Below are 118,205 nucleotides of genomic sequence, written 5' to 3' on the forward strand. Positions count from 1 at the left end.
AAATAAATAAATAAATAAATAAATAAATAAATAAATAAATAAATAAATAAATAAATAAAATCATTTAAAAAATACTTAAAACCACTTAAAATACAACTCAACTCCTCTATCAACCATATGCTCCCATCCATAAACCAGAACCCTTTACAAAGCTATTTTGTTTGCTTACTCTGAATTTAGGAAAGCCTTGGGGTGATGGTGGTGGGGTGGGGTGGGAAACCATTGAGTAGCCTGGGTCTCTTTAAAAAGCTGACCATGGATTGAGTTTATGTCTTTTTGTTGTTGTTGTTCTTGGTGGATCTCCTTGAGCACAGAGACCTTCCACAGCATTGCACTCAATTCAGAGCTGGCTAAGGGTCAGAGTATGGCTTATGGGCACTTATTTTGTTGGGATTGTGTTTCACAGCTCTGAAAAGTAAAAGGAGTGGTCGATCCAGAATGCCTCTCCTTGACTCTTGTTTTTCCTTGTCAACCTACTCAGATGACTCCGATTACACTAACCAAATCCTGAAATTATATTGATGCCAAAGAGCCTCACATTTTCTCATATGATGAATTCAAGGACTGGTTAATGTATGCAAACCACAGTGCTCCTTTCCAAGAGAGATGGAATGAGATGTGATACTTTATATTTAAGAAGAGAAAAAAAGGGGGGCACATAAATACTGAAAATAGAAGAACAAAAAGTTAAGTGCTATAAAGAATTAGAGATAAAGCCATTTGCCAACTGTGTCTCCCAGTAGCTCAGAGCAATCAGCCTACTGCCATTTTTCAAGGCTCCTGATATATTAAAAAAAAAAGAAAGAAAGAAAAAAAAGAATTGCTGAAGCAAGGTGAGGACAATTGTGTTGTAGTTCATATGTGAGAATTAAAACTTTTGAAATACAGGGGCGCCTGGGTGGCTCAGTGGGTTAAAGCCTCTGCCTTCAGCTCAGGTCATGGTCTCAAGGGTCCTGGGATCGAGCCCCGCATCGGGCTCTCTGCTCAGGAGGGAGCTGCTTCCCCCTCTCTTTCTGCCTGCCTCTCTGCCTACTTGTGATCTCTGTCAAATAAATAAATGACATCTTAAAAAAAAAGACTTTTGAAATACAAAAAGTACATTGTATGTTTGCAAGGAAATTATAGAATTAGCAAAAAAGATGTAATTCACAGAGATGTGTGTCTGAGGCTGGAGGTCCAAGTTAAAAATTGACGGGTGAACAGATTCTTCATGTCCCCATTTGTAGGTCCTGTCAATGTCTACCTGAGCCCCTTCCTGTGAACCCTCCTGCTCCCAGCTGCTCCATTGCCCAGCCTCACTCAGTGCTGACTCAGTAGGGCTTGGACACTGGCTGATATGGAGCCCCAGTGAGTAGGGTCTCACTGGAAAGTTATAAGTACAGTGAACAGGTCTTTGAATTTTAAAAGTACCCACAAATTGTCCCTCACCATATTGCAAAGCAGGATTAGGACAGTGTTAGCTGGGGCTAACTGGTGGGCAGAGTGGAGCTGAGGGTATGAGTTAGGTCACTCCCAAAAAGAGGTATGGGGAGACTGAGGCCTTGAGCTTGCCTATGAATTGGGGTCAGATAAGACCCACAGGGGTGATCAAGCCAGGAGTCCTAGCACATAGAAGGCAGGAACTAGGAACCAGCTCACCTACATGACCATTCAGTTGATCCCTTGCTATGAATGGATCCCACTCCAATTGGACTTTATCACCTCCACCATTGAAACAATCCTCTTCACTGTCACCAAGGACCTTCAGGCCATTCAACCCAACAGTATTTCTTAGTCTTCATCTCAATTACTTATCAGCAGTATTTGACACAGATAATTAGACCCTCCTTCTTGGAACATGTTTGTCATTTTGCTTCTAGGACACCAGGTAGATGATCCTTCATCTACCTCACTGGCCACTCCTTGTCAGTCTTCTTTTGGGGTCTTTCTGACCTCTCAACCCTGGAGTGCTCCTAGTTTCTGTTCTCCCACCTCTTCTTACTTCTGGCTCCACTCCCTGCCTTGGAGATCTCATCAAGGCCAGGGCTCTAGGTCTCCTGTATATGCCGATGACTGTCAAATGTGTATCTGCAGCCCAGACATCTCTCCCAGACCCATATATCCAACTGCTTACTTGACATTGCCACTTGGATAGTGTGAGGCATCTAGAACTTTCTACACTCACACGCCTATAAATATGTACCTCCTGCAGTCTTCCCCAATTGCAGAAAATGGTGATTCCATCCTTCCTGTTGCTCAGCTCCAAATTTTGAAGTCATCATTGACTCTTCCTTTTGCTTTTCTCTCATACTTAACACCCATCCCATTAGCAGGTTCTACCAGGTTCTATCTTCAGAATATATCTCAAGGCAACCACTTCTCCCCACCTGTGTTGTTTCCACCAGGTCCAAGCACCATCTTCTCTTGCTTCTGTCCCTACAATTACATCTTATCTGGCCTCCCTGATTCTACCCTTGGTCACTGTAGTCCATTCTCAACACAGTAGCCAGAGCAGTCCTTTGAAAATGCAAGTTGGATCAGGTCACTCTTCTCCGAATCCTCTGATGCCTTTCCATCTATAATGGGCTGGATTGGGTCCTCTGAAATGTCATATGTGGCAGTCCTAATCCCTAGTACCTCCTAGGGCCTTTAAAGGGGGATTAAGTCAAATGAGGCCACTAGGGTGGGCACGAATCCAACCTTACTGGTGTCCTTGTAAGAGAGTCAGGACACACACAGAGACACAAGGGATGGGCACCAGCAAAGAAAAGACCATATGAAGAGGCAGCAAGTCGGTGGTTATTTACAAGCCAAGAAGAGAGTCTGGAGAGGAAACCAACCCTGTGGGCACTTGGTCTTTGACTTCCAACCTCTAGATCTGTGAGAAAATAAACTTCTGTTGTGTAAGCCACACAGTCTGTGGGTTTTTTGTTGTTGTTGTTGTTGTTTGTTTGTTTTGCTATGGCAGGCCTAGCAGCTAATACACTGTCCCTTTCGAAGTAAAAGCCAAAGTCCTTACACTGTCCAGCAAACTTTACTGTACGAGTTTCTTTTTTTTTTGAGATTTTATTTATTTATTTGACAGACAGAGATCACAAGTAGGCAGAGAGGCCAGCAGAGAGAGAGGGGGGAGGAAGCAGGCTCCCTGCTGAGCAGAGAACCCGATAAGAGGCTCGATCCCAGGACCCTGGGATCATGACTTGAGCTGAAGGCAGAGGCTTAACGCACTGAGCCACCCAGGTACCCAACACTGTACGAGCTTCTTATTGCTGCTCTACAAGTTACTGCAAGCTCAATGGCTTAAAACAAAACCAATTCATTACCTCACAGTTCTAGGTGTCAAAGTCTGAAATGGGTCTCACTGGGCTAAAAAAATCCAGGTGTTGACAAGGTTATATTCCTCCCAGAGACTCCACAGGAAAATTTATTTCTTTGCCTTTCGCAGCTCCTAGAAGCTTCCCATGTTCCTAGTGGCCTTTTTTTTTTTCTCCATCAGAGCCAATGATTGCCTCACATCTCTTTCATGCAGAAGGAACTTGGTGATGACTTTGGGCCCACCCGGATAATCCGGGATGATCTGTCCATCTCAGAGTCAGCTGATTAGCAAACATCATTCCATCTGCAACCTTAATTTCCCCTTGATGAGTAACAGAGCATAATCACAGTTTCCAGGGTTTAAGATGTGGGCATCTTTGGGGGGTCATTATTCCACCAACGACACTCATCATCTCTGCTACTTCTCTCACCTCATCTCCCACCACTGTCTCCTTACACCCTCCACTCCTGCCACACAGGCCTCTCTGCTTTCCCGAAAAAGACCAAATGGGCTTAATGGGTCCCCACTCAGGGCCTTCATACTTGCTGTTCCCTCTGCCAGGAGTGCTAGTCCCAGTCCTGCTGTCTCTTTTATACAAGGATTGCCCTGAACTCCCTATATAAAATCACAACCCCACCCTCGCCATCCCCTCCCCCTTTCCTGTGTTATTTTCTATGCTGCACTGGGATGCACTGGCTGTTTTAACTTGTTTCTATCTACTCTCCCCGCTAGAATGTAAGCTCCAGGAGCAGAGTCTCTGCTATATTTGTTGCTGTTTCCTTGAGCCTGAAACAATGCCCAGCAAATAATAGGGGCTCAGCAAATATTTTTCAAATAAATAAATATATTGAATAACAAGATTCATGCAAAGGCCTAAAACTAAGTCATACTTCTAAGTTTATAAATGATGGATAACAATTTGATTTTTGAGTGAAAACAGATCTACAAGCTACAGAAAAACTTAGACATAGAAAAATAATCAGTAAAAGAATGAGTCACCTCCATAAATACCAGGGAGGCTCCCCAGGCTCTCTGCCTGTGACAAGCATTGCATATTGTTCATTGTAGGACAGGAAATAGTGGCTCTCAGAGCCACCCTAACCGAGAGCTCATTTGTTGTGACTTTGAAAGCTGTGGGTGCAGAGGGCCACACAATTTGCATGTAGATCAGAGGTTTGGGGGGAAATCCTAGCAATTCTAGCAATTCCTGCCCCCAGGGACATAAAAATACTCACTTCGGGGCAACAAAAGGTTTTGTTGTTGGTTGAACATAACTTTGTTTTTTTGCAGCTGGAGGAAGAGGAGTTAGCCTGCAAGTGAAAAATAAGTGATGGAAGAGAGAAAATTAGAAATTCAGAAACCTGTTTCAGCACTCTCCGATGAGGACGATGGCTGCCACGATGACTCAGAATCAGAATATGTGCTCCAACTGCTGAAATCTTTAAAGTCAGGAAGGTCTTGGGGAATCTCTAGTGGAAGGAGGTTTAGTTGAGGTTCACTTCCCAGGGGACCCTGGGCTGGCAGCACAGTTTGTCCCCCATGGGGACTATGGGGCCCTTTGGTTAGAAGCCGCCCTTTCCCTGCTGCACTCACTCTGAGATTTCCTCATTTCAAATCACCCTGAGCCTAAGCAGGACCGGCAGGAGCCACGTGATGCCAACAGGGGGGCTGGGAGAGCTGTGTGAACGCAGATCTTGGGATTTTGTTGCCTAGTTGACTGCACATATTGAAAGAGGAAGAAGTCTGCAAATGGAAACCTAGTCCCCGGGTTCGATTTCATCCTTATAATCCTTACTTGGGTTTCCCTATGGAGGTCTTGGTTGGTGGCCGAGGGGTCTTGATTAGCTTCCGTGGTCCCAGGTTCCAAGGGTCCCAGCAGGTGCAGTAGATGAGAGGGTTGGGGTACATGGCAGGAGGTCAGAGGAAGTCTTGGCTGCTAGGCCAGGAGGCTCTTGCTAAAGTGGGAAAGTAATGGCAGAGAGTTATACCATTAAGAGTCAAAGCAGCAACACCTAGAAACCAATTAGAAAGGACCCAGCAAAGGCCCAAAGCACAGATAGTAGGATGGTAGATTCTGGAACCTGTTGATCTGGTGCAAGGTCTTGACTACAGAGTAACATCCCACCCTTTGGCACCTCGGAGACTTGACCTGAAAGCAATTTAAAAATTTGCCACCCTTGAGTGCTTACTGAGAGCCAGGTACACAATAAATGATCGATTATTGTTATCCCGATTTTACAGAAGAGAAACCTGAGGCTCAGAATGATCACAGGGGTAGCAAGTTGCAGGGCTGGGAATGAGCACAAGTCGACCGGAATCCCAAGCCCGTATTCTGTCTGGCTACATTAGTTCTCACTGAAATGAGAAGTTCCTATGGTAGGTCTTGCACTGAATTTCCTGGAAAATTAACTCTGTTACTCAAATTACAGTGCAAGTGAATGTCTCAGTTTCTCATTCCTGTTCACCTGCCCTATTATAAATCAAAACTCTTCCTTCTTGGCTCCATGAAAACAAAAGCAAAATCCCTATTATATGCATAGAAGACAACTCACAGATAAACAGGGAGGCTTGACTCATTTGTTTATTTTCTTTGTTTTCCAGAACACCACTAAAATGATAGTATAGGATTGTGATAATAGAAAAAATATATATTGGTCTCTCTGCCCCCTGTTCCCAACACAGGGGTCTTATAACAGTCATGAATCCCAAGTGATAAGAGCACTAGAAGCATCGTTCTAATGAGGCAGTTCTGCGTGGGCTCCAGGATGGGGGTTGGTCACCAGAAAAACAAGACATGATTAAAAAATTAAGAGTTTTCAGCCTCAGTCCCTGTCCCCATGCAGCAAGGAGGGGAGAGGGGCTGGAAATGGAGTTCGTAACTGATCATATCATGAGGAAACCTCCGTAAAACTCCCAGCGGCATGGGGTTCGGTGAGCTTCTGGGTTGGCAAACACGTCCACACCGGGAGGGTGACTCACCCAGACTCCGTGATGATGGAAACTCCTGCGCTTGGGACCCTCCCAGACCAGACCTCACTGCTTGTTTGATTCATGCGGCTGTCCATCTGCGCCCTCCAGCTTATCCTTTAATAAACCGGTAAATTCAAGTAACTGTTTTCCTGAGTTCTGTGAGCTGTTGTTGCAGCAAATTATTTGAACCTACAGATGGGGTCATGGGAACCTCTGGTTTGTAGCTGATGGTCCAAAGCCTAGGAAGCAGAGATAGCACAGTCTGCGATCGGCATCTTTGGCAGCCGGGGCAGGGCGAGGGGCATGGTCTCGGTGGACTGAGTCCTTACCCATGGGATCTAGAGCTACCTCCAGCTGGAGAGCGTCAGAATCGAGGGAAACTACAGGACTCCCAGCTGGTGTTGCTTGGTGGGGGAAAACCCACATACATCCGGTGTCCTAAGTGCCGTGAGTGTGGTAGCCGTGTGAGAGTAAAGGAGACATGTAGGAGGAAGGATGGCTTTTTTCCTAATTCAAGGACTAAAAGAGCTTTCATTCAACTAGAACAGGGAGAGTGGGAGAGGAAACAGGACTGTACAAGGGTTGTCCATGCAAGTTTGATACAGTAACTCCCTCACACATTCCTCGGCACACCATTGGAAGCTGAAGCCTACAGGCCTGCAAAGTGGGTACAAACAAGAAGAGGCTAATTCCCACACTGAAGACCCCCAAAGACTCAGGACTTGGAACTGGTGGATTGTTGGATACTATGGACAGGCCTCTGGCAGATCTGTTAGAGCACGTAGTAGGCCAGGGGTCGGGCCCTCCCTGCAAACATGTCCAAGCACCCCTCCCTGGAACCTGTGGATAGTCACCTTACATGCAAAAAGATTTACAGCTGTGATTAAGCTGAGGATCTTGAGAAGGGAGATGACCCCAGATTATCTGTGTGGGCCCAAGGTCATCACAGACCTCCTCATAAGAGGGAGAGTCAGAGTCAGAGAAGAAAATGTGATGATGGAAGAGGAGGTAGAGTGATCAAGGAAGGACCACAAGCCAAGGAATGTGGCATCTCTGGAAGCTGGATCAGGCAAGGAAATGATTCTCTGCTAAAGCCTCCAGAAGGAACCAAGTCCCGTCAACACCTTGATTTTAGCGCAGGGTGACCCATTTCAGACATCTGACCTCAGAACTGTAGGAGAATAAATTGGTGTTGTTTTAAGCCACTAAATTTGTGGTCATTTTTTACAGAGCAGTTGTAATAGGAAACAGAGCAACTGGGGTGAAATTACCAATAGAAACATAAGAACCCAAGAAAATAAAAATTGCCCGATGATCCCAAGTTACAAAATACTATGGGAGAAAGTCAACGTGGTTGTAGTAAGGTCCTCACTCATATATGTTAATGCAAACACTTAACACTGATTTTTTTAAAAGATTTTATTTATTTATTTGTCAGAGAGAGTGAGCACAGGCAGACAGAGAGGCAGGCAGAGGCAGAGGGAGAAGCAGGCTCCCTGCTGAGCAAGGAGCCCGACGTGGGACTCAATCCCAGGACGCTGGGATCATGACCTGAGCTGAAGGCAGTCACTTAACCAACTGAGCCACCCAGGAGTCCCAACAGTGATCTAACCGAAAAGTGAATTGGGACTACATTGGAAGAGTGGGGGAGGGCGATGGAGGGTGGGCATTTTAGGGCCGAATCCCCATCTACCACACCAGGAAGTCAAGACAATGGCTAAAACTGAAGAATTAACAAATGGAGTGGAGGAAATTATTGAGAAGTATGAAGTTAAATTCAGAAAGAAATAGCTTTGAGGGTTGAAACTAGCTGTCCCTAAGCAGCGTGCCGAGGAGTGGAACTGAGAAGTGAGGGGGGTGGGGCAGAAACTCTAACTTTTCATTAATAAACTTGTAACACAATTTAGTTTTTAAATGATATCAGTGGATTAGTCGATAGAAAATAAAAACCAATGCCAAAAAATGTTAGGAGCACCAACAGACCCACAGAAGGATTACAACGACAGCAGATTTAACTCAAATGTCAAAGGCTGGTTTCCCATAGGACACTGGAATAAATTTACGAATCAACTGAAAAATGAAACAAACCTTTTTGTGAAATGTGACCAATGCCTGAGAAACCATTGCATGGTTTAATGACTTTCAGAGCAAAAGGCAACCATAACATTGAGTCCATTTTACAGACGAGGAAACAAACTCAAAAGGGGTGACTCCTGGGCTGCCTATAAATGTTCATGTAAGAACAAAAATACTGGGGCACCTGGGTGGCTCAGATGGTTAGGCATCTGCCTTCTAGTCACGTCATGATCCCCAGGTCCTGGGATCAAGCCCCACATCAGGCTCCCAGCCCAGTGGGGAGTCTGCTTCTCACTCTCCCTCTTCCTCTCCCCCTGCTTGTGCTCTCTCTGTCTCTGTCTCTTTCAAATGAATGAATAAAATCTTAAAAAAAAAAAAAAAAAACCAGCAAAAATACTTACACGCTCTCGTCGTCAGGACAATGCTAGCTGCTGTGGGATACTGCACACCTGCACCCTGCCCTTGGGGAACTTGTCGTCCTAAGGGCAGCCATCAGAAAGGGAGCTGAGGGGGCTGTGGAACCAGGGTAGGAGAGCCGGCCTTCAGAGAAAGGCAGGATGTGCAGGTGGAGGTAGGCCTGCAGGATGGGCTGGCTCAGGGTGCTGCGAGGCCAAGAGACTGGGTAAACAGCACAAGCCTTAAGACTGGCGACAGGGCCCCTCACATCTAACTGTGTTCTGTTGTGCATGGGGCCAGTCAGAAGATCTCAGGGAGACAGGGCCAGAGAGGCAGCTGGGGTGGACAACCCAGGCCGAGAAGGTGATGCCACAGGGGATAGAACTCAGATGAGCCTGAAAGGAGGATATAGCCATGGCAATAAGGGAGCTCTGCTGCTGCTTCAGACCTGGTGTCTGCTTCCTGCAAGGACAGGAACCAATCCTGAACTTGGGCAGCTTGACAGGAGTCCCTGGTGTAGACAGTGAGAGGCCAAGGAGGCCGGCTCTCAGCACTGCCTTCTTTATTCCATTTCTTGCCTGACCACCCACCCTGTGGGGTTCCTGAAGGGCGGGACTCCACCAAGCCATTCTCTGTGTCTCCATGGAGACTGGCACAGTGACTTGTCCACAATGGGTGGACTGATTTGTTCCCTGACTGATAAACTGAGTGGCTCTCACCATGGGGACTGACTCAGCAAGGAGGAAGGAACTCCACAGAGGAGCTGCAAAAATGTCATCATTGTTACAACGTTATAGATAATATGAAAAATTAGAGTTCAAAAAACCAAAATGACTGGTAAATGATTGTACAGTCACTCAGTGGGAGTTTTACATAGATTTTAATGGATTATTCGACAGCCTGTGGGAACATGAAGAAATGGTTAAGAACAAAGATATAAAATGGTATATATGCAATGGATACAATTATGTAAAAGTATGGACCGAGATGCATAAAAGTTAGAAAAGAATATGGTAAAAATGAAAATTGAGCAAGAATGTCAGGATTATGGGTTTTTTTCTTCCTCCATAACATTCTTTACTGAGATTTTCTTTGGGTTCTGGAGTCAGGTGGGCCTGATTTTGCACAATAGCTTGTCTACTTAATAGCTAGCTGGTTAATAACTTCTAGAATTCTCTCTAGGCTAAAGAAAGAGATTTATATAGTTTTCCATAAATGGGATAGAACCTATACATATATTCTATATATACATTTTATTAACCAATGTCATGAGCTTCTTTTAATGTTGGTAACTATAGACGTATCATCATTTTTTAAACTTAAGTTTACTGTGGATAAATTTTTTAAATGTATAAAAGTAGAGAAAAACAGTATAATGAACTCACCTGCCACCCATCTTCGACAATTAGCAATTTGTGGCTAATCTCATTCATCTGTACCCAGCCCACTCCTCTAATACTAGATTGTTTTAAACAAACATTTTAAAATAAATTAAAAGCAAATCCATAATTTAAATTATACTTAAGGCAAATCTACAAAAGTCTAAGATTTGTTTCTTTATCATCATAACTGTATAAATTTCTTTTTTTTAATTTTTTTAAAAGATTTTATTTATTTATTTGACAGAGAGAGATCACAAGTAGACAGAGAGGCAGCCAGAGAGAGAGAGAGAGAGAGAGAGGGAAGCAGGCTTCCCGCCGAGCAGAGAGCCCGATGCGGGACTCGATCCCAGGACCCTGAGATCATGACCCGAGCCGAAGGCAGCGGTTCAACCCACTGAGCCACCCAGGCACCCATAACTGTATAAATTTCTATCCTACAACCATATGCATCGTATTTTTAGCCAGTTGTGTACTGATGAACATTTGGTTGTTTCCTTTTTTTTCCGTTGTAAACAATGCCTTGGTGTATATTCTTTTGCTTTTAAAAAGTGAAGGCCTCTCCTTCTGAACACTGATGGGGATAAATACTCAAAATATTTAGCAACTAGTAAGACACGGCTGTTGAACCCTCAGAGTAGACTTGGGCGATAGCTGGAACGGGGCCCTGCAGGACCCCACTTCCACCTTTGTGCCAGTTTGTGCCGGGCATTAAACCCTTAGTTGCTTAATCATAGCAGATCTGGGGGTACCAGGGGAGGAGCTAGGGCAACCAAGCTAGCAGGGAGGCCATTTGAGAGCTTTGGACGATGTATACAGTTGATCCTTGAACGATACTGGCTTAAACTACACAGGTCCACTCATATACTGATTTTTTTCAATAAGTATATTGGAAAATTTTTTGTAAATTTGCAACAATATGAAAAAACTCACAGAGGAACCATGTAGCCCAGGAATACTGAAAAAAATTAAGAACGTTAGACATTAATATAAGACTATAGTATATAATACATATAAGATAAAAATATGCATTCTCTCTTTCTAAAATTAATAAATAAGTCTTAAAAAAATAGGGGCACCTGGGTGGCACAGTCAGTTAAGTTTCTGACTCTTGGTTTCAGCTCAGGTCATGATCTCAGGGTTGTGATCTCAGGGTGGTGAGATCATGGCCCATGTCCAGCGCTGCATTCAGCATGGAGTCTGCTTAAGATTCTCTCTTCCTCTCCCTCTGCCCCTCCCTCCCAACCACTTACACACACACACACACACTCTCTCTCTCAAATAAATAAATAAATATTTTAAAAATAATATGTGTTAATTGATATGTTATGGGTAAGTCTTCTGATCAACAGTAGGCCAGTAGGTCAACAGTAGTAGTTATATTTTTGAGGAATCAAAAGTTATATAGGATTTTTGACTGCACAGGGATCAATGCCCCAACCCCTGCCATTGTTCAAGGTTGTTATTCAAGGGTCAACTGTATATACAACAGTATGGCAATATTTCAATATTTCAATGACTATATAGAAGCTAAACATGAGCCCTTTACTTCCAGTATTCTCCCACGAGGGAACCACCATTAACAGGCTTTTACTGAGGGTATGTTTCCAGATATGTTCTACGAATATATATGTGTGTATATATATATAATTCTTAAAATTTTTTTACATAAATGAGAGTACATTTACACACTATGCCACGTCTTGTTCTTTTTACATAACAGGATATCTGGTAGATTATTTCCACATCAGCATAGATAGATCTACTGCATTCAGTGGCTCGATGTTGCATTGTATGGCTTTAAGAATATAGAGGTGTACGTGTGTGTGTGTGTGTGTGTGTCTTTGCACGCACACCCATTTGTGATTTAGGATTCTTTCTCCCTACTCTTTTCCTTTCCTCTGTTTCTCCCTGATGATTTTACCTGAGGCTCAGTGGACTGAATGTGTGAGGTGGTGACACTGTAGTTATCAATGAGCCAGCCGAGCCTTCAGAAAGGTCACAGGTTCGTACTAATAACCACACAAAAAAGTTATATAAAATATCTTTTCCAAAGAGCTTACCTTGCACTGCTCAAAGATTTGTTTCTCTCATGTGGTTCTTCTCCACGTCAAGAGTCTTAAAGACACCATAATTTTATAGAGAAACTGTTTCTCATTTTCTCATCAACATAAAATCAGCATTTCTTTTAGATCAAATCCAGAGGTTCCAGAACTCGAGACGTTAGTGGTCATTCCAAGTGACCGAAATGCTAAAGCAGAAAATCCACAGTATGTGTGGGGCGGAGAGAAAGACTTCCAGTGAATCCTGTCAAAGTCTTTTACAAAGGCTGAACAGACATGAGGACAAATGTCCTGTCTAAGGATGGTCCAGTTTGAGTCTTTCAATATAGCAACGAAAGTCAAACTGGAGGAGAAAGCCAACCTTCCATTCAGACTCTCTTGACTCGGGCCTTGAGTTGTGAGGTTTGTCCTTGGGAGGTGGCAGGCAAAGGTTTGTTTCTTTCATTGCTATGGAAACAGAATGGCAGCACCTCATTGGCTCAGGCCCTCAGCTCTCCAACAGAGAAGACTAGAGAAGCAGCCGGTTCACAAATTCTCCAAAACATAAGACAAAATATGCTTTCGATGTACTTTAGAGGAAATAGAATTAAACAGCCCTCCTGGGCTCAATCGACCTGTGGTTGTAGTTGCCAGGCAGCATCTGTGGAGGATTTTAAGTTCTTTTGTCACTTGCTTACAGAAACCTAAAACTCTGAAGTAGGCCATTTCCTCTTTGAACTTCAGGCCTTGAAATTTGTAAAAGTACAAATCCCCTAGGGCAGGAGTCTTTCTCAGTCACGAAGGAGTTTGACCATTTCCCCCCCTAAGTTTTCCTTTAAGTTTTGCTTTTTCTCATTATAGGAAAAAAATACTTGCTTGTGACAACCAGAGGCTTTCATTTTTATTCCATTGCAACTCACTATAAGAAACATTTTACATTTTATAATAAAAAGTTGCATGAAATAATACCTTTATTACATACTACTCTCATCTATTTTTTTTTCTTCTATTTAAAATGAAAGCTCATTATAAATCCACTTGTTGATTCTATGATGCTCTGATGGGTCACAAGCCACAGTTTACAAAACAATGCTGTAAATTCAGCCATTCATTTGACTTCACATTTATTATCTAATGTGTACCAGGCACAGGTGGGGGCATATGCATCAGTTCCTGTGCTCCAAAGAGCTTAGAGACTAGGGGGAAGCAGACAATAAATTCAGTAAAAGCATAATGAAGCTTACATTATGGGCCTTACCAGATGCAGTGGGGATGGACAGCAGGGACTCCTTATGAGTCAAAGAGAAAGGATTTGACTAGTTTTGAATAGTAGAAAGATCATGTTGACTGCAGTGTAGAGAAGCAACCGGAGAGGCCAAGTCAGGAGGCAGGGAAACCTATTAGGAGTCTATGGCGGTGGTCAAAAGAGACACAGCAGTGGCCTTGGCTGAGGGAGCAGCAGTAGGGATGGAGAGGATGGGACACAATAAGATTTGGCAATGGATCAGACGTCACAATGTGGGAAAAGGAAGAAGTAATGTTAATTCATGGGTTTCTAGCTCAGGCAATTGAGCTAGAAGGCGGTGCCATTTTATTGAGATGATAAGGTCTGGAGGATAGACAGGCTCAAAGGAGCAGATTAACTTCAAGCATGGACATGTTGAGTTTGAGGTCCCAGAGAGAAACCCAAGTGGTGATGTCCATTACAGAGTTTGTTCCATGATTTGGGGTTCAAAGGAAGAGTCTGGGCCAGAAACGCTTTAGGAGTCTTCAGGATAGGTAATATTTCAAGGCAAGGGAATGGATGAGCTCACACAGGGAAAGGTGTAAGAAGACAATACGGTCTAGAACAGAGCCCTGAGGAACGTCACCAATATTTATGGCAGTATTCCTTAAAGGGTGGACCATGTCATAGCTCAAATATATACAACCATCACTTGAATGAAAATGGCTTGGGAAAAAATGTTCGTTAGTTTCATGAAATACTGAGTCTGGAAGTAGTGGTACCAGACTGAGGCAGACTCAGGAATGCCATTGGAAAATTGAGTTTTTTCCATCTTTCTCTTGTGCCCATCTCAGGGTGTCAACTGAGGGGAGCCTCGTGGTTACACTCTGGCTGCCCCAACTCCCAAGCACCATGGGCGGATTAGATGAAGACCAACTTCAAAAACTAAAAGGGAGGCAAAAAGTCACAAAGAGAACAGTGAATAGATCTGATTAGTTTGGTCAAATCCATCTCTGTCCAGAGACTGGATATAGTTTCGAGTCTGTTTGTGTGAAATTTTGTATTTAAATCCTTTCTCATTTCTAAAAAGGAGGATTTGGGGCTCGTGGGGAGAGTGGCTAACAGCAAAGCTACAAAGGAAGCAGGTACAGAGGAGGTCACTTGACTTGGCAAAGGCTTAGCACTAATTACCACTACTTTAGGATTTTTGTTTCCCCCTTTCCTCTATTTAGACATGAGTACAACTTTGTCAGATCCAAAACAGCAGGGGGGAAAGAAAGAAAGGGTTTTAGGGGTTAAGTGTCAACTGCTCTTCTCTTCGAATTTAGGGAAACTTTGACATTGTGCAAAAGGCTCTTTCCAAAGACCCAGGAAGGGGACTGATGCTACTAACATGGTAACTCTCCCCAAAGCAATGTGCCTAAGTATTTGGAATGGAGCTGGAGGCCAGAATACCAACGGAACAGGGGAGTAGAGGCTGAATAAATAGATGAGAGAAACTGGGACTTAACAATCCAATTCTATCATCAAAATTAGCTTGCACATTGCATCGAGAAATGGGCACCACCTTGTGGAATGTTGTCGCCCTCAGCAAGTGACAACTGTGATCAGCCAGTTGAGTATTTAGAAACTCTCCATTTGGGTAAACCTTCTGTGTCTTTCTGAGTTACTCCCAGTGTGGAAAAGACAGTGTACTTTCAGGGAGCTTGTCGTTATCTCCAAGTTGCTCGGTTTCCTTTGATTGCTTCTTGTCTTTGAAGATCTCCCTTTAGGGTGCTCTGCCAAGTCCCACTGGCTGATTCAGCTGTTCCCTGATGGCCCTTAACCAGGGAGCCACAGGGGTCCTACAAGTGCCTGCAGTGTTGCTCTCACACCTAGAAAGAGGGGCTGCTGCCCTGAGCCCCGGGCTTTAAAGGATCCTGCGTATCAGCAGTCTACACAAAAATTGAAGTTTGTTAACAGACACATGGGCACTTGATCTGGAGCTCAGCACTGGAACAGCAGAACCCATAACCCTACACATCTTTTGTTCTCAGCAGTAGCGTCATTCAGGATGCCGGGCGATGCTTCTCCACACTTCTTACCCTTTATCTTCAAAACAAAAGTTGTCTGTGTCAAAATGTTAGGAAGGTATTTGTCTTTCTCTGCCTGCCTTGTTTCACTTAGCACAATACCCTCTAGGTGTATTCATGTTGTCCCAGATGGCAAGATTTCATTCTTTTTTTAAATCACTGAGTAAATGTTCATCACGCATGCACCACATCTTCTTTCTCCTTTCATCTGTGGATGGACACTTGGGCTGCTTCCATATCCTGGCTATTGTCAACAATACTGCAGGAAACATAGGGGCACGTGTATCTTTTCAAATCAGTGTTTTCATTTTCTTTGGGTAAATACCCAGTAGTAGAATTCCTGCAATACGGCATTTCTATTTTCAATTTGTTGAGGAACCTCTATATTGTTTTCCACAGTGGCTGCACCAATTTACATTCCAACACACAAGACACGAGGGTTCCTTTTACTCCCCATCCGTGCCAACACTTATTTCTTGTCTTTTTGATAACAGTCATTCTGGCAAGTATAAGTGAAATTCCATCGTAATTTTGATTTGCATTTCCCTAATGATTAGCGATGCTGAGGATCTTTTCAGAGAAAGACAAATACTATGATTTCACTTATATGTGGAATCCAAAAAAATGAAACTTATAAAAACAGAGACTCATAAATATAGAGAACAAACTGGTGATTGCCAGAGGGGTGGAGGTGGGGGATGGGCAAAATAGAGGAGGGGATCAAGAGGTACAAACTTCCAGTAATAAAAGAATCAAGTCACGGGGATATAAAGTATAGCATGGGAAATATAGCCAGTAATATTGTGATAACATTGTATGGGGACAAACGGTGATGACTCCTCTGGTGAGCACTGCGTAATATAGAATTGTCAAATCACTACGTTGTAGACCTGAAACTAACATAACATTGTGTGTTAACTATAGTTCAAGAATACAATTTTTTTTCTTGGGGCACCTGGGTGGCTCAGTAGGTGAAGCGTCTGCCTTCTACTTAGGTCATGATCCCAGGGTCCCGGGTTCAAGACCTGCATCGGGCTCCTTGCTCCGTGGGGGGCTGCTTTTTCCTCTGTTTGCTCTGCCTGCTGCTCCCCCTGCTTGTGCTCTCTCTCTGTCAAATAAATAAATAAAATCTACTAAAATTTTTTTTTAAATAATATAATTTTTTTTTCTTAAATTCTAGGAAGTTTTCTGGGTTGTGCTGCTGTCAGAAACAGACATTGCTTTGGAATTCAGGAGGAATGAGGGCAGCAGCAGTGAGGTGAGAGGAAAGGTAATTTGTCAGAAGTTCTCAGTATGGATGCATAGATTCAGACATAATGAATTACTGTTTTCCAGTGGTGCTGAGCATCCATTTTTTGCTTCTTTTAATATTTTTTTATTTCAAGATTTTTATTTATTTGAGAGTATGTGTGCACGTGCTCGGGTGGGGGGGGGGGAGGAGCAGAGCCAGCCCGGTGCTGGAGGTGGGGGCTGGATCTCACCACCCTGAGATCATGACCTGAGTGGAAATCTGGAAAACATGAGTCACACACTCAATCTACTGAGCCACCCAGACGCCCCCTGATGTTGTAATTTGTAATTCCACAGGTACTTACATATTGGAGTGGTACTTGCAAAACCTGCATTTTGTGGCTGAAGAATATTTTGCAATATGAATTCTGATTACCTTAACATTTATATGTATCCATGTATAGGTCTAGGTGGAACATGAGTGAAGCATGGTGCTAATTCTTCACATTATTGTATGGAACTCTGGATCTAGAGGGTCCCTTGAAAGATGGTGAAACAGCTTTTTAAGTGGTGGTGGATTACACAAAATTAAAATATTTTATAAAATTTTCTGGTCCTTTTTTGTAATGTTTAAATGTGAGGTGAAAATCTTGCTTTTAAGTAACTTAGTGATTTTGCTTGAAGGCAAGAAAAATAAATGTCATGGAACACTTTTTCAATTATTTGGGTTTTATGGATTTTTCTCTAGTATCTCACATCTTTGGCGTGCGTTCCTCCCACATTTTCTTAAAGAATAAAACTCTTCACGCCTGCCAGCCAGCCGCTGTGTTTTGTCATCTTTGCCAAACATGCACAGCAACATTTGTTCGTTTGAAAATTCTATGGAATTTTCAAATTCCATAAAATTTGAAAATTAAATGGACGATTTAGGCCCTTATTTTATAAAAACTAACAAAAAACAAAACTTGGTGCTAGCATAAGTCAAACTTAATATAGTAAAAACAGAGATGCAAGTCAGCAGAATGCCCTCAAATATTATCCTCATCAGGTTTTGGGACATAAACACACATACTGCTGCTCATCATTTGTGAAAGAAAACACAATTAAAGATGCTGGGGATATCACTAAATCACTAAATTCTGTATATAAATCAAGAATAATTCACTTGAAAAACAAGTCCAACTTTAACAAATGTGGCCTAATTATTTACACAAGTTCAACAAGAATAGCGATTGACCATATAGATCCTTTAAAATTTGCTTTGCTGGAACTTTCCAAAAGGAGTATGTAGGCTGAACTTTTAATAGACTCTTGATGCCAGAAGCCAAACAAAATATTTGCCATCAGACATACCTGCAATACCTATAGATTTGGCCAAATTCCTTTTGAGGTTCCCCCCAAAATCCTGAGGTTCCAGCACCTCCCAAGAAATGATATTCTTTACTCACCCGGTAAGACTGCTGGGAACTCTGTATACAAGGCATCAGGCCAGCATTTCCAAGGGGCTCTATTGGCTTCATGAAGTCAACCTTACAGCTGTCTGGTTATATCTGAGTCTATGCATGTCTCTCTCAAATATGACATTCCAGTCAAAATCTTGGTACTATAACCAATGTTTCCAATGGTGTCTTGTTACAAGAAGAATGGATTATGCAAATTCAAGAACTTAAGCAAATTCTAATTGCCATTGAACAAAGAATACTCACTGAGAGTTTCTGAATTTCAGAGGGTTCAGGTACCCATTTGTTTCAATCTTAACTCATTCTGACCACACCTAAGATTCTTTTCTAGAGCTTTCCCTTTACAGACTTACAACTTTCTTTTGTATTCAGATTTTATCCTAAGTCTTTTCTCTCATAGAAGTAGTCTCATTTTGGGACAAAATTACCTTCTTTTTCCCTCAACAAAAATGTATTCTCATTCCCTACACCTTCTTACATATCACTTACTTTCCTAGTTGCTTTCCTTATCATTTCCATCAGTCTTAATTACATATAGCAAAATTCTAACTCTTAGAACCTTAGTCTCCAGTGAAAACTAAGTAGTAACAAATTGTGAACTATTATACCAAAATTCTTTAGATTGGCAAATTTATGAATACATTTCATAATTTTTAGGCACATGCAGTTTTCAAAGTATAATCTTTCTTTCTTTTTTTTTTTTTTTAAAGATTTTATTTATTTATTTGACAGACAGAGATCACAGGCAGGCAGAGAGAGAGGGGGAAGCAGGCTCCCTGGCAAGCAGAGAGCCCGATGCAGGGCTCGATCCCAGGACCCTGGGACCATGACCTGAGCCGAAGGCAGAGGCTTTAACCCACTGAGCCACCCAGGCACCCCGAAAGTACAATCTTTCAATAAGGCACATAGCACGTTTTCCAACAGACCCAAGTATTTTTAGTTTCTCTGCGGTAGAAAGTCAAAAGCAAACAGACCTATGTCATTAACCAATGCTTTAGGAGTCCATCTTATTTGGAAATGACTTAGATATCCAATGAATTCAATCCAACTTATCATTTAACTTAGCAAAACCTCAAATTTTTAGGTTTGATAGCTATCTGCAGGGTCAGATGGCCATGAAACCTAGCAAGACACATTCTACAATTTTTGCGGAGGTCAGGATTTGGAGACAATGCCACGAAAGCTTGCACATATGGGACTTCCGACCCTTTGGAAGGATTCTGGCAAAAGAGGTCAAGGTAGGAAGATAATATTATAAGAAAGGGTTCCATGGAGGGAACATACCTCTTGACCTGGGAGTTTGTACTGAGGCCAGGAAACATTACATAAAAAAGATGAGACATTTTTTTCAGGCCTTGGGCATCACCTTGGTTCCATTTCTAAAAAAATGGAACCAGGTGAGTCCAAGGAATGACCCAAGGGTGAGTCCAAAGGAATAGAGGGGATGTCCCATAGCAGGAAAGACCAGCTGCTGATTCCCAAAGGGGCATCCCATCAAAGGGAATGGAGCTCTGACTTGTGGTTGCAATTTCGGTCAGTGCGCCCCACGGACCTGAAAAAGGACTGGACCTTACATGGGGTGACCGTCTCTACTGGGGCATCCTACCAAGGAGAGGGCTGCCACAAACGGCAATAGTAATCCCTGCTGGAGCTTCCTCTGCAGCAGGAAAAGCTGGACACTGGGTGGCCAGATCAGATTGGAAATAGGAGTGGAAAGGATGCACCACTCAGATGCACAGGAATGCCGTTTGCCTATAGATCAAGAAGGCAGCTGGATCCATGCGAACAAAGGAAAAGGGGAGGGAGGGAGTTCCAAAAGAAGCACAATGCGAAGGGAGACCTCAGAGACGGAGGGGAAGAGGAAGGGAAAGGGGTCCTTTGCCGTTACAGGCACCAGCAGTCCAACCTGCTCACCTTCAGACCTGTAGACCACACCAGGGAGTTGCCCTGGCCAGAGATCTTCAGATCTCCCATACTAGGGTTAGGGCGCCAAAAAGCTGAGAAGAGAAAGGGGAGGGAGGGAAGGGTCCCTCTGAAGGGCCAGAGGAAAAAAATCACTCACCGTTTTCAGGCTCTCTGGTGGGTTCCTCCTGGGGCTTTGGACCCTCAGTTTCCCCAGGAGTACTAGAGTCAGTCCACTGAGGGAAAGTCCCAAGATATTTCCGGAGAATCTGGGCAGAGTCCAGACCAGCAGAGGTTCCCATATGGGACACCAAATGTTGGGCACTCCAGTTGGGGAGGGGCCAGCGGAGTGGGTGGTAAAAGAACTCACTCAAGGCAGCACGAAAGAGACAGAAGTTTACTGAACACACCACAGGCGAGCGGCAGGCAGGACAGCAAAGGGGAGACTGGTCTGCTGAACACAGTTTCCGGAGAGCTAAGAGCATCAGCAGTACATTGTGGAGTGTAGGAAAAAATTGCTTCATATTTTCTGTCTTTTCCAATTAGAGATCTGCAATGACTTTTTGCTGCTGTCATTTTGCTAAGGACACAATGTGGCAGATACACTCCATGCCCTCTGTAGTAAGATCTGTTCACTACTCATGACTACCGGGGGTTTGTTGTGTACCGGTTTGGCAAAGAGAGGTTGTTTCCTCTAGCAAAGCCAACGTAATGGAAAGACTCAGTGCGGGATAATCTGTGAAAAGAACTGGGACGGGAGCACAGAAAGACAAGTAAAAACTTAAGAAGATACTCATGTTTATTATCTGATTTACATTTGACAAAGCAAAGGTAGGTGTACAAAGAGCTGTTTGACAAAGTCAAGCCCTACACAGCCAACAAGAGTGTTTCCCTGGCTGTCCCTGAGGGCACTGGAACACCAGCCCTCAGCAGCTACGCTCTGCACGTAACCCCCAGGTTGTAGACACTGGCGTTGCGCTTGGAGTACAGGTCTGTGGGCCTCTGACATCAAAGGAGTCACCACTACACACTTGCGAGCTCTCGTTCCAGATGTCGAAAGTCCGTGTAAGCAACTAGCAAGTACTAATTATGTACTAGAGTGGCCAGAAAAGAACAGACTTTGAATACTGTATAAATATACCTTTTCTAGAGAATAAGCTCTCATTGTGAGCTGTCTCTTGATTTCCTCCCTTTGCCCAAGTCTGTTCATTCCTGTCAAATCAAGGACATAAAGTATAAAATGTTTTAAAAAACTACTTTAACGATGGTCATGAAGTTCTCCCTAAGACCCATGCCTAAGGCTATTTACATAAGATTTGGGATCATCATAATTCAGGAAAACTTTTCATTCTGAGCTCACAAAGGTATCCCTCCTATAGAAAGCAGGATACTCAGGAATCCCTGAGGTATAGTCACTGAGAACCTTCCTGAAGGAGAAAAAAAAAGATCAGAGTTTCCTATACTGGCATAAAAGTACATACACAGTTGATACTGAAACACTAAAATACGACAGGACTAAAGCTTAACAGATAAGCTGAGGAGAAACTTCCTACAGGGCTCCAGGTCGTCTACTACACTTTGCACAGCTTTGTTATAACAGAGAGATTCTCAGGCCGTACCAAAAATGATTTTAGGTGGAAGCTTTAAAAACAGCAAACCCCAAATTCAAAGATTCATTTCTAGAGACAAGCATGCACCAGTATACAATCATTATGTTTCTGGCAGAACAGGAACATCAGTCCAATTTTCAAAAACTTAAGTCTGGGTCTCTTTAATTAGATGTGCTTATTTGGCTGTGAATATGCCCTCACCCTGCTTCCAGAGTGATCATTTTAGCATCAGTTATAAAAAAAAAAAGTATAGTAATTATATAGAATACTCCAAAATCTACCTTAGTTTATAGCTATTTACGTTAAGATACACAAATCTGATAATTTAACACTTTGTACTACTCTCTGGCCCTATATTTTTCTACTTCCTGATGTTTCTTGGAAACTGGCAACAGAAAGATTACTTTCTTAGAGAATAAATAAAAAGCTTTAAGAATTGGCTAAAATAAGCACCCCAGAGTCACTTTAGGAAGTAGAGGCTCAAATACAATTTTAAAAAAAAAATGAATTGGAATATTCTGGAAATTTAAACATCTTTAAACAAAGAATTCTTCTGGTTAGTGCCTACCGTATTCAGGGACACTTAACATTCACTTATGGACCTGCTGGAATCCTTCTGAACGTGGTATGTGGAAGGTCGGCTGACGTCAGCATGACTGACAGAAGGGGAGAGGACACTTTCACTTTTCGTTTTTACGAAATTTAGGAAAATTTTAATTAAGCTTCTACAAAGCATGGTAAACTCACACATTCTTACTACTGTATGCATGTTGGTTCTTCTACCCCTTTGGGCACATAGCTCTACACGTAGGAGAGGCATCTTCATGTAGCATAGGGGAAAGGAAGGACCCTCTTAAATATGAGAACAGGTGTATCAATGGGAACAAAAGGAGCAAGGCTCTTATCAAGAATTCTCCAGAAAGGGGCGCCTGGGTGGCTCAGTGGGTTAAAGCCTCTGCCTTCGGCTCAGGTCATGATCCCAGAGTCCTGGGATCGAGCCCCGCATCGGGCCATCTGCTCCGTGGAGAGCCTGCTTCCTCCTCTCTCTCTGCCTACCTCTCTGTCTACTTGTGATCTCTCTCTGTCAAATAAATAAATAAAATGTTTTTAGAAAAAAAGAGAATTCTCCAGAAAACTGTCTTCCAGTTAAGTCAGAAGAAATGAGCCAAACATTTGCAAATTGAGCTCCAAAAAGATCAGTTTGCCTCCCACTTTCAAAAACAAAATAATTAGCCCACTCCCTCATCTCTTCTCCATCATGCCTTTCATATAATGGTATTTTTTTCTGAACTGTACTGTGCAGAGAAAGCCATGTTGTCTGATGAACAGACCTTGATCGGCAACGCAGTGAAACATATCTGTTTCTTCCCAGTTCACGGCCTTGTGTCACACTGCTGAATGCGGAAACCCAGAGTTTCACTTTGCCACTTCACAGAATTTGTTAAAAAAAAAAAGAGGAATCCCAGAAAAAAAAGCAAAAACTTTGACTTTCCCATTAAAAAAGTTCATTCTCTAATTCTACAGAGGTCAAGAAAAAGGCTGATGTGCTTTAATTTTACATTAAAAAAACCACAATCTGAAAGCAAGCACCTGGGTTTTACTTTAGCTTATAATAATTTAATATGCCTGAGAATTTTTGTGCAAATACACGTCATCTTCAATGAAAAAATATGCATAGCACTTTGGAAAAAGTTTAGTTGCAACTAACTCTCCCTACGAAAAAACGTACAGACATAAATACACAACATTCCCTAAATCCTATTGATTGCACTTCTGGTTTAACCCCTTCCAGCCTCCAAGGACATAAAGACATGTAATTGTGTTCACACGCCTTGGCCACTGTCTTAATCTAAAAGAAATATTCTGAAAACAAGTATCCTTGGTTCCAATTTACCCATATTTTCCTTCTTAAAGTAAATCCTTCCTACCCCCAATTCATGTTGTTTTTTTTGGGAGGTGTTGTATAAAAATACACATTTAAAAATGATCTTTTATTATCACAAATACAAAAGGAATTTGGGTGGCCTTTGGGCTCCCAGTGGCTCAGAGGCTTGAAAACAGAAAGCAAAAGGGAGTTTCCACTACTCTGATTTTATGAAAAAGATAAAATTCCTTGTTTGCTACTGCCGTGTACATACCATTTGATGGATATGTAATTCAAGCAGACCTTAACAGGGTAAAACATAAGAGCCATCTCATTTGTCTCAGTAACAGATGGTGCTTAGCTCAGCAACCCTGCAGTTCAGCTTTTTATAGGCAGTGGTCAAAGCTGCTCCCTTTTTCTTCCCATCTCCTAACTTGGGTTCTTGCTGCTTTTGCTTACTAGAAGTAAATGTGCTAGCAAGTTCAGTATAACTGGTATATCTTGAGATTACTGAATTTATTGTCCAGTCACTTTTTATTCTCAAGATAGGAACACCCAACTGAAGAAGTATATTAAACCCTTCCTCTGTATCTGCCTCCAAACGTTCATGACCCATTCATTTATGCTTTCAGTTAATTAGACCTCATTCATTAGGGCCTCATCCCAATTCTGTTTCCATTCTTCCACTTTCCCCTTTCCACATTCACAACCCATCTGCAACATTCCTTGTCTCTCAGTCAGACCGGACTACAGGTATCAGTGCAAATCCATCCTTCATGTGTTAATTTGTCTAAGAGGTCAGTTAACTGCTGAACCTCAGTCTTCCTTCAGGATATCCATTTTCGGGGAGGTTGTGCAAACTGGGGTGCCCAAGCTACCCATCATGACTGGAAGACTCTGATTCCTCCTCAGTCCACTCAATAAATTGCTACCTGAATTTAAATAAACAGCAGAGTCCGGTCTTCGAAGACCAATCTCTGCCTCTTGGCTTCTTCCATTTTCCTGTGCATCAGGGGTCTTGATCACTCTGGCAATCCCCAGTCTCTTCAGCCTGTCCACCAAGTTCATCTTCAACTGGCCAACATCAGGAGGGTTCCGGGTAGGTCTCAAACCATACATCTCCTGGAGGAATGTTTCGGCTGGTCGGGAGGCCAAAAAATTTTCGGAGAGATGCACTCGAGGCTCAAAGGGCAAAGGAGAAGGGCAAGGTGAGTGAGATGGTGAATTTGGTGGTGTCGAAGGAATAGCCAGGGCTTTAGGGATAGGTTGGAGGAGGGGGCTCTCTGAAACTGGGCTGTGATACACTTTAGCAGAAATGCCTCGCTCTTGTAGAAGTTTGGCCAAGCTCGTGGTGCTACTGAAGGTTATAGTGGAATCTCGTCGGTTGGTAACAGATTCACCAATGCTGAGTCTGTAGGACATAGCAGGAGAATTCACAGCTGTGTTTGATGAACTGCTCCCACTACTTCCACAGGATAATGAAGGGAACCCAGAGCTTTGGGGGGAAAAAAAAGAAAGAAAGCAGGAGAGAGTGTTTAAAAATAAAAAGTAATTTCCAAGTCAGGATTTAAAGTAACTACATTAGTTATCTGTAGTAAATACAGAGCAACAGGCAATACATCAGTAAGTGTACTCTGGAAAGATCTGAATGAGAATTTTGATATTTACTTCAGTGATTTGATTGGTTAATTATCTGTAATTTGTAACTAAGTCACTAAACTCATTGAAACATACTTCTTTTCATAGGCTATAGAAAGTTTACTCTAAGAAAACTTCTTAAATTATAACTTAAAATATATGTCTTTGGGAATATGAATAAATTTTATGATAGAAATCAAAGAAATTAAAATATTACAGAAAATAGCCGGAAATTTTTATTCTTATATATTCATTCCATAAAGTGAAATACACCAGAGACAATAATCCATGAGTAAATAATTGTCCAACTTTTTTTTTAGAAAATATCATCTTTATATTAAACCTAAGATGCTCTTGTAAGGAGAAATTTTTTTAATCTTTCAATTTTATATTATTAAGAACTCATAAAAGTTGAAATTGTTAAAACTTCCATTTTCAAGAATGTTAATTCCAAACAGTCATAGTATAAGAATATCCATGAAACAAATTTTTCTTAACTTGACAAATGTTTCTTGACTTCGAACATGTGTTTGTGGGAAAATAAAAATAATTAAAAGCTTTGACAACCATTAGAAACTTCCTTATTCTGTGTTTTGTTCGAAAGAAAAAAAAAACCTAAGAAATCATGCACTCAAGGAAATGGTGACAGAGCAGAGAGGGAACTTCTTTTGCCAATTTCCCTCCCTTGAGCAAATGTTACCAGTATTTAATAGATAAACTTTCATTTAAACACAGAATACTCAGTATATCAAGATAACAAAATTTTTAATGATTATTAACAAAGTTATTATGAAAACATATTAATAAATAAACTTTCTGAAGTACCAACTGGTATGAAAGAAACAAAGAACAAACAAGTTTGACTCTGTGGTTAAAGAAATCCAAGTAAGAACCTCTAATGTGATGCAGCCTACAGCTATACTCCCAGGTTTCCACCCCCATTTCCTACTTAACTGTGGAACAAACTGTCTTTTCCCAAAATGTACACTTCGTATAGTATCAACCTGTAATGAGTCCTCCCAAGAACCAAGTTTACAAAACTTGCAATCTTGTTGACATAAGAACAATGTAGAAAAACTAAAGACATGACTGTTCATTACAGACTTTATTGAGATCTTTACTGGATGAAACCCAAATGCTTCCCTAAATAACTGATTTGTTCTTACATACATTGTGAATCATAATCTTATTTCCCTCCACATTGGCAGCTAGAAAGTTAAGACTCGAATATATGGCTCACACTAGCAAGTATCTAAGACTTTATGTTACAACCTGTATACTAGCTTTATTCTTTTACCCATTTTATATCCTTACTCTTGATTCCTCTGTGCTTCGTTTTTCTTTGCTACTCCTAGTTAACATTATCCCAATGTCGCATGTACCTTTGAAAACCACCTTAAATTCTTTTGGGAATCGGTAGGACAAAAATAGCAGCTTTGCCCAGAGGGTTCTGGCCTTTGCCCTCAGCTTCTGGGAGGTAATCTATGTTGTGTCTGATACACACGTATTTGTTTAGGATGAAGGCAGGCCATACTAGATCTTGGGGTGAGCCTGGCCACATCCAGCAGTTTTAGGGTAGGGGTCAGTCATGCCCAAGAGAACAACCATGTGATTTAGGGTGGGGGCTTTAGGTCAGTGGACCTGGAGGGGAGCTCAACTATACAGGCAATCAGTCAATCCGTCAATCAATCAATCATGACTATGCTCTGAAACCTCGATAAAAAATCTGGACACTGAGGCTTGCATGAGCTTTCCCAGCTGGCGATACTCTGCACGTACTATCACACATCGGTGCTAGGAAAGTAATGAATCCTAAGAATAAGGAACCCTCCCAGACTCTGACCTATGTCTCTTTTTGACTAATTTTAACTTGTAACCATTTCCTATAATAAACAGCATCCAGGAGCATAATGGCTTTCAGTGAGTTCCGTGAATCTTTCTAGCAAATTATCAAACCAGACAGTGGTTTTGGGAACACCATGAACTTGCAGAACTTGCAAGTAGTGTCAGAAGTGAGGTCAGTCTGGGAAGCCTGGGTGGCTCAATCGGTTAAGCGTCTGCCTTTGGCTCAGGTCATGATCCTAGGATCCTGGGATTGAGTCCCACACTGGGCTCTTTGCTCAGTGGGGAGCCTGCTTCCCGCTCTGCCTGCGGCTCCCCCTGCCTATGTGCTCTCTCTTTCTCCCTGACAAATAAATAAATAAAATCTTTAAAAAAACAAACAAAAAAACCCCCCAAAAACAAGTGCAGGCAGTCTTGTGTTGAGGACTGTTCCCTCAACTCTTGTGGTTTAGCTTCCTCTGGGTACAGGAGCAGCTGGGTCATTTGGTACCTCTGCCTTTGGACCAGTCACCTAAACTATCTATGCCTCCATTTTTCACTTACACAACACATCCTCACTTGCCCTGCCAACTTCAAAGAGTTACAATGATCAAAGGAGAAGATACAATGCGAAAATATCCTAAAGACAAATGATCGCAGAACATTAATTAAAATTCTGGGAGTTAAAATGAAAGTAATTTTTGAAATCAGTTCACGAACACATATTAAGGAAATAAGTTTTGGCCCTCGAATTGCCCAGACCCCTTACCTGGGGGTAACCTGAGTGATATCAGAAGGATGCAAAATCCTACAGGTGGTGAAGGTGAATGTCGAATTTGTGCATGATAGACACTTGCCTGGGTTTGAGGTTGCAACTGAAGTAGAGATTTTAATGGAATCAAACAAAATTGAAAGACTAGGTTAATGATGTAAAACATTCATCATTATTTATGAATTAAGCATTAGTCAAGGGTCTTTTGTACAAAAATCACCAAATTTGAAATGAAATATACATAAATATTGTATTAGTATCAGCTGGCTAGTATATAGCTGAATCCTTCAATACTTTAAAACTGTAATTCAAAAGGATTAAAAATAGGTTAGAAATAAGAGAAAAACATATTCTGAAAAAATACATTAATCTCCCCTCCCTCCACCCTATCCCCAACAAGATCTAGTCATTCAGTCTTTCTAGCCAAACCATCTACTTCTAATAGTTCTCAAAGTGTGGTCTGCAGACCCTGTGGGAATCCACAGGTCACAGGTCAAAACTACTTGCACAGCAATGCTGAGATGTTATCTGCCGTTTTGACTGGGTTGGCATTTGCACTGTTAGTGCAGAAGCAACGCTGAGCAAAACTGCTCCCTCCTTAGCACCAATCAAAGCAATGGCACCAAGCTATAGCGAGCTCTGCTAACATCCTTCGCGGCTGCCCACCCACAACAGTTAAAAAAAAAAAAAAAAAAAAAAAAAAAAAGCCAGATTCACATAAGAATGTCCTTGATGAAGCAGTAAAAACTACTTACTAAATCTTGACCCTGTATCTTAATATTCTGTGTGATTAAAGGGGAAGTGAGCATTAAGCACTCCGTTGCATACCAAGATAACAATGGTTATCTAAAAAGGAAACTCACACGGGCAATGGAGTTGAAATTTTTTCTTCCAACACCAGTTTTACTTGAAAGAACAGCTAACAAACTCTGGTTATTCAGACTTGACTGTCTGGCAGAAATTTTGGAAATGAAGGTAGAGAGCCTATCTTTTCAATAAAAATAGTTTACAGGATTTGCTGTCAGTGACAAAATTTCATCTTTCAAGTGGAGTTCTGGAGCACTGCTACCCACCGTTGAGAGCTTTAAAGCTTCCTAATACTAAAAAGATTTATCTGATGAGCTATGTGGTGATATTAATATAATTTTAATGTATTATATAATGAAATACATTAAGATTTGGAAGATCTGCATAACTCAGTGAACCAATATTTTCCAAATGACAAGTGCATGATATTATAAAATCATACATGGGTAAAAGATACATTCAGAGTATAGGATAGACCCACAGATTTTGTAACTAAGTATGAAAAGTTCACTGGTAGGTTTTTGGATTCCACATTGCTATAAAGCTTAAAGAAACTACCACTTACCAAGTTTTGGTGTAATATCAGAGAATTATCCACAAATACCTGAAGAGGCTATTAAAATACTCTCTCCTTTCACAACTACAGGTCTGTGTGAGCCTGCATTTCCTTCATACTCTTTAAATGAAGCAACATATGACAACAAACAATACAGAAGCTGTACGAAAATCTAGCCATCTTCTTTTAAGCTATAAATCAGTGACTTGCAAAACTATAAAACAAAACCATTCTTCTCAAAGAGAACAGCTACTTTTCCATAAAACACATTATTTATGTTAACATGTAATTATTATTTTTAAATCAGTTAACAAATATTTTGGTTCTTCCTCAGTTTTGATTTCCAATATAGTAAATATCAGTAGATACAACCCACAAAGACAAGCTGTCTAGAATCTCAATGATTTTTAAGGGTATAAAGAGATCCTGGCCCAAAGGGCTTAGGAACCACTGACTGAATTGATCTTTCTCTGACTCAGGCTGGCTAAGAGGTGGGGAGGATGAGAAAGGCCACTGATGCTACAGATCTTTCTTCTCTTTAAAGAATGAGTGCATTCCAGTTAGGTCTTTATTAATTATTAATTAATCAGCCATTATTAATTAACTAATAATTAATCATTAATAATTGGTTAATTAAGTAGAAGTGGTCCAGTGGCCCTCCTGGAAATCAGAATGCAGAATTCCCGGACCACACCCCACCGAGCACTGTTCTTACCTGTAACTGGACCACTAGCTGAAGTAATGGCTGGAAGGAAGATTCCTGTTACTGGCTTGGATACTGAAGGTTTCTGTTCCACTTGGAAAGTGATACCTTCCTCTTCATCCTCTTCTAAATCCGAGAGGTGATAGACGGCATCCTTGGGCAACTGGGTAAAACCTTTAGTGATGACACCTGGTCGTGGGTCAAGAATGGTTCCTAAATTTGGTTGGGCGAGCTGCTGCCAGTGGTGCAAAGTTTGTGATCCTGAATGTGCAAGACCAAACACAAAAAACAAACAACAACAACAACAACACCTTATAAGGCACGTTTTAAATTTCCCACAAATATTCGATCTTGAAACAGAGGCTATGTATGTGCCAAAAAGGATAATAATAAAACGACTTATTTAGTCTTAATATTTCAGTAAAATTTATATGAAGTTCTCTGTTACAAGATGCTAAAGGTATGGGTAATAATCTTACTGTTTCAAAAGGAAAGCTGAAAAAAACAGGGGCGAAAAAGCCAAGACAACAGCCTTAGTGGGAACTAGGATGCTGAAGCAGTGAGGAGAAGGAAGACAGGTACCCTAGAGGTGGGGTTGGATCGTCCCAGGTAACAAAAATCAATACTTCCTTGGCTTGAAAACTATGCTTACGAACTTCAAAGTCAAAAGCCAGGCTTCTAGATTGAAAGACACCTGAATTTCAGTGTTTTGTTTTTTTGTATTCTTCCCCACCCTGCTCATGACTCTCCTCTCCCCAGGCTCTCCAGGGAGAGTAGGGAAGTGAAGGAGATGCTAAAGGCAGGATATATCCCCGTGGTTCCTGTCTAAGAAACCTGGTGAAAGGCCAAGCACCTGCACCCGCACCGTCCAGTTACGTCACTACACACATTTCACCCTGCAGTGGGCAACTCTGACAAGTATCTGCCCTGATCATTAGTGAGTGAAACTAACTTACAGAACCCTCGAGTCTGAAGGGTCTTTAGCGATTACCTACCCAAATTCGTCTAAGGCAGATTCCTTTATGATCATAACAGAATCATTTGAAGGTAATCAGGGTTCCTTAAAACAAATTTATTTTGAATTCAAGTTCTGTCTTAGAAGGGAAAAGAAACTGAAAGGAAATGATCAAAACTGGCAAAAAAACCCAAAACAAAACAAAACAAAACAAAACACCAAACCAACCAGGACCTACATGTCTTGAAGTAAGTGACACTTCCTGGGTAAAGAACTCTTTTTTGAAAAGGAAGGTAGAGATGAAGTATTACATCTATATTATTTTTATTTATTTATCATATCCCATTTATTTTACCATGAAAACTGTATCAATGATATATCTCAGGTAAGGACGGGAGAGGATGCTCCTCCTTCCTCACATTTATATTAAAAAAACACGGATGGCTGATGACTTGGAGAAAGCAGATCTCTTCATTCTTTTTCCACAAAGTACCCTAATGGACTTCAGCCACACAAATGAGGTTTAGGGGTAATAAAGGTATCTCCTGCACATAGTCCTCTTATAATTACAATACAAGTTCAATTCAGGAAAGGGAAAGGCTAATAAGCAATGTGGCTTAAGAATGGCCCTTACTGATTTATTACCTTCAAGGGGCTTGACGATTTGTAGTTTTTCAGGCATAAAACCTCGAAGGCAACTGGCACTGCTGAGGTCTGTGATCTCCGACTGGTCAGTGCATAGAGAGGCAAGGCTCTCTGTGGGGGTACCACAGCCACTAGCCGCTTCTTTCTGGTCCGCCAGAACCTGGATCTTCCGCTCCCATTCCTCAGCAAAGAACTGCTTCTCGCTTAAGTAGTTCTGGCGCCGCAGACTAAGGCGATGCAGTGCTGTAGCCAAATCACTATCTCCAGACGGTCCTGGTTGACCCACCTTCTGAACGTTCCTATGGGAAAACCATTCACTGACTAGATCTGTAAGGGTGATAACCACAACCTAGACTTCTCTTTTCTACAATGGTGAATGTTTAAGAGACTGATCTTAAAATCATAGTGTTTTTTCCTTGGAACTCAAGAATACAGAAATAATAACAAACCAAAATCACTAATACTATACATCTTTTTTACAAATCATTTCAAGAAACCTCTGACAAGCAAATATATACTTATTTTATGTTTACTAACTTTTCTATTTCATTTAATTTTTATATTGAAGTATAATTAACATACAATTTTATATTAGTTTCAGGTGTATAATATACTGATTTGAGAATTGTAAACATTCCTCAGTGGTCACCATGATAAGTATAGCCACATAATTTATGAAACTACAGCTATGACTTCTATAAATTTAGTTTAGGCAGCCGGAAAAGTAAACTATATATTGCAGTGAATCTATAATACCACTGATTCTAAGAGGTACTATTACTTTATTTTATGTACTACTAAGAGAGAAAAAAATTCTACCCATTAAACTATGATATGCCATCCTCTATGAATACTGCAGAACATTTAAAAAAAAAAACACCCAAGATTTGTAAATACTACATTTTCATAGTTCTGTGAACATATTTGCTCACTTTTTAATATTTTTGAAATTAGAGGTTTCTTACAATTGATATCAAAAGAAAAAGTACCAAGCCAAGCTGCAGGAGCTCCTGGCTACTAGACGTGAATTCACAAAGAACTGTTCGCTCATCTCCTAAGGTAATTGTGTACAATGACATAGTACTAACATTGACACTTAAAGCTACTGTGGGTACAAACTGAAAGACAAAAAGAAAAATCCAAGGTGATGGGTCTTTTTCTCTGTTTCTTTTTTTTTTTTTTGCAACACAAGATATTTTTATTTTTGGACCAAACAAATTGCACCCATGGACCAAACCTGTAGTTTACAGAAGTATGACCAATACCCTTCTGTGAAGTGATAATGGGCAAGCTACAAAATGACTGAAGCCTCACTTCCCTCAAACTATACGTTGAAAAGATATAGTACCTACACTATAGGGTGATTGTTGCCAGGATTAACCAATATTTAGCTCCTAGTCCACAATTAAGTGTTCACTAATGCTAAGAACTCTACCCCATGTACTACTGATAACAGCTAGTACTTCTCATGTATTTGGTATGTTCTAGGATCAGTTTCTGCATTAGGAAAGATTTCTCTCAGATGCCAAACATCTACCTTTCAAAAGTCTTCTGCTGACTTCCCAGTGATCCTGTTTAACTCTAGTTACATGTACGTAATTCAGTAAGACGAATTAATGAAAACTGGAAAAAAATCTAAGCTTAAACAAAGAGGAAGTTAAGAGCGACCTAGTCTTCCTCAATAGTTACTCAAGCTTTTGATTTACCCTAAAGGCACCAAAGCACTTGAGGTAATGAGAATGGGTCATCAGCGTCATCCGACGCTACGCGTGACTGCCGATGACCTAAAGATTCAAACAAATCTGACTCAGAACAGGAAGATTTAGACTCACACTATGCCATACTATGCCATACTAAAGAAAAAAGTAGTAAAGAATTTTAAAGTTCAATGCAAGTTCCATATTGAATGTACTTAATTAAATGCAGCATTTTCACTCTAAAAACTTTTATGAAGTCAATGATCTGTCCTACAAATAATGCCATAGGACATCATCACTGAATGAAAAACTGACAGTTCTAGAACCTCCTTAGAATAGCACAGAACAATGCTGGAATGTAAGTATGTGAATCTGGCATATCAATGCTATAAAAATTACAGAATCACTGCCATGATCTATGTTTCTTACTCTGAAACCTCTTCTGAGTTGCTCCCCTGATTCAGGAGTGTTTTGTCCTCTGTTTGTTGTAAACCGGACTCAAAAGGCTTTGCTGTCATGACGACACTTGAACGGTTGGACCCTGGAATGGGTAGCAGAGCTGGAAATGGGATGGAGCGGCCCCGTGTGTCATTGGCAACCTTGACAGTGTCAAATACCCGTTTCTGTTGGGCTCTGTCAAAAGAGAAGCGTTCATTATTGCCACTGCCCGTCACTGGAGTGCTTTAGAAGAGACATGTATATGCAATTCATTAAAAATAAAGCCACCTTGACTAGCCTCTAAACTTTAGGAGAAATTATTAGAAAGTAACCTTCAGGACAAGAGAGTGCTCTTACAGATGGGAGCACCATGAAAGAAACCTTGAATACTAAGCAGATTCACAATTGAATCTCAAAATACCTATCACTTAGGACTGGCTTCTTTTTAATTGCATCCCAATACCTGGGGAATAATGCATGTGATCTGTACTTACTTTTGTTTAAAGAGAGAAGATTCCTCATCCAAACTCAACTTTTTACGCATGGTCCCCTCAATCTCAGCTGCCAAAGATTCCTAAGAAAAAGAGTTTGAGATTCCTATAATGATTATGTATGTAAGAAGCCTGTTAGGAGAAATGAATTATCCTTAAATTAATTAATAGAGTCTCCAGAATCCAATACATCTGGTGTTAGAATAAAAGAAAACACAAGAAAATAGTCACAGGGCAAAATGCAAGGAAAAAAGAGATATTTTGGATATTACTTTTTACAAGAGTAACTTTTAACAAGAACCAACTTCTTTTTCACGATGTATTTTTAGGAGAACAGTGGAAAAAACCAACATGATAAATAGAAAATATTACATAGGGAGACACAAAAAAACAAAAGGTCTGAAAAGCTATAAACCAAAATGCCAATAATGATTCTCTGGAAGTTAGGATTTGATGGTACTTCATAAATTCTTTTTGCTTCTTTTAATTTCTAACTTTCCTATGATAAACATGTATAGCTTTAAAATGTAGAAAAAACATCCAAGGAAAAATAAGCAAGTTCCCCCTTTCCCTGGTCAGAGATGAGGATTCAGCTAGCATGGGTGCCATGCTTAGCAAAGCTGAGCTGACAAGGAGTAGAATGGGAGACACTGGTGTGAACTCATGCTTTTAAATATATAGAGATAGAAGAACATGAATATGGATGGAGACATATATATTGATGTGTTTGAGTGGGTGTACATGTATGAATGCACATATATTTCCTAGCTCTATCTGTTGAGCAGGCCTAGACCTATAACACTCTAGTGGCAATGGATACATAGGACCAGATCTTGAATTCTAAAACTAACCAGACCTCCCTGGAGAAATGGCTGATTCCAGGACTGGGACAGGAAAAGATAAGATAAGTTTTAAAGGATATCCCTGGCCATATCTGGAACAATTTGCTCCATATCTGGAACAATTTGAATAACAAGTATCAAAATAAAAAAAACCAGTAATAACAGATTATGATCTACTAACTAAAATAGGAATCCAAGAGTCCACATGGACATAACTAAATGAACAAATGAATAAATAAATGAGGCAGAAATGGGGGGCCTTGGTGGCTCAGTCGGTTGAGCGTCTGACTCTTGATTTTGGCTCAGGCCATGATCTCAGGGTTGTGAGATCAAGCCCTGTGTCGGGCTCCATGCTGGATGTGGAGCCTGCTTAAGTTTTTCTCTGTGCACCCCCCAACACCAACAAACAAACAAACGAATGAATAAATGACACAGAAAGGCTCTGACAAAAGAATGTCGATTAATAAATGTAAAAAAAATGATGGAATTAGAAAATCACCATTTGGCAATCATCATAGTAATAACTGAGTTAGATATAAACTACCACTGAGTATTAAAACTAGTGGATAAATGTTTGCTGAGAAAAACAGGATATTTAAATAGTCTCAAAGTATAGTATCTTCTCATAAAAGAGTAACTTTGACCACTTGGCTAAACTAGCATCTGTCAATTTTCATCATTGTAAAGTTAATTAGTAACATTAATTTAATTAACTATCAATTAGCATTGATTAACTTTAGAGTGGGAAAAGCTGGCAGATGCTAACATTAACCTAGTGATCAAAATTAATTAACATCATCAGTAACGGGATTAAATAGACAATGTGAGCCTCCTATTACAGTGTACTGAGAAGAACATGGCAATATTTCTGCCAAAAATACAATGCCTGAATCTAATCAACAGATAAATCCAAACTGAGGACATTCTATAAAGGTCATGAAAGGCAAGCAAAGACAGAACAAGTGTCCCCAGTTGAAACAACCAAATGCAACATATCCTTCAAAGGACATTGTTGGGATTGCTGGCAAAATTTAAATGGGCTCTGTGGATGAGATGATAGTATTATATATCAATGACAATTTCCTGTCATTGACAAATTATATTTGACAGTTATAGTATGGTTATGTAAGAGAGTGTCCTTATTCTTAGTAGATACACACTGAAGTATTAGGAGTTAATAGGGTCTATAGGTAACTTACTGTGAAGTGGCCCAGAAAAAAAAAAATAAGAGAACGATATGGCAAATGTAGTAAAATGTTAAAAACTGAGGAATCTAGGTAAAGGATATATGAGACGATATATTTTTGTACTATTGTTGCAGTATCAGTCTAAGTTTAAAATTATTTCAAAATAAAAAGCTAAAAAACAAAAATCCTGCTCCTATATTTTTTTTTTTAAATCTACTGTATAGTTTGATTTTAAAAAAATTTACAGTATTGCTTATAAGTATTTATGAACTAGACTGTTAAAATAATTCTTTGAACCAGTATTACAGATTTTGGCATAAACTCACAAGTTTTCATTAATTTCTTTAAACCAAAAAATACTATATTGTGATGAATTAAACAAACATGAATCCTGCCCTCATGGTGCTTACACTCTAATTGGAGTTAAATATATCAAGAAACTCAAGATCTGTGGAAAGAAGTTTTAGATGTTCAGAGTTCTATTTGAATCAGTGGGCCTAGGGTAAGGATGACCCAAGTTTAAGTAGCTCTTTGGTACACAGACCTAAACCTAATTGCCTTAGGGTGTATCTTATACATTACAATAAACTGGATGGATGTCTGTTAGAAGAAAGGTTGCAATAAATAAGAGTATTAAGGTAGATGTAAATATGTAAATCAAGGCCTAAATCAATAAATGAATTCCAGAAACAAAGATAAACCATGTTATTTCTTCTCAAGATACTTTATAACACCAGAAACCATATCACTCTCAGAACAATCTAAACTTAAGCAAGCTTCCTTAAACAAGTAACATATGTCCCAGAAAACTCACCCCAGAAAAAGCTCCATATGACTGTGAGAAGTAGAGATGAGCAGCAGGGCCAGATCTACTTCGAAGTTCCTTTATTTCCTCTTGGGATTCATGTAACATTCCCAGACACTCCATGTTCCTGTCTTGTAACTCATGCAGCTGAAAAAAAGGATGGTAACTGGTATACTTCACTATATTCTCAACATGACAATGGGGAAAATAAACCCCACTGGGATTAATTTTATCCAGAGGGCTAGATAACTTTATGAATATAATTTCAACAGAAAAGCCCTAAAACAAACTAAGCAAGGAGAGTGTGTATACACACACACACACACACACACACACACACACACACACACACAAGATCTTACAGAGGAATAATAGCTATGGGTCAAGTTAGGTTTAGCATAATGTTAATATAATAACATATATAATATTATATTATATTATATATTATATTATATATAAATATATATAATTATATAAATATATATAATATATAATTATAATATATATTATATAAAGTATATAATTATAACAATATAATAACATTAATAATAATAGTGCATATTTTTATATGTCACTCTGAAATGACACTCTGAAATGATAAGATCAAGTCTATAAAGTATTATATACGTTGTCAGGATGTTCAATTATCCCAAACAAGTAGTTTCTCCTCCCTTGTTTCAGAATCTTCTTTATATATATAGGTACACAAGCATGGTAAAAGAGTATATAACTTTCAGAATATATATATATTTTTAAAGATTTTATTTATTTATTTGAGAGAGAGAGAGTGAGAGAGAGCACAAGCAGTGGGGAGGGGCAGAGGGAAAGAGAGAAGCAGACTCCCCACCGAGTAGGGAGCCCAATGTGGGGCTGGATCTCAGGACCCTGGGATCATGACCAGAGCCAAAAGCAGACACTCAACTGACTGAGCCACCCAGGTGCCCTTTTCAGAGTACATTTTAACTTCAAAAATTTCTTCAAGTGTGGTATGTGGACTGGATCATGCAGATTCTAGACCTTTACTATAAAACTACTCTACTGGAAGCTTTTGGCGACTGTGCCCGGGAATCTCATTTATAACTAATTTTGCCAGGTGATTCTTAGTGTATGCTAGGGGACCACCAAATTATATCTAATACACAGAATTTTTATATAGATAAAAAGTAAAGAGTTTTGGTGTTTCTCCTGACATATCTGCAAAAACACTTATCATAAGAAATTATTTTAAAAACTGTTGGATTAAGGTAGACTAGTAAAAGGGTCACATATGCCTAAAGAATCTTACAAAAGACAAGATTTTCTCTATTAATCAAGAAAGATGTCATGTTATTAATTTTAGGGACAGAACCTTTAAATTGCTTTACTTCTTAGATCTCAAAATTTAACCTTATTCTTTTGTTGTTATTTAAAATCTGGTAATCACCTTTAATCATTCTTGGTCATTAAGATGAAAGAAACTATTTCTTCCTCCCCCCCAAATATTGCACAGGACAAAGGAAGAGCTGCTTACCTCCATTGTCAGCTGTCTTTGGGCATCTTTGGAAGCTTGTAGGTGAAGTCTCAGTTCCTCCTTCTCAATCACATGCTAATAACATATTAAAGGAGAAAAATGAGCCTTCCCATGTAACATATGGGCTACTCTACCTTTTTTAAAGACATCTTAAGAGTATCTCTCAGGGGTAAGGTCCAGAAGCCTATAAAATCTAACCTTTCAGAAGCCAAATAAGAGCAATAAATAGGCAGAATATAAACTCTTAATTAAGATGTTCAGAGGTCAATGAGCATGAGTCACTAATTCATATCATAGTTTTCTAAGGAAAATATAACCCTACTTGACAGACAGAAATAGTAACTTGGAAGAAGTTATTCATGTATTTCGTGACGAGAAAGCCTACACTCAGCAGTCGGACTATAGCACCGTAGAGGGGTAGGGAGCGCGCTTTGCTTAATGTATCTAGCACTTAGCAGAGGGCATGGTATGAGGCCAGTGCCAAACAAACATCTGTTGAATGAACGAATGAACCTACTTCTTTAACTTTGTGTTGAAGATCCACAATTTGAGACAAGAGAGAGGAGATCTCTTCCTGGTACCGAATGAGTTCATCACTCTTCCCAGACAGTTCTTCAGTCATTCTGGACATCTGAGCATTTGTTTCACCTGGGCAACAAAAGAGAAATTCAAAAATCAATATAAATGGAGGGTAAGGGTTGGCAAACTATGTCCTGTAGGCTAAATCCTATTTTATAACAAGCACTGGAGTATATGACAAATAGATTTGTAACATAAATTTAAGAAATAAACCCAGATAATCGAGTAGAAGAAAATAAAGGGTCTTCTGAAATAGGCCAATGTGGAGGACTGGATAGGAGGCAATGAAGCCAAAAGAGATGACTTGTAAAGGCAAGCAAGCGCAAAGTTTCAATCTTTTTCTGAAGGCTGAAGAGAGGTGGATTATATATGTTCTGAAGTACCAAGACATCACCTCATATATGTGTTTGAGAACTCTTCAGGGACATCAATAATTTCCCACAAGCAACAAAAATTAAACTTAACAAATCTAACAAAGGAACATTTCCAAATGAAACAGTCACAATCTGTTAAAGCTATGGAGATGCTTCTGTACAAGACAGACTTTCCAGGATAGCTAGCAAACCAAGCAAAGCCTCGGAAGCAATCCCTAGAGCCTAGCATTCTTACATGCACATAAAATAGAACCTTTAGAATTCCATGGAAGAAGGAAATTTTGCTTATAAAAACTCAGACATCAAACACAAGTGGCAAAACTATTTCTCAGTGTTATATAAAACTATTTAAAAATTGACAGAAGGTCTATAACATTTCAAAGGATGGCAATTAGGAGGCAGAAGACTGGGATCTAAGCTGGTGGGCAAGTCATTTCCTCTTTGGTGTTTAGAGCACAAAGGTTGCATGATGGAGCTCTGATGGAGAAGATTCAATTGACATTTTTTCTGGTTCTCTAACACTGTCCTTCTAAGCTATCTCATTCTGACGCCCACGGCCCAGATGAACAGGCATGATGTTTCCTATCTTCTCTTTCAACATAAAAGGTTATATATTTATAGAGAAATTAGGTATCTTTCTCTAGTAAAGCCTTTTTCTAGCTGATTTATTTTTACAAATTATTTTTAATCAACAATATCAAACCAAAATACATTGTTATAGACATATAGCTGGCACTTAAATACTCATTAAATGTCAAGTTTTATGCCATCATTTAAGCCCTGCTCTGCCACTTATCAGTTTTCTAACTTTGGCAAACTATATTCTTTGTATAGTCTATAGGACTATTTCCTCATCGACAAAATAAAAGCTTCAATTCCTTTCACTCTAATGTGCTATAATTGATAGAAATCTAGGTCTTTCTTTAATGATGATGGCAATTTGAAATAAAGATATTTCTTAAAAGTACATATGATGTTTTGTTTAGAGTTGTGGGCTCAATGTGATATTCCAAGATTTTCAGTAACTTTTTTTTTTTTTTTAAAGATTTTATTTATTTATTTGTCAGAGAGAGAGAGAGGGAGAGAGAGCGAGCACAGGCAGACAGAATGGCAGGCAGAGGCAGAGGGAGAAGCAGGCTCCCTGACGAGCAAGGAGCCCAATGTGGGACTCGATCCCAGGACACTGGGATCATGACCTGAGCCGAAGGCAGCTGCTTAACCAACTGAGCCACCCAGGCGTCCCAGATTTTCAGTAACTTTTAAAAATTATTTCTTGAGATGCCTCTACTGAAACCACTGATTTAATTTCTGAGTTGGTGATATACCACCAAAGAACTGTCCAAAAACTATGAAATAAAATGTGTTAATACATACGAAGTTCTTTAACACAGTCATTGACAAGCTGTTGTTCCTTCTCTTCATAGGTAATAGTTTCTGTCTTTATGTGACAAGCCTTCAAGAAAAAAAAAATCAGTCTGTGATAGTATCTTCCAATGACTTTACAGTATTAACTTTAAAAACCTTTAATTCTCATTTGAAGGAAAGACAAAATCCAAAAAGTTTTATCTAAAATAAAGTTATGGGACAGGATGTGACAAATATCTTCCCCTTATTCCTCTCAGGGCCTTTGCACATGCCTACTCATTCCCCCCTTGTACTCCCCTTTTCCATACTTTTCTGCCTCACTAATCCCTAGCCTCTGCTAAAAAGTCACTTACTTATTAGGTAGGACTCTGATTTCCCCCCGGTTATACAAGTTCAGGAAACCCTGTAATTTTCCAACATAGTTCTTATCACAGTTGTAATTATTTAGTTATTTTGTGTAAACTCCATAAGACATTTATACCATGCTGTGGATTTCTCTATTTCATCTATCAGCTTGCTATTATCTACTCATCAATGAATGGGATCTAAGTGACAATGAAAGACAAATACACATGCTTTGGCTGTCACCCCCTAATTGGAATGTCAATAGCAAATCCTTAGTTATGCCATATTTTACCTCAGCGCTACATGGACCTAAATCTAAAGGTAAAGGAAAGTGGGAATTAGTGGGAAAGTGGGTATGTGCCTTGGATCGAAGAGCCATATTCTCCTCTTCCAGTTCCTTGAGTTTTTCTTGCAGCATGTCCAACTGTAGCAAACCTTGGGATAAGCTGAAGGACTCATTGAACCGGAGGGGTGTAGAACAGCTGGAATCCGTTTCACTCTCTTCAGAAGCAATAGAAACAATTCGAAGTAATTCATCTTTCTTGGACAGCTCATGCTGCAGTTGATTAACCTGCACATCAAAGGGTTTGATCTATAAGATGTTTCCATGTAACACTGCTTTTATTTCATGGAGCAATTGTTTCTTACCACAAAATAAAATCCATAAAATCAGTTGGTAGATTTTACTGACTAAAGTGTTAAAAAGAGAATAACAAACTTCAGATACTTTCTAAGATACAATGTTAGAGCATTAACTCAACCAATATAGCTTTTTCTGTGCTAGATGAGAAGCCAATTTTTATATTCAATATAATAAGAATGTAGGAAGAAAATTTCACGTAAGATGATACATTCACACTTAAAAACAAAACAAAACTAAAAACCCTTCAAAGGTCAAAATAGACCCTTCCTTCAAAGTCTCATTTAAGCTTTTAAGTATAACTCTGCATGACTTCCTAACTTTAGTTTTAGAAAATACATATTTTCAACTTAAAGGTTCAAATGTTATTAGATATAATGCATTTATAAAATATAAATGAAACCAGAAAATAACAAATTATAGGAAATTTTAAATGTAACCATCCAAGTTAACAATAAATCAGTTATCACGAAAGAATATTTATTACATAAAATAAATTTTTTCACCTTTTCCTTTTGTTTGGATTTTTGAATAAAGATACCTCATTTGGGTATCTATTATTCAGGGTTATTTTTAAAAATAAATTTAAGGTAAGATCACACAGAAAGTCTACATAAAGGGAGGAGGAAAAAGTATTAGAATCTAAGCAGGGTGCCTCATGTTTGGTAGGTACTGAACATAGGCTTTTATCTTGACTAAAGTCGAGTCCCATGAGCTCACCTCTGCACAGTAACACTTCATTTCTCTACTGGTTGGTTCAATGGCCACCAACAAAGACAAGGTGCGCTGGTGTTATTTACCTACCTACTGTTACCACTTCAGGGGCACCCAGAAAATAAATTTCTTCATTGCCCAACAAGTAATTATTTCATGCTACAAATACTTGATCAAAGACTTACTTGATCAAAGGCTTGTCCCAGCTGCTCCTCCAGAGCTTCATTCTGCTCAGACAAGACATGGTTCCGTTTTAAGAGGGCTTGTCCAATTCGAGCAGCTAGCTCCAGATCACGATCTCTCTATTAGAACACCAAACACATCTTTTGAGTACAAACAAAATTAAATGGTAGTTTAGAAATTCTTCAGTTTCCCTAAACTCAAAAACAATGTCCTAGAAAGCATCAAGATTTATTTTAGTGTCCAGATATCACAAATAAGGGCCTGACACACTGGTGGTGTTTAATATATGTTGGTCAAATGGGCGGCCACCAGAGTTATAAATGAAAGACTGTATTTCTTTTTAAGTGAGATTTATTCATCACCCGATTAGAATCAAACAACCCAACCTTTAAACTTATGATTTGGGGAAATTAAAAAATCAATAGGGTCTTTAAAAAATGAAGACAGGGCCTGGCACACAGTGAAAGCCCAACAGACATTTGCTGAATGCATTTGCCTATTATGCACAGTAAGGATATAGTATGTATGATGACGACAGTTCCAGTGAGGGCAAAGTCTCAATGTATTCAGAGCCAGAGCTTAAAGGAAAGCATAACCAAGAACCGTACTGTCAACTGTTGCAAAAATGATAATGTGAGATAAAAGAGGGGTTGACAGAGTAGAAGTTCTGAGGCTACAGGTTCTGCTAAAGCATGAAGAAAGGAGTTTAAAGAAGTCGGTGGTAATGGCGCAGGGAGGCCTACAGAAAAGCCAAGCCAAGCAAGAGTTACTCCTACGTAGACGTGATACACAGCAAGCATGCGGGAATCCCACCTACGTGGTGGTGGTGAGGACAGTATTCTATGATAGAAACTGTCAATACACATCTAGCTGCCTTACGTATGAGCATGGATTCCACTTACAGTAATCACTGTAAATAAAATTAAGCTTCTATCCTTTTGCTCTAAAACATATGAAAACAGCTGGATGAATTATCTCCAAACTTTCAAGGTCCATTTATCTCACTGCCAGTATAGGCTAAGTGGCATACACAACATCATTCTGGGGAGCTGCAGGGAGAGGGGAGAAGGGTACTTCGAAGAGAAAGTTTCTGTAAGATCAACTGAAGGTGATGTATACTGAGACACCTCTAAGAATGCCAGCCGGAAGAGAAACATGGCACATATCAAAAATGTCATGGACAAACTGAGCTCAAACAACAGTCCGAACTGAAAGGAAAAAAGGGAAGATGCTGGGGCGCCTGGGTGGCTCAGCGGGTTAAGCATCTGCCTTTGGCTCGGGTCATGATCCCAGGGTCCTGGGATCGAGCCCCGCATCTGTCTCTCTGCTCAGCAGGGAGTCTGCTTCCCCCCTCCTCTCTGCCTGCCTCTCTCCCTACTTGTGTGCTTTCTCTCTCTCTCTCAAATAAGTAAAATCTTTTAAATAAAAAAAAATAAATAAAAAATAAATTTTTAAAAAAAGGGAAGATGCTGTGAACTGCTGGTACTGATTTGCAATGGAGATTATCCCTGAATGGGCACCTCTGCTGCAGGGAAATAGCAAGGATTTATTAAACAAAACAAAACAAAATAAAACTCCTTTTTTAAGATAGGGATAGGGAAGCCAGCACCATTATAACAACAACAAAAATTAAACCGTCTGCAACTTCCTAACAATAAACTCCAGGAGCCATTCTACTTCGGAATGCCAGTTGGTAATGTCCGTCCACTTATAACAACCTTATACAAAATAACCCAGAGCAAAGGTATCACTGTTTTTTATTTGATCCCCAACCTTGACAGATTTTAAATGACTGTTCAGTTTTAGTGCCACAGAAAGAGAAGATGGATTCTTACCTCTGCCAGGAGGTGTGTGACCATGTCGATATCATTGTAAGTTTTGGTCATCTGCTCCACTCTGTCTGTGCCTAGAACTAAGATAGTTAAAAACAACTGTTTATAGTATTTGGAAATACAAGAAAGTTTTAAATATTTGTAAGAGTTGGAAAATAACAACAAAAAACCCAGGCTTTTACAAAAAGTCATTCAGGGGAATAAAATATATGTGAAAGAAGAAAAGAAATGTTTATGTATTAGACACTCAGGAAATAGACCAATAATTACAACCAAAATGTACATCATACAATGAATTAAGGAAGTTCTCAAATTATCATAAGGCAGCCACTTCCTGACTATCTCCTCTCCTCCAATAAGAACTTTGGTCCACTCACACTAAAGACTGTGGGCCTGAAGAAGAATGGATTAAATCACCGATTGTTTCATGGCCCAAAGTTCCCAAGGGGTAAGTTAGTGAGGGGTTGTGTTATTACAAACATATTTAATTAGAATTCTGTTGTGATTATGTTGAATATCTGTGATCACCTATTATGTGAGCTAATATCAATAAACAAGGAATGGACTTGTAGGCCTTTTTGTAGTTCTGTTATGAAGTATAATCTTTTTTGGCTTAATTAAAAACTTTCTGAAAATTGCCACCATATGTTGGTCTCTACTATAAAATAAACTACAGGGGCGCCTGGGTGGCTCAGTGGGTTAAAGCCTCTGCCTTCAGCTCAGGTCATGATCTCAGGGTCCTGGGATCGAGCCCCACATCGGGCTCTCTGCCCACCATCTCTCTCTCTCTGCCTACTTGTGATCTCTGGCTGTCAAATAAATAAATAAATAAATCTTTAAGAGAAACTGTATATTACATTATTATTTGCATAATTTAAGTCCAGGATTTCTGCATTAAATTCAGGAACTGTCAATGCATTGAATAGTATAGCTCCAAAGAGAATGACTAGCATGACCCCAATGATTCCACAGTCACAATAAGCGATACCCTTTTAAGCTAAGGTTGCATACTAAAAGAGGGATTAAAAAAAAAAGATTTTATTTATTTACTTAACAGAGAGAGATACAGCAAGAGAAGAACACAAGCAGGGGGAGAGGGAAAGGGGAAAGCAGGATCCCCACTGAGCATGGAGCCCAATGTGGGGCTCGATCCCAGGACCCAGGGATCATGACCCCAGCCGAAGGCAGATGCTTAACCCACTGAGCCACCCAGGAGCCCCAGGACATGTATTACTTTTATTTGAGCTTTTTATTTTCCTTTCTAGCAAAACTCCTTAAAATGAATCTGGGACTTACCTGGAACTTAATTATTAATGACATCTTATTCCTAGCTAAAAGTAAAACAAAGTGCTGGATTAATAGTAATAGGAGATAGAAACTAAAAAGATCTGGAAAGAAACATTTTTATCCCCAAAGCATCTATATTTATAAGTAGAAAAACTGGCTCCACAAGTTAACCACAGGAGAAAGAGAAACAGGCTTTTGGGCCAAAGGAATCTTCATAATTTACTTACCGTGTGAGGTCTCCATTATTTCTGGCCTCAGTAAGATGAGACAAAAACATCAAATCGTATCTATGTTCTAAATTAATTATAGAAAACCAGCCAATGGTTGCAAAGTTTAATGTAACCTAGGGTGGTGGGTCTTATCTCTAGATTCTAATTTAATTGATTTGCAGGAGCCCCAGGGCACATGCAGGAAGTGAGAGACACCCACGGGTTCTGACGGGGAGCTACCAATGAAAACTACCAATTCAGAAGTTAACACTCGAAGCAAGAATCAGGAATCCTAGAAACTCAGTTAAAAACAGTTTTTATAAAACTAACCAGAACAATATATGATATAGTCGATACGACAAGACTGACCAGAGTTGAAGGTAAAATGGTAAATTTATTTTGAAGTAAATTAAGGCTGTAATAAGGAGCCCGTGAGTTAAAAGTCGCACATGAAGAAAGGGGAAGAGAAAATAAAGGACACAGTAATACAGAAAAGAGATGTTTAGAATAAAAGATGTTTTAATGAGGAGAAACGAATAACAGTGAGAATAATAATGAGGTAATAACAACTTCCATCTCACAGGGTCATAAAAAAAAACCTGGGTCTGCTCATTCTCAGTAATGGGCTCTTTGCACCATGCTGCTGTTCCTGTCACAGTCCCACCGGGATCAGAAGGCCTTTACCTGATGAAATAACCAGTATCCATCTGCGAATGCAGGTTACAAAACAACATAGATCCCAATCTTGTTTTAAAATTGTGAGCATCTCTTGTATACATATGGATATAGAAGAGAGGCTAGAAGGATACACGTTAAAATATCATAGTGGTTATCTCTGGGTATGGATTATGGTTGATCTCTTGTTTTTTTTTTTTAATCTTTTGCTAAATTTTCCATGAAGAAATCAAAATTTTTTTGCAATCAAAAAATAGCAGCTCTTGTTCAGAGGTTTCAAAAACAAAAATGAATTTTCAAATGCTTAAATATTTATTACGGCAAAGAAGTTAGATAAGGCAACCAGAATTCTCCAATTTTTGTTGTCTGTGGAATAGTGTCTATCTGTGCTACTGAGCCCCAAAGCTGGGCCACCTCAATTGCACAGAGCAGCTCAATTAATGTCAGTCAGTCGCAAAGCACATAGAAATGCAATGAATTCCTCCTTGTAGGCTCATCAGTTCTGTCTTCTCTTCCTTAACACAGTCCCCTTGGTAGATACGTTGCTTGGAAGATTCCAAAAGTACGCTGGGCAAATCTCTTAAGTGTTCTCTTGGCATTTAGGCATTGTAATTAAATGATGCCAAAGTGAGAGTCTAATTCTGCTCTGTAACTCTGTAACCAAAAATGGAGAGCCAAGCAGACTGATTTTATTATAATCAATTCTATCAAATCCTATCTTCCTGTCAGTTCTCAGCTGTTAAAATAAAAATGTTACATAGTATAGAAATTAGCAACCTTCCTGGTTTACAGACAGGAAACTCCTAACTCTTAAAAAATTTTTATATATTAGGGGAGATGATAAACATTTTTACAGAACAATTTTGCAAGTTGGTTTTCAAAGGCAGTTGATTAATGTTCAACATTTTTGGTGTAAGATTTGGAGAACCTGATGTTTCTGAAAAAATATGGCAGGGGGGGAGAATATACATAAGCACTTTATCAGTCCTTTAAGTTCTAACTCTTCATAATTTCCCATTGACCACTCAACCTCACATATTTTTCAGGATAGGAAGGGCCCATGTTAATCCATTTTGATATCTCTGTCATGAGATGGTGCCTGATAAGTCTCTCATGTGTCTCTTTTCAAGGTCTAGAGTTTTTACAATTATTGAAATTTAAGAAGACTTCTAATCTCTCTAACCCTCTTGCAGCAAAAAATCAAAAACAAAGCAACAAAAAACAAAAATGAAACACCAAGAGCCCACATGGCATAGTCAAAGCCGCAAGAGCTCCTGGTAACTACAGACAGGACTTCCGGTTTCAACCCCGAAGATGCCGCTCTTGCTGCTGTAATCTGGAGAATGCTTCTGCAATGCAACAAACGGCCTTCAAAAGCACTGAGAACAGAGAGAAGGTGTCTGGTGATTTATACCATCTGGGATAGCCTTTCTCAACAGGGTTCCAGGGGAGAATTAAGCCCTACATACAATGATATGAGTGAGACAATTTTCTCAAAACTCCCACAGATACTACTCAATAGATGTCTTGGCGCATACGACTTAATTATTTTGTGGAATTGGCTGAGAGGAAATATAAATATGTTAACCTCCATGATCTGATTTACAGCTACTGCTTCCTGAACATTATCAGTTATATTTCTTTTCCTGCCAGTATAGATTAATAATTTTTGGGAGCAGACCTTGAGGAAAAGCATAACCAGAAGTAATTATTTCTACAACTTTTTTGTAGAAATTTTTGTATTTCTCTACAAAATTGTGCTCCCTCCCTAATTCCTTAAATTCTCCAATGAACATCACTATGAAATGGCCATATAGCTTTGGATGACAATGCTTTGTGCCGGTGGTTCTCAGATGTTAGGACTTGTTAAAACAGGAGGACTCTCAGGAAGACTTGTTAAAACACAGACTATGCTATTCTCCACTTCCAGAATTTCTGATTCTGCAGATCTGGGGTAGAGGCCCAAGAATTTGTATTTCTAACAAGTCCCCAAGTGATGTCGAGCTCTTAACTAAAACTTACAAGACTATGGGGCGCCTGAGTAGCTCAGTGGTTAAATGTCTGCCGCCTTCGGCTCAGGTCATGCTCCCGGACTCCTGGGATCGGGCTCCCTGCTCCGCAGGAAACCTGCTTCTCCCGCTCCCACTCCCTCTGCCTGTGTCCCCTCTCTCGCTGTGTCTCTCTCTGTCAAATAAATAAAGTCTTTAAAAAAAATAAATAAAAAATAAAACTTGTAAGACTAATCATTTCCCCCCAACCCTTTTTTCTTATGCATTAGAAAGTGGTACGGGTGATCCCTTTTTTTCAAATAAAAAATACCCTGAAAGGCAGATCGGGCTTCTTTCTATTTTTAGCCTTTCCATGAACAAATGGCACTTCCTGTAATGATGTGCTCTGACTGCATTGCTCACCCCATAGCTCACTCTGGGTCTCTCTCTTAATAAAATTAAGGAAATCCTGAAATGACTTGTTCTGTATGCAAAATATTCTCTGAGTACCTTAAAAATTATTCATGGCAGGGACTGGGACGGAATTATTTTTTTGGACCCACCCACTGCTCTCAAGTGTTCTATTTTAAAAGTAAACAATCTCTTTCTGGTTTGGTGAGGGCTCCAGAGAAACCCAGTATTCTTTCAGCCATCCGAGGTAGGCTCCCAACCCAAATCCCTGCCCATGCTTCCTTCTAAACTTATTTTTCTTCTCACAGCTCTTTCCACTTCTCTGTGTTACAAAAGAAAGTGCCTCTGCCTGTGCCACCTCTTTTTATTAGCTGTTAAAATGCATTTTATGGAGCAGGAGTACCGACTGGTATGTGAGGGAAGTAGGGATAAGAAGAGGCTGAAGTAGTACCAGAGAGCTAAACCCAGGACGGCCTATGAGGGTGCATAATGATTATTCACAACCACAGATCTTGGCATCTCAAAGGGACAGAAAACTGCTGGAAAGAGTCAGAGAATGTTTTGTATCTTGGCTTTTTAAAACATTGATCACTTTGCTAAATAAATAAAACCACTTATCTTTTACATTCATAAGATGCAAATTCAAAATGAAGTGTATTTATATTTGAGTGAACTGGTAACCCAAAGAATTGATATCTTTAAAATAACAGTGAAATTGAGGCATAGTACCGAGATAAAGAATTAGCAGGCTAATTATAATCCTAGCTTATTTGCTTCAGCATCTTAAGTATATCATACGTAGTTCAATTTTCAAATTGTTGAAGTGAAAATAGTACCTTTAGACTAAAGGATGAGGATACTTTTCTGGACCCTGGAAGTATGGGTCTGTAACATCCTATTAATCTTAAGTTTTAAATTGCTTCCTTGAACATCATGATTTACTTTGTATAAAGTCCTGAAAACCAAGTATTTTAGGATTTGATTATAATTTATTTTCCAAAGAAGTTTATTTTTATTTAAAATTCTTCCTAAAAGTAACTCCATGAAATTATGATAAGACAGCTTTTCCAACTACAGTTCCATCCTCTAACGGCATATATGACAAGAAAAAGTAAACTAAGGGGCACTTTCTGTGCCACTTTATCAAAATAATGACAGAAACTAAACTTATCCTGATGAAATTTCTGTTTGAATTTTCTTCTCACAAATCTAAAAATGAATGGAACAAAGAGAAATGGAAACAGAAAACAAGCACGTCTCAGAAAATCTCAAGCAAGCAACTTCTCAAACTTGAAAGTTAAGAAAACCTTAAGAGCTTTAATATTCAGTTACTTATAAGAATTATTGAGGAAGAAATAGTTTTATTTGAGTTTCCTGATATTCTAATTCAAGTTTAAACAATGTTTACAATTTTTTTTTTCCTGAGTAAAGTAACCTGGTTTTAGGAAAACTACTGTTAAAAGCAAGTTAATGCTTACTGTGAAAATTAGTATTTCACAACAATCATTAAAGACACTGAAGCACTCACTGGGAAAAGGTTTAGGAACTGATGCAATGTCATATCTATCCCAAATGAGAAGAATTTTACAAACATACTAATGTTGAACTTAGAGACTTTTATTATATATCCTAGTAGCTACTATGAACAAAACATTTTTATAATGAATGCATTAAAAAAAGTCAGCTCATCCTGAAGCAGATGTTTGGAATGAGGTCAAAAGCAAAAAGGTCTCCATTACTTCAATTATTAAAACTACTTATGTATTCAAAAACCACGCTTCTTAGTGACTGACCTCGTTCCTGTGAGAGTGTTTAACAGGAAATACAAAGTAAGATAGCTGATGGCTCCGGATATCAAGCTACTGGGATAATAAATGTTTTGAGATATAAAGGGACATTAAAATTTTCAAATAAAATTTCAACTACTTTTTTTTAAGTTCCTTTCTCTATTCAGCCTGAGAAAAGTATCAAATAAATAAAAAGTATCAAATAAAAGTATCAAATCAAATATCAGGAAACATGTGATTATTGCTTGCAACCCCAGACACTCAGAGTGATAAACTCGCTGCATTCAGACATAACACAGAATCATGTCTTTGTGCTGTGAAATCAGTTTGAGTTAAAGAAGGTACACAGTGAACAAGGTCTAGGGATGCCAAATGTTTTAAAAGTCAACACCGAGATGCTTATGATCTTAATCTCAATGGGCAAAGTCTAAAAGGGTAAAAAAAATACTCACTCATATAATGGAAAGTCTCTTCAGCAAGGACTGGAGAGAGGGCATCAGGCGCATGCTGCTGCTGGCGTGGAGACTGAGTCCAGTCTTGATTTTCGTACAGAAAGAGAGAGTCTACTCTTAGCTTATACTGGGGTAGCTGTTCTTCCAGCAGACTCACCAGCTCAACTTCAGGGAGATCCTCATTGGAGCAGACATCTAAAGAGGAGAGTCCATGTAAATGAAGCCAAAATATTCCAACTTACCAGGCTACAGAGAAAACATCAGTGAAATTAGTTTGCAAAAATAGGATAACCAAAGAAACACTAGCCAGGATAATTTCTCCAGTGATTTTTATTAATATGTGTTGGTCTACAGTTGGTCTTTCTCTAGGTTTCTTTAATATGAAAAGTTCTATAATAAAAATAATACCATGAATTTTAATTATACCTTACTTAAAAATATATTGCTTGGTGACTATAGCTATGTTTTTAAAAACTAAAATGAATTTGAACAAATTTCTTATCTCCTCCTTATCAGTCTATTTAGTGTTGCTTAAAAGAGAGCTGATCTCAAATAACATATATGCTTGGGGGGGGAAAGGCAATACAAAACAATGAGCAGAAAATAGTTCAAAAGGAATAAAATGATGTATTCTTTAATAACAAAATTTGAACGCTTTCGAAGAGTCTTCAAAATTTGGAAAAATTACATTTCAGTATATTCTTACAGTAGCTAGATATTTTAAAAAATTAACACATATTGGTTAAATGTTAGCCAGTAATGCTAACGTTTCAGCACAGTGTTCCAGCACTGGTACTGGAATAAGTACTGTACCATTTTTACTTGAAAGATGTGGTACACTTGAAGTCCTGAATACCCTTCACATCGTACTCTCTCGCCGACACACCTCTAGCTGCCTCCTGAGTATAATCTCTGAACACACTTGGCTTCTCTGACTTTATGTGCTTGCCCCTGGCTTCCTGTTCCAAATACTGCCCCTCCTTTAACACTTACCGAATTTAGCAGTTTACAGAAAAAAGTAAATGTATCCCTTTTAACATGCTTAAAATAGAGAAAATACAGGATGTCATAGCAAGCCTCACACTTTATAAAGAGATCTGCTATTTCCTTTGTGGGTGGTATAAAGAAACATATTCTAACTCTGTCAAAGAACAACAAAGTTCATTTTAAGGAAGCATATCTTAAAAGACTAAATTTCTACTGCTTGGCCTTAACAGTGACACTTCCATAAATCAAACATGAGTAAGCTGACAATGTCACATAGCACTCTTTACCCAGGACAAGCAGTGACTTCATAATCACAAAGATAAGGCACATAATCACAGAGATAAGGTACATTTAAAATCTTAAATACGATTCTAAAGAAGCTCTCAACCCTTAGCAGATCTTTCTTTTTCTTAGCAGATCTTTTTAAAAGCCCTAAAAACACAACCAAATTTTATTACTACCAATTCCATGCAAGCATCCAAATTTTTCCTGCCATAAATTTATCACATACAAATTGTCAGTATAATACTTGAAAGAAAAAAAAATAAAACTTGAAAGAAAAGAAATTGACTATAAATACATGCTGAGCTATAAATAGGCTTGTGGGTAATACAGGAAATGAAGAACAAAGTTCAACATTCATTAAAAGAGCTTTTATTCTCTATAAACTATCTTTTATTTTATTTTATTTTAGATGACAGCTGTTCATTTTAATTGCTTAGAAAATGTTTAGTATGAATGACATTTTAAAATCTTTACTGCAATTTCCTTCCCTGTCACCTCCTCTTCAACCCACAACATGTTTAACAAAATTGTTAACCATCTAAATTAGAAATCGTCTTTTAATACACATTAATGAGATTCTGTGAAAATTCAAGGTTACCAATTCCCTTCTTCCAAAAGTTACTTTTAAAAATGCATATACAGGGCGCCTGGGTGGCTCAGTGGGTTAAAGCCTCTGCTTTCCACTCAGGTCATGATCCCAGGGTCTTGGGATTGAGCCCCACGTCCTCTCTGCTCAGCGGGGAGCCTGCTTCCCTTCCTCTCCCTCTGCCTACTTGTGATTTCTGTCTGTCAAATAAATAAATAAATAATTTTAAAAAATGCATATATGATCAAGGTTTAGCAGATTAAATATCCTTGACTCACTCCCTCTATTTGCTTCTGTATTTCTGATAATGTACTATTTACTACTCTCCTGATTATCCAGTCTTAACAACCCCCTTGCTAACATTTTATCTTCCAAATGTCCCTCCATATGCTCACTTAATTTTAGCCATATCGTGTCCCTTTAGATTCAAGGACTCCTCTTGTTTCTCTGGAAAAGCCTCAAAAGACTCAAATTTTCCTCCGTATCTTTATATCCAATTATGTCACTCTCCTATACAATGCTAAAAGAGGTCTGAATTTCATCTAGTCATTGGAGAAACACCTAATGAACATCTGGAATAATCAGTAAACATCTTGGAAAAGCCATGCCTATTCTTAGTAGGATTAAATTAATGCTAGAATAAGGCACATTACAATATGATCTAGAGTGTGATCTAGAGACCCACATAACAAAGATTAAAAACAAGCCTCAAAAGGATGGACCTTATAAGCAAGTAACTTAAGGACCCATCAGAACGAATTTTAAGTTTTCCAAGGAAGGCAACAAAATCTAAACATCTAATGATGTAACATTCAAAATATTAAGCATTTGATAAAAGATTTTTAGATATGCAAAGAACAAGCAAATTGTAATCCATTACCAGTTGGAAAATGAGTCAACAGAAACAGGCCCAATAACGACAAAGATGATAAAATTAGTAAACAACAATTTAAAAACAGTGATTATTAATACGCTCTAAGATTTAAAAGGAAAACATAAACTTGATGAAAAGAGAAACAGAAGCTGTATCAATCTTTATAAAACCCAAGTAGAAATAGAGTATAATATTTAAATTGAAAAACTCACTGGGTAACATTAACAGATTAGATATTCCCCAGAAGAAAAAAAAAAAAACAGTAGTAGACTCAAAGGCATAGCAATGGAAACTATCTAAAATGAAGCATAAAGAAAAAAAAAACTGGGGAAAAAACAAACAAATCATTAGTGAGTTCTTTCATATAGTATCAAACTGTCTAACATACATGCAGTTGGAGTCACAGACAAGGAGAGAGGCAGAGCAGAAATAATATTTGAAGAAATAATGGCTGAAATCTTGTAAATTTAATTAAAACTATAAATCCATCGTTCAAAGAAGCTCGACTCTAAGCAGAATAACACAAAGAAAATCCAAACAGAAAATCTTAAAAGCAGAGAGAGAGAAAAAAGGAAACATTACATTCGAGGGAACAAAGACAAGAATAAGCACACTTTTTATGCGTTAAAGTGCATAAAAAGTCAACTCAGAATTCTGTACCAGTGAAAACACCTCTCATAAAAGGTGAAATAAAGACTTTTTTCAGACAAGCATAAAAACGCAACTGTTCATTGCCAGCTAACCTCTGTTACAAGAAATGTTAAGCTTCCTCAGGCAAAAACGATACAAAATGGAAAGTTTGATCTACAAAAAGAAATAAAAACCGACAAAACTGGCAAATCTGTATGTAACTATATAAAACTTTTATTCTTGTTATTTAATCTATAAGTGACTAAAGTAAAAATAATAACAATTAATTATGTATGTAACATGTAGATGTAAGAGACAGGGCAACAATAACACATAGGATGATGAGGGAAACAGAATACTGTTGCAAGTATGTCACTTTATGAAATAGTATAATGTTATCTGAGGATGCAATGTAGTAAGTTAAAAATGCAAATTGCAAACACAGAGCAACCACTTAGAAAAATGAGAGGTGGGGCTCCTGGGTGGCTCAGTGGGTTAAAGCCTCTGCCTTCGGCTCAGGTCATGATTCCAGGGTCCTGGGATGGAGCCCCGCATCGGGCTCTCTGCTCAGCAGGGAGTCTGCTTCCTCCTCGCTCTGCCTGCCTCTCTGCCTACTTCTGATCTCTGTCAAATAAATAAATAAAATCTTTAAAAAAAAGAAAAATGAGAGGTGTACCTACTAAGTAAATAGTGGAATTAAAATGGAATCCTAAACCAAACCAAACCAAGCCAAGCCAAACAAAACTCCAAAACTCAGTTCAAAAGAGTGAAGGAATGGGGGAAAAACAAAGAACCATTAAATGGAACAAAGAGAAAACAAATGATAGTACAGAGTCTACTGACTCAACCAGACTGTTAATTATATTAAATGTAAAACGTCTAAACACCCCAATTATAAAGCAGAGATAGTCAAACTGAGTTAAAAATAAAATGATCTAACCATAAGCTCTCTATAGGAGATGTCCTTTAAATATTCAGGTAAGTTAAAAGTAAAAGGATGAAAAATGCTATCATACTAATTCTATACAAACTCTTTTCAAAAATAGAGGTGGGAATATTTTACAACTCATTTTATGAGGCCAGCATTACTGTAATACCAAAATCAAACAAAGACATTGCAAGAAAAAAAAAGAACAAATTAATAATTTTCTTGAATGGGGCACACGCACATATACACAAAACATTAATAAATCAAATCTACAATCTGTCAGAAGGATAATACATCATGGCAAGTGTTGGTTTTCCCCCACAAGGTTGGTTTAAAAATTCAAAAGTAGAAAAAACTGAAAATCAACAGAATTCACCACATTGACAGACTAAGAAAGAAAAACCATCTCAGTAATGGAAAACAGGCATTTGATAAAATTCAACACCGATTCATGACAAAAATCTCTTATCCAACTAGAAGAAGAAAAACAATTCTCCAATTTGAAAAAGGCCATTCTAAAGGAAATTAATGGCGAGACTGTAACTTTTCTCTAATATCGGAAATATGGCAAGGATGTATATTCTCATTACTTTTATTAAAAAATATACTGAGATCCTGTACTATTCAAGAAGGCAAGAAAAAGAAATAAAACACATCCAGAATGAAAAGAACATCTAAAACTGTCCCCATTTGTAGACATTATGGTTTACAGATGGAATTCTAGGCATCTATAAGAAAGTTAATAAAACTAAGGGCCACCCAGATGGCTCAGTCAGTTAAACATCTGACTCTTGATTTCAGCTCAGGTCTTGACCTCAGGGTCACAAGATCCAGCCCCACACTGGGCTCTGTGCGAAACATGGAGCTTTCCTTAAGATTCTCTCTCTCTCTCTCCCTCTGCCCCTTTCATGCACCTGCCCCCTCTGCTGGTGTGTTCTCGCTCTCTAAAAAAAATTTTTTTAATAAAAAAATAAAACTAAGTAAAGTAGAGTTCCAGAAATCAAGGTCAACGTATAATCAATTTCGTTTCTATACACCAGCAGTAAACACCTGTAGAATAAAATTAAATAAAAAATGCCACTTAACAGCAGCAAAAATAATTACAATTTTTAAAATTAAATATGTGTAAGACCTATATAATAAAAATTACAAAATACTGTTAAAAGAAATTTAAAAAGACCTAATTAAATGGAGAAATGTATCATGTTCACGGACTGGAAGACTAAATTGTCTTAAGATGTCAATTCTCTGGAGTCTATGTAATACCATTCAACTGGAAATTGACAAGCTGATTCTAAAATTTATGTAAAGATGTGAAAAACCTAGAATGGCCAAAATAATTTTTGGGAAAAAAAAAAGAGCAAAGACAATTTATACTATCTGATTTTGAGATTTACTACAGAGTTAAAGAAATCAAGACAATGTAGTATTTATATAAAGATAGCCTTAGGGATTAAAGGAATGCAGTGAAGCGTCCAGAAATAGAACCACACATGCATATGCAAGTGATTTTTCAATGAAATTACTAAGGTAATTCAATAGAGTGAAAGATAGTGTTTTCAATAAGTGGTACAGAAACAACTAAACATTCAATGGAGAAAAAAAATCTGGACCCTAACCTCATTCCATGTGCAAAATTAACTATAAAATGGACCATTCACCTAAATGTAAAAACAAAACCTATGGAACTTTAAAAAAAAAAAAACAAAGAAGGGTGCCTGGGTTGCTCAGTAGGTTGAGCATCTGCCTTCCGTTCAGGTCCTGATATCAGTCAGGGTCCTGGGATTCAGCCCCACATCGGCTCCCGTTCTCTCTCCAGTTCCTCTGACCCTCCCCCTGCTCATGCTCTCTCTAACTCACTATCTCTCACAAATAAATAAATAAAATCTCAGAGTTCTAGGATCAAGCCCAGAGTCTGTCAGACTCCCTCCTCAGCAGGGAGTCTGCTTCTCCCTCTCCCTGTGTGTCCCCTCTTTCTCTTTCAAGTAAATAAATAAAAAATCTTTATTAAAAAATAAATAAAAGAACAAAGGAGGATATCTTTGTGATCTTGAAGTAAGTGAAAATTTTTTTAGAAACACACACAAAAAACCAAACTATTATGAAAGCAAAAATTGAAAACTAGACTCCACCAAAATATAAAACTTTTCCTCTTCAAAAGGCATTATTAAGAAGATGAAAAGGCAGGAGCACGTGGCTGGCTCAGTCGGTAGAGCATAGGATTCTTGATCTCAGGGCTGTGAGTTGGAGCCCTACACTGGGTGTGGAAATTATTTTAAAATAACAACAACAACAAAGATGAAAAGGCAAGCTGGTATGGAAGAAAATATTTGCAACCCATTTATCTAACAAAAGATTTACATCTAGAATATAATGAAGACATTTATAATTCAATGGTAAGAAAAATTTTATAATGGGCAAATGATTTGAATAGACAACTCAAAATAAGATCTAGAAATGGCCAATAAGCACGTGAATAGATGGTCGACATCATTAGTCCAATGGGGGGGAGGGGAATAAATTAAACCCACAAAGAGATACCAGGGCATACCCACTAGAGTGGCTTCAATCAAAAACATGGACATTACCAAGTGCTAGTGCTGTAGGACAGAGGTCAGCAGAGCAGGAGGCTCTAGCCTGCTGCCTCCGCCTGATTTTGTAAATCCAGTTCTGTTTGGATCACAATCACACTTGTTCTTTTATATTTTGCCTGTGGCTGTTTTTCTGCTACAACAGCAGAGGTAAGTAGTTGCAAGTCAGCAATAAAAATGACTGAACTATGGATACATACCATCATGTGCATAAATCTCAAAAACATTTTGCTGCACAAGAAAGCCAGACATAAAAGATATAGATTAATTTGTATGAAATTCTGAAATTAATTTGTGTGAAACTGTATGAACAAGCAAATTTTATCTATAGTGACAGAGAGCAGATCAATGGTGGCCCGGGGCCAGTGGTTGAGAGAGGGGGGCTCTGGGTACAAGGGAACTTTTGGAGGGACAATAAAAATGTTCTACAACTTGACTGTACTAGTGGTTACATGAGCGTATATATTTGTCAAAACCAAACTGCACCTGAAATGGGCACATTTTATCTAAATGAAGAGATTACAATAAAGCTGAATAACAGATGGAAAAAACTTTGGGTTTGGATGGATTTCAGAATTTTTCGGAGTTTTAGAAAATGTGTGTAATGCTATGTGTGTAATGTAGGATCTATAACAACTCCAACTGGTTTAGTAGCAACACCCCATATTTAAATACATTAATACATTTTCAGCAAACAAATACTAGCACTAAGTAAAAGAAGTCTAGATAGCCACACAGGTCAGGTTTTGTGCACCAATGAATTTTAGAACCAAAGTTTAGAAAAAAAACTTTGGGTGTTCAGAGTGTTTTTGATTTGGTCTTACAGATAAGGGCTCTATAGCTGTGTCTGAATAGCCTGTGTGTCCTGGAAGCTTCTTAAGTGTCACACACTGTTGTCAGGTGTTTGCAGGGTGTATGAAAAAGCAACTCTGTCCTTGTCAAAGATACGAACAGAAAGACAAGGAGGTCCTGCTGATCAGGGCTCACGCGGTGCAGGAGAATCTGACAGAGACAACACACAACACGTAAGGCTGATTTTGATAATTCAGTCGGAGACCGGGAGAAGGAAAGATTAATTCAGTTAGTCTCTCAGGAGATCAGGCTGGAAAGCGAGGCCAGGGTTTTGTCATGGCGGTCTTACATGCTACGAATTGCACTTTGAAATTTATTAAACCGGACTCACCAGTGATACTCTCCGAGTCTCTGTGATTGATACTCATGAGGGTTTCTTCACCTGTTGGTGATGTGAAAATGGCATTCTGTGATTGATTCATGCAGGATCCTTTCTTGCTTTGGTTGACAAGGGCAGCTTTGGTATGAATCAGAGTAAAGGAAATCCATCAAGCCATTCAATAACAAAATGGATCTGGTCGTACAGCTATTTTCTTTAAAACAGCTTTTTTTGGATGAGTCAAATGACATCTGCAGCAAATGAGTGTTCTCATGTGATTATCATACCCTGGAGAGTCATGACCTAAAACAAAGAACACATCAAGTGACTTTAGAATTCAGCACACTCTTTAATAATAGCAGGCCAATTACCTGGAATTTCTGTCATTAAGAATGTTTTCCTAGTGACACTTACAACATGGATAAATCTCAAAATAATCATGTTGGATGAAAGACGTCAGACAATACGAAAATACATAGTGTCTAATTCCATGTACATAAAATTCTAAAAATGTACACCTATCTACAGTAACAGAAAGCAGATCAGTGGCTTCCTGGGGCTGGGGGAGGGGATTACCAAGGGGCAGGAGAAAAGTTTCAGGGATGAGGAGTATATTCATTATTGTGGTACGTGGTGGTGGTTTCATAATTATATACATGTCAAAACGTATAGGTGCAATCTAATAATAAATTATATAATGTTTAAAAATTTTAAAATAATCAATGTTTAAAGTAAAATAATAATAATAATAATAATAATAATAAATTATGGGGTCTGTAACATATGTAGAAGTAAAATGTATACAATAACAGCACAAAGGCCAGAAAGAGAAAAATGGAAATATACTGTTATAAGGCTTTTACATTAGACACGAAATAGTAAAATATCTCTTGAAGGTAAACCGTGATAAGTTAAAGATGTATACTATACCCTAAAGCAACCAATAAAATAACTCAAGAATTACAGGTAATAAAACAACAAAGGAGAGGATATGGAATGGTCTAGAGTCTCCCCACTCCGGCACTACTAGTATAGGGGGTAATGCTTGGTCAAGTGCCTTGCAGAAGTTCAGCCGTCTGCCTGCAGAATTCTCTCCCCAGACCCTCTCCCAGATGTAAAACCAAAAACATCTTCAGACATTGCCAAATGTCCGCTGGTAGGCAAAATCACTCCCAGTTGAAAACCACTGATACAAAAGACGTTCAACCTCACCTACGACTAAATAAAAATGGAAAGAAACTACTTTTCACCTCTTCCATCAGCAAACATTAAGTTTTATTACATTCATTGTTGGGGCGGGTATGGAGAAGCAGCACTCATACTGTTGATAAAAGTGCAAATTGCTACAAACTTTTTGAAAGGCTGTTTGGCAATGTCTACCAAACTTTAAAAGTGCACATACACCATAATTCAACAATTCTACCACTAGGAATTTATAATATGGATATACTCACAAAGTATGACAAAATATAGGCACAAGAATGCCCATATGGTATTTTTTTAAACCATAAACACACGACTGAAGAGAAAATATCCACAAAGAAATGGTTTAATAATGGTACACAAACAAATGTAATGCATTAAATGTGTGTGTACTTGATAAAAATTGTTACCAGTTAGGAGAACTGTTTAATACTAATTATAAGTCTGGCTTTATATCAAAAGACAGTCTCTACCAAATAGTCTCTACTTAGCAACCTGCAGCTTCTATTTGTGGCTAACTCATTCTCATGCATACTATTTATAGGCATTGTAAACATTCAGTGTTTTACAAGAGTCACCCCCAAGAAATGGAAGGGAACAAAATAAAGGCATTAAAAGCAACTGAAATATGGTCACTGAGGTAGAAGAAAAAAGCACTCTCAGTAAATACTACGAAAGACAGTTTCAGAGATGAAATGGGCAAGAGAATTAAATATTACAGAAAAGGCAAAGGGGAAATTTGTTTAAAAAAGAGGGTACTAGGACCATAAAATCAATATTAACCTCCTAGAAACCAATTCAGCCAAGAAGTTAGGCCCAAAGCTAAGCTAGCTGCAAGGAGTAAGGAAGTGAGATGGTAAGAATGGAGTTTACTGAGTACAGCCCAGGATTTCCAATACCAACTTTCAGGTTTACATGGACCAGTAAAATTTCAAAAACTTCTGAGGTTATTGACATAGGGTTGCCTTTTTTTTTTTTTTTTTGAAAAATACATTTTGTAAGGAAAAAGACATAATGGAATAAACAACAGTTCTTCCCAAAAAAGGAGTTTGTAATTTTATGTTGACATAACAGAAATTTAATTTTTCTATATTTGAATTCAGAAAATTTCAATAAATAAAAAATTTTAAATTCTATACTACAGGCAACATAAGGAATTGGAGAAGATGTTTGCAAATGATATATCTGAAAAAGGGTTAGTATCCAAAATATATAAAGAACTTATGAAAACTCAATACCCAAAAAAACAAATAATCCAATTAAAAAGTGGGCAGAAGGCATAAATAGGTATTTTTCCAAAGAAGACATACAGATGGCCAATAGACACATGAAAAGATGCTCAACATCACTCATCATTAGGTAAATGCAAACCAAAATTACAATGAGATGTCACCTCATACCTATCAAAATGGCTAAAATCAACAATACAAGAAACAACAGGTGTTAGCAAGGATGTAGAGAGAAAGGAAGCTTCTTGCACTGTTGGTGGGAATACAGACTGGTGTGGTCACAGCAGAAAACGGTATGGAGGTTCCTTGAAAAGTTAAAAATAGAACTACCCTATGATCCAGCAATTGCACTCCAGGTCTTTACCCAAAGAATACAAAAATACTAATTCAAAGGGATACACGAACCTGATGTTTATAGTAGCATTATCCATAATAGCCAAATTATGTTAACAGCCTAAGTGTCCATCGACTGATGGATGGATAAAGAAGATGTGGTATGTACACACACACACTCACGAATATAACTCAGCTGTAAAAAAGACTGAAATCTTGCCATTTGCAATGACATGGATGAATTTAGAGCATTATGCTAAGCAAAATACATCATTTAGAGAAAAACAAACACCATATGATTTTACTTACATGTGGAATTTAAGAAACAAAACAAATGAACAATGGGGAAAAGAGACAGAGAGAGAAAGAGAGGGAGAGAGAGGCAAACCAAGAAACAGACTCTTAAATACAGAGAAGAAACTGATGGTTACCAGAGGTTAGTGGGGTGGGGGGAACATGTGAAATAGGTGATGTGGATTAAGGAGCGCACTGGTAACGAACACCAGGTGTTGGATGGAAGTGTTGAATCACTATATTGTACACCTGAAACTAATACAACACCGTATGTTAACTAGAATATAAATAAAAACTTTTAAAAATTCTATTTTTTATGTAAAACAAAATTGTCAAGATTGCTGTCAAAACAGCAATCTGCACTAGCCAGTGCAAAATGAAGTAATACTCAAAAGTATTTTTTTAGGTACTTTACCTCCAGTTGTCAAAAATTCATTTTCACACCCACAATCAGTCTACTGTGTGCAACTGAAGTCTTCCCCATGTACCTTATTGCCCAAATTGCCATTCTTAAATCAACCACTGCAAGGGGAATGGAACTAAAATTGGATCAGACCAATAAAGATTTATCTGCCCACCCCCACACCCAGGAACTGGAGGAGGAAGAAAACAACCTCCCCTGAAGTTTATGACCGCCAGGTATTTGAACAAAATCTCAACTTGGGGTTCTGCCATCAAAGAAGTGAGGGAGGGGATGATAATTCTTGAGTAGGCTACCAAAACCATCTACTACCTAAGTCTTTATGTCACAAATGATCTTTAAAATTATCACACTCCAGAGACCCGGATTTATAGATTATAAACCCAGCAGTGTATCTTGAGAAACAGAATGGTGACACAAATATAAGAATAAATATGCTAGTGTATAACAGGCCTAGTGCAGGGTCAGCAAACTACTGCCTGAACGCTGAATTTGGCCTGTCACCTGTTCCTGTACAAACTGTGAGCTAAGAATAATTTTTATATTTTTAAATAGTTGAAAAAAACCTAAGTTAAAATGTTTCCTAATATGTGACAATTACATGAAATTCAAATTTCAGTGTCATAAATGAGAACACAGCCAGACTCATTTGTTGAAATACCGTCCACTTGGCTGTTTTCATGGTACAGTCGGTGAGCTTGGTAATTGTAACAGAGAATTTACAGTTAGGCAAAGCCTAACATATTTCCTATCTGATCTTTTGTAGAAAAAGTTGGCCAACTGATCTAATAGTAAAAGAATTCATCTGTCTAAATCAGTGATTTCCTAGATCAACTTCTTAAACATGGAATTCACCCTTTTAGATACATAAAATTAGATCACTACCTCTTGAGGAAGTTCAGTAAAGAACAAACTTCTACTTTCTATACCTATAACTGTATTTAAAGTTATTTCAATTTCTAAGAAAGCATTTTTAAAAAAGCACCAAGTTACAAATTTGCTTATGAAGAAAGAAGTAGAGAGAGGAAGGTAAAGAAGAAAGAAGAGAGGGAGGAGGAAGGGGATGTGAAGGGAGAGAACAGAAGCAAGTGCTTCTCATACTAGTCCAAAGTGGTTTTTAAACAGAATTAACCATATCTTTTTAAAACAGAACTAATCAAAGACCATTGTGAAAATCTAATGATAGCCTTGGGACATTCTTCCTGCTGGCCATTTACCCATTAGCTGGCTTAATCTTTAATATTTACATTAGCATTCATATTTTTTTCTTTTTTTAATATTTATATGTGTTACACAGAAACAAAAACTATGGACTCTAGACCTTTACTCTAGAGGATTGCTTTTTAATTAGTTTTGGAGGTAGTATTAACTCTAAATGCAAGAATAAAGAAAACCAAGTTGAATATAGAACTAAGTCCATCTTCAGAGTCACGCAGGAAGAATCTGGACCTCCAGGGTAAACCAGGAACCTGCCTAACAAGACAACTGTGCACTAGGTCAGGGATGATCTGCAAATGATATGCTCTTCCTAGTGACTCTTTAGAATTCAGTAAACCCTTGGGATATGCCCTGGTCTGGATCTGAGCTCCTCAGCAGGATTAGTGTGGAGTAGCAATGCTCAGTATAAAACAATGTATGCACCCTGGCATTAGACAAGCTTGAATTTTCATCTTACTGACTGGTTTTCTGACTCTGACCACATTATTTAATGGTTCTTCATTGTAAAGGTGGGAGTGATAATTAACTACTCTTGAGAGGGAGAATCAAGTATGAGAACTAAAAAAAAAAAAAAAAAAAAGGAATTCCTAGTTTGGTACCTGACATTACAGTGGACACTAACATGCTTATTCCCTTCAGCTTCCCCCTTTTGTTTAGGCCTAAAGAACAGATAACATCTTCTGTCTAATATTTCTTAAATTTCTGGCTCAACAGCCAACTCTCAGCTCAGAATAGCTACCCTGTTTATGTAATAGATGTAGGCTAAAGATTGAAAAGTCTTCATATTGAAAGAGGAAAGGACAAAGCAATAAAGAGACAAGTGCCTTATAAAGCAAGAATTTGAGGGAGATCATTACTTAAGTTCATTCCTTCAAGGATTCGGGGGAAGAGCTACTATAATAGAAGCTTTAACTACAACTAGTACCTTTATTCGTAGCACAGTAGTTGTATTAGTTTCCTGTTGCTGCTGCAACACATTACCACAAATTTAGTGGTTTAAACCAACACCAATTCATTATCTTACAGTTCTGGACACTGAAGGATGAAGTGGTTTTAATGGATCCAAACCAAGGTACTGGCAGGACAGTGCTTCCTCTGAAGGCTCTGGGAAAAGTCCACTTCCTGGTCTCTTCTGAGGCTGCACTCCTTGGCTCAGAGCTCCTTCCTTCACCTTCAAAGCCAGTAGCCAGCACAGCATCTTCAAATCTCTCTGCATTCATCGCTATGTAACCTTCTGCCAAATCACCGTCTACCTCCCTCATATAAGGACATCTATGATTACATTTAAGGCCTAACTAGATAATCCAGGATAATCTCCCCATCTCAAAATCCTTAATTTAGTCCCTTCTGCAAAATCCTTATGTCATATAAGGTAATACTCATAGGTTCCAGGGGATTAGGATCTAGGTGTCTTTGGCAGCCATTAGTTGGCCTGCTATAGTGGTTAAGAACATGGATACTGGAGTTAGACTGCCCATATCTGAGTCCCAGTTCCACCACTTACTAGTTGTAGGGCTGGACAAATTACTTAATCTCATTTTTCATCTGTAAAACGGGACTAATAACGAGGTTTACTTATTTGATTGCTACGGGGATTACGTGAGTTATGAGAGGATAATAGGAACACCTATCTCAGAGGGTCGCTGAGGGAATTACATGAGCTAATACATGTAAAGCTCTTAGAACAATGCCTTAGATTACAGTAAGTGCTATGCAAATATTAGTTATTATTTCTATCACCACCAAATAGTACTATTTTATTATCTTTACTGTTTTTGTGCCTCATACAAAGTTGGGAGCAATGTAAACCCTACTCTTAACCACTTAATGGCATCTTCTTTTAACATAAGAAATCCCATTTATTTCCTGCCTTGTAACAAGTGATGTTAGTTTAGTGCCATGAATCATTTTTCTTTCTACCTCTTGAAGCACAAATAAAACAGAAAGCTTGCAGAGCCAGAGTCCTAAATGTAGTAGAAACTGCTGGCAAACTCTGGCAAACACAAACAACACATTTTCAATGCCCCTCCTAGTTTGTACAACATATTCTTAGTACTTCCTTGAGCACCAACTATTTTCTATGCTGGACCTTTATTCACTCTTTTCAGGAACAACTTCACTGCTTCTCTTCAATCAACCAAGCATGCATTATTTAACAAGAAGCCAGCCTTTATAAGTCATGCACATGTAGGAGAAAATAGAGTAAAACAGCCAAGTGACTTATTTAAATAAGAATAAGACTTAAAAAGAACAACCAAAACATGTCATTGGTAGAAATATTGCTGAAGAAAACATGTCTAATGACTTAGCTTAGCCTAGCCATGGAAACAAAGTGGTCAACAATGTGTGCCAAAATATAGGCCCTGTGCCTTAAAAAGAATCTTACTACTTCCTTAAAATAGCATGCTATGGCCAAAACAGCCTTACAGAAAAGGCTAAAACAATAAGAGAAACTTCATCTTAACAGAAGCACAAAGCCTAGAATTAAAGTAAACATAAGGATTTTTAAAAAGATTTTATTTATTTGACAGAGAGACAGAGAAAGAACGTGCACAAGCAGGGGGAGTGGCAGGCAGAGGGAGCAGCAGACTCCCCGCTGAGCAGGGAGCCCAATGCAGGACTCAATCCCAGGACCCTAGGATCATGACCTGAGCCAAATGCAGATGCTTAAGCAACTGAACCACCCAGGTGTCCCTAAATAAAATCTTGAAGAAGAAGAAGAAGAAGGAGGAGGAGGAGGAAGAGGAGGAGGATGAGGAGGAGGGAAGGAGGAGGAGGAAGGAGAGGGAGGGGGAGGAGAGGGAGAAGAGAAAGAAGAAGGAGAAGAAGAGGAAGAAGAAAGTTGGGGAAAAAAGGGTGTGTGTGTGTGTGTGTGTGTGTGTGTGTGTGTGTGTGTGTGTGTGTCACCACCAAAATCCAACCTGAGGAGTGAGCAGCAGAGCTCACAAAGGCAGAGACCACAACACGAAGTGTAGCTGCACTAATGTGCCCTAGTATATGACACTGGCTATTCAGCACAGCTGGTCTCCCAGCAGTTGTAACGTTCACCCTTAGGAAATAGGAATTATGCCCAGCAGATACTTTGTCCCTCTTTTTTAGTGATCTTTTTTAAAGATCCATAGGGTTGGGGCACCTGGGGGGCACAGTCAGTTAAGCATCCAACTTTTGGTTTCTGCTCGGGTCATGATCTCAGGGGCATGAGATCAGCCCCAGGCTGGCCTCTGTGATCAGTGCCGCATCTGCTTCAGATTCCCTCTCCCTCTGTCTCTCCTTCCTGCTCTCTCTCTTAAATACATAGATACATACATACATACATACATCTTAAAAAAAAATCAGTAGGGTTTCAGAATATGAAATATATGGAGGCAACTCTACTTACAAACAGGTTGGATTCCAAAAGGCTGTTTAAATCCATTAGTTTAAAGGTCCAAAACCATGAGAGATTTAGGCTTATGGGCTCCGCGTTTCCTCCTGTGTATTTTGAGCATTTTAAAAAACTGCCCTGTTTTGTTTACAAAAAACATCTGCTGAGGAAGGGAACCCCTCCCTGCCACAATCTCTACCAACAGAAGGGAGTGAACCTCTGGCGGCGAAGGAACCTATGCCAGAGCTTTGCCTGCAGATTAGGGAAAACGGTGAACCCACGGTGCCATCTGTGGTTTTTGATAAGTTTCCATAACCACCCTTGCATTCACCATGCTTAGTCTTTAAATTCTTGAACTCCCCACTTTAACTGAATCTTTGACTAAATAGGCATCCTACTTTAACAATGATTCTCTGCCAAAACCATTTCAAACATTCACATTTCTTCACCTGTGCCTATCACTTGCACAGGTATGTCGTATTTCATGGACTTGTCCTTCAAAATCATCCTTATTGTCTAATCATATATTTAACATGTGTAATTTTCTCACTTTAAATTTTTTACACTATTTCCACTTTTGTGTCCATCAGTCAATCACTAATGCTGCTTTTAAGGACAAAATGGGGTTTGTAATATTTATAAAACACCTCAAAACCGTATACATAAAACAAACATGCTACAAATAATAATAATGGCTGAATTGAAAATGACCATCTGATGGCGATCAGCAGAGCTGAATCTGCTCTGTCCCTAGCCAGAAAGTTCCTAAAAATTATACATTTTAAGCAGAGGAGTTTGCATTTAAAAAGATTTATAAGAAATCGTGCAACAGGGCTTTTTGTCCTATACATTTAAAGACAGAACTTTAGATGTCTTATGCTTGGCATTTCATTTCAAGCCAAATATTAAAGGTCTCAAGAAAATTTCAGCCCGATGTCTTGTTTGCAAAGGATAATGAATTTATATCCTCTGAAGTAACCTGGCCCAAACTACTGAAGTGGAAAGGGATACTATTTCTCTGCACTTTCCTCAACAAATAGTGAATAGCGAGAGAATATGTTACAGTTAATAAGTCTTTGTGATTCATCAGGGTCTTCAAATCACTAAGAACTAAAACCACCGCAGCAACACTGAAGAAGGTTTTCTAGGTAAGGAAACACTTGTGAGTCAATGATCAATTTTACAGAAAAGCAGCCACATTATACAACTGTGGCTGCACATTCCATACTTTACCTTTTATAAAGTTAGGCAAATAATCCAAAAGCAAAACAATATTAAAGGCTTTTTCAAGAAGCAAGGTCTAATCATTATCAAAAGCTGTTTTGTTTCATATTTCGCATTTATATCCTCATCAAAGTACAATGACGGTTATCAAAATACTACTCCAATTACAAGGAAAATGTTAAATCATACTTCTATAACTACTCTTTGGGAAGTTATAAAAATGGGATTTGAAATAAAATATTAAAAGATAGTAATGTGTGGTGCTTAAATAATCAAATTTCACCCATCTGGCAAATTCACACATCCAATGTGCAGGATACCAGCAATGGCATCTAATAAAAGGTTATCATTATCGGTGCATTTTATTTTCAAATCTTAGAAGTATGATATTAACAATATTATGTATGATAAGTATGATATTAACAATATTAAACATGTTAGTAGATGTGTCTCTGTTTCCTATTTGGCCTTATGATGAATTACATATATTGGTATTCAAAAGTTGATTAGCACCTTTGTATTTGTAATGGACTATGATGTAACACATACTATATAACCCATTTATTTTTGACAGATTATTTCCTTCTCCATATACCCTAATGAGTAATATTAAAATTGAGAAATCTATACTTAGATAACTTAATCCCTCTATGCCTGTTATCTCATTTATAAAATAGGGACAATCATAGTACATTCCTTCTAGGTTATGTGGATTAAATGAGTTAATATTTAAAAACATATATAATAGTACTTGAACAGTAAACATTATTTATGTGTTAAGTATAATTTAAAAGTTAAGTAGATAAAGAGGTAGAATTATAAAATACAAACAATACCGGGGCACCTGAGTGACTCAGTCAGTTAAATGTCTGACTCTTGATTTCAGCTCAGGTCATGATCTCAGGTCGTAAGATCAAGTCCGGATTTGTCCTCTGTGTTTAGTGGGGAGTCTGCTTGAGATTCTCTCTCTCCATCTTCCTCTGCCCCTACCCCTCCCTCTCTCACTAATAAATTAATTAAAAAAATACAACCAATACCATTTCATGATACCTGGTTATCCAGACATAGAAGATTCAGGTTCAGATTAATTCCTACCCTTCCACATTGTTAACAGCTCTACTCTCAAAAAAGCACGTGCTCTTATAAAAAGCATGGCTATATATCTCACCTAGAACTGCAGTTCTAACAATTATTCTAACCTAAGGGAATCCTTTCTTGTCACTAACCACTGGTGTTAGGCAAACTCTTACAAAAATTTCCTCAAATAAAAAGCCCGTCGTGAGAATGCATGATGGGAGTACAGCCATTCAAAGGAACCAACAAAAACTACGTAGTCAAATTAAGTATATACATACCCTAAGGTCCAGCAATTTTGCTCCTGGTAATCACCTATCTCAAAGAAATTCTCCTATTAGCCTATAAAGAGACATGTAGGAGACTGTCTCCTGTATTGCTATTAGTGATAGTAAGGTGAGGGCCTACTTCCTAAAGAGCAGATTGGTAGGGGCACCTGGGTGGCTCAGTGGGTTAAAGCCTCTACCTTCGGCTCAGGTCATGGTCTTAGGGTCCTGGGATTGAGCCCTGCATCAGGCTATGTGCTCAGCAGGGAGCCTGCTTCCCCCCTCTCTCTGCCTGCCCCATGCCTGCCTTTCTGCCTACTTGTGATCGCTGTCTGTCAAATAAATAAATAAAATCTTTATTAAAAAAAAAAAAAAGAGCAGATTGGTAAAATGTGGTGGATACACACATGGAGCAACACAGCCCTAGAAATATGGTGCTGAGGGTATAAAGCAAGAAGCAAAATTAGAGAGCTACCATAACGACATTTACACAATAAATTAAATTTTTTTCTGCATTAAATTTATAGACACATCAAAATGCTTGCCTTGTGGGCTGGGAAGTGAGGGATATTTGGAGCAAGGTATGGGATAAAAGGGGAAATTAAAAAAAAAAAAAACTATGGAAACCCTACTGTTATTTAGGCAGACTGCTTCTCATATAATTATTATTGTGTCTCTTCAATTATTAAAGTTTGAACATGTGCCTGAATAGGAAACATTTGCTTTATATATTACTACCTACCTACTCTAAAGCAATTAGATTTCAACTAAGGAATTTTTTTTTTTTTTTTTTTTTTTAAGTGAGATTGGGCCTCAATATTGGCATTTTCAGGTGCTTGGTTATCTGGTAAAACTTTGAAGGGAAAACGTTTAAGGTCAAAAACAAGTGTTTAAAAGTAGTGAATAAACTACATTCCATGGGTCAGCAAACTTTTTCTGTAAAAAGCCAGATAGGAAATATTTTAGGCTTTGCAGCCATACAAAGCTTCTTATCACCAATCATCTTTGTTGTTTTTTTCAACCCTTTAACAATGTAAAAACCATTTTTAGCTCGTGTAACTGGCTAAATTTGATCCATAGGCTGTAGTTGGTTGACCTCTGGTCTACACCTTAAATCATGGTATTTTGTACCCTAGAATAAAAACTGTAATGTCACCAAACTTTTATTGAAAATGCCATAAACGGCTGAATAAGCATTAACATCATCTTTTCAAAATTCTACTACTAGGCAGGAATCCCATCTTTTACTTGACATTCCAGCGTGACAGTAAGTATCAGAGGAAATAGTATATATATAACATCCTCAAGATAGAATCACCTACTAATTACACATCCCTAGTTTTATACCTCTTTCCATCACCCTTTCTTTTTCTCAAACTCACTTCTACAAAAAATAAAAAAAAAAATCTACAAAAAACTGGCTTAAAAATATGAAAAAACAAAGCTTAGTGATTAATTAACTGGCCCAAGGTAGGAAGGCCCCAGAATCAAACCCATGACTATGTTTTTCCAAAGCTGGGACCTCCAACCTCTGAGCTCTACTAGTAAGAGACTAGAAATGTGAGGACAGTGAATGTGGGTAGTTTGAGAAAATCTCTCTCTCCACATCGCTTTGTAAAAACACAAACTGATTAATGAATAAAGAAAAACGACAGATCTCCAATTTTTTTTATCTCCAATTTTTTCTTAGATGGTTTATAATTTGCTTTTAGAAAAAAGTCATCTAATCCCAAAGTTGGCTGTATTAACAATGAAGCAAAATAATTTGTGTTTTTATGTATATCATATGCCATAAGAACTCCACATCTGAGTTTGATTTTGTTTTTTTTAAAAAAGATTTTATGTATTTATTTGAAAGAGAGAGAGAGAGCACACGTGTATACAAGCCCACGAGCAGTGGGGAGGGGCAAAGGGAGAGGGAGAAGCAGACTCCCTGATGAGCAGGGAGCCAGAAGTGGAATTTGATCCCAGAACCCTGGGATCACAACCTGAGCCACCCAGGCTTTAAAAGGGCTGCTCTACAGTATCAAGAAAATAATGCAGATGTATTACCGTAAATTGGGAATAATTCTGTTATGTATTCTGAGCTGCTAAAATTAGTAGAATATAGACCAAAATATATCCTTATTCCAATAAATTAAGTCCACCTGTACCTTAGTATCTTACAAATGCCAGCCCTTCAATATTTATCAAATGAATGAATCAACCTCTCGTCAAGTTACATCCTTGCAATCTGTAGTAGGGAGAAAAATGAAACTACATTAGAAACCTAAGACTGTCAGAGCATTTGTGAAAATTGATGGCTTTCTTAGCCCAATTTATAAAAAGCTATATGGGCTTTTTATGCATTTCAATAAAAGATGTTAGTTATGGGCAGAGCTATGGCAATGAAGCCCACCAGTTACAATGAATCTACAAACATTCCTTAGAGATGGGTTTGACACATTGGCAAAACCCACAAAATATTTAATAGCAACCCCCCCCCCACCAAGTTTTCTTATTTTAAAAACATTGGTAGTAAGATATTTTCCCCCTCAAGTTAAGACATTGAAGGAGAAAAGTCCAACCGCTATGGGAGGGGGAAAAAAGTCCCTAGATAGAACAGACTGAAAAGAATCTGATGACTCAGGGTCATTACTATGACTAGCAATCACTGCATTATAACATAGTGACTACAGCTGTAACCTCCAGGATTATAAGTTCTTAAACAGTACTTTTTTCCTACAATAAACGGTGTGAAATGCTAATTTGGGGGAGATTTTAAGTCTACTTCTCATTTTGTTCTCCGCCTTACCAGGAGCCTATCAGTGATGACACTTGGCTGATGCACTGTGCCTCTCTGCTTCCTACCCTGCTGTTGGCTGAGAAACCAGATAACCAGGTTATCAGAGAACCCAGAAGGTGTCTGCATGAGACTGAACCCTAAGGACCTGTTTTTCTGCCCTTGGCTGGTTCCTCTAGTACCTCTTTCTTTCATGCCTCCAGCACTCGGGATTTAGTTTTAATTGTTATGTTTTTTTCATGTTAATTTTAATGTTTTTTTTAATGTTAATGTTAATTTTAATGTTAATTGCTACAGAGAAATACATAGTGGATCACAAACATGGAAAAAATGGTTTCGTGAAATCTTAAAATTTTTCATTATGATTTTATTCCTTAATCAGTACGTACTGACTCCTCATCTTGGGTGTTATCAGAAGACTATGTGCTCACTTTCTTGCTACAACATTGTAAGCTCTCTGAATGAAGGTATTTTATTTTTGTATGCCCCAAAGCTAAAAGCAAAAGATATGCAGTAGGCTTGCAATACATGCCTAACTATAAGCTTAAGCGTGAAAAATGTCAATACACTGAATTACAGAAGTAATTTAATGAACAAAACTGGTTACTAACACATTTCAGTCCAACATCAATTAAATGAATTGCCTTGGAAAATTGAGCAAAGATTGAACAATTGAAAGAAAACAATTATTTTCTTTATGAAAAACTCTACAAGTCTGCTGTTAAAAGGGTGCTTTATTATTTCTTTAGCAATAACACAGTACCCACTTTTCTTGTAGAAACTAAAAGGAACTAGTTGTCAGTGTCATAGGAAGGCTAACTTGGAGTCTTTGGCTTTCGCTTAGCTTTATCACATGTTCTACTAGCGGCATTTGCAGCTGTTTATGGATGCATTTAAAATAAGGCCCACATTAATCTAAGAAACATAATGGATGAACGTAGGGAAAGGGAAGGAAAGATAAAATAAGATAAAAAGAGGGAGAGGGGCAAACTATAAGAGACTCAACTATACAGAACAAACTGAGGGTTGTTGGAGGTGAGGTGGGGCGATGGGCTAAATGGGTGATTAGGGAGGGCACTTGGGATGAGCACTGGGCGTTCTATGTAAGTGATGAATCACTAAATTCTACTCCTGAAATCAATACTACACTATATGTTAACTTGAATTTAAATAAAAACTTGGAAAAAAAATATAGTGACAAATAAACTCATAAAACATAAAATAAGCCCCACAGCAAATGAAAATGATCAAATATCTTCTTAAAAAACGCACAACTGCTAAGTCTCCTCTGTAGTCTTCTGAACTTCCAACTAAAAATAAAACAAAGGAAAAGGCAGTGGTTTAGCTTCGTACTAGCTAAAGAGATAAAAATGGTTGAAAAAAATTTGTTAAGTTGTTAAGTTATGTGAACTATGAACAACAGTACCATCTCAGAGACATCTTAGTTGGTTTCTAGTCTCCTCCTCTTCCTTTCTTCCTTCAGACAGAGAAGGCTCTTTCTTAACTAACAAGTTTCCCTTTGTTTTGATTTATACCACTGGCCTGAATAACCTCAAAGTACCACACACAACATGCCTATGACTGAAAGTAATAAGAATAGAAAGCAGAGCTTTGGCACTTGGACCTCTAACATATATTTACTTTACTTAAGTGATCAATTTTTGAGAAGTTCATTTTCTAAGTTGACATGCATTTTAAATATAAAGAAGTAGTTAAGTTCTCCTGAAAAGATCATAAAACCATGGGAAATGGGTCATCTCCTGTGGGCCTCACACCATAGGCATGCCCTCCATTAGCCTCTTAAATGTCATTTTCTGGGACAATTCCATACCATGTCTTTTATACTCATCTCTGAACCCCCCTCTGTTCTCTATCTCTCCTACTTTTATTCCTCCCACCAATAAATCCACATAGTCTAGAGCTAGCTTTCTCTCCAAACTCTGAGAATTAAAATTAAGTACAAGATTAACCTCAATCGCATATGTGCACACTCAATGGGAGTGTAATTTAGCAATCCTCTTAGAAGAACTAGGTGGCTGGAAGACAGAAGAGGGAGAGAAGCTTATTTTTCATCATATACCTTTCAATTTCTCTACACGTGTATGTCCATCCAGTGAAAAAATAATGAAATATGCTACTCAAGAGTCTCTATTCCCAGGGCGCCTGGGTGGCTCAGGGGATTAAACCTCTGCCTTCAACTCAGGTCATGATATCAGGGTCCTGGGATCGAGGCCCACATCGGGCTCTCTGCTCGGTGGGGAGCCTGTTCCCCCTCCTCCCTCTGCCTGCCTCTCTGCCTACTTGTGATCTCTCTCTCTGTGTCAGATAAATAAATAAAATCTTAAAAAAAAAAGTCTCTATTCCTGACTTACTTACTTCTCTAAATTTTGCTCTACCAGTTATCCCTATCCACTAGCCATACCCTCTTCCTTGGCCTATTACAATGCTCAAAATCTTCTAGTTTATTAAAAACAGATAAAATTAAAATTTAAAAATCTCCCTTCCTTGAAACTCCGGGTTCCCCGCTAGCTACTGCCCTCTGTCCTCAGTCAAGCATCTTCAGAGTATTTACTCTCCCTTTTCCTCCTCTTTTATTCACACCACAACCCTACTACAACCTGGTTTCTCCTAAAACCACCTTCCCTTCAGTCAATAATAGGCCCTGCTAACCAACCCAGTGGTACTTTCTTAGTTGTTCTCTTAAGTATCTCTGGTTCAATACAGTTGACTACTTCCTACTTCCTACTTCCCTATGGCTCTCCTGAAACCTACATCTTACAGTGAACGCACTTTCTCAAATCCCTTCGTTGGATCACCCAGCTCCCTTCCCTTGATCCTTATTGGTAAATATTGCATAGTCTAATACCTCAAATTTACCCACTTCTCTTCAGCCCCTCTTCTATCATCCTAATTCTACCCATCACTGTCTCTTAGTCTACGAACCAACCTCTTAACAGGCCTCCGTGCTCAATTTCTTGGTTTCTCTCTTCTCTGTAAGACAAGAAAATGTTTTAAAAACTAAACGTAAAAACAAACAAACCTAGAAGAAAATCCACAAACGAAAAACCTAGAATAAAATCCACACATCTGGTGTAGTCTAGCCCCTGACTATTTCTCTTTCTCCATCTTGCCCCTCTCTTTGCTCAGACTCAGCCACAGAGACACAGTCTTGTGTCAGGCTTTTTAACTTCCTCATCACACTCTCTGGATCTTTATAACTGTTCACTGTATCTGGAATAGTCTTCTCTCTTGTTCTTTATATGGTAACTATTTCTCCCCCTTCCAATCTCAGCTGAAAAATTATCCTCAGGGAGAAGTTACCAGTCCACCTGATCTAAAGTAGCCTCCCCTGCCATCTTTATTTTCTAACTCAGCATCTAAGTTGTTTCTTTCACAACATATATTACAACTTACTTCCAAGAACAAAGGGGAAGTGCTACCTTCTCCCTTTCTTCTTTCTTGCTGATCAGAATGAGAATATAATGGCAGGAGTTTAAGCAACTCAACACATATTTATTGTTAAATGAAGTATTAACTGAATTGGTGGGTGAATTCTTTCACCATTAACACATATATCAACACTACTGTTACACAAATAGTGTAACACTCTTAAATTAGAGCCAATTTTATTTGAGCTATTCCTTCTTTATTGTCAGAAAGCTTTCTAAAGAGAAAAAACTTGAAGTTTGGCAAACACTGACAGATATATATGGATAAGCTTCCAAGATCTCAATGATCTTAACAACATGGATTAGTTACACCTATATACTTCGAGTACGCTCATTTTCTAGCACAAATAAATCATAATACAGCGTAAACAGGATATCCCCAAGGTTATGTGAGTCAGTAGTATAGCTAGAACATCACGTATTAAGAGGCCTGTTACCTAAGAAATTTCAATAAAATTACCTGAGCTAATAACTGGTCAATCAGCTACTCACTGGACAGTTTTCTATAAATGCCTCTTGAATTAAACTGAAAGGGGTGCCGCTTAATGACTGAGCCACCCAGGTGCCCCTTTCAGTTTAATTCAAGAGGCATTTATTGAAAACTGTCCAATAAACTGAAAAGAGATTAAAAAAAAAAGTAGTATGCGACAGCATACGACAGTATACAATCTGCCTTAAGGGAAGTTAAAGACCTAAGAAATCTAAGATCTATTAGGGAGAGCTCTAATGAGTTCCATGATCTAGATTAAATCTAAGATCTAATGGTCTAGGATATCTAAGAGAAGAAGATACCACCACCAGATAATAAATATTTCATGAGTATTAAATTATACAGTCAGGCGGAGGGAAAGCTCTTTTCTAGCTGAAGTGGTCTGGTTTCACACAGGAGTAAGATTTAAGTGCGTTCCTCAAGGATGGAATGATTGGAGTGAGAAGGGGAATAACCAGTAGGTCAAGGACAAAAGAAGAAAAAGAAACCCCAAAGCAAACAGGTGACAGACCAGTTTGGCAACAATGTACAGACCAATTTAAGTGGGAATGATTACTGGGAAAGTACTTGGAGCTTTGAATATGACAAGTTCAGGTTAAGAAGTCTGAACTTAACCCCACAATAAACAAGTTTCTAACACCTGAGGGGCACCTGGCTACCTCAGTCGGTATAGCCATTCTTCATACCCTAGTTCAAATGCCACTTTTCCCCAACGCCAGATTTTCCAGAAGCCCCAGAAGTAAGATTAGTTCCCAATACTCTCCACTTTTTTCTAAAATATTTTTCAACCATGTAATTATTCCTTATCTCCTCTGATAAACTATATACTCCCTACAGCATACATACCCAATTTATTTTTGTATCACTCCCTCCTCCTCTCATAGGTAGTTGAAAATCTTGATAAATAATATATGGCAAATGTGGTACAATGGCTAGGAGCACAGACTCTCAAGACAGACTGCTTAAGATTGAATGTAACACTGTCATTAACTGTGCGACCACGGGTGAGTTACTTAACCTCTCTGCGCTTTGTTATCTTTATGTATAAAATGGAAATAGCAGAAATTTCATAAGGTTGCCAAAAGATTTGGCTTAGAACACTGTAAGCACCATGAAAGTGTCTGTTAATGGGAAAATACTGACTATTCTATGACTGCTGAATCTTTATTTACTTACGGAAAGCAAAATGTCAAAAGTAAAGCCAGTTTCTAGGTACTAAGAGGTACACAGAAATTCCTCCTCAATTCTCCATGTTCACCCTAAGGATTAGCTGTGCCCTTTAAAATCTCCCTTATGTTAACAATAGTTCTTAGTTTGACATTTCAATATTCTGAGAAAATATTTAGTTCAGCTTCCACCTAATTGATCTTCTTGCTTCCAGTCTTACTCCCTTTAATCCGTCCTACACAAAGGTCAGAGTAGTCTTTCTAAAATGAATATTCAATATTTTTCCTCTGCTAGAAACCCTCTCCATTCCATCTTCTTAAGGTAAAGTTCAGCTCCTTAGTGTTTCACACAAAACTGTCCTAATAGGGCCCAGCCGAGTCTCCAGCTTCATCGCTCAACACTTCTTACAGTGAAACCTAATCACCTGGCACACCTCAAAGGCTTTTTGTTGTCATTCGTTTTTGCTAGAACATTCCTGAATTAGTCTGCAAGGACTGCCATAACAAAATACCACAGACCGAGTAGCTTAAGTGAAAGAAATGTATTTCCTCACAGTCGTGGAGGCTAGAAGTTGAATATCAAAGTGTTGGCAGGCTTGGTTTCTCCTGAGGCTTGTAGGTGCCCACCTTCTCAATGTGCTCTCACATAATTTTTTCCTCCGTGCACACATCCTTGGTGTCTCTTTTTGTTTCTACAGTTGTTTTTATAAAGACACCAGTCAGAATGAATCATGACCTACCCTAAATGCCCCATTTAAGTCAATCACCTCCTCAAAGGCCCCATCTCCAAATACAATCATACTCTGAAGTTACAGAGGTTAGGACTTTAACATAAAATTTTGGTGGGCACAATTCTATCCCAAACAGCCCCTTCTCCTTTTCTTTGCCCAGGCTAATTCCCATTTGTTTTTCTAAGACTGGACTAAGCCTTCCCACCCTACAGACAAGAGTTCACTGCCCTTTCTCTGTTTCTACCTCTGTAGGCTGCATTCTGGATACTGCTATCCTATTAATACACTATTAATAACTGTGTCTCTCCCTCTTCAGACTGTATTTCTTAAGAGCAGGGGCTAAATCCCTAGCACTTAGCACAGTATCTGGCCCATCAAAGATATTTAATAAAGATCTGGTTATTAAGGGAAAGTAGGAGAAAGAAGAAGGGCTTTGAAGAAAGGCAAGAGTAGGTTCAAACCTTGGTTCAAACATTCACTTGTAGCTTTGGGCAGTCACTGAATGCTGAACTTACATTCTATTTAAGGTAGTTGTACTGGTAAATGATCTAATTATAATAAAAACACCCAGAAGTGGGGCTGGTTCACAGCAGATGCTCAGTAAATGTTAAAAATTCCGAGTGCACCTAGGTTTGACACCCAGTTCCACCACTTTGTAGATGAATTACCCTGGACATGTAAATTTACCCTCCGCTTCAGCTGCCTATCTACAAAAATACCTCATAGTGCTATTGTGAGGGTAATATAGATAAAATGTTAAGACAGGTATCTAAATGTAGTAAGTATTACGTAAATGTTTCCTATTAACACATGAACACTGCAGGTCTGAGCAAATATGACCGGAAGCCATGAATAATTTAGTCCCTTCATTTACTAAGTCATTTTAAATGCATTACCTTAATGCCTCAGATTTCTTAACAACTAAGTAAGATGGTAACTAAGAGGTTCAAAAACTGTTATAAATAATATAAAGAGCTCAAAATAATCATGAAATTATATACTACTATCTGTCTCATTTCTTACATTGGTGTTTAACATATTTTGAGTACTGATGTAAAATTTTTAAGGAACTAGTTTTTCTACTCTTCGTGACTACTGATGTAAACCATGATTTCCAGTTTCCAGTGGAGAATCATATCTTTGGCTCATATTTTCAATTGCAGAATCACTAAATCTTTGAATTAGAAAGGACCTTAAGTAAACTGAGGTGGATTTGGAATGGCCTTTTGGGGTCATAATGAGCAGCTCTGTTGGGTACAGGAATGGCAAGCAGAGAGAACACTTTGTTCAAAAGTACTAAAGCAGGGGTTCAGAACCTTCAGATAGTCAAGGTGTATAAGGAACCACTATTAGGAAAAAATGCTGGAAAATAGTTTTCAATCATCCAAACTTTAAGGTGAGTAATTTCTGACATAGGTACAACTTACCTGACCTGTAACTTTGACGCAAGACAGATCTAGGTTTGAATCTCCCCTTATAACTTCACCAAAACCTCTGAGCATCAGATTAGCACAACAGGGTTATTATGGTGATTAATCGAGTGAACATATATCGAGCTCATGACCAGTGTGCCTGGCTGATTAACAGTACAGCTGTCTTGAACATGGGTTTGAACTGTAAGGGTCCACTTATACACAGATTTTTTTTCGATACAGTACAGTAAATGTTATTTTCTTTTCCTTATAATTTTCTTAACATTTTCTTTTTTCTAGCTTGCATTTTCAACTGTATGTGCCCCGACCCCCCTGTTGTTCAAGGGTCAAATGTACTCAAATGTTTGTTCTTTCTTATGACTCCTTCAACATATGAATATAAATCTGTAAAATAACAAGACACTATCTTTCATACATGTGATTGCTGAATGTCTGAGACTCGTTGAACATTAATTTTAAAAATAGAAAGCTAGAAAAACTGCTGAGATGATAAAGTGTCTTCATCCCTGCCCTTTCCCACCACCAAATGTCCTTCACAGTTTGTTCTGAAGTGTCATGTCAACGCTATTAACATGCTATTTGGAGATCACTGTAACTCAGACTTCCAATTCTACAGCAAAGATTTGAAGGTCAGAACAAATTTTCCTTTTAAAAAAACTGGAAGAGTACATGTCTTTTTATTTCCACGGTCTATTCTAGCTTGATGAATTCCCAGTGAAAAGTTACTGATTTTGGGTTTCTTCTTTTCTTTTTTTTTTTTTCCTGGCTCAGAAATTTCAGGTTTTAAATATAAGATTCGTGGGCAATGAACTGAGTTCACCATTATTATTATGACCCAGAACACTTGTAAGTGTTTAGGAGATTATCTTTACGCGGATACTAACGAGGACATCTGCCAACATCTATTATTTACGCTTGAAACTAAAGTTAACCGTTTCTGTATCTGGCTCAAAATCAATCGCAAGAAAAGCCCAACTCAGCATAGAAAGAGCTCTTCGCAATATTCTCTCCTTTCGCTCACATCACAGATGGTGACCGAGGTTTAAGGTTTAATGCCCAGACACTAAAGACGCTCATCGCTCAGGGATGGGGTTCCAGGTGGATGCTCTCCGGCAAAGAATGAGATACTGCCAATCCTCAAAGATGCAACTGAGATGAACCCGGAGACCAGAGCCCAGCGCCCATCACTTCCCACCCACATTTGGGATACAAACCGCTTCCCACCGCGGGGCGGCGAGCCGGCGAAGACCCGGGCCTGCCATACCCAGCCTCCGGCTCTGATGTCCGCGCGTGACCTCCGAGGACCGGGAGGAGCTCGGGGCGGGAAGGCTCCTCGGCTTTCAGGAGAAGTTGGCAAGGGCAAGTTCGAGTCACGCCCGGGAATGTTACTCACGGGAATGGCCCGACGTCCTCCGTCCTCCGCCCGCTCTCCCTCAGGGAATAGGATCTAAAGCGGTGGTAGCCTGAGAGATGCAGCCGAAGCGGCCGCGGCTTGCAGTAACCGCCCGGGCGTGGCAGGGACGGCCAGGCGACTTCACAACATCATCATTGGGCGACTTCGGTTTTGCAGCAAGGCCGGCTCCCTAGCAGACCCGCACATTGGAGAAGAACGAAGGAGTCCCACTCTCCCAGCAGTCTCCACGGCGCCAGCGCGCGACCTGCCGGGAATTGTGGTTTCCTGTCCGTCCGCCCCCTCACCCTTCCGAGTTGTTGCGCGTTTGTCCCGCCCTCAAGCTAGAAGGCCCCGCCCTCTAGCCGCCTGGCCCCGGGGCGGGAGGCGGGGCCGCAAGCCTGGGGCGAGTCCAGTCCGGGCGGACTGCCTGGGACTGGGGCAGAGTTCCAGGCCCGCAGTCCCAGTCCGGGTCGCGCCGCCTTGCTGCGCCCCGCGGTCCGCGCTGGGAGCGGGTCTTGTGCGCTCGCGGTGCCCCTCGGCGGGCTGGGCTCCCGGGGCGCATAGGCCCCGCACCGTTGGCCGCCTGAGGAGAGTTGCTGGTCGTGGTCGCCGCCAGGGTAATGAGGGGAGGCCGTTTGGGGTCGGGGGGAGGTGTAGGGCCGGGTCGGGGACGTGAGGGAGCGCGGCTTGGTCCGCGCCCGCCTCGGGAAGCCTGAGCTAGAACTCGACGCTCAGCCTCGAACTCAAGCCCGGGTAGCCGGCGGAGCGGTGGCTGGAGTCCCGCGTGGCGCGACGAGGCGAGCGGCCCCTGAGCCCGGGCCGCCCGGTGGCGGAGGCACCTGCGTTCGGGGTAGGCGGTGCTTGCCAGGTGCGCGGGGCGCGGGCTCCGCGAAGTCCTCTCTGCTCCCACCTCTCACCTTTGGCAGCGCTCCCGATCCTGGAGGAGTTTCCGAACAGAAGACACCCCCCGGCCGCGGTTCCGTGTCCCACCTTCTGCGACTTCACTGTCGCGATCTCCCAAAGCAGGACTCGGAAGGAACCTCTTACAAAATTAAATGGTCCAGCTTCGTTTTGTTCTCAGTATTTAAATGCAGCGTTGTGTTTTTTCCTCGTGGGTTTGTTGTGTCAAATACCCTTTTCCTCAAAACTTGGTCAGGATTTTGTGACACAGCGTCTGCCCAGCACAGAGTCCGCCTGGCGCACAGTAGGCACTCAGTAAATGTGTTTTGAAAGCATGAGTCACGATACTAAGTTTGGAAAATCTTACGGAGTTGTGCGTCGCTATAATTTTTAAGACTTTATGGCTTCTCAAGATTCTTTTGAAAATTACAGTAATTTTAAGGCTCAGCAGAGTTAAATCGGTTTTTTTTTTTTTTTTGCATTCCCTGTAACAATGGCCTCTGTTGGATGCCTGAATTAATTCAAAATCCGAGTTCTGTAAATAAATGCCGCCCTATGATTTTCACAGACATTGTTAACCTTTGATATTAAAGCCTTTAGACGAACCATTCTATACTGTAAATAAAGGCGCCCTATGATTTTCACAGACGTTGTTAACCTTTGCTATTGAGGCCTTTGGACGAACCATTCTATAATGGAGCAAATTTAAATTATTTACAAACCTTTACCCTAATTAGCTTGTTAGACACAAATGCAAGGGACCACACTGATGTAATATATTTAAAAATATAGGTCTCGTGTATGATTTCTTTAAAAAGATTGTATCTTCGTATCTAGTGATAGAGCAAGCAGGCAAAAATTATGACAGTGAATCTGTCCCTTCAACCCAAGGTACAGCTGCTCCCTTGACCTCAAAATGTCTTGTAAAATTATCTCTTAACCATCTGGCATATCTAAAGCAGAAACCTGTGGGATTAAATCACCCCAGTGGGACTTCTTTAGTACTAACAAGTCTCATAAGTGGTGTCAGTTCCTTCTGAGTTTTTCAGAAATACAGATAATGTAATGGAATTTAAAGTTTTTTATTGTTATTTAAGAACTTACTGATATGAAGTGGAAAAAGAAAGAAACCAGAAAATTGTGTTAATCATGACCTCCCTAATCCATCTGTTTGTGGGAATGTAAACTGCATGTAGTTAGGGCCTTGTCTACCCTGATCACCAGTGCTGACCATCGTAGTCATTCATTATTAAACACGTGGTGGAATGAATACTCGGCTGCTTCAGATTAACAGTGTAATGACTTTCTACATGTGTATGGTTTCTTCATTTATTTGGACATTTCCTTAGAGTTGGTTAGGGGAGGTGAGAATTTTACTCCATCAAAAGGTATGAGTATTTTCATGGTTATTGAAACATTGCCAACTTGTTTTCCAAATGAACCTTACCTTTTCCAGCTGAATGTACCTTTCAGAGCATCCACTCAAGCTCTGATGTTGGTACAGTGTTTGGTGGTTATGAGCCCTTTCAGATGAAGTATCTCATTTGATCTCAACCACCCTGGAAGGTGGGCAGGGTGGCTATTGCTTTCCCCCTTTTGTAATACAGCAAATGCCACTGCACTGCCTTAAATTGATGATAATGAATGGCAGGTGACAAAATAATCATAACCTTTCAGGTTTTCCTTCCTCCTGTTCTCTACTTTGGGTTTATAGTGAATATCCTGAATAAATTCGTATCTTTCCTTAGCAGTAAAATTGGATACTGCTCTATAATATCTATTACTTACAAAGTCTTCCTTTTCTTTTTCATTTTGCTTAGATATTTACCTTGATTAAACTTGGGGGTTTCATTAAAATAAAATAATAAACCACAATTAATAAGAAAGAGATGATATTGGTTAGGTATAACAAAACACCCAGCACTAGAAAGTTTAGAACATTGCTGCCCTTTCTGCTAGGAAAAATCTGGAACGTTTTGGTGGTGGCTTTGTAGTTCCTTGAATCTGAAGAAGTTGCTATTTTAAACTTATGAATCTGTTGCAGCGTCTTCATAAACTATTGAGATTAATACTCTACTAGTGAAAGTGGACAGGAATTATTTGTGTAATCTTTATATCTCATACTTGTCAAATTCTAGGGAGAATAGAATTGAGAACTAAGAATCATGAGGTAAAAAATATTCAGCCTAAAATATTATTTTTATATGAAAACTGAAAAGAAATGTCTCTTTAAAAAACACATGACAACGAGGGGCACCTGGGTGGCTCAGTGGGTTAAGCACCTGCCTTCAGCTCAGGTCATGATCCTGGTGTCCTGGCATTGAGCCCCAGTCTGGCTCCCTACTAGCGATGGGGTGGAGTGTCTGCTTCTCCTTCTCCCTCTGCCCTTTCCCTTACTCTTAAATGCTCACTCTGTCTCAAATAAATAGATAAAATCTTAAAAATTAAAAAAAAATATATGGTAACAAGAAAATGTTATTCCTAGCGTGTTACTAATCCAGGTTCTTTCCCAAATTTTCTAGTCATGGACCCCAAATGATTTAATAGGCAATTAATCCAATTAGGAATCTTTAGAACATTTACTTATAACTAGAATAATTGGAAATTATTGGAGTATATTTATAGGTGGGTCCAACGCTGATTTTCTGTATTGCTTTCACATTTGCTTAAGTTTCTTTAAAAAAGTACAGAAAAGATAAAGAGAGATGCAGGTATACTGGTCTTGGGAAATAACTCAGAATCTGCCTTTCTGTTGTGATGTCAGTTCCCAAATAGTGTTCGGTAAACAGAAATGCTCTGTATAGACACTTTTCAGAAATGTCTCTAGTCCTTGCATCAAAGAATAGCTGCCTAAATATCATAAGGGTTGATAACTAGTTCTTCCAGGAACTTTTATTAAATCTAATTATTTTACTTTTGTTTTTTATAATAGGATATTTCTTCATCTTGAAGATAAAGCAAAAATCTTTTTTGGAGTAGGTGGATTTTTGACACTTTCTGTGAACTAAAACGATTCAATGTCTCTCTTGGTAAGTTTGTGTTAACATAGATTTAGTTTCAGGGCACTTGGGTGGCACAGTCGGTTAAGTCTCTGACTCTTGGTTTCCGTTCAGGTCATAATCTCAGGCTTGTCAGATCAAGCCCCATGTCATGTTCCATGCTCTGTGACGAGTCAGCTTGGGATTCTCTCTCTGGCTCCCTCTCCCCACTGTAGGCTCTCTCTCTCTCTGTCTCTGTCAAATAAATAAGGGGCAACTGGGTGGCTCAGTTAAGTGTCTGCCTTCAGGTCAGGTTATAATCTCAGGGTCCTGGGATCGAGCCCCGCATTGGGCTCTTCTGTTAGTGGGGAGTCTACGTCTCCCTCTCATTCTCCCTCTGTGCACTCGCACACACTCTCTCTCTCTCATTTTCTCAAATAAATAAATAAAATCTATAAATGAAATAACATAAGTAAATAAATCTGTAAAAAACAAAAAAGAGCATAGATCTAATTTTGTGCCATCAGAGTAGTTAGATGTTAGTGCAGAGCCATAATTGAAGGTGTGTTCTGATGGGATATTGTTATGCTGAGATGTTATTTTGACCTGAATGGCTTCTGGTCTTAAGAAATGAGTTAAATTCTCACTGAGTTTTTGTTGCTTTAAAAAAGAGCTTCTCCTTTACTTTTCTGATATATTCATTATTCTTTTTCTTTGTCCCATACCCACTCATTTTCATACATTTACTGTACTTATATATGTCTCTCCCATCTAGTTAGCTATGCCTTATACTTAAATCTTTGAAAAATCCCTTTCACAAATTTCCATTAGACCAAAGGCAAGCAAAATAATATTAAAAATAAACCTCTTACAAGACAAAAAAATTTGGATCAATGTATAATATGATGTATAGATTCCAATTTGTTTTTTGTTTATATTAGATCCATGGTATCTAGATGGAGAACCAAGAATCATATGGTAAAAAATATTCAACCTACAGAAAATATTATTTAGATTAAGTAGTTTCAGGTCTTCTGTCATGTCTTGTATAGACCATAATACAATATCTGACTTTATTAATGTAGCAATCTTCTAAAAAGTGATGGGTGTATTCGTATGATGATTTTCAGTTTATAAATACTTTCATATTTTATATCTCTTTCAGTCTTCAAAATTGTAAGTGATGGCAGGGCAGGTGGTTTAATCCTTATTTTGAGTTTGGCCCAAGATGGCAAAGAATTGCCAGATTCAAACTCGTATCTGCCAATCTGCTCCATCATTTGCCAAGTCTGAGAGGCAGAACTACAAAGTGAGGAAATACAGAATGTGTTTGTTGAATTTATTGTATGATTTGTTTGGTATATGAAAAATACAGAATGCATTTACTTTATTTTTAAAGTAATGCTTTTCTACTTAAAAAGGGAGCTTTACAGGGCGCCTGGGTGGCTCAGTGGGTTGAAGCCTCTGCTTTCGGATCTGGTCATGATCCCAGGGTCCTGGGATCGAGCTCCGAGTCGGGCTCTCTGCTCCGCGGGGAGCCTGCTTCCTCTTCTCTCTCTGCCTGCCTCTCTGCCTACTTGTGATCTCTGTCTGGCAAATAAATAATAAAATCTTTAAAAATTTAAAAAAAAATAGATAAATTCTTTAAAAAAAAAAAGGGGGGGAAGCTTTAGGGCTCCTGGCTGACTCAGTCAGTACAGCATGTGACTCTTGATCTCAGGGTTATAAGTTTAAGCACCATGTTGGGTGTAGACATTATATAAAAAATAAAACCTTAAAAAAAATGGTGGGGAGCTTTATCTGTCTAGAAAGTTGTTATGAAATACCCACCTCATTTTCTAACGCAGAGATGAACAGACATTTTCTGTAAAAGTCAGATAGTATTTGTGTGCTATATGGTCCCTGTAACAAATTACTCTTCTGTTGTGTGAAAGCGTAAGCAGTACATAAATAAAAGTGAGTAAGTTAGTGTTCAAGTAAAACCTTATTCACTACAACAGGTAGTGTCTCAGACTGACTTGTGGACCACATAATTTGTAGACCCCTCTTCTAAAGGATTACTTAAGATTAACAATTTTATATCAGTTTGTAAATTGGATGAGATGTAAAAGGGCATTTGATAGATGAAGATCCTGAGATTTAGAGGGCTGTGTGGATTCCCAGGGCTTCTGAATTTTGGAAAAAGAATATCTTATTTATTCTTTTATTCTGTAATTATGGATTTTGTGAAAAACAATAGAATTTAATAATGGGTGATTTAAATTTATTCAGTTTGTTAATAATTTTAATTCTATTCTTCCTGTAATGATGAAATAGTTAGAATTCTTTGAATATTTTCCTAAATGAGATATCTGTACAACTGAGATAAAGTTGATGTTTATACTTATGAAGGATTCCTCCCCATTCAAGTTTTACCCTCTGTTGGAGAGTTAAGAAATGGTGTTTTCAAAGGAGCAGCATAAGTAAAATATTTTCCTTTAGATTCTTTTTTAGGTATAACTTTTTTATTTGGCTGTTATGAGAGTGGATTAAAAAATTACAATAAAAATATTTTAGGGCATCTTCTGGATGGTTTGAAATAATTTGTGCTGCCTAAAAGACCTTAATGTGTGTATTTTTCATAAGCTATTATTCACCAGCATCTAATTGATTCAATGTGGATATAAAAATGTTTTGAAGTATAAGCTATGAGTGTTTTACGATTTTTATAACTTGAGCAGCTAATGAACATACTAACATTTTTTAGGAGAGGTCAGCAAAAACATTTTGCCTTATAACATTGGCTGGTTTTAGCTGTCTTCACATTAGTGATCACTTTCTTGAACTGTGAAAATTCTATATAAAGATAATGAAATGGAGGTCTATCATATTATTTTATAAAATGTTTTCTATATTTCTATAAACCGAAAAACATGGATCACTTCTCTTATTTTGAGAGTAAGGGTTAATATAAGTTTTTTAAAAATATGCCCAATATGTCTTTTTTTTTTTTTTTTAAGATTTATTTATTTATTTGAGAGAGGGAAGTGCGTGCACAGGGAGGAGGGGCAGAGAGAGAGAGTCCTAAGCAGACTTCGAGCTGAGCGTGATCCATCACTGGGCTCAATCCCACAGACGCTGAGACCACAACCTGAGTTGAAACCTGAATCAGATGCTCAACGACTGTGCCACACTGGCGTCTCTAAAAATATGCCTAATATGTCTTAAATTAACTTCTCTTACGGGTGCCTGAGTGGCTCAGTGGGTTAAAGCCTCTACCTTCGGCTCAGGTCATGATCCCAGGGTCCTGGGATCAAGCCCCGAATTGGGCTCTCTGCTTAGCAGGGAGCCTGCTTCCTCCTCTCTCTCTCTGCCTGCCTTTCTGCCTACTTGTGATCTCTGTCAAATAAATAAATAAAATCTTTAAAAAAAAATTAACTTCTCTTACATCAAAAAAAAAAAAGTGATGGACATTCTTTAGAAAGACTTTTTATGTTTGAACATATTTTGATAACTGTATTAGAGGTCCCACCAAGACCACCTCCAGGTTTGATGATTTGCTAGGAGTTGCAAAACTTAGTCATGTAGTCATAACTAAGATTTATCATTGCCGAAGAACACAGAGCAAAATCAGTAAGGAAAAAGGGTACATGGAGTAAAGTTCAGAGGAAACTGGGCTCAAACTTTTAAGAATCCTTTCCCAGTGGAGTCACATAGGATGTGCTTAATTCTCCCAGGAAATGGCAACATGTGTAAATGTTGCCTACCAAGGAAGCTCATTGGAGACTCATTCTCAGTTTTTTTTATTGGGGATTAGTCATGTAGGTACCTTCTGTTAACAGGTAACAAAATTTCAGACTTTCAGGAAAAAAAGCAGTAGTTCAGCAGAGACCACATTGTTTACGATGTTTAGGAACATGATCTATTCTTATCAGGGAAGGGTGGGAACCCTCCCCAAATCCTAGTTCCCAGTTACCAGCCAAGGGTCAGCTTGGGAGGCAAGCCTTTTCTAAGCATAGCAGTTTTAGGTCTGCCATGTTAACTCTTTTCTGTGCAGTACCATTGTATAGAATGATTCAGAGTAAATGTTACAAAATATAGGTAAATATCCAATACAGTATGTAAGTGACCTAACTGGTGGTTTTCAACCACTATGAGCAGCAGTAATAAGTATCTTCAAAAACTTTCCACTGTTTTTTTCACTCTAAACAAACCTATAAAAATTTTGCAAAGGAAATGATTCGATAGCTATCATGACATTGTTAGCTTCTCTTCTTCAAGGGCAAGTTTTACATAAGACAGTGGAGATTTAGATCAAATTATTGTGATAAGATTGGTAAGGTATACAAACTGCAGGAATTCATCTTAAAATAATCAGTAATTTAGGCTGAAAAATGACAGATTAGATTAGTGAGAAATTCTGGCATTGTTTTAAATGAAGTGTGATTACTTTTAAGTGACTACAGTGTTAGATATGGGTGAGCTTATCTTGAAGACTCATTTGATATTAGTGTTTTTACTGTTTATATACAAATAAATAGTTCATGAGATGCTTCAAAAAATTTATTACAAAAGTCTCTTTCATACAATTTGTTTATACTTTAGATACACCTTTTCTTCCTAAGTAGAATAAGGTCAGCTTTACCCCACATGATAAATCACATGGAGGTGTTACATTTCATTATTGGCAATATGTGATTAATAGGACCATAGGTTAAAATGCAGGAAAATGTAAACTTCAATAATGGAACTAAGTCTCCTACACTTTTTTTTTTTTTTTAAGATTTTATTTATTAGAGAGAGGTAATGAGAGAGAGAGCAAGGGCAGAAGGGGAGGGAGAAGCAGACTCCCCATTGAACAGGAGACATGAGGCTGGATCCCAGGACCCTGTGATCATGACCTGAGCCAAGGGCAAATACTTAATTGACTGAACCACCCAGGTGCCCCAAGTCACCTACTTTTAATTTGCTTTCCAGTTGAAGATGTTTATCACCTTCAGAAACAAAATTGGTTCCAGATACACTCATTGTGTAGTTTTAACATGGTTAAACATGGTTCCTACATTTAAGAAACAGAATCTGAAGATTAAAATTGATTATAATGAGTACAGCAGAGTAATCTTTGGCTAAATATTCAAAACAAAACTGCAAAGATGATTAAAGTGTTAAAAATTAACACCAGCAGTGAAAGTGAATTGATACTATGACTTCCAGAGGATAGGATAAGGATCATAGACAGCACCAAGTAAATTATTACCAGATAGGAAATTTGTCTTCTTCATACCCAACTGCTTCTCCCCTCTCCCTTACGTACTACCTCCATGCTGTGAATCCTGGCAATTCCAGGTTCCTGCGTGCTGCCTTTTCTCTCTGTACCTCACCCCAGTCACCAGACCTTTGTATCCACATATCACCCCTGCTTATTTTGTGATTTATTTTTCACTTATTAAATGCATTTCTGAATTTCCAGGATTGTTTCTGCACTTCACGAACACAAGTTGAATCACTCAGACCTGAAAAACAGTCTGAAACCAGTATCCATCAACACCTGGTAAGAAAATGGTTAAGTACAATTAATATTCCTCCTTTGCTTTCTGTAGTATCATAGTACAAAATGTAATTGCTGGTTCTTCCATCTCTTTTTCTTTACAGTGTCTTTTACTATTTCTCCCTCCAATTCCGTTATTCTCCAGAAATCTACAGTAGACCCCTTCTGCCCAAACAGGCTGCCCCTAAGCGGCACCTGTTCCTAGGCTTCAGTTGCTCAGATGTCAGACTGTCCCTTAGCTACCTCGGGTTTTCCTTCAGGTCATGAGAGGACTCTGGCATCCAACAGGACTGGTGATCCTGATTTTTACCCATAACCCCACACTCTTTCCTGGGCACTGGAAGTATCTATAGAATGCCTCCAATTAGACTTTTCAAAGGCATTTCTATGTAGTTTGAGTAAAACCTTAATCTGTCAAACTTCTCTGACCCCTTATATTTCTTTCTTTGCCTAATGAAAACCCATCTACTAAGTCACCTTAACTAGAAACTTTGAAGTTATCCTGACACTTGCCTCTACCCCCCCCACATCTAATTATTCACCTGGTCTTTTGTATCTGTTTCTGAAATGCGGTTGAGTGCATACCCTCCTTCACCTCAACACTGCTGCTACCCAAATCTCATTTCTTACCTGGGACAATTGGAGGTGGACACATTGCCTCTGGTTTCCTTGATAAACCTCCTCTCACACTCAGATCAGAATTCAACCCCATTACCAGTACGGGCCTGTTTGTGTCACTTTCCAGCTTTAAAACTCTCATTGGTTTCCTGCAGCCTATGGGAAAGCCTAAACTTCTTAGCATAATATAAGGACTCCTAGTGGTGTAGAATAAGTCTAATTTTTGAGTTTCATTTCTTGCTACTGAGTCTTAGAATATACTCTTTTTTTCTGCCTCCAACAAAATTTTTCTTCATTCATGAAGAGTTGGCTCAAATATTGCATATCTGAAGCCTTTCCTCTTGTACTTTTTGTTTATTATTCTCCTACAAATCTTAGACATTCCCAGAAAATGGTATGTATTATATTATCTCACAATGATTGATATACATGTCTCTCTAACATGATTCCCATAAAATAGGCATCCTGTGCTTTTCTTCTGTGTTTCCCCTGGGTAATGCCTGATATATTAAGTAATATTTTAAAAAACATGCTAGGGAATAAATATTTCTCTGGGGTCCTCCCTTCCTTAATCCTTACTTTATTCTGCTACAAATTCTTACTACAAAACAGAACCTGCCTTGCAAATTCCTTGTTTCCTACAAAACAAGGTAATCCCAATTGTTCCTGCTTATAAGTTTATCTTGATCCTATATTTACTTGTCTTCATTTTTCTCATTTTACTTTTTACTCACTAATATTCTGAAGTCTTTTAGTCTTCTGCCCTTTTGTGCAATAGAATATATTATCCAATGCTAATTTTCATTCAAGTATTACCCTTCAGATTGAGGTAAAGTGTCTGCTGTTGTCTCCTTGCTGTTGCCAAGAGAGAGGTCTTAAACTTCAGGAAACTTCCACATGTGCTGCTGCCTGTTTGTGTGTGTGTGTTTTTCTGTTTTGTTTTGTTTGGCCTCATGCTAAAATACACATAACATAAAACTTACCATCTTAGCCATTTTTTTTTTTTTAACTTGACAGAGAGAGAGAGAGAGAGAGATCACAAGTAGGCAGAGAGGCAGGCAGAGAGAGGGGTAAGCAGGCTCCCTGCTGAGCAGAGAGCCTGATGTGGGTCTCCATCCCAGGACCATGAGACCATGACCTGAGTCAAAGGCAGAGGCTTAACCTGCTGAGCCATCTAGGTGCCCCATCATCTTAGCCATTTTTAAGTGTACAGTTCAGTGGTATCAAATACATTCATAGTATTGTGCAGCTGTCACCACCATCTATCTCTGTAACTCTTTTCGTCATGTAAAATTGAAACTGTGTATCCACTAAACAATGACTCCCTGTTCTCTATCCCTCACTAGCCTCTGTCAACCACCATTCTATTTTCTATGATTTTTAACTACTCTGCCTCATATAAGTGGAATCACTGCATTTGTCTTTTTGTGACTGAGTTATATTTCATTTAATGTCCTCCAGGTCCATTTGTGTTGTAGCATTTTGCAGAATTTCCTTATTATTTAAGGCTGAAAATGTTCCATTATATGTATATAGCACATTTTGCTTATCTAGTCATCTGTTGATAGACACTTGGGTTGCTTTCACTTTGTGGCTATTGTGAATAATCCTGCTATGAACATGGGTGTGCAAATATCTCTTTAGGACCTGATTTCATTTCTTCGGGTATATCCAGAAGTGGAATTAATGCATCATATGGTAATGATATTTTAATTTGGGGGTAAACCGCCGTACTGTTTTCTACATCGGCTATGCCATTTGGTATTCCTACCAATATTGCACAAAAATTCCAGTTTCTCTACATCCTAGCCAGCACCTCTTTATTTTCTGTTTTTTTGATAGTAGCCAACCTAATGTGTATGAGGTGATATCTATTGTAATTTTGATTTACATTTCCCTAATGGCTAGTGATGTTGAGCATCTTTTCATGTGCTTACTGGCCACTTTTATGTCTTCTGTGGAGAAATGTCTATTCAAGTCCTTTGCCCTTTTCTTAATTGGCTGTTTGCCTTTTTTGTTGTTGAGTTTTAGGAGTTCTGTATATTTTCTGGATATTAACACCTTACCAGATATTTACAAATGTTTTCTCCCATTCTATGTGTTACCTTTTAATTTGTTGGTAGTATTTTTTGATGCACAAAATGTGAAAATTTACATGAAGTGTGTTTTGTTTTTCTTTTGTTTCTTATACCTTTGCTGTCATATCCAAGAAATCATCTCCAAATCCAATGTCATAAAGCCTTTGTCCCATTTTTTTCTTCCAAGAGTTTTATTGTTTTAGATATTAAATTTAGGCCCTTGATCCATTTTGATTTAAGTATTGTATATGGTGTTTGTTAAGAGTCCAACTTCATTCCTTTGCACGTGGATATACACTATTCCTAGCACCATTTGCTGAATATACTGTCCTTGCTTTATTGAATGGTCTTGACACCCTCGTCAAATGCCATTTGACCATATATGTGGCAGTTTATTTCTGGGCTCTTATTCTCTTCCATTGGTCTATATTTCTGTCTTTATTTCAGTGCCATGCCATTTTAATTACCATTGCTTTGTAATAGGTTTCAAAATGAAGAAGAGTGAGTTCTCCAATTTTGTTGGAGAAAAAAGAATTTTGTTCTTTTTCAAAATTATTTTAATTACTGAGGGTTCCTTGAGCTTTTAACAATATTAAGTCTTCCAAACAGTGAACATGAAATGTGCCTCCATTTATTTATGTCTTCCTAAATTTCAGTTAGCTATGTTTCATAGTTTTCATTATATACCTCTTTAACTTCCTTGGTTAGTTTAACTTCTAAGAATTTGATTGATTGATTACCTTGATAGATTTTCCATTAAATAGGTCTTCTGAATTTTTAGAATTTCTAAAAGGTTTGATAGGAACAAGGACTGTGCCATGAGTTTTTTAAAATTCCAGTATATTTAAAATAAAGTGTTATATTTCACATGTATACTGTAGTGATTCAGTAATTCTGTACATTACTCAGTGTTCATCATGGTAAGTGTGCTTTTTATCCCCTTTACATATTTCACCCCTCCCCAACAAGCCAGAGGCACAGGCTTTAATCCACTGAACCACCCAGGTGCCCCTATATCACATCTTCTTTATCCATTCATCTATCGATGGACACTTGGGTTGCTTCCATATTTTGGCTATTGTATATAATGCTGCAATAAACATAGGGGTGCATACATCTTCTCAAATTAGTGTTTTCATACTCTTGGGTAAATACCCAGTAGTAGAATTATTGGATCATATGGTAATTCTTTGTTAATTTTTTGAGGAACCTCCATACTATTTTCCACAGTGGCTGTACAATTTGCATTCCTACCAAGAGTGTGAGAGGGTTCCTTTATCTCCACAACCTTGCCAACACTTGTCATTTCTTGTGTTTTTTATTTTAGCCATTCTGACATTCTGATAGGAATGATATCTCATTGTGGTTTTGACTTACAGCTCCTTGATGATTAGTGATGTTGAGCATCTTTTCATGTATCTGTTGGCCATCTTAAGTCTTCTTTGGAGAAATGTCTGTTCATGTCTTCTGCCCATTTTTAAATTGGATTATTTGTTTTTTTTGGGTGTTGAGTTGTATAAGTTCTTTATATTTTTGGATCTTAGCCCCTTAACAGATACATCTTTTCAAATATATTTTCCCATTCAGGTCACTTATTTATTGATTATTTTGTTGATTATTATCTTTGCCATGCAGAAGCTTTTTATTTGGATGTAGTCTCGGTAGTTTATTTTTGTTTTTGTTTTCCTTGCCTCCAGAGACATATCTAGAAAAATGTTGCTATGGTTGATGTCAGAGAAATTACTACCTGTGCTCCATTCTAGGATTGTTTTGGCTCCAGATCTCACATTTAAGTCCTTAATCCATTTTGAGTTTGTTTTTGTGTATGGTATAAGAAAGTGGTCCGTTTCATTCTTTTGCATGTAGCTGTCCAATATCCCAACACTTTTTGTTAAAGAGACGATTTCCCATTGCATATTCTTGCCTCTTTTCTCATAGATTCACTGACCATATAATTATGACTTTATTTCTGGGCTCTCTATTCTGTTTTATTGACCTATGTATCTATTTTTATACTAGTACTATGCTGTTTTGATTATCTCAGCTTTATAGTATATCTGGATATCTGAGATTGTGATACTTCTAGTTTTTCTTTTTCAAGATTATTTGACCATTTGAGGTCTTTTGTGTTTCCTTACAGATTTTAAGATATTCATTCTATTTCTATGAAAAATGCTGTTAGAATTTTGATAGGACTTGCATTAAATCTTTAGATTCCTTTTAGTAATATGGACATTTTAACAATATTGGTTCTCCCAGTCCATGAACATGGACTATGTTTCCATTTGTTTGTATAATCTTCAGTTTTTCTCATCAGTGTTTTATAGTTTTCTCAGTACAGATCTTTCACCTCTTTAAGTTTATTTCTAGGGTTTTGGTTCTTTCTGGTGCAATTGTATATGGTGGTGTTTTTAAAATTTCTGTTTCTGCTATGTTCTTATTAGTATGTAGAAATGCAACAGATTTCTCTATATTGATTTATATTCTGTGAGTTTTTTGAATTCCATTATTCTAGTAGTTTTTTGGTGGTCTGTGGGGTTTTCTGTATGTAGTATGTCATCTGCAAATAGTGAAAGTTTATTTTTTCCTTATCAATTTGGATACCTTTATTTCTTTTTATTGTCTGATTGCTGTGGCTAGGACTTCCAGTACAATGTTGAATAAAAGTGGTGGAAGTGGACATCCTTATCTTACTCCCGATCGTAACAGGAAAAGCTCCCCGTTTGTCACCATTGAGTATGATGTTAGGTATGGATTCTTAATATATGGCTTTTATTATGCTGAGGTATGTTTCTCTAAACTTACTTTGTTGGAGGTTTTTATCACTAATGGATGTTGTGCTTGTCAAATGCTTTTTTCCATCTGTTGAAGAGATCTTATAGTTTTTATCTTTGCTCTTATTGATGGAATGTATGACATGATTGATTTGTGAATACTGAACAACTCTTGCATCCCAGGAATAAATTGCATTTGATCATAGTGAATAATTTTTTTAAGGTATTGTTAGATTCCATTTGTTGATATTTTGTTGATTTTTTGCATTTATATCTGAAGATCATAAGAGGTCCTGGCTTGTAGTTCCTATAGGTCTCTTTTTATGGTGTCTTTATCTGGTTTTGGTATCAAGGTAATGCTGACCTCATAGAATCAATTTAGAAGCCTTCCTTACTCTTTTTTTTTTTTTTTTTTTTTTTTTTTGAGTATTGTGAGAGAATATTCACTCTTCTTTAAATGTTTGATAGAATTCACCTGTGAAGCCTTTTGGTCCCAGCCTTTTATTTGTTGGGAGTTTTTTTGATTTACTAATTCAGTTTCATTGCTGGTAATTGTTCTGTTCAAATTTTCTATTTCTTCCTGATTCAGTTTTGGTAATTTATTTGATTCGAGGAATTTATCCATTTCTTATAGGTTGTTCAGTTTGTTAGTGTATAATTTTTCATAATATCCTCTTATAATTGTATTTCTGTGGTTTTGGTTGGTATTTCTCTTTTTCTTTTGAGTCTGACTAAAGCTTTATCAATTTTATGATCTTTTCAAAGAACCAGTCCCTGGTTTCATTGATTTGTTCTGTTGTTTCTTTAGTTTCTATTTACTTTATTTCTCCTCTAATATTTACTATTTCACTTCCTTCTACTGGCTTTGGGTTTTGTGTGTTCTTCTTTTTCTAGCTCCTTTAGGTGTACGGTTGGGTTGTTTATTGGAGATTTTTCTTGCTGCTTGAGGTCAGCCTATATTTTTGTATTCTTTCCTCTTAAGCAGGTTTTGCTGCATCCCCAAAATTTTGGAACATTGTATTTTCATTTTCATTTGTCTCTATGTATATTTTCATTTCCTCTGATTTCTTTGTTGACTCATCCATTGCTTAGTATCATGTTACTCCATGTGTTTGGTTCTTTTCAGTTTTTCTCTTGTGGTTGCTTTTTAGTTTCATAGCACTGTGGTCAGAAAGATGCGTGATATGATTTCAGTCTTTTTGAATTTGTTGAGGCATCTTTTGTGGCCTAACATGTGATGTATTCTGGAGAATATTCTGTGTGCACTTGAAAAGAATGTGTATTCTCCTGTTAGGATGGAATGTTCTGAGTGTGTCTCTTAGAAACATCTGGTCTTATGTGTCATTCAGTGTCACTCTTGGGGCACCTGGGTGGCTCAGCCAGTTAAGCATCCAACTCTAGATTTCAGCTTACGTCATGATCTCAGGCCATGATCTCAGAGCCTGAGTCAGGTTCTGTGCTGGGTGTGGAGCCTGCTTAAAATTCTCTCTCTCCCTTTCCCTCTGCTTCTCTCCACTCTCTACTCCCTTTCTTTCTCCCTCCCTTAAAAAAATACAGTTAAAAAAGAAAATAAAATAAATAAAAACAGAGTCACTCTTTCCATGTTGACTTTCTGGTTCAATGATCTTGTATTTTAGGAAGTGGGGGGTTAAAGTTCTCTACTATTATTATTTTATTTAGTACTATTGATTTTTTCCTTTGTGTTAATAGTTACCTTATGTGAGTGTTCCCCTGTTGGGTATATAAGTTTTTACAATTGTATATCTTTATATTGAATTGTTTCCTTTATTATTATGTAGTGTCCTTTGTCTCTTGTTACACTTTTTGTTTTAAAGTCCTGTTTTGTTTAATATAAGTATTGCTACACCAGGTTTCTTTTCACTTCTATTTGCATGATATTTTCCCATGTCTTCACTTCCTATATGCATGTGTCTTTAGTTCTGAAATGAGTCTCTTGTAAGAAACATATAGGTGGGTCTTGCTTTTTGATCCATTCAGTCACTCTTTTTCTTCTTTTTATAAGTTTTTATTTCAATTCAAGTTAGCTAACGTACAGTGTAATATTAGTTTCAGGTGTATAATACAGTGATTCAGCAACTCCAGATACCACCCAGTGCTCATCACGACTAGTACACTCCTTAATCCTCATCACCTGTTAAAGCTATCCTGCCACCCACCTCCCTTCTGGTAACCATCAATCTGTTCTCTATAGTTAAGAGTCTGTTTCTTGATTTGCCTTTCTCTCTCTCTTTTTTTCCATTTGCTTGATTGCTTTTTTTTAAATTCTACATATGAGTGAAGTCATATGGTATTTGTCTTTCTCTGACTGACTTATTTTACTTAGCATAATACTCTCTAGCTCCATCCATATCACTGCAAATGTCAAGATTTCATTCTTTTTTATGGCTAAGTAACATTCCATTGTGTATATATACCACACCTTCTTTATCCATTCATCAGTTGATGGACATTTGGGCTGTTTCCATAATTTGATTATTGTTGATAATGCTGTTATGCACATTGGGGTGCATGTATGCCTCTGAATTAGTATTTTTGTATCCTTTGGGCAAATACCTAGTAGTGCAATTGCTGGGTCCTAAGGTAGTTCTATTTTTAACTTTTTGAGAAACCTGCATACTGTTAGCAGAGTGGCTGCGCCAGTTTGCATTCTCGCCAGTGCAAGAGGGTTTCTTTTTCTCCACATCCTCCCCAACACGTTGTTTCTTGTGTTGCTTTTAGCCATTCTGACAGGTGTGAGGTGATGTCTCATTGTAGTTTTGATTTGCGTTTCTCTGATGATGAACATCTTTTCAATTGTCTGTTGGTTAACTGTGTTTCCTTTAGAAAAATGTGCATGTCTTCTGCCCATTTTTAAATTTTAAAAAACAAACACTTGGTTTTTTAGTGTCGGTTGTATAAGTTCTTTACATATTTTGGATACTAACCCTTTATCAGATATGTCATTTGCAAATATCTTCTTGATGGGCGCCTGGGTGGCTCAGTGGGTTAAAGCCGCTGCAAATATCTTCTCCCATTCCTTTAGATTGCCTTTTCATTTTGTTGATTGTTTCCTTCACCATATAGAAGCTTTTTATTTTGATGTAGTCCCAATAGTGTATTTTTGCTTTTGTTTCCCTTGCTCAGGAGCCATATCTAGAAAGAAGTTGTTATGGACAATGTCAAAGAAGTTACTGTGCATGTTCTCTTCTAGGATTTTTGTAATTTCAGGTCTCACACTTAGGTTTTTAATCCATTTTGAATTTATTTTTGTGTGTGGTGTAAGGAAGTCATCCAGTTTCATTCTTTTGTATGCTGCAGTCTAGTTTTCCCAGCACCATTTGTTAAGAGACAGTATTTTTCTCATTGGATATTCTTTCCTGCTTTGTCAAAGATTGACTGTATATTTGTGGGTTCATTTCTGGGTTTTTATTCTGTTCTGTTAATCTATGTGTCTGTTTTTGTGCCAGTACCATACTGTCTTGATCACTACAGCTTTGTAATACAACTTGAAGTTCAGAACTGTGATGTCTCCAGCTTTGCTTTTCTTTACCAAAATTGCTTTGGCTATTTGGGGTCTTTTGCAGTTCCGTACAAATTTGAAGATTGTACTAGTTGTGTGAAAAATGCTGTTGCCATTTTGATAGGGATTGTGTTAAATGTATAGATTGCTTTGGATAGTACAGACATTTTAACAATATTTGTTCTTAATACTATTTGTCCATAATCATGGAATGTCTTTTCATTTCTTTGTGTTATCTTCAATTTCTTTTATCAGTATTTTGTAGTTTTCAGAGTACAGGTCTTTCACCTCTTTGGTTAGGTTTATTCCTAGGTATCTTATTATTTTTGGTGCAATTGTAAATGGGATTGATTCCTTAATTTCTCTTTCTGCTGCTTCATTTGGTGTACAGATATGCAACAGATTTCTGTATATTGATTTTGTGTCCTGCATCTTTAATGATTTCATTCATCAATTCTACCAGTTTTTTGGTGGAGTCTTTTGGCTTTCCTATATATAGTATCATGTCATCTGCAAATCGTGAAAGTTTTCTCTCTTTCTTACTGATATGGTTGCCTTTTAATTCTTTAGTCTTGTCGGATTGCTGTGGCTAGGAATTCCAGTACTGTAAAGAATAAAAGCGCTGAGAGTGGACATCCCTATCTTGTTCCTGACCACACAGGAAAATCTCTGTTTTTCCCCATTGAGAATGATACTAGCAATGGGTCTTTATTATGGCCTTTGTTATGTTGAGGTATGTTTCCTCCACACCTACTTTGTTGAGAAGAAACGATTCTTCTCTAAATGTTTGGTAGAATTCATCTTCGAAGCCATCTGGCCCTAGACTTATGTTTTTTGAGAGTTTTTTGATAATTTATTTGCTGGTAATTGGTCTGTTCAAATTTTGTATTTCTTCCTGCTTCTGTTTTGGCAGATTATATGTTTCTAGCAATTTATCCATTTCTTACAGGTTGTTCAGTTTTTTGGCATATAGATTTTTATATTTCCTCTAGTTGTATTTCTGTGGTGTGTGTTATCATTTCTCCTCTCTCATTTGTGATTTTTTTTTTTATTTGGGTCCTTTCTCTTTTTGATAACTCTGGCTAGAGGTTTATCAGTTTTGTTGACTTTTCAAAGAACTAGCTCCTGGTTTTGTTGATTTGTTCTATTATTTTTTTAGTTTCTATATAATTTATTTCTGTTCTAGTCTTTATTATTTCCTTCCTTCTGCTGGATTTGGGTTTCGTTTGTTCTTTTTTTTAGCTCCTTTAGGTGTAAGGTTAGGTTATTTGAGATTTTCCTTGCTTCCTGAGGTTGGACTATATTGCTATAAACTTCCCTCTTAAACTGCTGTTGCTGCATCCCCAAGATTTTCAACCACTATGTTTTTTCATTTGTCTCTATGTATTTTTTTTTTGTCTCCATGTATTTTTTTCATTTCCTCTGATTTCCTTATTGATCCGTTCATTGTTTAGTAGCATGTTAATTAATCTCCATGTGTTTGTGTTCTTCCCAGATAGTTTCCTGTGCTGGACTTGTAGTTTCACAGTGTTGTGGCTAGGAAAGGTCAATGGTGTGACTTTCATCTTCTTGTATTTGTAGAAGCCCGTTTTGTGGCCTAACGTGTGATCTGTTCTGGAGTATGTTTCATGGGCACTTGAAAAGAATGTGTATTCTGTTTAGGATGGACTGTTTTGAATATATCTGTTCAATCCATCTGGACCAGTGTGTCATGTAAAGCCACTGTTTTCTTGTTGCTTTTCCATTTAGATGATCTGCCCATTGTTGTAAGTGGGTGTTAAAGTTCTCTACTATTATTATATTACTGTAAGTTAATTCCTTTATATTACTAACTGTTTCATGTATTTGGGTGCTCCTTTGTTTGCATAAATATTTACAATTGTTACATCTTCTTGTTGGAGTATCCCCCTTTGTTATTATGTAGTGTCCTTCTTTGTCTTGTCTCACGGTTTTTGTTTTAAAGTCTAGTGTATCTGATACAATTGGTACTCTGGCTTTCTTTTGGCATTGATTTGCATGATAATTGTTTCTCCATCCCATCACTCTCATTCGGCTGGTGACTTTAGGTCTAATGTTAGTCTTTTATAGGCAACATACAGATGGGTCTTGTATTTTTATCCATTTTAACACCCAGTGTCTTTTGATTGGGTGTGTAGTCCATTTATATTCAAAATAATTATTGATATATATATGAATTTATTGGCATTTTATTACTTGTTTTGTGGTTATTTCTGGAGTTTTTCTCTGATCCTTTCTTGTCTTTTTCTCTTTTGTGCTGATTTTCTGCAGTGATATATTTGGATTTCTTCCTCTTTATTTTTTGCATGTTTATTAGTGTTTTGTTTTTGTTTTGTTTTGTTTTATTAGTGGTTTTTGATATATGGTTACCATTAAGCTTATTTATAACCTCTTTGACATATAGCAGTCTATATTAAGTTGATGGTCATTTGAGTTTGAACCCATTCTTTTCTTCTCTCTCCCCACACTTTAGGTATACGTTATTTTATAGCTTTCTGTATGGGTTCCTTGACTGATATTTTTATAGAAATACTTATTTTTACTGCTTTTGTGTTTCCTACTTTTATACTGTCATTGTTGGTCTCTTCTTTTAACTCAAAGAGTCCCCTTCAATACTTCTTGCAGGGCTGACTTAGTAGTTCCAAACTCCTTTAGTTTTTGTCTGGGAAACTCTTTATCATGCTTCCTATTCAGAATGATAGGCTTGCTGGATAGAATGTTGTGGCTGAAGATTTTTCCCATTCAGCACTTTGACTATGTCCTCCTGCCACTCCATCTGGCATACAGAGTTTCTGTTGAAAAGTCTCCTGCTAGCTTTATGGGTTTTCTCCTGTGAGTTACTGACTTCTTTGGTCTTGCTGCTTTTAAGATTTTTTCTTTATCACTGTATTTTGTAAATTTATTTACAAGATTTCTTGGTGTTGGCCGCCTTTTGTTGATTTTGATAGGAGTTCTCTATGCTTCCTGAATCTGAATGTCTGTTTCCTTCTCTAGATTAAGGACATTTTTCAACTTTACTTCTTCAAATAAATTTTCTGCCCCCATTTCTCTCTTCTTTTGGGACTCATATAATACAAATGTTATTACATTTGATGGAGTCAATGAGTTCCCTAAGTCTGTTCTCATGTTGAATAATCCTTTCTCTCTTTTGTTTACCTTAATTGCTTTCCATTACTTTGTCTTTTATGTCACTGATTTGTTCCTCTGCTTCTTTCAGCCTGGTGTTCATTGCGGCAAGCATGTTTCTAATCTTATTTATTCCACTCTTCATCTCTGATTAATTCTTTTCTAACTCTTTTGTCTCTGTGGTAAGGGTCTCACTCATGTCTTCCACTCTTTTCTCAAGCCTAGTGAGTATCCTTATGAGTGATCATTGCTTTAAATTCTCCATGGCATGTTACTTATATTAGTTTTGGTTAGATCTCTGGCCATGGCCTTATCTTGCTCTTTCATTGAGGATTAATTTCTGTCTTCTCATTTTGTCTAAGTCTCTGCCTGCTTATATATGTTAGAAGAGCCAGTTGTGTCTCCTGCTCCTAAATATGATAGCCATATGAAGGAGAGGTCATGTAGTGCCCAGGGTTGGCACTTCTGGAGGTATCTCTGGTGTGTGCTGCCTGCATTCTGCTGTTGTGTTCTGGCTGCTCTGTTCTTCAGGCCAGTCATCTGTAGAGGCTCTTCTTGCCTGCTGTGGGCAATGTTTGGTCCTTGGCCTGAATGTGGTGAGTTCTGATTAGGTGTGCTTTGGTCGGCTTATGAAATGAGACCTGTCACCACCTTTACCAGAACTGAGGCCCTGCAAAACTCTCTGGTTCCCCCTGCAAAACTCTCTGGTTCCCCCTGTGTCTTTTGATTGCACCCTTTAGTCCATTTACATGCAAAGTAATTATTGATAGGTATGCATTTATTGCCATTTTGTTGTTTCACAGCTGATTTTCTAGTTTTCTGTTCCTTTTTTCTTTTGCTCTCTTCTCTCATGGTTTGATGGCTCTTTTTACATGCTTGGATTCCTTTGTTTACTTTCTGCATATTTATTACAGGTTTTTGAATTGTTATTAGGTTTGTATATAATATCTTATGTATATAGCAGTTTATATTAAGTTGTTAGTTGCTTAAATTTGAGCCCTTCTAAAAAAGTTTTACTCCCCTCCTTCCCCCACCTTTTATATATATGGTCTCATAATTTACTTATTTTTATTTTGTGAATCCTTTGGGTGATATTTATAGATATACTTAATTTTACTGCTTTTGTGCTTCCTACTTTTTAAGCTCTGGCTTACGGCCTTTCCTTTCCACTCAAAGAATCCCCTTTAACATTTCTGGTAAGACTGGTTTAGTGTTGATGAATTCCTTTAACTTTTGTTAAAGCCACCCAGGTGCCCCAGGTTTCTCTTGTGTATAATTGTTTTCTTGCTGCTTTTAAAATTCTCTTTTTTTTCAGGATGCCTGGGTGGCTCAGTCAGTTGGGCATCTGCCTTTGGCTCGGGTCATGATCCTGGGGTCCTGGGATCGGGTCCTGCCTCAGGCTCCTTGCTCAGTAGGGAGCCTGCTTCTCCTTCTGCCTGCCACTACCCCTGCTTGTACTTGCTCTTTCTCTCTCTGATGAATAAATACATAAAATCTTTAAAAAATTTTAAGATTTTCTTTTTATCACTACCTTTTGCCATTTTAGTTATATGTCTTTGGTGTGGACCTTCTTGGATTCATTTTGCTGGAGGCTCTCTGTGCCTGCTGGATCTGGATTTCTGTTTCCTTCCTCAGATTCAGGACGTTTTCAGCTATTATATCTTCAAATAAATTTTCTGCCCCCTTTTTCTTCTCTTTCTGGGATCCCCATAATGCAGATGTTACTGGGCTTGATGGTGTTGCTGAGTTAGTTCCCTTAATCTATTCTCATCTTTTTACTATTCAGTTTAATGGCTTTTTATTACTCTTACAGGTTGCTGATCCAGTCTTCTGCTTCCTCTAGTCTACTACTCATTCCCTCTAGTATGTTTTTGAGATACTGTATTGTTCATCTCTGCTTAGTTCTTGTTTATATTTTCTCTTTGTTGAGGGTCTCACTGAGGTCCTCCACTCTTTTCTCAAGTCCAGTGAGTATCTTTATGACCATTACTTTAAACTCTCTATCAGGCATATTATCTCTTTTTTGTTTAGTTCTTTTGCCGTGATTTTGTCCTGCTTTTTCATTTGAGACATATTCCTCTGTCTCCTCACTTCGTCTAACTTTATCTGTTTCTTTGTGTTAGAAAAGTCAGCTACTCCTTCTGCTCTTTAAAGTAGTGGTCTTCTGAAGAAGAGGTTCTGTAGTACCCTGCTTCAGAACCAAGTGCTTCAGGGGTGTCTCCTATGTGTGTTGTATGTGCTCTGTTGTGGCTGAGCAGTGTTTGCCTTCAGCCCTTCAGTGCAACTGCAATGGTTCTCTTTGCCCATTGTTGTAAATGGCCAGTTTGGGGTTGCCTTGCTTTTAAGGTGGGTCAGACCAGGCATTTGCCAGAGCTACGGTCACACCCAACTGCAGCGTGCTCTCCCTGTATTATCCCCTGAGAAGCTTTTGTTGGTGGGTGGGGGGGCGGCCTGTAGTCAGACCAGATGTTTGCCCCCAGTCACTGCTGGGGTCAGAGTCAGATTGGTGTGTATGGTTATCTTCCCCTCTCCCTGTGGCCTGAGTCACATTGGAGTGGTACTGGTTTCTGTAGACTGCCTGCACAATGCCATTCTGTAACTCTGCCTTGGATGGACTTCTGCTGAAGGCAGGTCTGCGAGAGAATGTGGAGGCCAGGCATGCTGTTAATGAGCTAGGTAGAAAGTGTTCCCAGAGGTGTCCATGTCTCTAGGTTGGGGACTGGGGAGGGAAGTGGCTCTTCTTCTCGAGCTCTGTTGTTCTTGGAGAAGTCTCCTCAAGCTTCCTGCCCCTTCAGTACATATGCTGAGATTAGAAAATAAATTTCCTTCCTGTATACCCCAGGTGTTTTCCAAACTACTGCTTCAGTACTTTATCTTAGCAGGATTGTTTGTTATGCTCTGGCTCTCCCAGAGCTGAGCCCATTATTTTTTAAATTACCAGGCATTAGGTCCCACTGATTGTAAAACCTCATGAAGCCCCTCTGGTTTTCACAGTCAAATGTTATGGGGATTCATCTTCCCACTGCAGGTCTCCATGAATGTGTTGCCTGGCATGGGATCTGCTCCTCTCCCTTCTCCATGCTTGTGCTGTCTGTCCCTCCTGTAGTCTTGTGGGTCATTGGTTCCAGAGCTCAGGTCTGCCCGTCCTACCATATTTTGGATGTTTCTTCTGTAGGATTAACTGTAGAGAGTCTGCTAGTCTTCAGGTTGTTTTCTGGGTTATTTACACTGATGTGGGTGTTACTTAGGTATATCTATGGTATGAAGTGAGCTCAGGCTCCTCCTACTCCACCATCTTCCCTGGAAGTCTGACCCTGCCATGATTTTTGCTTTCTAATTCTCTAGTCATCAAATCAAAATGAGAAGTGAGCTTAGTTTAGGATGATTCACTCTTAGTAAACCTTTGCTGTCTTCTTGTGATTACCATATTGTTTTCTTAAGTGTCTGTAATTCATCTATCTAGTAATTTGATTTTGGACTTTACTGGGCAAGTATATCAAGTATAGCAAGTATATCAAACTACTCTTTGTAGTTTTCACACTTTTTGAAAATTGGGTCAGTATTTGACTATTTTCATTCTGGTTTCTCTTCTCAGTTCTACTATATTTGCAAACTTAATATCCTACATATATTTGTCTTTGGCCTGTAACTTTGAACCTATGTAAAACACTTTGTTTTAGACTTCAGTTGCTTATTTCCAATTTATGTGCCCCTTCTATTTGTCTTACTTTATTTTTTTCTTTTTAAAGATTTTATTTATTCAAGAGAGAGCATGCATGTGCTTGCAAGTCGGAGGAGGGGCAGAGGGGGAGGAAGAGGGAAAGAATCCCAAGTAGACTCTGTGCTAAGCACAGAGCCCAACATGAGGCTTGATCCCGTGACCCTGAGACCCTGACCTGAACCAAAACCAAGAGTCAGTTGCTCAACCAGCTGAGCCACACAGGCGTTGTGCCCCTTCTATTTTAAAGAAAACTATTTCCTGGAGTGCCTAGCTGGCTCAGTTGGTAGAGCGTATGACTCTTAATCTCAGGGTTGTGAATTTAAGCCCCATCCATGTTGGGCATGGAGCCTATTTAAAAAAAAAAAAAAAAAAGGACAACTATTTCCCTAATGGAGTATATGGAAGCAAAGAAAAGGTTGATAAGCCTGATTTCAGTCCATTATCGGGTAACCTATTCCATTTTTCTCTAGCAGTGAGCTGTAAACCTCAGTTCATTTGGTGCTCTAGCCTTCCTGACAGGCTTGTAGTTTAGCACTTTAAGATTTTTAAAAATTGTTATATTTTCTTCTTTCTCTTATTTGTATTCTTTAAATCTGAGGTAATTTGAAGACTACCTATTCTGAAGAAATGACTTATTTGGATTTCTTTTCTTCACTGGGATTATTTCCAATTGTAATAGTAGGGTTTCTTTTTACAGTCTTTCACTCGTCTTGAATAATATTTACCTTTATTCATCCTTAACTGTGAGCTTATATTTTTTCGGCTCTTTTAAAAGGTTAGGGACCATGTAGAATCAAGAATATAAAAAACAGCACAACTCCTACTACACAATAATATCATTTCTAATCCCTTTCTTCCTTCTACCTTGGAGGCAGTAACAAGATTCTTGCCACCTGCTGGTGCCTGTAAAGCCTCCCAAGTGTCTTTTGGAGAACGGCTGTCTTTTGGGAGGTGCTCCTGGCTATCGGATGACACTGGTGCTCTCGGCCTCTTCTTTCTTCTGTGCATGTGTTATTTCACTGTGCCTGGGATCTGGTGCAAACCTAAGACTCTGACGCTAAAGCACCCCCGTGAGACCTCGGATCGTTGCAGAAGTCTGTACCCTATTTTCCCATCTCTTGAGGTTTTTCTTTCTTACCTCTCTTCTGATTGATTTCATCTTGTGAAAAACATCAGTAATTTTAATAGGCTGCAATGTGGAAATTTTTCTTTGATTTATTAACACCTCCCTTAGCTGAGCAGGTACTTATATGCGTAGTAGATATAACTGGCAACCACTCGAAGCAAAAGCAGAAGTACAGAATATTCCGCACCAGTCCCTGCATTTCTTCCCTTCATGTATTTATTAGGTACCCTGAAGAATTAATAGCTGTTTCTAGCAACTCCTAAAAATGCTTACCAGAGATTATGCAGGAAAGTATTCTTTGCTATCTATAAATCTGCTTTTCCCACACTCTGCCCCTTTACATGCTGATAGCTTTTTAACCACTTATTAGCAATTTTAAACTCTTTCTAGATCTTGAAACATTATCTTAAGCCACCTTCTAGTGCCTTCCTAATGAGCACTTGCATGTTTGAAAATAAAATATCAGTATTTTATATTAGGGTAGAGGACTAAAATGGGGGACCAAAAAAAGTTTATTTTTTTTCATCTTTTTAAAATAATGCAGGTTGATGCGCCAACCTTTTCCCAATTGCCTCCATCCACTAGAGCAAAGGATGTGATCTGTTCTACCAACGTTTCTCACTATGAACTCCAAGTGGAAATAGGTAATTATCCTGGATTGACCCTTCATCATTAGAAATGAAATTGATGACAGAAAGATCATTTTGGGGGCGCCTGGGTGGCTCAGTGGGTTAAGCCTCTGCCTTCAGCTCAGGTCATGATCCCAGGGTCCTGGGATCGAGCCCCGCATCCGGCTCTCTGCTCAGCAGGGAGCCTGCTTCCCTTCCTCTCTCTGTGCCTGCCTCTCTGCCTACTTGTGATCTCTGTCAAATAAATCAATAAAATCTTAAAAAAAAAAAAAAAGATTGTTTTGTGGGCATGTCTTTTTTTTGTCACCTGTAGCATAAAACTAGATGTTAATTGTGTCAGATCTATTAATAGCCATACACATGTGAAACACTTGCTGTGAATAATCACAAATAGCTATTACACACTGCAAACAGATACTATGTTGGAGTCTAGGGATATAAAACCATGTAAAGCACTTGAGGAATCCATATTCTCTCTGGGAAGATGAACAGGCAAGATAGTCTTATTTATGTGCTAGAGGGTACTACAGTAGAGGTGTGTTGTTGTGGGAACAGAAAAGAAGGCACATCTGACCGTCCATCTTGACTGCACTGAGAATCAAGAAAAGTCACAAAATTAAGCAGGAGCCTGAAAAAAGAGGAAAAGTTTGCTAAATGTTCTATTCAGGGTTTTTGCTGCAATAACAGAAAACAATCCTGACTAGCTTAAGAGAGGAATATTTTTTGAACAGTATTGCTAACTGACACAATTGTTGGCTAGAGAGAGAGACTTGGAAGAAACTAAGAAAAGCTACATAACTAGAACCAGAGACAGGACCATGGCATAGGAACAGCCTAGTTAGTGTCCTACCTGTTAGATCCTTACATCCCAGATACTGGAACCCACTGCAGTGAGTTCTGACTGCCTCCGCTTCTGTTTATCACTAATTCCAGCCTTCATTTGGCTAAGCTTAAGTCATTGACCTTCCCTTGCCAGTGTCGAGGAGACCAAGAGAAAATAAGGATCTGACACTTCTAAATAGCACTGGTGGAAAATGTCCCCAAATTAGAAAGGGTATTCACATGGTGTCAATTTTAAAAAAGGTTAAAAAAAATTACTTCAGTAGATTACTGAAGAACGCTGGTTAGAAGGGAACTACCCCATAGATGCTCTATGCCTATAAGTGGGAACAGAGGGAGTGTAGGCAGTGGTAGGAGACAAATCTGGAAAGGGAGGTTTGTAACACACTGTGAAAGATTTCTTACACACTGTGAAAGATTTCTTACAGTGTATTTAGAAGTTCAGACTCTGACAACTTACCCACTTCATTTCTCAAAGCAATTTTGGAATTTACCCTGTCCATGTTTGAGATGCATTGTGGAATGGTGACAATGGTAATAATACCATCTAACAGGCACTGTGCTGAACATTTCATGTGTACTTTCTCATGTCAGCCTTTTACCGCTCCCCATTTGTCTGACGAGGATACTGAGGCTCTGAGAATTTAAGTAACAGCGCTACAGCTAGTGATTTGAAAGCAAACCTTTCTGATTGGAGAGGTGCTGCACTGTAGTACCTTTCTGTTGATAAAATGCTGAATTTAGAGGGAAAACTGGCAGCATCTCCAGGGAGCAGGGTGGAAGATAGAGATCAGTGATTTACAACTGGAAGGCCCATCCGTAGCACCCGAATCTTTGAAAATTGCAGTGCCTATATCCCATCACAGAGCTGTGGAGGCAGAATTTCTGGTGAATGGGACGTAGGTATAGGCTTTTGCAGTATTGTTTTCTCAGTAATTTTGGAGCATGCCTTCGTTGAGAATGCAGGGCATGGTGCGGAAGTCACTGATGCGACCAGCGACAGAGGATAAGACTTGAATTGCGGCAGTCATGCTGACACTGGAGTGAAAGGGATGGATTTGGGATTAACTTCTTTTCAAAGATAAATGGCACAATTTGGTGACCGTGGAGAGAGGGAGGGACTAACATTTATTAGGTGCCTATTGGTAAGTGCCACTCCAGGTGTTTTAAATTTTAAAAATTGATGACCCTAAATGCTGATGAGTATGTTTAGCTCTTATACACTGCATGTGGGAATAAAAATAGTTCAGCCGCTTTCCAAGCCAGTTTGGCAACTTCTTACAAGGTTAAATATGCTTGACCCAGCCCTCGCATTTGCAAGTATTTGCCAGAGAGAAATGAAAACATATTAAAGAATAATTTGGCAGCTTTATTTATAGTTACCAAAAGCTGAAAACAACCCAAATATCTATCAACTTGAGGATGGATAAATCGTGGTATAGTCATACAGTGGGTTATTGCTGAGCAATAGAAGCTACTGAAACACAGCAATAGGGAACAGTCTCTGAGCATTATGCTAAGTGTAAGAAGCCTTTCAGGACTGCCTTCTTTTTTTTCTTTTTTTTTTTTTTTTAGGTTTTATTTATTCATTTGACAGATAGAGATCACAAGTAGGCAGAGAGGCAGGCAGAGAGAGAGGAGGAAGCAGGCTCCTGGCCAAGCAGAGATTCCGATGTGGGGCTCGATCCCAGGATGCTGGGATCATGACCCGAGCTGAAGGCAGAGGCTTTAACCCACTGAGCCACCCAGGCGCCCCAGGACTGCCTTCTTTATGATACCATTTATATGACAAACAGAAGTCACGTCAGTGGGTCAGGGATTGCTGAATAATATTCCATTGTTTGAATTTGCCATAATTTGTTTATCAAGTCCCAATTTGAGCCATTATAATAGATATGTAATAGTATATCAATGGTATGTTAATAGTATATGTAATGGTGGTTTTAATTTGCATTTCTCTACCCTGAGCATTTTTCATGTGCTTTATTAGACATTCCTGTATCTTCTTTTGTGGATTGCCTATTTAATCTTCTGCATATTTTTGAATTTAGTATAGGGTTGCATAGAATTGTAAGAATTCTATAGAGTTGTAAGAATTTTTTATATTTGCTGGATGTAAACTTGTCAGATATAAGTATCATTAATGCTTTCATTCAGTGGCTTATCTTTTCATTTTCTTAACAGTGTTTTCTTGAAGAGCAGAAGGTTCTAATTTTGATGATGTCCCAGTTACCAGTTTTTTTTTCTTCTTTGGTTGCTAATGTGAGTTTTACATCTGATTATAGGAAGAGGATTTGACAACTTGACAACTGTCCATCTTGCCCGTCATACGCCTACAGGAACACTGGTGACTATAAAAATTACAAATCTAGAAAACTGCACTGATGAACGCCTGAAAGCATTACAGGTAACAATGTGAGAAAAATGATATATTTAATGTCTTTTGACAGGATAACATCTGTAGGAATTTTTCTTCCCCAAATTATAGTTCTTCTGTTGAAGTTAGATTTCTTTCTTCTAATAAACACATAATAACAGAGTCAGAAATAATAGCTGGAAGCCAGATTCATGAAAGAACAAATATATTCAAACTTTGGTAGCTAGTATAAATTCCCTCAAATGAAATCATCTTCAAAATGCTGGTCTGCAGATTTACAGTGCTCCTAGTCCAATCATGAATAGTCACATAGGGAAATAGAAAAAAACAAAAACAGTTTCTTTTTCATCCAGCTAAATAAAATCAACTTTTGAATTGATGAATTTTAACAGAATTGCATTTTGGGTATATTATAATACCATCTTCATTGTCACTAATCATTTTCAATATAAAGAGGGAAGGCATTTTGTTTTGATATTGTCCCAGTTTTTTAGGTATTTACATGTACACATATATATTGCTCAGAAAAGAAGATTGAAAGAAATCACAGCGAAATGTTAACAGTGGTTGTCTCTGTGATTTAATGTTAGAAGTGATTATCTTCATAGTTTTATCTATTTTTAAATGTTTCTGTAATAAGAACATAATATAGTTATTAAAAGTACGACTTCAGGAGTCAGACCAAGTTCACATCTCACTTCCACTCCTTTTATTTTGTGCTTTTTGACTGACTTCTAAGTTTCTTATATCCTATTTTCTCCTGTAAAATAGGAATGATCATATGACATACTTCTTGTCCTGGTGGTGACATTTAAAGAGATGGCAGCACTGAGAACAGCGCTCAGTACTAATAAGCTGCGCCGAGTGTTAGCTGCCACCTCTGCTGTTATTTTCATCATAAGGGGGAGAAAAAGTTTTTAAATGTCTTGTCTCTTGTGTGTTTATCCTAGAAAGCAGTGATTCTGTCCCACTTTTTCCAGCACCCCAATATTACAACTTATTGGACTGTTTTCACTGTTGGCAGCTGGCTTTGGGTTATTTCTCCATTTATGGCTTATGGTAAGAAAACTCACCTTAGATAAAATAACTCCTAGTTTAGCCTGGAAGCTGTAATTGTAAGGGTGAGTGGGATCTTAGATTTATGAGTCACTACTTTTAATTTATAAATCTAGTGGCCATCTAGATTTCGTGATAAATTTCTCTGTCAGGTTCATGTTGAATTTAGGCTTTGGAAAAAAGCAGAATGGGTCTGATCATCAGTTAAACTACTACTGCTTCCCTAAGAAGTCCATGCCTTTGAACAAACTATCTCCTTCCTTCAGTTTCCTGGCTCTCTATCAATGGGAAGCCACTATAGGTCTTCAAGCAGAATGTTTCTTCACCTATGCATACTAGCTCTCTCCCAATTTCTCTCATTGTAAATTACTTATTTTACTGTATGGTAAACCTCTGTGTGTGTACCTGTCTCATTTCACTGGACTTGAGCTTCTTGAGGCCAGAATCATGTATTTTTCTTTTTGGTGCTCATATATTTCCTCACACAAAGTGTTCAATAAGTGTATTCAATAAATATAAATGGATTCTAGAGCTTTGATTTTTAGGACAACTTTAGTGAATTGCCTCTGGATTGAAAAATAAATCCACACAACATTTTTCTAGTAATACTGAAAATTGTTAATTTTCTGATCTCTAGATTATCATTAGAAAGGTCTTTTTGAAGATTCTTGAAGGAAAATTACCTTTGCATCTTAGGATAGTGCTTAGACTCAAACATAATGTGTGTGTGTGTGTGTGTGTGTGTGTGTGTGTGTGTGTGTGTGTGAGAGAGAGAGAGAGAGAGAGTGTTTATGGTTGAAAGAACATTTAAAACTTAGCTGGAAGCAAAATCACTTTCAGTGTTCAATTAAAGATTTTAGGTGTTTCTTTAGGTTCAGCAAGTCAACTCTTGAAGACTTACTTTCCTGAAGGAATGAGTGAAACTTTAATAAGAAACATTCTCTTTGGAGCAGTGAGAGGGTTGAGCTATCTGCATCAAAATGGCTGTATTCACAGGTATTTACTTATTGTATTTTACAGAATGAAAGGATTTAAGTGGAAGAAATCATTTCAGGAGCTTTTAAGAAGAAAAGTCGAGTGTTAGGAGAGATAGGAAACTCGTAAATGAAAATTGAGGAAGGAATGGGCTAGTAGGTACAGTAATTGTTTGTATTTTATGTTCATTCACCAAAAAAGTTCAGACCACATCGTCTTTACCAAATTCTGTGCTCAGTTTCTGGTGGAGCACCTGCCCTCGTGGAACCCTGGGGAATAAGCTGTAGGTGGTGATCCTGTCTTGTTTTTCTTTATCTGCTTTTCAGCTCTATGTCATATTTATATCATGTACAAATTGGAACTAAATCTTCCTTTGATTTCTTAAATATTTTGTAGCACCTTAAAACTATCATATTAAGTATCAGTTCTCTTATTTTTAAACTATAGAAGCAGAAATAATTGGCTGAATGTTAAAAACATTGTTCTATGATATACTGGGACTTTTTCCCTTTTAATTATTTTTAAATAAATTTGTTTTCTTTTACTGTTCATTTCAATCTCTTCAAAGCTTTTTTCTTACTATTCATTTTTAGGAACATATTGGTTAACTGAGGAGTTTCAACAAACTGTTCTAATTAATCAAGGTTTTATTATAATTAACCAAACTGTTGGCCATCCTACTCTGTTAGTTTCCAAATTCACTATTTTGGATGAAAAACAAGGCTCTTGTATAATTTATCTGACAAAGGAAATTTTTATATAAGACATCTGTGTAAATGATGGTAATACCATGAGAGGCTGCCCTTAATTGGATAATAATGCATTTAACTTTAAAGTCTAACTTTATACTTCAAATATTACTTGGTTTTTTAGACTTCTCTTTGGGTATTTTGCAACAGTATCCTAAAATAGTGAAATTAATAATTTGATTCCGTTCCTAGTTTGAAAAAAAATATTATCCCTTCCAAATGTAGCTAGCTTTATTTCCCCTTGTTCTAATGTTATATTAAATACTTGAAAGGATTCCTTAATTCCCCAAACATTTCATATGTGGATGTATACATATATATGTATGTATGTGTTTGTGTAAGCACACTTACTTATAAATGTGCTATTTTATAACTTTATAAAGAGTATTTATTTTCCAAGAGAATACATGGATTTGTTCTGACCAGATTTTTTATTCTTCATTGGCCAGTTTCCTAGTATTTAGGATTGTTTCTTTTTGTTCTAGGAGTATTAAAGCCAGCCATATCCTCATTTCTGGTGATGGCCTAGTGACCCTCTCTGGCCTGTCCCACCTGCATAGTTTGGTTAAGCACGGACAGAGGCATAGGGCTGTGTATGATTTCCCACAGTTCAGCACATCAGTGCAGCCGTGGCTGAGCCCAGAACTACTGAGACAGGTCAGGTGTGGCCTTTGTATTGGGTTGTCTGTGCATCTTGAGTGTCTTCTGAGCTTGACTAAAAGACAATTGTGCCCTTAGACTGGATTGGTGAATGGCCTACTGCGAAACTTTTTTCCTCTTTCTTGTCAAAATTATTATGTTAGGGATTTTAAAATGTTTATACCACATAGGTATATCTTGATTTCTCACTTACGAGTTTTTTCCATTGTTCAACATCCTTTCTCAAAACACATTTATATAACTTTTTATTAAGTTAATTTCACTAAAGGACTTCAAATTAATTGTTCTACAGGATTTACATGGATATAACGTAAAGTCAGATATTTACAGTGTTGGGATTACAGCATGCGAATTGGCCAGTGGGCAGGTACCTTTCCAGGACATGCATAGGACTCAGGTAAATGCTACTAAAAGCCCCAAACTACCTTTCTTTCATAAGATCCCTTATATTCAATCTAGATAATTTCTGTTAAACATCTTTGCTCTTAGAATCTTTATTGTTGTTGTTGTTTTAATTTTTTCTTTGAAAAGGGTTGAAGGAATTTTCTCTTTCTTTTAGATGTTGTTACAGAAACTGAAAGGTCCTCCTTATAGTCCATTGGATGTTAGTATCTTCCCTCAGTCAGAATCCAGAATGAAGAATTCCCGATCAGGTGTAGACTCTGGGATTGGAGAAAGTGTACTTGTCTCCAGTGGAACTCGCACAGGAAATAGTGACAGATTGCAAACTCCATCCTCAAAAACTTTCTCTCCTGCCTTCTTTAGCTTGGTCCAGCTCTGTTTGCAACAAGATCCTGAGAAAAGGTAATATTGGCCACTTGTTAATCGCATCAAAGTTATATATTTTGTAGAAGCTTTGTGGTATTCCCTTCCCACCAAACTTAAATCTCTTCTATCAGTCTTTTGATCAAAAAATTATAGTCTAATCCAGAAAATAGCAATGCTAAAAACAAGTAAAGGCAAGGAGCAAACAGAAAGAGTACTGGAGCTGAAATCAGAAGACTTGGTCTCTGGTCTCATAAAAATCAGTTCATCTTTCTGAACATTAATTACTGCATTTATGTTAATACATTTTAGAAACTTCCAAGTAGTACAAAAATGTTAGTTGTTGCCATAATAATAGTATAAATTATAATCATAACTACATATTAGTATTTCAGAAATAAAATGTGTCTTATCTTTTTTTAGGCTCTTAATGCCTAGTATACTTCCTTATAATTAGTAAATGCCCAATAAATGTTATTTTTCAAATTAATTCTTCCCATTAGTCAAGGTTGAAACTAAGAATTGGACTTCAGTGCTTTAGTATTGGGTTTTATAGCTCTAAAACTAATTTCTAATATATTTTTATACCTAAAAAATACACATTCTAATACAAGGGTTTTTTTTTTATAACCTTTAAAAAAATTTCAGACCATCTGCAAGCAGTTTATTGTCCCATGTTTTCTTCAAACAGGTAAGCTGATCTATCTTCTGTTGTCTAGATGTTTTTCAGTACTATTAAAAATTCATTTCATTTTGTTTGCTTAATGGGACAGTTTGATAACCAAGATTTTTAATAATTATTCCCTTACAAAGTAAAGTTAAAAACAAGAAAACTTTTTTGGTAGTGCAATTATAGACTTTCTAAAATACGTCCATTCTACAAAACAAAATGAGTAAAAACAAACAGAATATCATTAAATGCTACTATGCCCTCAATTAATGTTTTGATTAGAGACATTTTAGTTTTTTCTATTGGCTAGAGATGATGAAGGGGCAAAATAATTCTGATAAAAGTTAGTTCATTTGGTTATTACTTCTCCTGTTTTCAGATGATCAAAGGCATTTTTAGTGGAAATAACCAAAAACAATTTTAAACACTTTTTACATTTTAAAAAGTCATTTATTTCTAACATAGCTACTATATTGAATTTATGTGCCAATACCCTTATTTTGAGTTTCTTTAACAGATGAAAGAAGAAAGCCAGGATTCAATACTTTCACTGTTGCCTCCTAAGTCATCAGTAGCACTGTCTCCAGTGTCACCTTGGACTGAGCCAGAATGTGATTTTCCTGATGAAAAAGACTTGAGCTGGGAATTCTAGGGCTGCCAAATCCTTGATGTCCTAGATACTTGACACTTTCTCCCTGCTGCTTTTCTTCTGTATTGCTAGGTACAAATACTAGAATTATACTTGAAAATACAGTTGGTGCACTGGAGATTCCATTGTTTAAAACCACTCTGTTCAAAGGAACATGAGTTCATAGCCTATTTGGTTAACTCAGAGTTCTTGTATAACTCCAGGAAAACTTCGTAATTATGAATCTAGCTACATTTAGTGTCATCTGTTCTCAATTGTTTTTTCCCCAAGCTGTGACTAACTCCCCTTCTTGATCTTTCAATATAATTTTTGAGCCAGTTAATTTTTTCAGCATTTTGTTGCCCTCAGGGGAAAGAGCCCTGATAGGACAGTGCTTCCAAGTACATTTTTTACTTCCAGATTCTCTAGCCTTTTTGATCAGCTGTTGTTAGACCAACAGGCTAGTTTATCCTGGCATCAAAACGCTTTTTTGATAGAGGGAAAAAATGTTTATACTTTTTCATTTTAGTCTGTTGATACTTATGGTAATATAAAACTGAGCCTCACATTAAATGATTCACTTGAAATATATAGGGATGTTGTAATTTGCTTTTTTTTTTTTTTTTCATAAAAGAGGCTAAAGTGACACTTTTCTACTTCTGTAAATTATAGATCCTAAATTCATGCACCCCGTGGGAGCTCAATAAAGATTTATTGAAGTTATGCTTTGATTTTTTTGTGATTTGACAAAGCTAAAACACAAAATTCTAGTTTGTTTTGCCAAGGAAAGCCCCTTCTCAAATAGATTTATTTACATAACATACATGAATTGGAGACAACCTGGTATGTATTCAATGAGGCAGAAGATGTTCTGGCACTTCATATGATTATTCTTGTTCCTGTAGGGGATACAGAATTTAAGGATGTACCTTATTAGCAAAAAAGAGAGATGTGTCTCAAAGAGTATATAGTTTCAAGTGTGGTAAATTGGGGCCTACCTCAGTTAATGAATTGTCTTATTGAACATTACATTAAAAATTCAGATTATTGTCTTGACTAAAGAATTAAACCAATGAGACAAATAATGCAAAAATGAATAGACAATTTGAAACACAGACC

General features: G+C 38.2%; 3 protein-coding genes across 4 annotated transcripts in view; 1 reads left to right on the plus strand and 2 right to left on the minus strand.

Moving 5' to 3' along the window:
- The window catches only part of LOC111145122 (amyotrophic lateral sclerosis 2 chromosome region 12), a 33,622-nt gene extending 21,347 nt beyond the window's left edge, over positions 1-12,275 (minus strand). The window contains exons 1-3 of the mRNA XM_022499791.1: positions 12,180-12,275; positions 5,091-5,250; positions 4,531-4,605 (exon numbers count right to left, since the gene is read on the minus strand). Of these exons, the coding sequence (XP_022355499.1) occupies positions 4,531-4,605; positions 5,091-5,203 (188 nt within the window). The 5' untranslated portion in view covers positions 5,204-5,250; positions 12,180-12,275. The remainder of the gene's footprint in view (positions 1-4,530; positions 4,606-5,090; positions 5,251-12,179) is intronic.
- A 10,476-nt stretch (positions 12,276-22,751) lies between these two features.
- LOC111145012 (trafficking kinesin protein 2) lies at positions 22,752-81,678 on the minus strand. Its single transcript, XM_022499640.1, has 16 exons — positions 81,352-81,678; positions 59,294-59,584; positions 51,230-51,424; positions 44,424-44,500; positions 42,591-42,707; positions 41,413-41,622; positions 40,716-40,794; positions 38,906-39,036; positions 38,389-38,463; positions 36,888-37,025; positions 34,048-34,127; positions 33,545-33,748; positions 31,419-31,717; positions 29,831-30,079; positions 27,750-27,855; positions 22,752-25,016 (listed from the first exon to the last, which is right to left on the minus strand). The coding sequence occupies exons 2-16, from the start codon at positions 59,382-59,384 to the stop codon at positions 24,338-24,340; spliced, it is 2,730 nt and encodes a 909-aa protein (XP_022355348.1). The 5' UTR covers positions 59,385-59,584; positions 81,352-81,678; the 3' UTR covers positions 22,752-24,337.
- Positions 81,679-81,863: 185 nt separating this feature from the next.
- LOC111141649 (STE20-related kinase adaptor beta) lies at positions 81,864-117,799 on the plus strand. Of its 2 annotated transcripts, none has more exons than XM_022494372.1 (12): positions 81,864-81,968; positions 85,184-85,280; positions 90,679-90,759; positions 108,282-108,381; positions 111,492-111,613; positions 112,534-112,642; positions 113,512-113,635; positions 114,849-115,020; positions 115,316-115,420; positions 115,583-115,827; positions 116,437-116,479; positions 116,976-117,799. In XM_022494372.1, exons 2-12 carry the CDS (start codon positions 85,269-85,271, stop codon positions 117,108-117,110), a joined length of 1,248 nt encoding a protein of 415 aa, XP_022350080.1. In that variant the 5' UTR covers positions 81,864-81,968; positions 85,184-85,268; the 3' UTR covers positions 117,111-117,799. The 2 variants fall into 2 exon arrangements, with proteins under 2 accessions (XP_022350080.1, XP_022350089.1); XM_022494381.1 differs by having other exon boundaries at positions 112,564-112,642.
- The last annotated feature ends 406 nt before the right edge of the window (positions 117,800-118,205 follow it).

Source organism: Enhydra lutris, unplaced genomic scaffold, assembly GCF_002288905.1.
Source record: "Enhydra lutris kenyoni isolate GAN:26980312 unplaced genomic scaffold, ASM228890v2 scaffoldscaffold1, whole genome shotgun sequence".
NCBI lineage: Eukaryota > Metazoa > Chordata > Mammalia > Carnivora > Mustelidae > Enhydra > Enhydra lutris.

What these genes read in the sequence shown, in the direction of transcription:
- LOC111145012 (XM_022499640.1), bottom strand. Translation starts at nt 59,384, where the DNA reads ATGAATCAATCACAGAATGCCATTTTCACATCACCAACAGGTGAAGAA. An exon ending in TGACTGTGTTAAAGAACTTC is followed by an intron (nt 39,037 to 40,715) that starts GTATGTATTAAC and finishes TTTGTTGCCCAG; the next exon opens with GTGAAACAAATGCTCAGATG. An exon ending in AACTCAGAAGAGGTTTCAGA is followed by an intron (nt 31,718 to 33,544) that starts GTAAGAAACATA and finishes GTTTTCCCATAG; the next exon opens with GAACGTTCAGAAGGTGGGTC.
- LOC111141649 (XM_022494372.1), top strand. An exon ending in TTCTCCATTTATGGCTTATG is followed by an intron (nt 112,643 to 113,511) that starts GTAAGAAAACTC and finishes GTGTTTCTTTAG; the next exon opens with GTTCAGCAAGTCAACTCTTG. An exon ending in CCCATGTTTTCTTCAAACAG is followed by an intron (nt 116,480 to 116,975) that starts GTAAGCTGATCT and finishes TTTCTTTAACAG; the next exon opens with ATGAAAGAAGAAAGCCAGGA.